General features: G+C 47.1%; 3 protein-coding genes and 1 pseudogene across 6 annotated transcripts; all 4 read left to right on the top strand.

Moving 5' to 3' along the window:
- Positions 1–55,444: 55,444 nt before the first annotated feature.
- LOC123452191 (protein ECERIFERUM 26-like) lies at positions 55,445–57,441 on the top strand. The gene is made up of 2 exons (XM_045128799.1): positions 55,445–55,992; positions 56,352–57,441. The coding sequence occupies exons 1-2, from the start codon at positions 55,522–55,524 to the stop codon at positions 57,249–57,251; spliced, it is 1,371 nt and encodes a 456-aa protein (XP_044984734.1). The 5' UTR covers positions 55,445–55,521; the 3' UTR covers positions 57,252–57,441.
- Positions 57,442–59,954: 2,513 nt separating this feature from the next.
- On the top strand, positions 59,955–61,720 carry LOC123398511 (UDP-glucose flavonoid 3-O-glucosyltransferase 7-like). The gene has a single exon (XM_045092973.1). It carries the CDS (start codon positions 59,991–59,993, stop codon positions 61,563–61,565), a length of 1,575 nt encoding a protein of 524 aa, XP_044948908.1. The 5' UTR covers positions 59,955–59,990; the 3' UTR covers positions 61,566–61,720.
- An 8,481-nt stretch (positions 61,721–70,201) lies between these two features.
- Positions 70,202–102,711, top strand: LOC123452189 (heat stress transcription factor A-2a-like). Of its 4 annotated transcripts, none has more exons than XM_045128798.1 (4): positions 99,895–100,609; positions 100,704–100,831; positions 100,952–101,517; positions 101,595–102,711. In XM_045128798.1, the coding sequence occupies exons 3-4, from the start codon at positions 101,146–101,148 to the stop codon at positions 102,336–102,338; spliced, it is 1,116 nt and encodes a 371-aa protein (XP_044984733.1). In that variant the 5' UTR covers positions 99,895–100,609; positions 100,704–100,831; positions 100,952–101,145; the 3' UTR covers positions 102,339–102,711. The 4 variants fall into 4 exon arrangements, with proteins under 4 accessions (XP_044984729.1, XP_044984733.1, XP_044984730.1 ...); XM_045128795.1 differs by having other exon boundaries at positions 99,895–100,614; XM_045128794.1 differs by lacking the exons at positions 99,895–100,609; positions 100,704–100,831 and adding an exon at positions 70,202–70,283 and having other exon boundaries at positions 101,125–101,517.
- On the top strand, positions 99,905–100,518 carry LOC123452190 (annotated as a pseudogene).
- Positions 102,712–144,179: the final 41,468 nt, after the last annotated feature.

Genomic DNA, 144,179 nt, shown 5'->3' with positions numbered 1-144,179 from the left:
AGTGCTCATCATGTTGAATGTTTGTTGAATCTGCATTATATGATTTCTGGATCAAAGTCAAGTCTTCGAGTGTATTTTTAACTTAGGTGATACGGGGTCGCAACTAAGTTTCCGAGTGTGGAGCGTCTGTACTCGGATTAGTTTTTAACTTAGGCGATACGGAGTCGCAGCTAAGCCCCCGAGTGTGGAGCATGTCCGCACTCAGAGTTGTTTTTACTTATGCGATACGGAGTCGCAGCTAAGCCCCCGAGTGTGGAGCGTGTCCGTACTCGGAGTTGTTTTTACTTAGGCGATACGGAGTCGCAACTAAGTCTCCGAGTGTGGAGCATGTCCGTACTCGGAGTAGTTTTAACTTAGGCGATACGGAGTCGCATCTAAGCCCCCGAGTGTGGAGCGTGTCCATACTCGGAGTAGTTTTTAACTTAGGCGATACGGAGTCGCAGCTAAGTCCCCGAGTGTGGAGCATGTCCGCACTCGGAGTTGTTTTTACTTAGACGATATGGAGTCGCAGCTAAGCCCCCGAGTGTGGAGCATGTCCGCACTCGGAGTTGTTTTTACTTAGACGATACGGAGTCGCAGCTAAGCCCCCGAGTGTGGAGCGTGTCCGTACTCGGAGTTGTTTTCACTTAGGCGATACGGAGTCGCAGCTAAGCCCCCGAGTGTGGAGCATGTCCGCACTCAGAGTTGTTTTTACTTAGACGATACGGAGTCGCAGCTAAGCCCCCGAGTGTGGAGCGTGTCCGTACTCGGAGTTGTTTTTTACTTAGGCGATACGGAGTCGCAGCTAAGCCCCCGAGTGTGGAGCGATGGCGCGCACTCGGAGTTGTTTTTTTACTTAGGCGATACGGAGTCGCAGCTAAGCCCCCGAGTGTGGAGCATGTCCGTACTCAGAGTTGTTTTTACTTAGGCGATACGGAGTCGCAGCTAAGCCCCCGAGTGTGGAGCGTGTCCGAACTCGGAGTTGTTTTTACTTAGGCGATACAGAGTCGCAGCTAAGCTCTCGAGTGTGGAGCGATGGCGCGCACTCGGAGTTGTTTTTACTTAGGCGATACGGAGTCGCAGCTAAGCCCCCGAGTGTGCAGCGTGTCCGTACTCGGAGTTGTTTTTACTTAGGCGATACGGAGTCGCAGCTAAGCCCCCGAGTGTGGAGCGATGGCGCGCGGGGCGACCGAGTGATGAAGACGTGCCACAGAGAGTGGCAATGCGCGGGGCATCCGAGTGAGGTAGACGAGTCTGGCTGAATGGCAATGCGCGGGGCGGCCAAGTGATGTATGTCGAGGAGGCGTTCGACCCATTGACGGCACGTGTGGCGGCCGTGTCCACTATGTCATCGAAGGGGCTTCCGAACACGTGAAAACGCACGAATGATCGTTGCGGCGACTGAGCCTGAGTATTGACGAAGATGACGCATAGATGCGTCGAGTGATCGCGTAACCTGTGTATGAAAAATAGCACAAGCCAGCATAAATTTTTTATCAAAGTAATATGATCTTTTCTGAAATAGTTCATGTAAATTGCACCCATAGACACCCACTGGGTGTGCCACGTGATCGCTGGTTCGGAACCAGCAAGAGTCTAAAAGAGTGAAGGATCCGGCTGAACTCGTTTGAGTACTGGACCCAAACGAAGCGGAAGTGAAGTGTTCCCACATAAAAATAAACAACCGAGTGCAGAGGTACACTCGGTGGCGTGGCCTCCGAGTGAACGTCATGTGCGACTTCCTCGACACTCGGTAATGCGGAAGCAACTATTTAATTGAATGAAGCGTATGGAGAATGACTTAGATTTCTGACGGCGCGGGAGCAGCCGAGTGATGAAGGAGCGACCAACTGAGTGAAGGTGCGCGGAGCGACCGAGTGATGCAGGTCTGTCTCGCCGAGTGGCGATGCGCGGGGCGGCCAGGTTACGAAGGAGCGTCCAGTCAAGTGGCGATGCGCGGATCTCCCGAGTGACGAAGATGCGTCCTGTTGAGTGACGGTGCGCGGAGCGACCGAGTGACGAAGGTGCGTCCACTGTTCGTGTAACGGTGCGCGGGGCAGCCGTATCGAGAATGTTGTTGAGAATGGTGCGCGGAGGCGTCCAGGTAACCTGTTCGTTAGCTAACCGAGTGAAAAGGAGAATCGGCCGAATGAACCACAGCTGGGCCGCGATCCGGTCGCCACACCATCAGCCGAGTGTAATAAATGATGAGTCGGCCGGGCGGCATTATTTGTCTCAGTAAGCATGCAAGTTAGCAAATACACGTACATCCAAAAATATTTTTTGTTGGACTAAAGTGTCCACATATGGATGCTATTTTGCAAGAAGTAAAGACCACGGATGGCCGTGCATGCATGCACGAATTAATCGGTGTGGAAACTGAAAGGTAAGCAATTTCAGACTTCATGATGAAATAACATCTACGTTACTCATTTTAAGAGCGTGCAATTAAGCGTGGGTGTTAATCGCCGCATAACTAAGACCAACATGCTGCGTATTATACACATGTAATGGTGGGCCGGTCCTACCCAGGCACTCAAGCCGCAAGCGTTGCTGCATGCTTTCCTTACATGTGCACATCCTGCTTCACAAACTGACGCGATTTATGGGCAGAAATTGGTAGAATGGAGGAAGGTACCGTCATGGTGGAGCGGACTGTCCTGGTTGTGGCGTTGCGCCAGCCCTATGCCTCCACCGTAGAGGCGGCCGCTGGACCATCAACGTCGGGGACGCCGGTTGACTCCGCGCCTCCCTGGCGCGTGGGCCACTACCGAGCAGTCGACAGGCAGGGGAGACCCACGTGCCGGTTGCTGCGACCTGTCGCTCGAGGAGCCAGAGCGCCGGTCGGGCCGGCGCCATCGAGCATTTGCCCAGAGGAAGGGAAGTGTCGCGGTTGAGCACGAGCGGCCAGCACCGGCACGCGCGCGCATCGAAGCCGTGTCTCTACCGCAGAGATTACCGTCTGCAGTCGACCGTATGAGGAAGTGCCACGGTCGAGGATGCAGCCAACCTCGACGCCGGCGTCGCGTCGGATGGTTGATGCTATAGGGAGGATCCGCCAAGTGTAGATACATGGCAAGCCCCGACATTCGCACCATGTCGGGTCCACGCTCCCATCGAGGAATCCACCATTGTGTAGTTGACTGGAGGAAGAGGCCATCGATAATGGTGCTTGGACGCTCGGGAGCTGGATCATCGATCAAATTCCAGCTGATAGCCGGAGGTTCACTGATTGAATTCTTCGTTGACAAATGGCTTGTCTCTGGTGGAAAATACCGAATCATCGAGGTGTTCCTGTTCTTGATAGAAGTAAGATGCATCAAAAACAGAAAAAATAGATATAAGAGCGAACACAAACCGTATGCATCATGGCTCGATAGACGCCATGCCCCACGGTGGGCGCCAAATGTCGTGGTAACGATTCCGACAATAGAAAGGGGTAGGATAACGGAGCATGATCTATCAAGATGCACATGGGTGACACGGTGGTTTTAGCGAGTTCAGGCCTCTCACAATGGAGATAACAACCCTACGTCTCGTGCTCCGGAGAGGCTTTGTTTTATCTGTCATGGACATGAGTTACATGGTATAGAGAGAGCCAGAGCTCCAGGGAAAGAATGAGCCCGCCGGGGGAGAAGGAAAAACTAGCCCCTAGCTATGTGGAGGGGGGTGGCTTATATAGAGTGCGCCACCTCCTCACCTCTTATGTTACAAGGTGGGGCACTGATGCCATAATGTCAGCCCACTATAGATGTCTTGCCGACTGTTGGTATTTGCATGACCGAGTGATTCATACGGCCGAGTGGTTGACTGTCATCCGAGTGGATGGAATGTACTTGTCTGAGTGGATCCGTACCGAGTGGATTAGACGTTGTCACGATCTAGTAGGAATTTCCCTTGTAGTCCTTAAACTAATAATGAGGTGCCCTTGGGTAGGACCTATTGGTCAGACCTATGACCCTACCCTAGGGCTATATCCCCGTCACTACGTAAGAACTACCTTATGTGACCTTGGAGCCGGAGTTAGTCTTATGCCTCTCTGTCTTTATCGTAGACTTGAACTGGATAAGTTGACACCCACCGAAATCTCCCTGCAAATGGCCGAAAAATCATCTGCTTTCCCTGTCGGCATTTGCGAGGATGTGCTTGTTGTGGTTGCTAACACCACTATCTTAACAGACTTTGTTATCTTGGATATTCCCGAGGACGATGCCATGGCTGTCATCCTCGGAAGACCCTTTTTAAACACTGCAGGGGCTGTTATAGATTGCAACAAAGGCAATGTCACTTTCCATGTCAACGGTAATGAGCATATCGTGCACTTTTCAAAGAAACGATATCAAGTACATTGCATCAATGCTATCAAAAAAACTTCATCGATTCTCATTGGGAGCTTTTAATGCCCTTTTCCTCGTGTCAAGATGAAGTATGATTTGCTTGTTGGGGAGATTCATATCCCCATTGAGGTGACTTAGTGGCTATTCGAAAATTCTTCGTTCTCTCTTGCGATTCGAGAAAGTTTTGTCATAAGGATTTGATCAACCCCATTGACGGATTTCTTTCGATGACCATGAAATGGATGAATCAAAGAGTCACATACCTCTGTTTTAAGCATTCACTTTTTGTTGCTTAGAAGAAAAATGATAGGTTTCGTTTAGTTTTGCATGTTTTCTCTTTTAGCGTCCCGGAGAAAAATACCCCTAAAATAAAAGTTTTGTGATGGTCCTGAAAATCTAGTATGATTTTTTCTGGAATATTTGAAAAATACCGGGACAAAGAGCTGGCCTGGGGGCCACACCAGTGGGCCACAAGCCCTGTCACCGCGGCCACCCCCTCGCCGCGGCAAGCAAGCTTATGGGGCCCACAGGGCCCCCCTCCACTCATTCCAGTTCCCATCCTCTTCTTCTTCCTCCAGAAAAAATTGTTTCGCAGCTCAAACCCGTGTTCTTGCTCGTTTGGCTGTGATTTTCAATCTCCTTGCTCAAAGCATCATTCTCCGAACCGTTTTGGGGAAATTGCTCCTTGGTAAGTGACTCCTCCATTGGTCCAATTAGTTTTTGCTCTAGTGCTTTATCCTTCGCGTATTCTTGCTACCTTGGTGACCCTGTTCATGAGCTTGAAATGTTGATTTTAGCTGGTCCCAAGTAGTTTTAGCACGTGATACGGTCTCTAGGCACTAGTAGGAGTAGTTGCTACGAATTGGGTTAATCTTTATTCACTTTTCTTTCGAAGTCTCTAAAAATTTCAGAATTTTTCAGAGCTAGAAAAGGAAAAAGATGAGGAGGTTCTTGGGAGGCTCTTCAAGCCGTAACCCCAAGGAGGATGAGAAGAACCACCCCAAGTACGTGGTTCCTCGAGTCACAGAACTTCGAGCGTGCGAGTGGCCAAGTGATGAATTTTTACGAGCCGCCGGGCTTAATGAAGACTTTTATCACTTGGTGGAGAACGCAGGTCTTACCGCGTTCGTTCAAGATAAGTGCTCACAATACCTCCTCCTCACCAATATTTTTGTTCAAAGCTTCAACTTTTATCCGAGGAAGAATCCTCCCATGGTTGAGTTCATGTTGTACGATATCCCCGAGTGCATGACACTACAGGATTTTTGCAACGCATGCAAAATACCTTATGTTGGGGATATTCATGATCCTCGTCCACGGGACTTGGAGGACTTGATAGGTACTATTGCTGTTGGGGAGGAGAGAGGAGTGTCTCGCGCTAGAATTGCTAGCATACATTTTCCTGTGCTTCGGTACTTCTCATTATTTGTGGGAAAATGTTTGATTGGTCGTGGGAAGGCTGGATCACTTAGCTCTCCAGACCTTGCGGTTTTGCACGAAGGCCTTTATAGCACTAAGACTTCTAGCCTAGGTGCTATAGTAGCTCAGCGGTTGAACGCAAACCGTTCCAAAGGTGTCGTCTATGGAGGTATCTATGCTACTCGTCTTGCTAGACACTTTGAGATACTCATTAGACTTCGTGAGGAAGAAGAGATGCTTCTTACTGAGAAATATCTGGATTATTACAACATGGTTCGCCATCATTTTCTGGATAGAGATGCTAGTAGACGGATGATTTATAACCTGGTGTTTAGTCAGGGTACTCGAGAGACTATTACTTTGCCTACTCCTTTTTTGTTCGATCTTCATGCAGGCAGGTACACTATTATGCCTTCGGACATCTACGCATATTGGGGCTTGGCCCAACCACATGCGCCCGTGCCCGAGCCGCCAGTCGAGTACCAGGCGCCAGTTTATCAGTGGGAGCCAGAGGAGCTCACACAGCAGTGGCATCCACAGTCCGCTTCGGAGTATCTTGGAGCTGGTTATTTCCCTCCTTGGGAGTAGACCAAGCTAGGCCAAAAGCCTAAGCTTGGGGGAGTACGTGTTCTCACCGACCTTCAATTCTTGCTTATGCTTTCACTTTGTTAGCCGGTGTTTACACTTTGCCATTGTATTATCCATGCTAGTTTCTTTTCGTTTTCTTGTTTTCTTGTTTTGTGTCCTTTTGAGAAAACCCAAAAAGATTTTTCTTTCTTCTTTTGCTTGTTGGGAGCTTTCCCGTGTAAATAGTTTTCTTTTTCTTTGTGTCAAGGTAGAAGATATTGGTTACAATGTTTATTGGTTCTTGCATGCTTACCTGTTTAGCTTTCAAAGAGCCATATTACTTTGTCTTCTCCTTTGTGTTTGCCTGCAGATTCAGCTTAGTCCATTGCAAGAGCACGCTTATTATTGTTCACATCGTTCGATCGTGCAAGTGAAAGGCAATAATGATGATATATGATGAAGTGACTGAGACTGGAAAAGCTGGTATGAACTCTATCCATCTTGTTGTAAATATGACTAGCTTATCGTCCCAGATTCAGCTTTGTTGTGAGAGAACCATGTTTGCAATGACAACTTAGAGATCATAGTTTCTGATGCCATGCTTAGTTAGCTGAGAGTTTATAATGGTTTGTCTTGAATGCCAACATAGATTTTGAGATGACTTTGATGTAGTATGATAGGATGGTACTCTCCTTTGAATGTTTCAAGTGGCTTGACTTAGCGCATGTTCATTCATGTAGTTGAAACAAAATCAACATAGCCTCTATGATGTTCGTGTTCATGATGATTTATATCCTCTTCATGCTTGCATTCAATGTTAGTCAAACTCATTGCATCTTGATGACTGTTGTCGCTCTCTAATTGGTCGCTTCCTAGTCTTTTGCTAGCCTTCACTTGTACTAAGCGGGAATACTGCTTGTGCATCCACTTCCATAAACCCAAAAGTTTTTCCATGAGAGTCCATCATACCTACCTATTTGCGGTATCTACCTGCCGTTCCAAGTGAATTTGCATGTGCCATTCTCTAAACCTTCAAAAATAATCTGTTTTGCATGCCCGAACCGCTCATGTGGTGACAGAGGGCTATTGGTATCTTCCATGCTAGGAGTGTTATCCTCGACATGTGTTTATTCACAGTCATTCACGCGAAAGGGGCCGGTAATTGGAATGCCCAGTTCCACGCTTAAATCGAAAACATAACTGTAAAACAAGACTCCCCCCGGATTGATGTTAGTATGGACGGTACCCGAGGATTCGGCTAGCCGTGGAGTGTGATTGATTGGTGGAGGGGGAGTTAAAACTTTACTTTTCTGTTTGGGAACCGCCTATAGCATGAGTAGCGTGGAAGATATTGAGAACTCTTGGTCATTGCGTTGACAATGAAAGCATGCCACCCAAAATTATTATCTCTGTTTTCAAAGCTTGAGCTCTGGCACCTCTACAAATCAATGCTTCCCTTTGCGAAGGGCCTGTCTATTTATTTTCCTGTTGAGTCATCCTCTTCTTATATAAGCACCAATTAGAGAGCACCTCTGTCATTTTTATGCTTTGCTTTTGATTGATATTGAGTATGACTATGACTGGATCTTCGTTGCTATGAATTACAATGTTTAGTCAGCCCTTGATCTTTGAAAGTGCTCTGCATTTATGTTTTGCGGTCTCAGAAAGAGCTAGCGAGATACCACCTATTCACATTGCTTCATGCTTGTTTTGATTGAATTGTTGGTATCTGAAACTCATTATTATTTGCTTGCTAGCTGATTATGCCATTGATATTAGTTTACCGTGAGACCTTTGTGTCACTTGCTTATGTGGTTAACTTGTGATCTTGCTGAAATTCTGGTTACGAGTTAGACATAGTTGCAACAACAAGACCAAACAAAGTTTGTCAAAGTTTTTCTTTCTCTTTCAGTTTGTCAACTGAATTGTTTGAGGACAAGCAAGGTTTTAAGCCTGGGGGAGTTGATACGTCTCCATCGTATCTACTTTTCCAAACTCTTTTGCCCTTGGTTTGGACTCTAATTTGCATGATTTGAATGGAACTAACCCAGACTGACGTTGTTCTCAGCAGAATTGGCCATGGTGTTGTTTTTGTGCAGAAATGGAAGTTCTCGGAACGTCGTGAAAATTTACGGAGAATTTTTCTGGAAAATATGAAAAATACCTGCGCAAAGATCCACCGGAGGGGTGGGCCAGTGGGCCACAAGCCCTGTTGCCGCGGCCACCCCCTGGCCGCGGCAACCAAGCTTGTGGGGCCCACGTGGCTCTTCCGCCCCCAAACTCAGCTCTATAAATTCACTTTCGCCCAGAAAAAAAATCAGAAGAGAAGATTTCGTCGCGTTTGCGATATGGAGGCGCCGCCACATCCTGTTCTTCATCTGGAGGATAGATCTGGAGTCCGTTTTGGGATCCAGAGAGGGGAAATTGTCGCCATCGTCATCGTCAACCTTCTTCCCTCTCCAATTCCATGAAGCTCTTCATCGTTCGTGAGTAATCTATTCATAGGCTCGCTGAGCAGTGATGAGTAGGATGAGATCTATCATGTAATCGAGTTAGTTTTGACGGGGATTGATCCCTAGTATCCACTATGTTCTGAGATTGATGTTGCTACTACTTTGCCATGCTTAATGCTTGTCACTAGGGCCCAAGTGCCATGATTTCAGATCTGAAATTATTATGTTGTCACCAATATATGTGTGTTTTAGATCCGATCTTGCAAGTTGTAGTTACCTACTATGTGTTATGACCCCGCAACCCCGGAGTGACAATAAGCGGAACCACTCCCGGTGATGACCATAGTTTGAGGAGTTAACGCGTTCACCAAGTGCTAATGCGTTGTTCCAGTTCTTTATTAAAAGGAGAACCTTAATATCCTGTAGTATCCTTTTGGACCCCGCTTCCACGGGAGGGATGGACAATAGATGTCATGCAAGTTCTTTTCCCTAAGCACGTATGACTACACACGGAATGCATGCCTACAACACATTGATGAATGGGAGCTAGCCACATATCTCTCCGTGTTATAACTGTTGCATGATGAATATCTTCCAAACGAATCACCGACCCATTGCCTACGAGTTTGTCCCACTGCTGATGTTACTTGTTTTGCGCTACTGTTGTTACATGCTCTGTTGCTACTGCTGTTACTTGTTTTGCTCTGCTGTTGTTACTTGTTTTGCACTACTGTTGTTACTTGCTCTGTTGCTACTGCTGTTACTACTGTTGCTGCTACTGTTACTTGCTACTGTTGCTACTACTGTTACTTGCTACTGTTGCTACTTGCTACTGCTGTCACTACTGTTGTTCCTTGCCACTGCTGCTACCTGCTACAATACTGGTTCGCTCGCCGTCGTTGGGAAAAGACTATACCCGTCCACGGGCAACTTCTGGCGCCATTGATACGAAAGTTAGGAATAGTCTGCCATCAACAGATCGTTTCTGACACCGTTGTTATCATACTACTTCTGGCTCTGTTGTCACGAAGGCATCAAGCTAGGGACTCGTCAACAACATTCTTCTAGTGTCGTTGCCGGGGACTGCCGTTAGCATGGCTCCTTTATGTTTTATTGTAATTACAATAATGGGTCAATATTACATTGTCTTCTTCTTTGTATGAAACTGTTGGGGAACGTCGCATGGGAAACAAAAAATTTCCTACGCGCACGAAGACCTATCATGGTGATGTCCATCTACCAGAGGGGATTTCCGATCTATGTACCCTTGTAGATCGCACATCAGAAGCGTTAAGAAACGCGGTTGATGTAGTGGAACGTCCTCACGTCCCTCGATCCGCCCCGCGAACCGTCCCCCGATCAGTCCCACGATCTAGTGCCGAACGGACGGCACCTCCGCGTTCAGCACACGTACAGCTCGACGATGATCTCGGCCTTCTTGATCCAGCAAGAGAGACGGAGAGGTAGATGAGTTCTCCGGCAGCGTGACGGCACTCCGGAGGTTGGTGGTGATCTAATCTCAGCAGGGCTCCGCCCGAGCTCCGCAGAAACGCGATCTAGAGGAAAAACCGTAGAGGTATGTGGTCGGGCTGCCGTGGCAAAAGTTTTCTCAAATCAGCCCTAAAACCTCCGTATATATACGGGGAAGAGGGGGAGCCTTGCCTTGGAGTCCAAGGACCCCAAAGGAGTTCGGCCGAGCCAAGGGGGGCAACCCTCCCCTTCCAAACCGAGTCCAACTAGGTTTGGAAGGAGGAGTCCTTCCCCCTTTTCCCACCTCCTCTTTTTTTTCTTTTCTCTTTGATTTTCTTCCTATGGCGCATAGGGCCTTCTTGGGCCGTCCCACCAGCCCACTAAGGGCTGATGCGCCACCCCCAAGGCCTATGGGCTTCCCCGGGGTGGGTTGCCCCCCCCCCGGTGAACACCCGGAACCCATTCGTCATTCCCGGTACATTCCCGGTAACTCCGAAAACCTTCCGGTAATCAAATGAGGTCATCCTATATATCAATCTTTGTTTCCGGACCATTCCGGAAACCCTTGTGACGTCCGTGATCTCATCTGGGACTCCGAACAACATTTGGTAACCAACCATATAACTCAAATACGCATAAAACAACGTCGAACCTTAAGTGTGTAGACCCTGCGGGTTCGAGAACTATGTAGACATGACCCGAGAGACTCCTCGGTCAATATCCAATAGCGGGACCTGGATGCCCATACTGGATCCTACATATTCTACGAAGATCTTATCGTTTGAACCTCAGTGCCAAGGATTCATATAATCCCGTATGTCATTCCCTTTGTCCTTCGGTATGTTACTTGCCCGAGATTCGATCGTCAGTATCCGCATACCTATTTCAATCTCGTTTACCGGCAAGTCTCTTTACTCGTTCCGTAATACAAGATCCTGCAACTTACACTAAGTCACATTGCTTGCAAGGCTTGTGTGTGATGTTGTATTACCGAGTGGGCCCCGAGATACCTCTCCGTCACACGGAGTGACAAATCCCAGTCTTGATCCATACTAACTCAACGGACACCTTCGGAGATACCTGTAGAGCATCTTTATAGCCACCCAGTTACATTGTGACGTTTGATACACACAAAGTATTCCTCCGGTGTCAGTGAGTTATATGATCTCATGGTCATAGGAATAAATACTTGACACGCAGAAAACAGTAGCAACAAAATGACACGATCAACATGCTACGTATATTAGTTTGGGTCTTAGTCCATCACATGATTCTCCTAATGATGTGATCCCGTTATCAAGTGACAACACTTGCCCATGGTGAGGAAACCTTGACCATCTTTGATCAACGAGCTAGTCAACTAGAGGCTTACTAGGGACAGTGTTTTGTCTATGTATCCACACATGCACTGTGTTTCCAATCAATACAATTATAGAATGGATAATAAACGATTATCATGAACAAATAAATATAATAATAACTAATTTATTATTGCCTCTAGGGCATATTTCCAACAGTCTCCTACTTGCACTAGAGTCAATAATCTAGTTCACATCACCATGTGATTCCAACGAATCCAACACCCATATAGTTATGGGGTCTGATCACGTCTTGCTCGTGAAAGAGGTTTTAGTCAACGGTTCTGGAACTTTCAGATCCGTGCGATCTTTACAAATCTTTATGTCATCTTATAGATGCTGCTACTACGTGCTATTCGGAAATGCTCCAAATATCTACTCTACTATACGAGTCCGTTTCACTACTCATAGTTATTCGGATTAGTGTCAAAGTTTGCATCGACGTAACCCTTTACGACGAACTCTTTAACCACCTCCATAACCGAGAAAAATTCCTTAGTCTATTTAGTTACGAAGGATAACTTTGACCGCTGATCAGTGATTCAATCCTGGATCACTCTGTGTACCTCTTAACAGACTTGCTGCAATGCACACATCAGGTGCGGTACTCAGCATGGCATACTTTAGAGTCTACGGCTAAGGCATAGAAGACGACCTTCGTCTATTCTCTTTATTCTGCCGTGGTCGGGTTTTGAGTCTTACTCAAATTCACACCTTACAACGCAACCAAGAACTCCTTCTTTGCTGATCCATTTTGAACTCCTTCAAAAACTTGTCCAGGCATGCATCTTGTTGAAACTTCTATCAAGCGCTTTCGATCCATCTCCATAGATCTTTGATGCTCAACGTTCAAGTAGCGCAATCCAGGTATTCCTTTGAAAACTCCTTTCAAACAACCTTGTATGCTTTACAGAAATTCTACATTACTCCTGATCCACAATATGTCAACCACATATACTTATCAGAAATTCTATAGTGCTCCCACTCACTTCTTTGGAAATACAAGTTTCTCATAAACCTTGTACAAACCCAAAATCTTTGATCATCTCATCAAAGTGTATATTCCAACTCCGAGATGCTTGCACCAGTCCAGTGAAGGATCGTTGGAGCTTCCATACTTGCTAGTATCTTTAGGATCGACAAAACCTCCTGGTTGTATCACATATAATGTTTGCCCAAGGAAACCGTCGAGGAAACAATGTTTTGACATCCTATGTGCAATATTTCATAAATAATGCATCAACTACTAACATAATTCTAACAGACTTTTAGCATCACTTTGAGTGAGAAAGTCTCATCATAGTCAACTGTTTGATCTTGTCGGAAACATCTTTGCGACAAGTCGAGCTTTTCTTAATAGTGACTTATCACTATCATCGTCTGTCTTCCTTTTAAAGATCCATCTTTACTCAATAGTCCTATGACCATCAAGTAGTTCTTCCAAAGTCTACACTTTGTTTTCATACATGGATCCTCTCTCGGATTTCATGGCTTCCAGCCATTTGTCGAAATCTGGGCCCACCATTGCTTTCTCCATAACTCGTAGGTTCACTGTTGCTCAACAACATGACCTTCAAGACAGGGTTACCGTACCACTTTGTAGTAGTACGCGACCTTGTCAACCTACGAGGCTTGTAGTAACTTGATCCGATGCTCGATGATCACCATCATCAGCTTTCACTTCAATTGGTGTAGGAGCCACAGGAACAACTTCCTGCGCCCTGCTACACACTGGTCGAAGTGATGGTTCAATAACCTCATCAAGTACTACCACCCTCCCACTCAATTCTTTCGAGAGAAACCTTTCCTCGAGAAAGGATCCGTTTCTAGAAACAAACATTTTGCTTTCGAATCTGAGATAGGAGATGTACCCAACTGTTTTGGATATCCTATGAAGATGCATTTATCCGCTTTGGGTTCGAGCTGAAACTTTTTCACATAAGTGTCGAAGCTCCAAACTTTCAAGAAACGACAGTTTAGATTTCTCTAAACCTCAGTCTATACTGTGTCATCTCAACGGAAATACGCGGTGCCCTATTTAAAGTGAATGCGGTTGTCTCTAATGCATAACCCATAAACGATAGTGGTAATTCGATAAGAGACATCATAGCATGCACCATACCAAATAGTGCGTGGCTATGACGTTCAGACACATCATCACACTATGATGTTCCAGGTGGCATGAACTGCGAAACAATTTCCACATTGTCTTAACTGCGTACCAAAACTCGTAACTCAGATATTCATTTCTATGATCATATCGTAGACAATTTATCCTCTTGTTACGACGAACTTCACTCCGAAACAGAATTGAACTTTTCAATATTTCAGACTTGTGATTCATTAAGTAAATACTCTTGTATCTACTCAAATCGTCATTGAAGTAAGAACATAATGACATCCACTGCGTGCCTCAACACCCATTGGACTGCATACATCAAAATGTATCACTTCCAACAAGTTACTATCTTGTTTCATCTCAATGAAAACAAGGCTTTGTGTTGGGGATATTGCCTGCTGTTGTGACCCGCCGAATATGGGCCGGGTTACTGTTAAGGCGATTCATCCTTTAAGGCTAGTTGGGCCTCGGCCCGGGCGGTTCGGAGTTGCAGGATGGTTATGATTTATGGAAGGACTCTGGGTTTGGCAAGACGGCGACTTAGAAACCGCGGTGGTCACGATTTGTAAAAAGGAAGGGATTCTTGTAAACCCTAAGGCTTCGACCTATATATAAAGGCGAGTCTGGAGGGGGAGAGGCAGGTTAGAAATCATCGAGTGCTAGGTTTAGGCGAGTTACGCCTCCCTTGTAATCGAATCCACATCAATACACACAAAGCAGGACGTAGGCTATTACCTCTTCTTGAGGGGCCGAACCTGGGTAAATCGCCGTGTCTCTCCCGCTTAACCCCTTTGAGTCGCCACCAAGGTGCGATGGTTCCAGTATTAAGTCCTTTCACGAGGACATCTGCCGTGACAAAACCACGACAGTTGGCGCCCACCGTGGGGCCTGCGCACGGTGGAGTTGAGTTTTCAAAGGGAGCCCTACCAGGGTTTGGGAGTTATGCGGCGGCGCTCATGACTTGGAGCCGACGCGGCATAGCCTACATCGACAACCGGCGATGGGGACCTGAAGCAAATTCCCTCGAATCAGGCTACAGGGTCCCCTTCGGCAAGATCAACGTCTTCATCGGCATGATCGGGTCATCCGTTCCCGAGCCGGACACCTCCTCCGACATCGTCGAGCCGGCCAGGTACGTTCACCTAGTCATAACCCGGAATCTGACCCGCCCGGTCTTTGTGGGTTTCACACAGGAGTCGGAGGAGCCAGAGCACGCGGCGGCCCAGGAGGTCACCCCCGTCAACTCTGACGACGAGTCATCCATGGGCGATTCCGATTCCATCCAGTCCCTCCACGGAGACTGTCTTGGGGGCCTGTTATTGGCCATGGATCCGGAAATCCTCGATCGAACCCGCCGCCAGATCGCCATCTACATGGCTGGGGCGACTCAACCCGCACCGAACCCCGCTGGGGGCGATGGAACCGGCGGGACGTCCAGAAGTGCGTCAGCAGTCCTAGTGGATTTAGCGGCGGAAATCACAAGACTAATGTCAACCCCCCTCACGACAGAGAACCAAGGAGAGATAAATGCGGAGCTAGAAAAACTGAGGGAGGCGGTGGCAAAGGCCCATCAGGATGCTGAGACGGAGTCCGCCAAGATGGAAACTCGACAGGCCCAGATTACGGCCGAAAGGATGCGGTTGAACACCGACAATTGGCGGCTCGAAAGACAACAGCGCGCATCCGACGCCGTCCATCAGCGGAGGCACCAGGGACGCCTGTCCCATGATCTCAATCCGACTCGCCTGTTCGACGCTCCCCAAACGCCCGGGATGGGAGCCGCTCCAGCAGGAGGGATGGCTCGCCCTCCTAACCCGCCGATTCAGCCGACTGAGGGTCAAATTCCTCGTTTTCGTACCCCCCGAGGCCACTTCTCTAACCCGGTGGATAACGTGCTTGCCGCAACTCGCCATCTGGAGTCCCTCCCGATCCACGGCAACACCCCAGCTGAGATCGAAGCAAGGAACGCCATTGAGATGTTGAAAACGGCGGTGGTCCAAAACGCGCAGTTCTCACACAGCCCCGAACGACTGCACTCAACCCCCAGGCGAGCTATACCAGGGGTTGGCCGGAGGATCAGCCAGCCGTAAACAGCGCCCCGCGACACTTCCCGCGGGATAACCCGCCCGAGCGGGACCCACCGGGCGGAGGTCCACCCAACACTCAAGAGGCTCAGACTCCTCCCGCGGGGACCGGAGGGCGAGTTGGGGTGCCCTGCTTGTCCCTGGCCCTTCGAAACGAAAGAATGCCCAAGGATTTCAAAGGACCAAGAAAGGTGCCTAATTACACACCAGACCTCGAACCCACATCTTGGATCGAGGGCTATGAGATCGCCATGGACATGCTCGACGTAAACGAGGCGGTTTGCGTTAGATATTTCACCATGATGCTCAAGGGATCGGCACGCACTTGGTTGAAGAATTTACCCCCCAATTCTATCCAGTCCAGGGCCGAGTTAAAGGAACGTTTCATCAAAAACTTCCGGGGAACCTGCAAACGACCGATGACGATCGTCGACTTACAACACTGCGTGCAACGCCTGGATGAGTCGGCGCACCATTGGTCGCGGCGAGTCGCGGAAATTATCCATTCATCGGATGGCATCACGGCAGCGCAAGTTGTGCTTATCCTCGAGCACAACTGCCACTACGAACCGCTGGTCCAGAAGCTGGGGCGACTCAAACGGAAAGTTCAGGATATGGGCGAGCTGATGGATACCCTCACCAGGTACGCCGAAGCCGATGATACCAAGGATCCCGGCGAGGATGGTAAGGGTAACTCGCTCAAGAAGGGCGATTCAACGAATAAGCACACCCGCCTCCAAGGCCGCAACCGTCATAACCAGGGGACCAACGGCAAGCGTAGGCCGCATGAGGAGCCCTAGGATCTGGTTGCCAATACCAACGCCAATGACGGCAAAAAGAAGAATCGAGGCTTCAGTGGGAAAAGACCGCGTAACTACGAAGAGCTGCTCAAAGGCCCTTGCCCGCACCACGCCACGGCCGACGGCCCGGCGGGCCACTCCTGGGAGAACTGCTTCGTGATGCGGGAATTTCGGGCCGAGGCAATCAAGAAGAGCCAGAGCGAAGACCCGAACCGTCGCCAAGACCAACTCGCCGCGCCCAACCAAAGGCACAACCCCTTCGGCGGTTTTCCCGAACAAGAGGCTCAGGGAGGGCCGCAGCCAGGCGGCGGCCAATACCCGGTGCACCACCACCGGCGGTACAACCCGCCAGGAGTCTTCCAGCAGCCGCCCCCGCAGGGGGCTCCGCAGGACCAGGATGACCATGGGGGCTTCCGCAACAATCCTAAACAGCTAAGTAATGGGCAATACCATGTTTTCACCACTAATGCTTGCAGACATGATAAAAAGGTAAATCACCGGGCGTACAGCGTAATTGAGCCGGCAGTTCCCAGATATCTCCACTGGCCCGAACAGACCATAACATGGAGCAGAGAGGATCACCCGCCGAGAATAGATAACCCGGGCGACCTGGCCTTGGTCGTGGCTCCCCAAGTGGCGGGCTACACTCTATCGAAAGTACTAATGGATGGCGGCAGCAGCATTAATATCCTATACTTCGACACCTTCCGGAGGATGAATCTATTAGAGAAAGACTTGATGCCTTCAACCACGGTTTTTCACGGCATCGTCCCGGGCAAATCCGCTTATCCGATTGGCCGGGTCAGGCTCTCAGTAGCGTTTGGCACTGCATAGAACTACAGGTCGGAGTCTCTGGTCTTCGAGGTGGTCAAATTAAAAAGCCCGTACCATGCGCTGTTTGGACGACCGGCTTACGCTCGCTTCATGGCCCGCCCGTACTACGTCTACCTAAAGCTCAAAATGCCTGGTCCTAAAGGGCCCATCACGGTCGATGGAGATAGAAGGATCGCAAAGGAGTGTGAGGAAGGAGACGCGGCCTACGCGGAAGTCGCCTGCGCGGCGGAAGAGCTCAAAAACCACCGGGCCAATGTTGACCCGGCGGACATGTCACCGCTCAAGAAACCGACTACAGATTCCGAGTCGCCCCTCAAGTTCAAACCAACGGATGACACGAAGACAGTCGACTTCGTCCCAGGCGATTCATCCAAGCAGTTTACCATTGGAACGGGTCTGGACCCCAAATAGGAAAGCGCGCTCATCGAATTCATCCGTGAGAATCGGGACATCTTCGCATGGAAACCCTCTGACATGCCAGGTGTACCGAGAGAATTCGCTGAGCACCATCTGAACATTGACCCAAAATGCAAACCTGTCCAACAATACCTCCGCAGGTTTAACGAGGAGCGACGGAAGGCGATTGGAGAGGAAGTCGCCCGTCTTTTAGCCGTCGGGTTCATCGTAGAAGTCTTTCACCCCAAATGGCTAGCTAACCCGGTGTTAGTACTCAAGAAGAATGGCACTTTCCGTATGTGTATTGACTACACGGACCTCAACAGAGCTTGCCCCAAGGATCCTTTCGCTATTCCCCGCATCGACCAAATCATTGACTCGGTGGCGGGATGCGAACGATTGTGCTTTTTGGACGCTTATTCAGGTTATCATCAGATCAAAATGGTTGTGGAAGATCAAGAAAAGACTGCTTTCATAACCCCCTTCGGGGCCTTTTGCTATGTGTCCATGCCGTTCGGGCTCAAGAGCGCGGGGGCGACTTACCAACGCTGCATCCAGAATTGTCTTCACAGCCAAATTGGCCGCAACGTCCATGCTTATGTTGACGACATTGTGATCAAGACCTGCCGGGAGGAGACACTTCTGGAAGACCTTAAGGAAACCTTTGATAATTTACGGGTATATCAGATGAAGCTAAATCCTACCAAGTACGTTTTCGGCGTACCTGCGGGAAAACTACTGGGTTTCTTGGTATCGGAGCGCGGCATCGAGGCTAACCCGGACAAAATTGAAGAGGTTACCTCCCTCGGCAAGCCGACGAATGTTAACCAAGTTCAGCGATTGGCGGGTCGTATTGCAGCTCTCAGTCGTTTTGTAAGCCGCCTCGGAGAAAAGGCGATTCCGCTCTATCAATTGTTGAGGAAGTCTGACCGATTCGTGTGGACAGAGGAAGCTGACGAGGCACTCCAGGCCTTGAAACATCAACTGGTTAACCCGCCGGTCCTGGCGGCCCCGACTGAAAAGGAGCCTATGCTCCTGTATATCGCCGCGAATTCCAAAGCGGTCAGCGTGGCTGTGGTCGTCGGAAGAAAGGAGGAAGGAAAGGAATACCCGGTACAACGCCCGGTGTACTTTATCAGTGAGGTGTTAACTCTTTCCAAACAACGATACCCACATTGGCAGAAACTGGTCTATGGGGTGTTCATGGCGAGTCGGAAGCTTAAACATTATTTCCAAGAACACCCGATCACCGTGGTCAGTTCCGCGCCCCTCGGTGACGTCATCCAAAACCGCGAGGCAACAGGGCGAATCGCCAAATGGGCGATAGAACTTGGGTCACATCACATTCAGTACCCCCCCCCCCCGCACGGCCATCAAGTCCCAGGCACTAGTTGATTTCGTCAATGATTGGACGGAGCTTCAGGCTCCGGAAGATCGCCCTGACCTTACCTATTGGACTATTTATTTTGATGGATCCAGGCAATTGGAGGGCTCGGGGGCTGGTGTGGTGTTGATATCCCCTCAAGGAGATAAGTTCTGCTACGTCCTCCGGCTCATGTTCCCTTGTACAAATAATGCGGCAGAGTATGAAGCTCTGCTCCACGGTTTGCGACCAGCAAAAGAGATGAACCTAACCCGAGTCAGATGTTTTGGGGACTCAGATCTGGTGGCGCAACAGGTTTCGGGCACCTGGGACTCTCGAGATCCTATGATGGCGGCTTACAGGCGAGCCGTATCTGACGTGGCGGGCTATTTTCATGGGTACCAGGTTGATCATGTTGATCGGCGACTCAACGAAGCAGCTGATGCCCTCTCGCGACTCGGCTCACACAGAAAACCGGTCCCCCCTAATGTCTTCTTGGATGTCTTGCATAAACCGTCCGTGACTGTACCCACGGAGGAGGAATTGGCGATACCAGATCCCGAGTCTCAGCTTATGGCGGCTCTCCATATCGCTCCGGATTGGGCTCTTCCTTATCTAGCTTACCTTGCTCGTGGCGAGTTACCCACTGACGAGGTCTTGGCTCGCCAGATTGTTTGGCGTAGCAAGTCCATGGTCATCATTAATGGCGAGCTATATAAACGAAGTGCTTCAGGGGTCTTTCAACGGTGCGTTTCCTCCGAGGAAGGATGCACGATCCTTAACGACATCCATTCTGGAGAGTGCGGACATCACGCCGGGTCACGTTCTTTGGTATCAAAAGCCTTTCGACACGGTTTCTTCTGGTTGACGGCTCACGCAGATGCAGAAGATATAGTACGGCGGTGTGAGGGGTGCCAACGATACGGTAGACAGGCTCATGTGCCGGCTCAAGAATTGAGGATGATCCCCATTACTTGGCCTTTCGCGGTCTGGGGGCTGGACATGGTCGGTCCCTTTAAGATGTCCTCCAACAAGAAAACTCACTTATTGGTGGCGGTGGATAAATTCACTAAATGGATTGAGGCAGAGCCAGTTGGGGCTTGCGACGCGGAGACTGCGGTAAAATTTCTGAAGAAGCTGATTTTCCGTTTTGGATATCCGCACAGTATCATCACGGACAATGGTACTAACTTGTCCCAAGGAGCGATGCTGGATTTCTGTCGTCGTGAACATATCCGGCTTGATATCTCTGCAGTTGCTCACCCGCAGTCAAACGGACAGGCCGAGCGGGCGAATCAGGAAGTTTTGCGAGGGATCAAACCTCGGCTCATAGTTCCCCTGGAAAGAACTCCAGGATGTTGGGTGGAGGAGTTACCTTCGGTATTATGGAGCATCCGAACCACCCCGAATTGGTCCACGGGGTTCACCCCTTTCTTCTTGGTCTATGGTGCAGAGGCCGTCCTCCCTACTGACACAAGGCATGATTCTCTTAGAGTCGCCGCATATGTGGAGCAAGACAACGAGCTGGCGCGTCAGGACTCTTTGGATGCCTTGGAAGAGGCACGTGACTTAGCAACGGCTCGTTCGGCGATCTATCAGCAAGATCTGCGGTGTTATCATAGTCGCCGGGTGAAGAGTCGGACCTTCCAGGAAGGCGATTTGGTGCTTCGACTGATACAAGATCGGGCAGGAATGCACAAGCTTTTGCCCCCTTGGGAAGGACCTTTCGTTGTCAGCAAGAACCTCCGCAATGGTTCTTATTACTTGATGGATCTTCGGCCTGATCGACCAACTACGGGGGCTGAGTCAACTCGCCCTTGGAATATTGCCCATTTGCGGCCTTATTACACTTGAGTTCTTAAAACTCCATGCTTTGTAAGTTTTTTCAGTTTTCGTTGTGGAATATTATAATGTTTCCCTGACTCGGGGGCTTCTTCTTTAAGAAAAAGAGAGAGCAATTTCATGACATCCTGTTGCGACCTTATGAGCCGACAGAACATGCATTAAGGGTGGGTGCACGAGCTTTCTGACTCGCCTCCCCCTGTCGCGACCTTATGAGCCGACGAAACCTTCACTAAGGGTGGGTGCACGAGCTTTCTGACTCGCCTCTCCCTGTCGCGACCTTATGAGCCGACGAAACCTGCATTAAGGGTGGGTGCACGAGCTTTCTGACTCGCCTCCCCCTGTCGCGACCGTATGAGCCGACGAAACCTGCATTAAGGGTGGGTGCACGAGCTTTCTGACTCGCCTCCCCCTGTCGCGACCGTATGAGCCGACGAAACCTGCATTAAGGGTGGGTGCACGAGCTTTCTGACTCGCCTCCCCCTGTCACGACCGTATGAGCCGACGAAACCTGCATTAAGGGTGGGTGCACGAGCTTTCTGACTCGCCTCCCCCTGTCGAGACCGTATGAGCCGACGAAACCTGCATTAAGGGTGGGTGCACGAGCTTTCTGACTCGCCTCCCCCTGTCGCGACCATATGAGCCGACGAAACCTGCATTCAGGGTGGGTGCACGAGCTTTCTGACTCGCCTCCCCCTGTCGCGACCGTATGAGCCGACGAAAGTTGCATTAAGGGTGGGTGTACGAGCTTTCTGACTCGCCTCCCCCTGTCGCGACCTTATGAGCCGACGAAACCTGCATTGAGGGTGGGTGCACGAGTTTCTTGACTCGCCTCCCCCTGTCGCGACCGTATGAGCCGACGAAACCTGCATTAAGGGTGGGTGCACGAGTTTCCTGGCTCGCCCCCTCCTGTCACGACCATGTGAGCCGACAAAATTACTCGTGTTATGATTTGACCTTGGAAATTTTATTTTCACAGATAATGTGCTCAAGGTTTTCATCCTTGGCGGATTGAGCATTTCAGGCGAGCCTGATAAGGATTAACAAAATATTTTAAACCGCCTCAAAGGCGGTATAAGGGTTTCTTGCAGAAGATGTCATCAAAAGATAGTACTGACTATTACATGCCTCTTGGGCCAAATTCAAGAAAAATCTATCCCGCTAAGTCCTGGCGTGAGCTCTGACCAGCTTCAATTTGTAAATCGCCCAAGACCCAATTGCATCTGGACAAAGAGGCGAAATCGTCTTCATCGGTCAAGATTGATGCCAGGTCTGTCTCCCAGTCAAAGGGATTCTTGGGTCGCCGAGGGATAAGGTTGGTCACCACGAAGGTTGGCGGGTTGATTTTCTTATTCTTGTCATCGTAAGCCGCCTGATATTTTGTCAAGTCAAGGCTGGCGGCAAGTTGAGTCGCGGCCAGTCGAGAATCCTTGACAACCTTCTGGTAGTCTTCTTCCACGAACTCCGAGCCGTCATCTTTAAGCTGAGGGAAGCCGGCAGCTACTTCTTCCAAATTAATTTCTGGAGCATACGCCAGGCAGCGACTCAGAGCCGTCAAGACACCCTTCCGGGCGGCTGATCGGGTTAACTCGCCGATCTGGGGAGGCAGTGTGGATAGATATCCAAGCACCTTCTTGATGGAAGTTATGGGCTCCTTTGCACCGATCACAGCTTTGACGGTCAGCACACTGCCTGTGTATAGTTGTTCCGTCAGTGTATAGATCGCCTTCAGCATCAACACGCTGTCGTCTTGCAGATTGGTGACTCTCGAGCCTGTAATTAAATAACCGGTAAGATAAACATTAAAGAATTTGCCCAAGGAAGAGGATAAGATTGGAGAGTTAGGTAAAGCTTACCAAAGATGGCTTGTGTCATGTTTGAAATATGGCGCTTTAAGCCGGATAGCTCCTGCTGCACAGTTGCCAGCTTTGCTTCTGCTTTTTCGGCTCTTGTCAAAATCGCGTTGTGGTCGGCCTGAGTTCTTTCTAACTCGGCCTTGAGCTTTTCCAGTTCAACCAGAGCCAACTTATATTTTTCTTCCGACTGAGTTCGGGCATCTTGTTGGTCAGCCAAGTTTTTCCTTAAGTCGCCCAGGGCCAGTTCGGTCTGGGCAAGGCTTTCCTGTTCAAAAATTAGAACAAAGACAAGTCTCAGAATTATTGCAAGGCAATACCCCTGACACTTGGGGGCTAATGTATAATTTCTCAAGGGAAATTATACAGAAATCAAGACCCGGCTCATCATTTTACTGATGACCCGGCCCCTGGGGGTTACTGGTCGCAACGCTTTTTTTTTTTTAAAAAAAAAGACCCGGCTCATCATTTTACTGATGACCCGGCCCTTGGGGGTTACTGGGAATAATACAGAGCATAAAGTTTACCTCATGCTTGTTATTTAACATCTTCAGCAGATTCTTTTCCATCTCGTAACTCGCTTCCAGGCGACTTGCGAAGCTAGAACATAGCTCTTTAAACTCCAAACCTGCATAGTCAGAAAGTTTCGCCTTGGAAGGCCCAGACTCGGGCATTGATGGAGAAGGGGATGCTATATGTTTGGAGAGGATTGTCTCTGCCGGCTTGGAGAAACCAAAACCAGTGATGACCACAGCATCTGGGTCATCAGTTGTCGCCATTACGACCGGTGATCTAGGGACATCCGTTGATCCTTTGGGCGACTCACGAGGGTTTGCTTGAATTGACGGCTCGTTTTGGCTCGGACCTTCTTGAGTCGGAGTAGCTTTCCTTGGAGGTTCAGAAGTGGCGTCTGGGATTGATCCACTGGTCTTCCTCTTTTTGGCTTGCGCCCTAATGAAAGAGATATGCGTGTCAAAAAATTTAAAAGAGTATTATTCTCAAGGGTCAGGACAAGGAACTTACCCCGGGACTCGGATCATTGGTGGAAGGGTCGACATCACTGAGTCGCCAGAAGTGGGGGGAGAATCCTGCAGAATTTGTACATCGATAATACTGGTGGGTTATGACTGTGATCCAAAGCAACACGAACAATGGTTGCTCAAATAAGGAAAGGAGGTACCTCGCTTGGTTTTCTTTTGTTCCTTGTTGGCAAGCCAGGTGTCAGGTCGCCAGAATGACTTCGCGTTTTCCGTTTCGAGGCGTGTTGTGTTTTCTTCAATAAGAAATTTGGGTCCAAATGGGCATTTGGATGTGAGAGAGGTACTTTCCCACATATTCGCCGGGCCGGCTTAGGTGGAGAAGGAGATGAATCGGAGGAGACGGAAATTACCTCGACGGAGTCTTCCTGGCTCTCGTTATCTTCATTCTATTATGAGAGGAGCGAGAGATAAATAAAAGTTAAAAGGTGATAAGTGGCGAGTGAAAATGAGGACGGATTGGTACCTCTGAGAGTGCGTCGCCAGCTTGAGATTCGTCGACTTCAGATGGCTCGGCCGCAGCCGATTTGCCTTTGCCTTTGTTTTTCTTGGAAGGCGGCTTAGCACTCTTCATGGCTTGTTTCTTAGGTCTCCTAGACCAAAACTTGTCGCCTTTCTGGAAGAGGATATGGCATGAAGTCATGATGATAGTAAAACAGATGAAATAAAGTTGAGGGCGAGTTAGCTTTGGTTACCTTGGGTGCCGGGTTAATCTTGCAGAAAGGTTTAAGGCCGATTTGGCCGCATTTCGCTGCAGGTTCGCCGGTCAGCTTCCTGATGATGGTGACGATGTCTTTTTCCGTTAATGCTGTGTGGAAATAGCATTGGGGATGATCCAGAGTACCATCAAACTCGCACATTAGGCCGTCTCGGTGGCTCAGAGGAAGGATCCACCATTCGACCCAGCAGCGAATCAAGTCAACCCCGGTGAGACCGTTGTTCGTCAAGGATCTCAGTTCGGACAGAATTGGGACAAATTCCGACTCTTCCTCCTCGGTAAGCTTGTCGGGGAGCTTGAAGTTGACTGGAAGGCGGCTTGGCCTGTAACCCTGAAGTTTATTTTCGCCGGCAGGGGATGTTTCCTTGCAGTAGAACCAAGATTCACCCCAGCCTTTGGGATGGCTAGGCATAGTGAGTGCAGGGAACGGACTGTCCCTGCGACGCTGGACGTTGACCCCGCCGAGTTCCAAACTGGGGCCATTGTGGAATTCTGTCTGGCGATTCAAGTGGAAAAGGTACCAAAACAGAGGGACGGAAGGCTCGATCCGCAAATAAGCTTCGCAAAGGACTTGGAATTGACTTAGGTTGCTTATGGAATTGGGTCCCAAGTCCTGGAGTCGGACGTTCATAAAATTCAGGGCATCTCTAAGGAATTTAGACCCGGGCAGTTTAAAACCCCGTTCTAAGTGTTCCACAAAAACTACTATCTCCCCTTCCTTGGGGTTGGGTAGGTCTTCTCCTAACCCGGTGCGCCATCCAATGACGTCTTGAGGATCCAAGCAGCCCGCTTTCACGTAATTCGCCAAAACAGCATCGTCAACTTTGGTGGGTAGCCAATCACTCTTGAAAATGGCACCCATGCTACAAATAGGCAAGAAAATGATATTATATGTCTTGAACATTTACTATGTGAGTCGGGACTAGCTTCTGCTTAACCCGCCGGATTTGGAGGCCGGGTTGGCATCTGATGTGGCGACCTATCGGAGCAGGGCTATTCTCAGAGGCGACGCTACTGTGGGTGGTAAGATTTATTCTTTCCAAAACGCTAAGGAAAGGACTAGGGTTCCAAACAGCTTTTTGCGAACAGTGAAAGAGGAATGGATCTATTCAACAGATATAAAAACTTACGGACGTGGCTAGAACATGGACGATGTGTGATCAGGATGGTGCCTTGTGTTTACAAAGACTAGTCTATTTAGAAATTTCGCAAGGGCACAGATGAATAGCATTGTTCGAAGCACTGGGTGCCCTAATGGCGCTCAGGCTAAATCAGTTCGACAGCTAAGATGGTGACGAGCATAGAGCTTCGGAACTATGGCAATGGCGGCAGCAAGAACAGAAAATAAATCTACTCTTAAGAAGGGGAAACAATGGCCTAACCTGAAGATCTTGGTCGAAGGGGATCGGCGATGATGGAGGCTGTTGGAGAATGAGCGGAGCCTGGCGACGGCGGCGACGTGCGGGCGGCGCTGGAGCTCCTCGAACGGCGCCGGAGCTCTTTGAACGGCAGTGGTTTGTGGGCAGCGCCGGGGCTCCTCGAACGGCGACGGCTTGCGGGCGGCGCTGGAGCTCCTCGAACAGCAGCGGCTTGCGGGCAGCACAGGAGTTCTCCGGACGGGGGTGGAGTTCGCGGCCGGCGGCGAAGCCTTCGGGATGCGGAGCGTTTTCTTCTCGCTGAGATAATGGTGGAGGGATTGATGGGACTGGTAGGTGGCCGGTGTCAGCCCTGTCCCTTCCGCCTATTTATCAGGACGGGCGCGGGGATCGAGGCGCTATGAGCGGGAACCGTCGAGGAAGGAAAGATTCGCTATGATGGCGCCCGAAAATTTCGGGATAATGACGCACCAAAAGATCCGTTGAGATTGTGTTGGAGTTCCCGAAAATCGAGGGCTAAGGAGAGTATTGATGGGAAATGCGTTGGCGGCTCAGAGACTTTTTCCGGTACCAGTTGGCGAGTTAAGATTTCTGGTGCAAGGAGGAACACAGAGGAGTGAATCGCCTTCGACTAAAATGGAGGCATTGGCATGAAGATTCAAGTCAATTTGGGGCCTAATGTTGGGGATATTGCCTGCTGTTGTGACCCGCCGAATATGGGCCGGGTTACTGTTAAGGCGATTCATCCTTTAAGGCTAGTTGGGCCTCGGCCCGGGCGGTTCGGAGTTGCAGGATGGTTATGATTTATGGAAGGACTCTGGGTTTGGCAAGACGACGACTTAGAAACCGCGGTGGTCACGATTTGTAAAAAGGAAGGGATTCTTGTAAACCCTAAGGCTTCGACCTATATATAAAGGCGAGTCTGGAGGGGGAGAGGCAGGTTAGAAATCATCGAGTGCTCGGTTTAGGCGAGTTACGCCTCCCTTGTAATCGAATCCACATCAATACACACAAAGCAGGACGTAGGCTATTACCTCTTCTTGAGGGGCCGAACCTGGGTAAATCGCCGTGTCTCTCCCGCTTAACCCCTTTGAGTCGCCACCAAGGTGCGATGGTTCCAGTATTAAGTCCTTTCACGAGGACATCTGCCGTGACAAAACCACGACACGTTGCTCATGTGGTATGATTCGCATTTCACTAGTGATTCAAAATCAAGTGAGTATAAAGATCCATCAGCATGGAGCCTCTTCATGCAATTTATACCAACATGACTCAAGCGGTAGTGAAACAAGTAAGTGGTACTATCATCATTACCTCGTAACTTTTGGCACCAATATCATGAACATGTGTAACACTACAATCAAGATTCGATAAACCATTGAAGGTGATTATTCAAAAAAATAGAGTAACCATTATTCTCTTTAAATTAATATTCATATTGCAATAAACACGATCCAATCATGTTCATGCTTAACGCAAGCACCAAATAACAATTATTTAGGTTTAACACCAATCCCGATGGTAGAGGGAGCGTGCGACGTTTGATCATATCAACCTTGGAAACATTTCCAACACGTATCGTCACCTCGCCTTTAGCTAGTCTCCGTTTATGCCGTAGCTTTCATTTCGTGTTACTAATCACTTAGCAACCGAACCGGTATCCAATACCCTCATGCTACTAGGAGTACTAGTAAAGTACACATCAACATCATGTATATCAAATATACTTCTTTCGACTTTTGCCAGCCTTCTTATCTACCAAGTATCTAGAGTTGCTCCGCCTCAGTGACTGTTCCCCTCATTACAGAAGCACTTAGTCTCGGGTTTGGGTTTAATCTTGGGTCTCTTCATTAGTGCAGCAACTGTTTTGTCGTTTCACGAAGTATCCCTTCTAGCTCTTGCCTTTCGTGAAACTTAGTGGTTTTACAAACCATCAACTATTGATGCTCCTTCTTGATTTCTACTTTCGTAGTGTCAAACATCGCGAATCGCTCAAGGATCATTGTATCTATCCTTGATATGTTATAGTTCATCACGAAGCTCTCACAGCTTGGTGGCAGTGACTTTGGAGAACCATCACTATCTCATCTGGAAGATTAACTCCCACTTGATTCAAGCGATCGTCGTACTCAGACAATCTAAGCACACGCTCAACGATTGAGCTTTTCTCCTTTACTTTGTGGACAAAGAATCTTGTCGGAGGTATCGTACCTCTTAACAAGGGCACAAGCATGAAATCACAATTTCATCTCTTTAGAACATCACTTATGTTTCGTGACGTCTCAAAACGTCTTCGGCGCCTTGCTTCTAAGCCATTAAGTATTTTGCACTGAACTATTGTGTGGTCATCAGAAACGTGTATGTCGGATGTTCACAACATCCACAGACGACGCTCAAGGTGCAGCACACCGAGTGGTGCATTAAGGACATAAGCCTTCTGCGCAGCAACGAGGACAATCCTCTGCAAAGTTTGCTACTATCAACTTTCAACTAAATTTTCTCTAGGAACATATAAAAACAGTAGAGCTATAGCGCAAGATACATCGTAATTCGCAAAGACCATTAGACTATGTTCATGACAATTAGTTCAATTAATCATATTACTCAAGAACTCCCACTCAAAAAGTACACCTCTCTAGTCATTTGAGTGGTACATGATCCAAATCCACTATCTCAAGTCCGATCATCACGTGAGTCGAGAATAGTTTCAGTGGTAAGCATCTCTATGCTAATCATATCAACTATACGATTCATGCTCGACCTTTCGGTCTCATGTGTTCCGAGGCCATGTCTGCACATGCTAGGCTCGTCAAGCTTAACCCGAGTGTTCTGCGTGTGCAACTGTTTTGCACCCGTTGTATGTGAACGTTGAGTCTATCACATCCGATCATCACGTGGTGTCTCGAAATGAAGAACTGTCGCAACGGTGCACAGTCGGGGAGAACACAATTTCTTCTTGAAATTTTAGTGAGAGATCACCTCATAATGCTACCGTCGTTCTAAGCAAGATAAGGTGCAAAAAGGATTAACATCACATGCAATTCATAAGTGACATGATATGGCCATCATCATGCGCTTCTTGATCTCCATCACCAAAGCACCGGCACGATCTTCTTGTCACCGGCGTCACACCATGGTCTACATCAACGTGTCGCCATCGGGGTTGTCGTGCTACTCATGCTATTACTACTAAAGCTACGTCCTAGCAATATAGTAAACGCATCTGCAAGCACAAACGTTAGTTTAAAGACAACCCTATGGCTCTTGCCGGTTGCCATACCATCGAGGTGCAAGTCGATATTAACTATTACAACATGATCATCTCATACATCCAATATATCACATCACATCGTTGGCCATATCACATCACAAGCATACCCTGCAAAAACAAGTTAGACGTCCTCTAATTTTGTTGTTGCATGTTTTACGTGGTGACCATGGGTATCTAGTAGGATCGCATCTTACTTACGTAAACACCACAACGGAGATATATGAATTGCTATTTAACCTCATCGAAGGATCTCCTCGGTCAATTCCGATTCAACTAAAGTTGGAGAAACTGACACCCGCCAGTCATCTTTGAGCAACGAAGTTACTCGTAGCGATGAAACCAGTCTCTCGTAAGCGTACGAGTAATGTCGGTCCGAGCCGCTTCGATCCAACAATACCGCGGAATCAAGAAAATACTAAGGAGGGCAGCAAAACGCACATCACCGCCCACAAAAACTTTTGTGTTCTACTCGAGAAGACATCTACGCATGAACCTAGCTCATGATGCCACTGTTGGGGAACGTCGCATGGGAAACAAAAATTTTCCTACGCGCACGAAGACCTATCATGGTGATGTCCATCTACGAGAGGGGATTTCCGATCTACGTACCCTTGTAGATCACACAGCAGAAGCGTTAAGAAACGCGATTGATGTAGTGGAACGTCCTCACGTCCCTCGATCCGCCCCGCGAACCGTCCCGCGATCAGTCCCACGATCTAGTGCCGAACGGACGGCACCTCCGCGTTCAGCACACGTACAGCTCGATGATGATCTCGGCTTTCTTGATCCAGCAAGAGAGACAGAGAGGTAGATGAGTTCTCCGGCAGCGTGACGGCGCTCCGGAGGTTGGTGGTGATCTAATCTCAGCAGGGCTCCGCTCGAGCTCCGCAGAAATGCGATCTAGAAGAAAAACCGTAGAGGTATGTGGTCGGGCTGCCGTGGCAAAAGTTTTCTCAAATCAGCCCTAAAACCTCCGTATATATAGGGGGAAGAGGGGGAGCCTTGCCTTGGGGTCCAAGGACCCCAAAGGAGTTCGGCCGAGCCAAGGGCGGCAACCCTCCCCTTCCAAACCGAGTCCAACTAGGTTTGGAAGGAGGAGTCCTTCCCCCTTTTCCCACCTCCTCTTTTTTTTCTCTTTGATTTTCTTCCTATGGCGCATAGGGCCTTCTTGGGCTGTCCCACCAGACCACTAAGGGCTGGTGCGCCACCCCCTAGGCCTATGGGCTTCCCGGGGGTGGGTTGCCCCCCCGGTGAACACCCGGAACCCATTCGTCATTCCCGGTAACTCCGAAAACCTTCCGGTAATCAAATGAGGTCATCCTATATATCAATCTTCGTTTCCGGACCATTCCGGAAACCCTCATGACGTCCGTGATCTCATCTGGGACTCCGAACAACATTCGGTAACCAACCATATAACTCAAATACGCATAAAAGAACGTCGAACCTTAAGTGTGCAGACCCTGCGGGTTCGAGAACTATGTAGACATGACCCGAGAGACTCCTCGGTCAATATCCAATAGCGGGACCTGGATGCCCATATTGTATCCTACATATTCTACGAAGATCTTATCGTTTGAACCTCAGTGCCATGGATTCATATAATCCCGTATGTCATTCCCTTTGTCCTTCGGTATGTTACTTGCCCGAGATTCGATCGTCAGTATCCGCATACCTATTTCAATCTCGTTTACCGGCAAGTCTCTTTACTCGTTCCGTAATACAAGATCGTGCAACTTACACTAAGTCACATTGCTTGCAAGGCTTGTGTGTGATGTTGTATTACCGAGTGGGCCCCAAGATACCTCTCTGTCACACGGAGTGACAAATCCCAGTCTTGATCCATAGTAACTCAATGGACACCTTCGGAGATACCTATAGAGCATCTTTATAGCCACCCAGTTAAGTTGTGACGTTTGATACACACAAAGTATTCCTCCGGTGTCAGTGAGTTATATGATCTCATGGTCATAGGAATAAATACTTGACACGCAAAAAACAGTAGCAACAAAATGACACGATCAACATGCTACGTATATTAGTTTGGGTCTTAGTCCATCACATGATTCTCCTAATGATGTGATCCCGTTATCAAGTGACAACACTTCCCCATTGTCAGGAAACCTTGACCATCTTTGATCAACGAGCTAGTCAACTAGAGGCTTACTAGGGACAGTGTTTTGTCTATGTATCCACACGTGCACTGTGTTTCCAATCAGTACAATTATAGCATGGATAATAAACGATTATCATGAACAAAGAAATATAATAATAACTAATTTATTATTGCCTCTAGGGCATATTTCCAACAGAAACTGCCCTGTAGATTCCAGCTTAGTCCACAACACCCTTGCACTTTTATTATTATCCCATCATTCGGTCGTGCAAGTGAAAGGCAATAATGACGATATTTGATAAAGTGATCGTGGCAAAGGAAATGTGTATGAACTCTTCTTGTTTTTCGTCTTTGTAAATATGTTGGCTCGTTCGATCTTGATTCAGTATATCATGAGTGAACATGTTTATGATGACAATTAGAGATCGTTGTTTTTCATGCCATGCTTAAATATCTAGGAGTTGATAATGATTTACCTTGTGTGTCAACATGCATTAAAATAGTTATGATGTGGTATGGTAGTATGGTATTTCCCTTTGAGTAATTCGAGCGGCTCGACTTGGCCCATGTGCAAACATGTAGTTGATTCAAAACCAATGCAGCCTTCAGGATATTTAAATTCAGAATGTTTATATCCTACGCATGGTATGTCCAAAGTTCATTATTTACAATGCATGTTCATGACCGTTGTTGCTCTCTAGCTATGCTAGCCTTCACCTACACTAAGCAGGAATGTTGCTTGTGCATCCAATTTACTTAAACCAAGTTATTTGACATGAGCCCACCATACCTACCTATATGCGATATTACCATGTCGTTCCAAGTAAATTTTCATATGCCACCTCCAAATATTCAAACAAATATCTGTTTTGTGCACTCGTGCCGCTCATGCAGGGACGGGGAATCGATATCTTCCATGCTAAGTAAGTTATTCTCATGCCGGGCATTTATTCGCCGTCATTGCACAAGAGAGGTTGGTAAAAAGCATGCTCGGTCCTGCATAATCAAAGGTATATTAGAAAAACTCGTTGGGAAATTTGATATGTTGGAGGGCACCCGTGAATTCGGATAGCCATGGTTGTGTATGAATGGTGGATGGGAGTAAAACATTACAATTCTGTTTGGAACCACCAGTAATGAATTTAGCATGGAAGATACTGAAAACCTTTGTCGTAACATTGATAATAAAGAACACCACTCAAAAACTATATTTCCAATCCTGCTTTAAAACTTGATCCCTCACACCTTTCCAAATCAATGCTCCCCTCTGCGAATGTGTCACACCGTGTTTTTACCTCACTTCAAGTGTAGCCTTTTCAAAATTGGAGTTTATTAAAACTTTTTAAGCAAGTGCTATAAGTGCCATGAATGCTATTGTTTGTATGTATTCTTGCATGAGTGGATCTAAAAACCATATTTTTATAGCATGTTATTTTCAAAAAGACCCTTTTTTCATTTTGGCTATTTCAAAACCTTGCTTTGGGTTTGCACTACAAGTACTTGATTGCAGGGGAGTTCCTTCATCGAAAGATTGTATTCTGGTTCTGACACTATTATAACTCCCCAATATCATAAAATAATTATTTTGTAAATTTTTTTCTATTTTAGTTGCATGTCCTTTTCTGAGGCTAGAAATGGTATTTCTGTATGAAAGAAATACTTTTATACCTTAGAAAAATCTGAAAAAAAATTGGAGATACTCAGAGGACATATATTTTCCATACATAAGATTTTCAACCCCTATTTATGTTCAAAATATCTGAGAAAATCCATGAAAACATGTTGTGTCTGTTTTGATCTTCTGAAATATTTCCAATAAATTCCCAAAAAATTCTAGCATGCTTCCCAATCTATATTTGGTGTCCATGCTAAGTTTCACCTCATTCCAAGGTGATTTGATTCACCAAATAATCCTAAAACCCTCTTTGTCCAGAATCAAATTGAAGCAACTCTACATAGCAAAGTTTGTCAAAATGGCTTGAAACTTTGTAGGAATGCTCATCGCCCCAAATGAGGAGACCTTGCCAAAAGTTGGATTTGTAGGGATTAATTTACCCACATTCCCTTTTGAAAGGACATAACTACCCATTTGGGGTGATTTCAAGTTTGCAATGCCAAACTTGTCCAATGAAGCTCAAATTTGGTGGAGCATCCTATTTTTGCATCAAGCCCAATCATGTTAACTTTCATCACTAGTGATGATGTGTAGCTACCCCAAACACCTGTCGAACACGTTCTGCGAGCTTGGTAAATCAGCTCTTAAGAGCATCTCTAGTGGCTAGTGTATGTGGTAGTCTAAACCAAACATAGACTACCACAGGTGAAAAAAACGCCTCCAGCGGCTCGTGTATAAGGTAGTCTAAATTTTACACATCCATCAAAATCTCTACCGGTTGTCCATATTTGGACAACCGAGGGACAACGAGCAAACCACAGTTGCCTGCCCCGAGCTCTCTCCCGCTCCCGTTTCTTCATATAGACTACCAAATTTAGACAATCCGCTGAAAAACAGAGGTTGTCTAAATTTAAAAAAAATTAGACAATTGTCTATATAAAGATATAGACTACCAAATTTACACAAGCCACTAGGGATGCTCTAACTAACTCTACACCCACACCCTTTCCACCAAACTCTTAGTCCAAGCAGCCAACACAAGTCCTCAATTGGAGACGAGTGGCCCCTCTCCGGTTCCAAGTAGAAGAGCCAAAATCTCCATTCTAGCTTCTGGCTCAAGTCTGGCATCACCTCTTTAATCACTCCCTTTGACCAACACTGAGTCGCTCAGCTCTCAAACGGCTAGGGATCATCTAACCCAACCCCAGGACACGCTAGAGACAGCCAAAGCACCCTAGGGTGCGCCAGCATGCCGTGGCATGCCAAAACCGCGCTCTGGGCGCACTATAGGGCGCACCCGAGGCAAAGGTGGCCAGCCCCGGCCGCCTCCCCTCGGTGCCTCTCCATGTCCCCGACAACCCACCTGCATCAGGGCAGCCTCAGGGCCCCTCCTCCCTTTCTCTATTGACCATGGCGACGTGTTCCCGTGCGCGCCAGATTCGGCCAGAAGAACGCAGCCACGCAGCACGCGCGCTCCTCGCTCTCCCTCCCTCTCAGTGAGTCACCGGGGTCCTAAACTATGTCCGCAATACCGTGGTTTTGACCCCGAGCTCTCTGTGCCTCTCCTGCGAGCCACGATGAAACCATCGGCACTTCCCGCTCGATGCACCGTCGCTGGCCTATAAATAGGCCTCCCCCTCGCTCCAGCACCCTCACACCACTCCTCCAAAGCCTCAATCGAGCCCCTAGCCACCCCATTCGAGCACACCGAGCTCCGGTGCTCAAGATCGACCGAGGCCCCACTGCTTCGGAGCTCCATCGATCTCGGGCTACACGCCAGCTCTCGCGCTCCCCTCATCTCCTCGGTGACCGTAGTGAGCTCAGGGATCTTCTCCACCATTCCTCGAGCGAATCCCTGCCCGTAGCACCCATTTCCTCCACCTCCCGAATCGGCTCCGCCGCTACCACCTCGTCGCCGGTGACCCAGGGCCTCCCCGTCATCCCTTTGACCACCAGCAGGTAGGCGGCGATGTGCTCGTTCCATTCCTGCCGTCGTTGGGGCATGAGGGCGTCGGTGTCGCCACCGGTGTGCCTCCCATCCCCTCTGTCCAGAGGAGGAAGACGACCCCGACAAGTGTGCCCCACCTGCCGGTGGCTCATCTCTCCCCCTCTCTCCTCTCTCAGACGCTGACCATAGGGGCCCGCACGTCAGGGTTGAACCTGACGGCGCGTGCGCGCCTGGGTTGGCTGGCTGACTGGCCAGTTGGCCGGTTGGGCCCGCCCAGCCACTGACCGAGGCAGGCCAGGGCTGAGCCCCTTTTTCTTTTTTGTTTTTAATCAGTTTTAAAAGATTTTTGTAGAGTTTGTTATTTAATTAAATTTAATTTTTTTCCACCACAATTCTTCTAAAAATGTGTAGAATTTAATAGAGGTGTTGTACATATTTTTATGACAATTTTTCTGTATAGTTATAATTAAAAGGCTTATTTTGAATACTTTAGCTCCTGTTAAATTGATTTTAAAAATAATCTTTTCACCAAACCAGAGACAGAAATTTTTACAACTATAATATAGATTTACCAGAATAGGATAACATTTGTAAAGTGAGTTTGTGTTTTGTTTTTGAGTGAGCTACTTATATTATTACTATTATTACGATGATAGATTCCACGTTTGATGAAGGAGTTGGACTCAAAGACCCCGGATACCTAGCTAACCAAGGCAAGCATCCCTTTGACCATGTTTGAGCAAAATATTTTTTGCATGCCAAGTAGAGCAATTATTCCCGTTGCATATGATCATGAGAACTCGGTAAATCATCGAGATGGTGTTACCGATGGCTCCTACGAAGCACTTGCATTTGAGCATGATCCTACCACCTATGAGGGTCACACTAATATTATGTTGACAATTAGACGGTAGAGCTAAGCATTATAGAAACATGAGCATGATGATGGTATATATCAAAGGTTTTATGAAAACCCCGTTGGGTGCCACTAATGCCCGAGGGTGATGATGAGTTAGGTGGCCACTTGTGAAGAAGTGGTGCACCGGGTATATTTGTGTGAGTGATTTTGGAAACAGGATTAGATTTATGATGTGTCAACCGTCCCAGCCTTACATGTACGACCATGATACCCCTTTATGGGACGAGTCTTTGTTGACTACTTTGGTCGGTTCTAGCAAAGAGCCACATTACTAGTGGCGGGAGTGATATGTGGTCACTCTCGTGACGGGGTCGTACCAGGTAGGTCGATTATGCCGTTTTACGTGTTTCGGGCACACCGTTCCCGCATGGATGATACTGTCCAGAGTTAGTGCTCGTAAGACGTACATCATGTGGGCTGGGTACCAATCGAGTGGAACTCTTTGTCTGGTATCGTCAGGGGAAATGCATTGATCGGGTACTTACCTCGGGTATGTTATATACCGCGAGTCGTGGATGACATGGAAGTTTCCCGGATCTCGTGGCTACAGCGTACAACCTCTACAGAGTGTTAAACTATTCGAATAGCCGTGTCCACGGTCAAGAAAAGTTGGGTAATCCCGCTTAAATTACGTCCAGTCGTTTTCGCATAAACCAAGTGTGTGTGAGTTCAAGGTGTTATATGAGTAAGAGTTGATATTGTTAGAGCATATATCTCCATATGTGGTTTTGGTAATTGATGACAATTCCTATGGACTAATGGTTGCCTTAAGCTATATTTATAGGATCTGTCCATAGGCACTTCTTGAAGTCCATCTGTTGGGTCCAAGGAGTTTATATGATGACCAAGATGGTATTCAAGGTATTATCCAAAGAATGGTCATAGAAACACTAGGTTGATCCAGATCTCAGACAAAGAGTAAATCAAGATGATCAACACACAAAGCGTATAAGATGTACCGAGAGGGATCAAGTGATCCCATGGTATGGTAAGCATTGTCCATTACGTGTTTGTGTACTAACCCATGGTCTTTGTGAGAGTCCTATATGGGGGTTAGGTGTGCTTCCATGGGCTTGCGTCAAAAGGAAGATCTCATACAACCCATGAAGGATGACGTCAAGTGGTGATCGTCATCAACATTGTGGTGTGCAAGTTCAAGTGGATCAACACGAATATATCACTGAAACTATTGTTAATGATCATGTGTTGATAAGGACAAGCTCATGTGCTAACAAGGACAAAATCAAGATAAGCATTCCTGAGCACTACATGCTTGATTCTTGTGGATGTTCACATGGTGGACAAATGAAGATGAATACATAAGCTAGGCTTTCCACATTGTGTATGGGAGAGCTACTTGAAGACCTCATCGTGTCTTGCTTTCAACTTGAGCCAAGAAGGAACAACAACATCAAGCTCAAGTGAAAGGGCTAACTCAAAGGTATCAGTTCCTTTAACGTTAGTTGTGTGGAGTGATGATCAGCGAATAAAAGTATACACTCAAGTATGGATCATCAGTACCCCTTTTATGATTCTTGAGTCTTTAGGGATCCCGCACTATTAAGAGGAGATCACAGGTTTCGCGATGAACTTGCTCAAACTACATCTCCACTGTTCTGCTCAGACCACATCTCCACTGCTCTGCTGTTATCTGAAAACAGAACCAGTGCCTCGAACATCCGGCTTCCTCCGGACGTCCGAGGGCCGGACGACCGACTGCTTCGGAAATCCAGAATCCTATACCAGAGAAACTTGAGCCATATAACTCGGACTTTCGGCTCCCTCTGGACGTCCGAGGGCCGGTCAAGGGTCGGACGACCGACAGGCTTAGGAAATTCGGAGACCTGCACCAGAAGAACGTGAGCTCTATAACTCGGATTTCCGGATCCCTCCGGACGTCCGACCCCTTCGGAAATCCGGAACCTTGCACCAGAAGTAGTTGAGTCGAATAACTCGGATTTCCGGCATTCTCCGGACGTCCGGTCCTTGTTCAACTCACAGAGTTTCCAGACATATCTACAGCTCTCGGACGACCGACCCCTGTCGGACGCCCGACCCCTCGCGGATGCCCGGACTTCCGGAAACTGTTGGACGTCCGGACCCTGTGTGAATTAAAGTGTCCCCAACGACTGTTTTTCTCTCCCCACTATAAATACCCCCCTCCCACTTTGTGAGAGGGTAGCCCTAACACAGCCTTATCCTCATAAGAACTCATTTCTACCTCACACACATTTTCTCACACCAAACCTTAGATCCCAAGAGCATTTGTGAGCCCCTTTGAGAGTTGTTCCAATCAAAAGATAGATCGTCTCCCTCTCCTTCTCTCAACCCAAGCTATTTGAGATTTGAGCATTCCCCGTGATCTTGTTACTCTTGGAGGTTGGAGACTCCTAGGCGGTAGGATTTCTTCGAAGAGGAATCAATCCGTGTGATTACCCCCCGGAAAAGTTTGTGAGGGTTTGGAATCCACCTCAAAGGCTTACCACTAGTGGTTGAGAAACGCCTTCGTGGTGTTATCTCAAAGGGAGAATAGGGTGAGCCTTCGTGGCGTTGGTGTGCCTTCATGGTAACATCCACCTCTCTAACGGTGACTAGCTTCCCTCCAAGGAAGTGAACATCGGGATACATCTTCGTCTCAGTGACCTTGGTTATCCTTAACCCTAACTCCTTACTTGTGGTTTACTTGTGTTACTTGAGCATACATACATTGCATATTGTTTGTGCTCATTATATTGTGTTGGATATTTCTTGTACAAGATTAATCATTCAAGCATAACTTCTATATCCACACGTTCATACTTGCAGCTTTTGATATATCGTGTGATATAGTGTGATCTAGTATCTTGTGTTGTTCACCTACTTGTCGTGTGATATAGCTCAAGTAAGTTTGTGTAACTTACTTGTGCTTGTTAGTAACTGTATTGTGTCCATCTTGGTAGATCGTGTTGTTGATACACGTTACAGTGCCTAGTGCATTTAGGATTTGTGCTTGACAAGTACACTCTTAGTTTATTTCCGCATTAGTTTCAAGCCAAATTCGAAGAAGTTTTTAAATAGCCTATTCACCTCCCCTCTAGGCGTCATCGAGGTCTTTTCAGATATGACCAAGTTTGGTGACTTGGCATATCGGGTGAACCCGAAGTGTTTAGCCCACAACAGATATGTTGATATCTGTAACCTGTTCTTCTAAATACCATCTAGCTTATGATGCACATCCATACCCGTCTATGATCATGTTTATTTACAATCTGCTTTCCACCAATACTGCATATTACTTGTTACCATACCAACTGCATTATCCAAATCATGGGTTGTTTGCGAGTACATTCAAAATACTCACTCGCTTGCCACTGGTTATGTTATTGACCAGACTATTGGAATTATGGCCTAGAGGCAATAATAAATGTATAGTTATTATTATAATTCCTGTATCAAGATAATAGTTTGTTATCCATGCTATAATTGTATTGAATGAAGACTCATTTATATGTGTGGATACATAGACAAAACACCGTCCCTAGCATGCCTCTAGTTGGCTAGCCAGTTGATCGATGATAGTCAGTGTCTTCTGATTATGAACAAGGTGTTGTTGCTTGATAACTGGATCACGTCATTGGGAGAATCACGTGATGGACTAGACCCAAACTAATAGACGTAGCATGTTGATCGTGTCATTTTGTTGCTACTGTTTTCTGCGTGTCAAGTATTTATTCCTATGACCATGAGATCATATAACTCACTGACACCGGAGGAATGCTTTGTGTGTATCAAACGTCGCAACGTAACTGGGTGACTATAAAGATGCTCTACAGGTATCTCCGAAGGTGTTAGTTGAGTTAGTATGGATCAAGACTGGGATTTGTCACTCCGTGTGACGGAGAGGTATCTCGGGGCCCACTCGGTAATACAACATCACATACAAGCCTTGCAAGCAATGTAACTTAGTGTAAGTTGCGGGATCTTGTATTACGGAACGAGTAAAGAGACTTGCCGGTAAACGAGGTTGAAATAGGTATACGGATACTGACGATCGAATCTCGGGCAAGTAACATACCAAAGGACAAAGGGAATGACATACGGGATTATACGAATCCTTGGCACTGAGGTTCAAACGATAAGATCTTCGTAGAATATGTAGGATCCAATATGGGCATCCAGGTCCCGCTGTTGGATATTGACCGAGGAGTCTCTCGGGTCATGTCTACATAGTTCTCGAACCCGCAGGGTCTGCACACTTAAGGTTCGACGTTGTTTTATGCGTATTTGAGTTATATGGTTGGTTACCGAATGTTGTTCGGAGTCCCGGATGAGATCACGGACGTCACGAGGGTTTCCGGAATAGTCCGGAAACGAAGATTGATATATAGGATGACCTCATTTGATTACCTGAAGGTTTTCGGAGTTACCGGGAATGTACCGGGAATGACGAATGGGTTCCGGGAGTTCACCGGAGGGGGGCAACCCACTCCGGGGAAGCCCATAGGCATTTTGGGGGGTCACACCAGCCCTTAGTGGGCTGGTGGGACAGCCCACCAATCCCCTATGCGCCAAGAGAGAAAAAATCAAAGGAAAGAAAAAAAAAGGAAGAAGTGGGAAGGGGGAAGGACTCCCTCCCACCAAACCAAGTAGGACTCGGTTTGGGGGGGGAGAGTCCTCCCCCCTGGCTCGGCCGACCCCTTGGGGATCCCTTGGACCCCAAGGCAAGGTCCCCCTCCCTCCTCCTATATATATGGGGCTTTTAGGGCAGATTTGAGACGATTTTCTCACGGCTGCCCGACCACATACCTCCATAGTTTTTCCTCTAGATCGTGTTTCTGCGGAGCTCGGGCGGAGCCCTGCTGAGACAAGATCATCACCAACCTCCGGAGCGCCGTCACGCTGCCGGAGAACTCTTCTACCTCTCCGTCTCTCTTGCTGGATCAAGAAGGCCGAGATCATCGTCGAGCTGTACGTGTGCTGAACGCGGAGGTGCCGTCCGTTCGGTACTAGATCGTGGGACTGATCGCGGGATTGTTCGCGGGGCGGATCGAGGGACGTGAGGACGTTCCACTACATCAACCGCGTTCTCTAACGCTTCTGCTGTACGATCTACAAGGGTACGTAGATCACTCATCCCCTCTCGTAGATGGACATCACCATGATAGGTCTTCGTGCGTGTAGGAAAATTTTTGTTTCCCATGCGACGTTCCCCAACACAGACATGGAAGGACCGGAGTTTGGAGAAGAGTTCGTCTTCGGAGACGAACACGCGAACTAGGACGCTTCCCAGTCAGAATGCCAATTGGTTAAGGCTGATGGCATGGACTCCTGTTTATCCTCAAGATTTTCGCTAGTAGATGTATCAGTGTGATTGGCCTTATAGGCCCTACCTATGTGAAACTTGACTTTGATGGTCATTTGTTGTATTAAACGGTATGTTGGATGTAAGACTCTTAATATTCAGTATCTGTGTGTTTGGTGAGCATTGATCTCTGGGATCACTGAGCACGTTCCTTCGGCGATATCGACTCGTAAGTCGGGGTCCCCACAGAACGGCCTATCTATTTACTTTTATGTTGAGTCATCATCCTCTTACCTACAACACCAGACTGGAGAGCACTATTGTCATTTTTATGCATTGAGTCTAGTCAATGTTGGATATGAGCATGACTAGGATCACTTCTATTCCGAATTATAATATTTAGTCACTACTTGAATCTGAGAGGTGCTCTGCATTTATGTTTTGCGGTCTCATAAAGGGCTAGCGAGATACCATGTCCCCATATTATATCGTGATTGTTTTGACAAATTGTTGACATGTGAGATATCTTATTATTGCTTGCTACTTGGTTATGTATTGCCATGATTGATTATGAGGCTTAACTATCATCATGGATGTCTTTACTTATGATTTATGCTGAAAACTTGAACACTAGCTAAGCATGTGTATAACGACAAGAACAAAAGCTTGGGGGAGTTGATACATCTCCAACGTATCTACTTTTCCAAAAACTTTTCCTCTCGTTTTAACCTCTAATTTACATGATTGGAATGAAACTGACCCAGAGTGACGCTGTTTTTAGCAGAACTACCTTGGTGTTATTTTTGTGCAGAAATAAAAGTTATCGGAATTGGACGAAATTTTTTTGTGAATTATTTCTAGGACTTATGATTAATTATGGATCAAAGACCTGCCAGAGAAAGGTTTGTTGGGGAACGTCGCATGGGAAACAAAAATTTTCCTACGCGCACGAAGACCTATCATGGTGATGTCCATCTATGAGAGGGGATGTGTGATCTATGTACCCTTGTAGACCGTACAGCAGAAGCGTTAGTGAACGCGGTTTATGTAGTGGAACGTCCTCACGTCCCTCGATCCGCCCCGTGAACAATCCCGCGATCAGTCCCACGATCTAGTACCGAACGAACGACACCTCCGCGTTCAGCACACGTACAGCTCGACGATGATCTCGGCCTTCTTGATCCAGCAAGAGAGACGGAGAGGTAGAAGAGTTCTCCAGCAGCGTGGCGGCGCTCCGGAGGTTGGTGATGACCTTGTCTCAGCAGGGCTCCACCCGAGCTCCGCAGAAACGCGATCTAGAGGAAAAACCGTGGAGGTATGTGGACGGGCTGCCGTGGAAAAGTCGTCTCAAATCAGCCCTAAAACCTCTGTATATATAGGTGGGAGAGGGGGGGCCTTGCCTTGGGGCTCAAGGAGCCCCAAGGGGGTCGGCCGAGCCAAGGGGGGAAGGTCTCCCCCCCCCAAACCGAGTTGGACTTGGTTTGGTCGGTGGGAGTCCTTCCTTCCCTTCCCACCTCCTCCTTTTTTTTCTTTCTCTTTGATTTTTCTTCCAATGCGCATAGGGCCCTTTTGGGCTGTCCCACCAGCCCACTAAGGGCTGGTGCGCCACCCTCAAGGCCTATGGGCTTCCCCGGGGTGGGTTGCCCCCTCCCGGTGAACTCCCAGAACCCATTCGTCATTCCCGGTACATTCCCGGTAACTCCGAAAACCTTCCGGTAATCAAATGAGGTCATCCTATATATCAATCTTCGTTTCCGGACCATTCCGGAAACCCTCGTGACATCCGTGATCTCATATGGGACTCCGAAAAACATTCGGTAACCAACCATATAACTCAAATACGCATAAAACAACGTCGAACCTTAAGTGTGCAGACCCTGCGGGTTCGAGAACTATGTAGACATGACCCGAGAGACTCCTCGGTCAATATCCAATAGCAGGACCTGGATGCCCATATTGGATCCTACATATTCTACGAAGAATTTATCGTTTGAACCTCAGTGCCAAGGATTCATATAATCCCGTATGTCATTCCCTTTGTCCTTCGGTATGTTACTTGCCCGAGATTCGAATCTCGTTTACCGGCAAGTCTCTTTACTCGTTCCGTAATACAAGATCCCGCAACTTACACTAAGTCACACTGCTTGCAAGGCTTGTGTGTGATGTTGTATTACCGAGTGGGCCCCGAGATACCTCTCCGTCACACGGAGTGAAAAATCCCAGTCTTGATCCATACTAACTCAACTAACACCTTCGGAGATACCTGTAGAGCATCTTTATAGTCACCCAGTTACGTTGCGACGTTTGATACACACAAAGGATTCCTCCGGTGTCAGTGAGTTATATGATCTCATGGTCATAGGAACAAATACTTGACACGCAGAAAACAGTAGCAACAAAATGACACGATCAACATGCTACGTCTATTAGTTTGGGTCTAGTCCATCACGTGATTCTCCTAATGACGTGATCCAGTTATCAAGCAACAACACCTTGTTCATAATCATAAGACACTGACTATCTTTGATCAACTGGCTAGCCAACTAGAGGCTTGCTAGGGACAATGTTTTGTCTATGTCTCCACACATGTAAATGAGTCTTCATTCAATACAAGTATAGCATGGATAATAAACGATTATCTTGATACAGGAACTATAATAATAACTTATATTTATTATTGCCTCTAGGGCATAATTCCAACAGTCTCCCACTTGCACTAGAGTCAATAAACTAGGCCTCACATCATCATGCGAATGACATTGTAATAAATCTAACACCCATACAGTTCTGGTGTTGATCATGCTTAGCCCGTGGAAGAGGTTTAGTCAGCGGGTCTGCTACATTCAGATCCGTGTGCACTTTGCATATATTCGCGTCCTCCCCTTCGACGTAGTCGCGGATGAGGTTGAAGCGTCGTTTGATGTGTCTAGACTTCTTGCGAAACCGTGGTTCCTTTGCTAAGGCAATGGCACCCGTGTTGTCACAGAACAAGGTTATTGGATTCAGTGCGCTTGGCACCACTCCAAGATCCGTCATGAATTGCTTCATCCAGACACCCTCCTTAGCCGCCTCCGAGGCAGCCATGTACTCCGCTTCACATGTAGAATCTGCTACGACGCTTTGCTTGGAAATGCACCAGCTTACCGCACCCCCATTAAGAATAAATACGTATCCGGTTTGCGACTTAGAGTCGTCCGGATCTGTGTCAAAGCTTGCATCGACGTAACCTTTTATGGCGAGCTCTTCATCACCTCCATACACGAGAAACATCTCCTTAGTCCTTTTCAGGTACTTCAGGATATTCTTGACCGCCGTCCAGTGATCCACTCCTGGATTACTCTGGAACCTACCCGCCATACTTATGGCCAGGCTAACGTCCGGTCTAGTGCACAACATCGCATACATGATAGAACCTATGGCTGAAGCATAGGGGACGGAGCGCATATGCTCTCTATCCTCATCAGTTGCTGGGCACTGAGTCTTACTCAATCTCGTACCTTGTAAAACTGGCAAGAACCCTTTCTTGGACTGTTCCATTTTGAACCTCTTCAAAACTTTATCAAGGTATGTGCTTTGTGAAAGTCCTATCAGGCGTTTTGATCTATCCCTATAGATCTTAATTCCTAGAATGTAAGCAGCTTCACCTAGGTCCTTCATAGAGAAACTTTTATTCAAGTAATCCTTTATGCTCTCCAAAAACTCTACGTTGTTTCCAATCAGCAATATGTCATCCACATATAATATTAGAAACGCCACAGAGCTCCCACTCACTTTCTTGTAAATACAAGATTCTCCAACCACTTGTATAAACCCAAAAGCTTTGATCACCTCATCAAAGCGTTTGTTCCAACTCCGAGATGCTTGCACCATTACATAAATGGATTGTTGGAGCTTGCACACCTTGTTAGCATTCTTATGATCTACAAAACCTTCGGGTTGCATCATATACAATTCTTCCTTAAGGAAACCGTTAAGGAACGCCGTTTTGACATCCATCTGCCAGATTTCATAATCGAAAAATGCAGCTATTGCTAACATGATTCTGACGGACTTAAGCATCGCTACGGGTGAGAATGTCTCATCGTAGTCAACTCCTTGAACCTGTGAAAAACCCTTTGCCACAAGTCGAGCTTTATAAACGGTCACATTGCCGTCAGCGTCCGTCTTCCTCTTAAAGATCCATTTGTTCTGAATAGCCTTGCGGCCCTCAGGCAGTACCTCCGAAGTCCACACTTTGTTCTCATACATGGATCCTATCTCGGACTTCATGGCTTCTAGCCATTTGTTGGAATCTGGGCCCACCATTGCTTCTTAATAATTTGCAGGTTCATTGTTGTCCAACAACATGATTGATAAGACGGGATTACCGTACCACTCTGGAGCAGCACGCGGTCTCGTCGACCTGCGTGGTTCGACAGAAACTTGAACCGGAGTTTCATGATCATCATCATTAACTTCCTCCTCAACCGGCGTCGCAACGACAGAGGTTTCCCCTTGCCATGCGCCACCATCCAGACGGATGAGAGGTTCGACAACCTCGTCAAGTTCTATCTTCCTCCCACTCAATTCTCTCGAGAGAAACTCCTTCTCGAGAAAAGCTTCATTTTTAGCAACAAACACTTTGCCCTCGGATTTGAGATAGAAGGTGTACCCAACTGTCTCTTTTGGGTAACCTATGAAGACGCACTTTTCCGCTTTGGGTTCCAGCTTTTCAGGCTGAAGCTTTTTGACATAAGCATCACATCCCCAAACTTTAAGAAACGACAACTTTGGCCTTTTGCCATACCACAGTTCGTATGGTGTCGTCTCAACGGATTTTGATGGTGCCCTATTTAAAGTGAATGCAGTTGTTTCTAATGCATAACCCCAAAACAATAACGGAAAATCGGTAAGAGACATCATAGATCGCACCATCTCTAATAAAGTACGATTACGACGTTCGGACACACCATTACACTGTGGTGTTCGAGGCAGTGTCAACTGTGAAACAATTCCACATTGTCTTAAGTGAGCACCAAACTCGAAACTCAGATATTCACCCCCACGATCAGACCGTAGGAACTTGATCTTCTTGTTACGATGATTTTCAACTTCACTCTGAAATTGCTTGAACTTTTCAAATGTTTCAGACTTGTGCTTCATTAAGTAGACATAACCATATCTACTCAAATCGTTAGTGAAGGTGAGAAAATAACGATATCCGCCGCGTGCCTCTACGCTCATCGGACCACACACATCGGTATGTATGATTTCCAACAAGTCACTTGCACGCTCCATTGTTCCGGAGAACGGAGTTTTAGTCATCTTGCCCATGAGGCATGGTTCGCACGTGTCAAGTGAATCAAATTCAAGTGACTCCAAAAGTCCATCGGCATGGAGTTTCTTCATGCGCTTTACACCAATATGACCTAAGCGGCAGTGCCACAAAAATATGGCGCTATCGTTGTAAACTCTAACTCTTTTGGTCTCAATGTTATGTATGTGTGTATCGCTATCAAGATTCAATATGAACAATCCTCTCACATTGGGTGCATGACCATAAAAGATGTTACTCATAGAAATAGAACAACCATTATTCTCTGACTTAAAAGAGTAACCGTCTCGCAATAAACAAGATCCAGATATAATGTTCATGCTCAACGCAAGCACTAAATAATAATGATTTAAGTTCATCACTAATCTGATGGTAACTCAAGTGAAACTGTGCCGACGGCGATTGCATCAACTTTGGAACCATTTCCTACGCGTATCGTCACTTCATCCTTCGCCAGCCTTCGTCTATTCCGCAGTTCCTGTTTCGAGTTGCAAATATGAGCAACAGAACCGGTATCGAATACCCAGGCACTACTACGAGAGCCGGTTAAGTACACATCAATAACATGTATATCGAATATACCTGATTTTTCTTTGGCCGCCTTCTTATCAACCAGATACTTGGGGCAATTGAGCTTCCAGTGACCCATATCCTTGCAATAGTAACACTCCGTTTCAGGCTTAGGTCCAGCTTTGGGTTTCTTCGTTGGATTGGCAACACGCTTGCCGCTCTTCTTTGATTTACCCTTCTTGCCTTTGCCGTTTCTCTTGAAACTAGTGGTCTTATTCACCATCAACACTTGATGTTCTTTACGGAGTTCAGACTCTGCGACTTTCAGCATCGCAAACAACTCGCCGGGTGACTTGTTCATCCCTTGCATGTTGTAGTTCAACACAAAGCCTTTATAGCTTGGCGGCAGTGATTGAAGGATTCTGTCAGTGATAGCCTCTTGCGGGAGTTCAATCCCCAGCTCAGCTAGACGGTTTGAGTACCCAGACATTTTGAGCACATGTTCACTGACAGACGAGTTCTCCTCCATCTTGCAAGCATAGAATTTATCGGAGGTCTCATACCTCTCGATCCGGGCGTTCTTCTGAAAGATAAACTTCAACTCCTGGAACATCTCAAATGCTCCATGACGCTCAAAGCGACGTTGAAGTCCCGGTTCTAAGCCATACAAGACTGCACATTGAACTACTGAGTAGTCCTCCTTACGTGCTAACCAAGCGTTCTTAACATCCCGATCAGCCGTAGCGGGTGGTTCATCTCCTAGCGAAGCATTAAGGACATAATCCTTCTTCCCAGCTTGTAAGATTATCTTAAGATTACGAGCCCAGTCTACAAAGTTGCTTCCATCATCTTTCAACTTAGCTTTCTCTAGGAACGTATTAAAATTCAGGGTGACTGTCGCGTGAGCCATGATCTACAACACAAATATATTCAAAGTGGACTTAGACTATGTTCAAGATAATTAGAGTTTAACTTAATCAAATTATACGCTAAACTCCCACTCAAAAGGTACATCTCTCTAGTCATTTGAGTGGTTCATGATCCACTTACACTAGCTCAAGTCCCATCATCACGTGAGTTGAGTATAGTTTCAGTGGTAAGCATCCCTATGCTAATCATATCATCTATATGATTCATGATCGACCTTTCGGTCTCATGTGTTCTGAGGCCATGTCTGCACATGCTAGGCTCGTCAAGCTTAACCCGAGTGTTCCGCGTGCGCAACTCTTTTGCACCCGTTGTATGTGAACGTTGAGTCTATCACACCCGATCATCACGTGGTGTCTCGAAACGACGAACTGTAGCAACGGTGCACAGTCGGGGAGAACACAATTTCGTCTTGAAATTTTAGTGAGAGATCACCTCATAATGCTACCGTCGTTCTAAGCTAAATAAGGTGCATAAAAGGATTAACATCACATGCAATTCATAAGTGACATGATATGGCCATCATCACGTGCTTCTTGATCTCCATCACCAAAGCACCGGCACGATCTTCTTGTCACCGGCGCCGCACCATGATCTCCATCAACGTGTCGCCATCGGGGTTGTCGTGCTACTCATGCTATTACTACTAAAGCTACATCCTAGCAAAATAGTAAATGCATCTGCAAGCACAAACATTAGTATAAAGACAACCCTATGGCTCCTGCCGGTTGCCGTACCATCGACGTGCAAGTCGATATTATCAATTACAACATGATCATCTCATACATCCAATATATCACATCACATCGTTGGCCATATCACATCACAAGCATACCCTGCAAAAACAAGTTAGACGTCCTCTAATTTTGTTGTTGCATGTTTTACGTGGTGACCATGGGTATCTAGTAGGATCGCATCTCACTTACCCAAACACCACAACGGAGATATATGAGTTGCTATTTAACCTCATCCAAGGACATCCTCGGTCAAATCCGATTCAACTAAAGTTGGAGAAACCGACACTTGCCAGTCATCTTTGAGCAACGGGGTTACTCGTAGCGATGAAACCAGTCTCTCGTAAGCGTACGAGTAATGTCGGTCCAAGCCGCTTCAATCCAACAATACCGCGGAATCAAGAAAAGACTAAGGAGGGCAGCAAAACGCACATCACCGCCCACAAAAAACTTTTGTGTTCTACTCGAGAAGACATCTACGCATGAACCTAGCTCATGATGCCACTGTTGGGGAACGTCGCATGGGAAACAAAAAATTTCCTACGCGCACGAAGACCTATCATGGTGATGTCCATCTACGAGAGGGGATGTGTGATCTACGTACCCTTGTAGACCGTACAGCAGAAGCGTTAGTGAACGCGGTTGATGTAGTGGAACGTCCTCACGTCCCTCGATCCGCCCCGCGAACAATCCCGCGATCAGTACCACGATCTAGTACCGAACGGACGCCACCTCCGCGTTCAGCACACGTACAGCTCGACGATGATCTCGGCCTTCTTGATCCAGCAAGAGAGACGGAGAGGTAGAAGAGTTCTCCGGCAGCGTGACGGCGCTCCGGAGGTTGGTGATGACCTTGTCTCAGCAGGGCTCCGCCCGAGCTCCGGAGAAACGCGATCTAGAGGAAAAACCGTGGAGGTATGTGGTCGGGCTGCCGTGGAAAAGTCGTCTCAAATCAGCCCTAAAACCTCCGTATATATAGGTGGGAGAGGGGGGCCTTGCCTTGGGGCTCAAGGAGCCCCAAGGGGGTCGGCCGAGCCAAGGGGGGATGGTCTCCCCCCCAAACCGAGTTGGACTTGGTTTGGTGGGTGGGAGTCCTTCCTTCCCTTCCCACCTCCTCCTTTTTTTTCTTTCTCTTTGATTTTTCTTCCAATGCGCATAGGGCCCTTTTGGGCTGTCCCACCAGACCACTAAGGGCTGGTGCGCCACCCTCAAGGCCTATGGGCTTCCCCCGGGTGGGTTGCCCCCTCCCGGTGAACTCCCGGAACCCATTCGTCATTCCCGGTACATTCCCGGTAACTCCAATAACCTTCCGGTAATCAAATGAGGTCATCCTATATATCAATCTTCGTTTCCGGACCATTCCGGAAACCCTAGTGACGTCCATGATCTCATCCGGGACTACGAACAACATTCGGTAACCAACCATATAACTCAAATACGCATAAAACAACGTCGAACCTTAAGTGTGGAGACCCTGCGAGTTCGAGAACTATGTAGACATGACCCGAGAGACTCCTCGGTCAATATCCAATAGCGGGACCTGGATGCCCATATTGGATCCTACATATTCTACGAAGAACTTATCATTTGAACCTCAGTGCCAAGGATTCATATAATCCCATATGTCATTCCCTTTGTCCTTCGGTATGTTACTTGCCCGAGATTCGATCGTCAGTATCCCCATACTTATTTCAATCTCGTTTACCGACAAGTCTCTTTACTCGTTCCGTAATACAAGATCCCGCAACTTACACTAAGTCACACTGCTTGCAAGGCTTGTGTGTGATGTTGTATTACCGAGTGGGCCCCGAGATACCTCTCCGTCACACGGAGTGACAAATCCCAGTCTTGATCCATACTAACTCAACTAACACCTTCGGAGATACCTGTAGAGCATCTTTATAGTCACCCAGTTACGTTGCGACGTTTGATACACACAAAGTATTCCTCCGGTGTGAGTGAGTTATATGATCTCATGGTCATAGGAACAAATACTTGACACGCAGAAAACAGTAGCAACACAATGACACGATCAACATGCTACGTCTATTAGTTTGGGTCTAGTCCATCACGTGATTCTCCTAATGACGTGATCCAGTTATCAAGCAACAACACCTTGTTCATAATCAGAAGACACTGACTATCTTTGATCAACTGGCTAGCCAACTAGAGGCTTGCTAGGGACAGTGTTTTGTCTATGTATCCACACATGTAAATGAGTCTTCATTCAATACAATTATAGCATGGATAATAAACGATTATCTTGATACAGGAATTATAATAGTAACTTATATTTATTATTGCCTCTAGGGCATAATTCCAACAAGGTTGCCAGTGGGCCACAAGACAACACGGCGCCCCCTAGGTTGCGCACTGATGGCTTGTGGGGTCAACGTGGCTCCTTCGATCCTAATTCTGGTCCTATAATATCACATCTTTGGATAAAAAAATGAGAGAGAAGTTTTCATCGCATTTTACAAGATAGAGCTGCCGCCACATCCTGTTCTTCCTCCGAAGGGGTGATGTGGAGTCCATTTGAGGCTTCGGAGAGGGGGATTCGTTGACGTCGTCATCACCAACCTTCTCCATCAACACTGCCATGATGCTCACCACCGGTAGTGAGTAATTCCTTTGTATGCTTGGTGGACTATGGTGTGATTGGATGATATTGATCATGTAACCGAGTTAAGTTTGATAGGGCTTGATCCCTAGTATCCACTATGTTTTGAGATTGATGTTTCTATGACTTTGCTATGCTTAATGCTTGTCACTAGGGCCCGAGTGCCATGATTTCATATCTGAACCTATTATGTTTTCATGAATATAAGAGTGATTTGGATCCTATCTTGCAATTTGTAGTCACCTATTACGTGTCATGATCCGCATACCCCAAGGTGACAATAATTGGGATTCTTTTTGGTGATTCCCGTAGTTTGAGGAGTTCATGTATTCACCATGTGTTAATGCTTTGTTCCGATTCTCTGTTAAAAGGAGGCCTTAATATCCCTTAGTTTCCAATAGGACCCCGCTGCCACGGGAGGTAGGACAAAAGATGCCATGCAAGTTCTTATCGCAAGCACGTATGACTATATACGGAATACATGCCTATATTATGTTGATGAATTGGAGCTAGTTCTGTGTCACCCTAGTGTGTAACTCTTACATGATCAATGTCATCTAAATCATTATCCATCACCGATCCACGCGCCTATGCTTTACATATACTGAATCTTGCTAAGTTACTATTGTTGCTGCTCCTGTCACACCTGCTACTCAATTGCTCCTGTTACTATTACCGAAATTGTTGCGATCACTGTTACTGTTACTACTACTATTTGTTTTCTACTAAATCCTTGCTCGAGAGAGATATCCGAGGTTCGGTTGAATTGACAACTCATCTGTCAAGGCCAATAATATTATTTGGCTTCCCTTGTGTCGAATAAATAAATTAGGGTGAAATACAACCCGTGAAGACGCGATACCCTATACTCGTGGATTATCACACGACTCCTCTGAGAAAGCTTGCACTTGGTACTGCGGCATATTCCGTTGGTGAGATGGTCAGGACAGGGGAGAGCACAGGCCTGAAGACTATTGTCAAGTTTGTCGATGTTGTGGTCGAGGTGCTTGGAGCAGAGTATCTGAGAGAACTAAATGTGCAAGACACGGAGAAGTTGTTGGCTATTGGAGAGGCCAGAGGATTTCCAGGAATGCTCGGTTCAATTGATTGCATGCATTGATAGTGGAAGAACTGCCCCAAAGGTTTGCGAGTTATGTATCAAGGTCACACCAAAGAGGCTACCATCATGCTAAAGCGGTGGCATCACATGACTTATGGATTTGGCATGCTTTCTTTGGAATCTCGGGTTCTCACAACGATATCAACGCGCTTCAACAATCTCTGGTGTTCAGGAAGCTTTGCAATTGGGAATCACCTCTGTTCAACTACGCCGTCGACGACCGAGACTACAACATGGGATACTATCTTGTCGATGGCATATATCCTCAGTGGGATGCATTTGTGAAACCATATCCGAACCACATGGCAACAAACAAAAGCACTTCGCAACAATGCATGAAGCAGGTAGGAAGGATGTGGAGAGGGCATTCTGTTGGAAATATGCCCTAGAGGCAATAATAAATTGCTTATTATTATATTTCCTTGTTCATGATAATTGTTTATTATTGATGCTATAATTGTATTAACCGGAAACCGTAATACATGTGTGAATATATAGATCACAATGTGTCCCTAGTGAGCCTCTAGTTGGCTAGCTTGTTGATCAATAGATGATCACAGTTTCCTGATCATGGACATTGGATGTCATTGATAACAGGATCACATCATTAGGAGAATGATGTGATGGACAAGACCCAATCATAAGCATAGCACTAGATCGTGTTGTTTGTCTGCTAAAGCTTTTCTCATGTCAAGTATCATTTCCTTAGACCATGAGATTGTGCAATTCCCGGATAACCTAGGAGTGCTTTGGGTGTATCAAACGTCACAACATAACTGGGTGATTATAAAGGTGCACAACAGGTATCTCCAAAAGTGTTTGTTGGTTGTACGAATCGAGACTGGGATTTGTCACTCCGTGTGACGGAGAGGTATCTCTGGGCCCACTCGGTAATCCATCGTCATATTGAGCTCAGTGTGACTAAGGAGTTATCCACGGGATGATGTGTTACAGAATGAGTAAAGAGACTTGCCACTAACGAGATTGAACAAGGTATAAGGATACTGACGATCAAATCTCGGACAAGTATCATACTGGTAGACAAAGGGAATTGCATACGGGGTTGATTGAATCCTTGACATCGTGGTTCATGTGATGAGCTCATCGTGGAACATGTGGGAACCAACATGGATATCCAGATCTCGATGTTGGTTATTGGCAGGAGAGATGTCTCAGTCATGTATGCATGTCTCCCGAACCCGTAGGGACTACACACTTAAGGTTCAATGACGCTAGAGTTGTAAAGGGAATAATATATGGTTATCGAAGGTTGTTCGGATTCCCGGATGAGATCCCGGATGTCACGAGGAGCTCCGGAATGGTTCGAAGGTAAAGATTGATATATAAGAAGTCTTGTTTTGGTCACCGGAAAAGTTTCGGGCTAATCCGTAGTGTGCCGGGAGTGCCGGAGGACCCCCGGGACGGGTTTGACGACCAAAGGAGTTCGTGGGCTGTTAGAGGAGGTGGACCAGCCCTTATTGGGTTGGCCAAGGCCTTCTCTAAAATCCCATGCGGCTAGGGATAAGGAGATAAGGCAAAAGGAGTTTTAAAAGGAAGGGATCCACCTCCCTTGTGGGAGGTGGACTCCTCCCTAGCTCGGCCGAACTCCTTCTCCTTAGAGGAGTGGCCAAGGCAGCCCTCCCTCTCCTTCCCCCTATATATACTTGAGGTTTTGGGATTTTTGAGACACAATAATTCATCTCTCTCCCACGGCGCAACCCTACCTCTCTCTTCTTCCTCCTCCGCAGCGTTTGGCAAAACCATGCCGGAGAACCACATAGCTCAACCGTCACCACGCCGTCATGCTGCGAGAGCTCTCCCTCAACTTCTCCTCTCTCCTTGCTGGATCAAAAAGCAGGAGACGTCACCGGACTGTACGTGTGTTGAACGCGGATGCACCATCGTTTGGTGCATAGATCAGAATCTACCGCGATCTGAATCGCTGCGAGTATGACTCCATCAACCGCGTTCTAGCAACGCTTCTGCTTAGCGATCTTCAAAGGTATGAAGATGCTCTACAACCTCTCTCGTTGCTGGTTTCTCCATAGATAGATCCTTGCATGGCGTAGGATTTTTTTTTTGAAATTACTACGATACCCAACACATTCAGAGTGTTGCAAGCGCATTGGGAAATTGTTCGTGGGCTGCAATGACGTGAGAATCAAAAACTTTGTGACAACTGATGATATATTGTGTTATTTTGCACAATATGATTGTTGAGGGTAAGGGTGATGGTGTAGATCAATTCAATGATTTCGAAGCACGTGGAGAAGGTGTTGAAATCCCGAAAGATCAAGATGTTGTTCAACATATGATTTTTTTACAGATGCATCAGAATCTCCGAGATCATCGCGTGCACGCGCAACTACTCAATGATCTGATAGAGCATATGTGGATCCACAATGAAAATCAAAGACCAAATATTTGATTGGGCACTTGAAATAAATTTAATGTAAACGTTATTTATGCTCAGTACCAACATTTGTTATTTACATGTGACATTAGTTTGTGTGATCGACGTGCATGATTTTATATGAATTTAAAAGTCCGGATATCAGATATATGAATGCACACAACGACATATGAACTGTCGTCTGGATACGTCCACGAGCGTGTCCAGACGCCATCCACGGATGTTTAAGGGACGGATTTGCTCAGTTCGGATGTAGATGCTCTAAGAGCCTTGATGTTTTTTTTTAACACAAGAGCTATGATTAGCACGTGGAAGATGCAGGAGCTCTGTGTCGTCTATTCCGTGTGCAGATTCAGTGTTGGCAGAGATCGCTCCATGGCCGAAGGAGATCTGAGGCCAGTCCACGGGAGCTCCACGGCGCGCACGGCACGAGCCCATGACGCCACCGCCGTGCTCCGGGCACCATCCAGCCAACCAACCGGACACTCCACGAGCGCCCACCCTTCCAATCACTGCGCGCCACGTCCACCGGGAATTGAACAGGCAGTTATGTGCGCTCAACTACCAACAGCTAAACCCCGCCAACCCCTTCCCGCCGTATTAATTTCCCCGATCTACTTATGCTCCGGATCCCCCTCCCCTGCCAGCAACAGGAACCAGACTGCGCCCCCGGATCCTCACTCACTCGTCTCCCTCTCCTTCCCTCTGCGCGCGCACCGTGACCGGAGATGCCGACGGCGATCCCAACGGCGACGGGCCTGGCGACGGGGCCGGGCAGCCGCGTGACGCGGTACGCCAAGTCGACGGCGGCGTCGGTCACGCCGGTGCGCCCCGGCAAGACGCACGAGCTCTCGGCGCTGGACAACGCCATGGGCCGCCACGCCGTGCACCTGGTGCTCTACTGCCGCGCCGCGCCCGGCGTCGACCGGGACCCGCTCAAGGAGTCGCTCTCCGAGGCGCTCTCGCTCTACCCGGCCATGGTCGGCCGGCTCACCCGCCCCGAAGGAGAGGGCGGTGCCGCGGCCGGCTCCGGGTGGATTGTCAAATGCAACGACGCTGGTGTGCGCACGGTGGACGCCAGGGCGTCGGTCACGCTCGACGACTGGCTCGCCACGGCCTCCGCGGACGACGAGATGGACCTCGCCTACTTCGAGCCCATGGGTCCCGAGCCTTACATCTGGTCTCCCTTCTACGTCCAGGTGCCTACTAATCTAAGTAACTCGTTTTTTGAGGATTCAGTTCACTAACACTTCAGTTCATTACTTCATGACCATCGACATTGTTGAGAATCAGTTCCATCGATCCAGCATGTATATCTTCCAGTAGGATAACGCATTTGTAGAATCCAGTATAGCGATGTTGCTCGCAGCTTTCATTCTGCGGGCGTCGCAGTGCTGTTCCAGCGATAATGTTGCAGTAGGACAGCTCCAAGAATTGAATTGCCCGTGGAGTAGTTGTCCGCCAATTTTCTCAGGTCGAATGAATGTGCCACATGCCTGCATTTATTCACTGGGTACATCATTAACGTTCGTGGCCGTGCATGGCGATGTGGATGCAGCTGACGGAGTTCGCGGACAAGTCGTACGCGCTGGGGCTGAGCTGTACCCACTCCCACAACGACCCCACGGCGGCCGCGCTCTTCTTCCACGGCTGGGTCGCCGCCCACCGCCGGAGCACCAGCCCTTTCCCGCCCTTCCTCCACTCGCCGTCCTTCGCCGTGTCACCGGCCACCTCGACGCCCCCGGCGCCGCCTCTGCTCGCCGCCAAGTCTGCCGCCGCTCCGCCTAGCGCCGACGCCGCCGTCACCATGTCATCCGCAACGTTCCACTTCCCCGCCGACGCGATGCGCGCGCTGGTGTCCTCCCTCGAGCCCGAGACGACCCCCTTCGCGGCGCTTGCCGCGCTCTTCTGGCTGCGCATCGCGGGCGCCGAGGAGGAGAGGGAGCTCACGCTCGCGCTCGACTTCCGCAAGAAGATGCACGCGCCGCTGCCGACCGGGTACTACGGCAGTTCCGTCCACTTCACGCGCGCGCGCGCCGACCTGGCGTCGGGGCTCGCGGCCGTGGCGGCGGCTTTGGACCGGCGCGTGGCCGGCGTGCCCGAGGAGGATCTGTGGGCCGCCGTGGAGTGGCTGCACGCGCGGCAGGCCGAAGGCGGAGAGCCCTTCCAGATGTACGGGCCGGAGTTCACCTGCATGGCGCTGGATCACGTGCCCATGTACGGCGCCGAGTTCGTGGCCGGGGTGCGGCCGGCGCGCGTGGCGTGCCGCATCGGCGGGGCTGTCGGAGAGGGGATCGTGATCGTCCTGCCCGCGGCCGAGGGCGACGCGGCGAGGGACGTGGTGGTGACGCTCCCGGCCGAGGCGACGGCCAGGATCTGCCGCGACGACGAGGTGCTCCGGTACGGCGCCGAGGTGATGGCTGGGCCCAAGGTGGCAACGGGGGCCAAGGCACAGTAGGATCCACAGCCTAATAAAAACTGGCCGTTAACGGTTTCACTATATGTACGCTTTAATTTGATGGTGATGCCTTGGAATGATTTTGATGTAGTACTACTTCCCTGTTGTAATGTGCACGTGAATGCTAGTGTATGTTGTTATTGCTGTAGTTTTGAAGGTTTTATCTTGGGAATTTAAGCATTCATAGTCATGGTGTTATTGTACTACTATCAAACTTCCGATTTATTTAGATTTGCAGACTCAACTGCAGAAGTTTGAAATCACAACGGGCTTACGTTTGGAGATGAAAATTTTAAGTAAGAGTGTTTTAAATCAACTGGATGATTTTCTGTCTTCCCAAGCCGCCTCATACACACGCACATGTCCCCCTCAGCTACAACTTTTTTCCTACCTTTGTCTGTTCCAATGCTCTCCCCTCCACTCGTTCTCCTCCTCATCTTTTTTCCGTTTTTCCCTTCCATGTCTCTCTGCTTTGCACTTTGGACGGTCACCATCGAAACGTGAATCGCACCTCGTCGCCACCTACGCCACTAACCCAAGAAACAAAGACTCGGACCAAGTTTTCATCATCTTGGGAAATCCACAGGTCGGATCTCTAGGCCATGGATGAATCCGCAGACATGGATACGAGATGCCGTCGTCCAACGCTGCCTGCATATATATTAACCTGCATTTCATTAATCGAAAAATTCACACAAATCGGTTGATATTCATCAAAGTTTGAACAGAAAATACAATAAATTATCCATAAATAACATGTAAATTAAGTCTAATACAACAATGTCTAAAATTTAACTAGATTAATCAGATGTTTAACATATTTTTTATCAACGGATCATACCCTCCTACACATGCTCTCCATTCAGCTCTATTCAATAGTGTGTATGTAAATGGCTGCCCATTTGTCCCATGGTACATCACGGCAATGCGTGCAGGCTATACAACATTGAGTGAATGAATTAATCAACAAGTTGAGCAAAAGGAAGCAAAACTTACGATCTCGCAATCTGTCGTGAGCTGACGAACCACATTATAAAATTTGGTGATGTTGGTGTGTATAACATACGAGTGACACAATAACGACCTCACATTGCGTTCTTGAATGATGTAACATGTCGTAGGGCCCAATGTGTTTTTGTGTGTGAAACGATTCACGCATTTGCTGTTAAAAGGTCTCATCACTGCTCATGCCTATGAAATCCGTGGATGCGGCCAACCATGCATCACACAACTCGTCCTTCATGGTTGAGTAGGTCCTTCGTACTCTAAAAAACGACATAGTGTTCGAAAATAACCGCAATGGAATTTAACCGAACACCTTCCGAGCATGGTGTTCGCTATGAAGGTCGTCTACAAGGCGCGAACTGTATCTGGGTACAAACTGCTCGAGGGTGGACAACTTCATTGTACAGGCGAGCAGCTATGTCGGTGCTGGTTGCGGACGATTGATGATACCTCTATGGCGGCCAGAGACGTACAACAGTAGAGGCGGAGGTGGAGGGTGCGGATGCAAAGTAAGAGGGGAAGGGTTGGAGTGGAAGAAAATGGGACTGAGAGGTGAGATTGGGTGGACCGGGAATGTCAGAGTCTTACGTGGCTGCTCCCCGGACTCCCGCAAAGCCCCCCCCCCCTCCCCACTTTCTCTCCAATTTGTTGGAGAAAACACATCCAGACCTCTCGACACACCATATAAAACCGCTTTGGATGACTCCACGGTCCAGACGGATGCGGACAGTTTGCGGGTCGTCTAAGATTTATTCTAAACGGAGGTAATTTGTTTTGCCTCATCTCGTTAAATGACAAGAGGAGAACAAAGTATGTTTATTACATAACCGTAAAGGTCAAACAAAAACACAAAGGGATCATTCTTGCGGTAATATGTTATCCAGCGATTTTGCCCATGCAAGCACCCAAAGTTTTGCCTCCACCTTGATTGCCGCAATAACGTGCAAGGGTAAGGACGCCTTGTTGCGAAATACTCTCACATTCCTTTATTTTCAAAATGCCCAACAAGCTAACATCTTCAAAAAATGAGTTACTTCCGGGTTTTACCCTCTATTTTAACATTTTTGACACTAATTACCTCGTTTAACAAGATTTCGTCCATTTTACCCCTTTTAGCGAAAGTGTTCTCACAATTTATCCTGTTTAAAATTTATGAGCATTATGATCGGTGGGTCACAACTGTCAGGTGTAACTGATATGCCAGTTCGGTAGTTTTTCATGACCATTTTTCTCATTGTTGTGCACCCTGTCCCGACCGGCTCGGCCCGATGAAGGTCCCTCGCATCACACAAAGTGCCCGAGTTGGTCGCGCACCACACTATGCCAGCGATGACCCCAACATTTTTTTTCGACCCACCTTAGTGTTTCTCGCTTTTATGGTTTTCTCTGCAAAATGAACAGTCATGAAGCGTTCTAATTATCAATATACGAACACAAGTATCACTAGGCTTGTTGTTATCAAATACTCCTCAATTTCTCAAATTCCAATTTATCCAAAATATAGCGACATACCAACAACCTCTTAATCTATATCATTTTTTACTGTAGCATTTCAATCACACATTAAACATGTCATGAACATTATCAGGTATGTTCTGCAAATTAAATTCACATTTCAGATCAGAATACTCCATGGTAGAGTAGTTTAGCAACAGATCGATACACACACATGCATGCATACATGCAGAGATGCCCAGACCACACCTGCACGCAGCACGTGTCCACGCCCCCGCGATGATAACGAACTCGGGAGATATTCATGGATCTGGAAACGGTCGTGAAATCGTGAAACTCAGTGCAGTTGCCTATTCTACCTCTCCTTCAATGGAGGCTGCTGCGGGTATGAACGCGAGCAGTGATGGCGGGAGACGCCCGCTGCGGGTGTTCTTCCTGCCCTTCTTCGCGCGGGGGCACCTCCTCCCGCTGACCGACCTGGCGTGCCGCATGGCCGCGGCGCGGCCGGCGAAGGTAGAGGCCACGATGGTGGTAACGCCTGCCAACGGGACGCTGATCGCCACCACGGTCACGCGCGCCATGGACGAGGGGCACTCGGTGCGCCTGCTCCGCTACCCGTTCCCGGACGTCGGCCTGGAGAGCGGGGTGGAGTGCCTCGGCGCCGCTGCCCAGCACGACGCCTGGCGGGTGTACCGCGCCGTGGACCTCTCGCAGCCGATCCACAAGAAGCTGCTCCTGGAGCACCGCCCCGACGCCGTTGTCGCCGACGTGCCCTTCTGGTGGGTCACGGACATCGCCGCCGAGATCGGCGTCCCACGCCTCACGTTCCATCCCGTCGGCATCTTCGCGCAACTCGCCCTGAACAACCTCTACGCCATCCGCTCGGACATAATCCGGGACGGCGTTGCCGCCCCGTCGGTGGTCGTGCCGGGGATGCCAGGGAAGGAGATCGCCATCCCGCCGTCGGAGCTCCCGGAGTTCCTCCTCCAGGACGCCGTTCTTTCTATGGAGTGGGACAACATCAAGGCGGCCCAGCTCGCCGGCTTCGGAGTGATCGTGAACACCTTCGCCGACCTCGAGAAACCGTACTGCGACGAGTACAGACGCGTCGACGCGCGTCGCGCTTACTTCGTCGGCCCCGTCAGCCTGCCGATAGACTCCGCCGTGCACCGGGGCGGCGACGGCAACGTCGACTGTCTAGAGTGGCTATCGACCAAGCCGAGCCGATCGGTGGTGTACGCCTGCTTCGGGAGCTGGGCTTGCTTCTCAGCGCGGCAGATCCGCGAGCTCGCGCTGGGGCTGGAGGCCTCGAACAAGCCATTCCTGTGGGTGGTCCGCTCTGAGGACTCGGATGGGTTGTGGGTGCCGGAGGGATGGGAGCAGCGCGTCGCCGACCGCGGCATGCTCGTCCGAGGGTGGGCTCCGCAACTGGCGGTGCTGGCTCACCCGTCGGTGGGCGCGTTCCTGACACACTGTGGGTGGAACTCGGTGCTGGAGGCCGCGTCGGCAGGCTTGCCGGTGCTGACGTGGCCGCTAGTGTTCGAGCAGTTCATCAACGAGCGGCTGGTCACCGAGGTGGCAGCGTTCGGCTCACGTTTGTGGGACGGCGGCAAGCGCAACGTGAGGGTGGATGACGCGGACACCGTGCCAGCGGAGGCGATCGGTCAGGCGGTGGCCGGGTTCATGGACGGCGGAGAGCGGTGGGACAAGATGAGGTCCAGAGCAAAGGAGCTGGCTGGCAAGGCGCGTGCGGCGGTTAGTGAGAACGGGTCGTCGTGGCGTGATTTACACCGCTTGATCGACGATCTCACGGAGGCTAGGGCCTCGAGGGTTCCCAGCTACGAGGACTCGTAGCATAGCATCGGCTGCCCTGCAAAGAAAACTACCAGTTCACGCTCAGTGTAACTTTGTTTCATGAAGATAGTTTATTTTTATTTTTTGCATGAATGAACGAAATTTCCTAAGAATTCCAGTGAATTGGGTGTCCTTCCAACTTTACGACCTTTCTCGAAGCCAAGAGAAGAATATTTGAAGCTCACTCATGCAAGTTAGGATGAGGCCATTGTTTTTTTTTTTTTTTTTGAACACGAACACTTTGTTCGTTAGAAATTGTTAGGAATAAAATATCTTTAGATTTAGGCTAATTAGGCAATTAGCATATTCCTTGAAATATTCTATTTAGCAGTTAGGATATTGGCTTTGTCCATACGCTGGTCTCTCAATCATCATCGTGCCTTTTTCAAACGACGCGACTATTGTAACCGGCATGTACTCACGACTGTTCAGGACATATAAATACCTGCAGTCACTATCAATGAAATCACTCTTTTCTCTTCACGTTATCATGCACGCATCGCTCTAAAGAAGAGTAGGCTACAGGAGAGAAGAAAGGTGAGAAGAGATGGATTCTCTGTCGGACCTTGCTTTTGCTTTTGCCAGGTTTGTGGCCAGGGAGCACCGTGGTTTTCGCTTTCCTCGTCGGACCTTCGGTCTGGCCGTCGCTCGTCGCCGGAACTTCGGTCGCCGCTATCAGCATCGCCCGAACAGGAACGGTGGCCTCCGTCACCGTGGGGCACCATACCGTGTTCCTCGCCGTCGATATGGACCGGGTGGTGGCCTCCGCCGCCGCCATACCCATCGCCAGCACTTCCACCATGTGCATCGCCGAGTGGTAGTCGAGCCAAGGGAAGAGGCCCCGGTGATACCCCAGGAAGTTGTTGCTGCTCCAATGGTGGTTGCTGCAGTGCCGGAAGTTGCTGCAGACGTTGGCATCGATGAGGCCTCTGCCTCCAACATCACCACTCAACTGCCGCCTCCTCCGCCGGTGTACGCACCTATGGAAACCAAGCGCCGGATGGCTCGTTGATGACCCAGATCGCTTCTTCACCGACGAGGAACTCGTGGCACCGCCTCCGCTTTCACTGATGTATTCTTGCCCAGCCTACGGGTACGGGTCGAGACTCCCGTCCCCAACACCATCCGACGAAGATACGGAGCACTTCAATCTGCCGGGCTATGATGCACTGCCGGATTTCTCCTCGCTGCCGGCTGCAGTCCCTCTGGACACGCCCAAGCACCGGCTCGTCATCAACCTCCTGCCGCAGGTGAAGACAGAGGAGATCGAGGCCGCCGCACCGACGGTTGCTGTCCCGATGCTTCCCGATCTCAACCACCCAACATCAGATGTGGAGGAGGAGGAACACCAGGAAGCAGCAACGCCATCCGCCCTCCCGACGCCCTCGCCGGAAGCTCGTGTGCTACTGCGCCGCTTTGCATCCGCCATGGCTGCTCGCCCCGCTGGAGTCAGCGTTGGCAGCTAGTCGCCCGTGGCACTCGGCCTCACCGGTCGGGTCGCGGATCTCCGCCTCCACGAGGCCGACCTTCCCTCCTCCTCTACAGATGAGCCGCTCCGTCGCTGAAGGAGCAGCCGGCCCTGCGCGCTGCCATGAAGGAGAGCCTGCAGTAGTATTCTGGAATGAATGAGAATGGATGCGTGGTGTGATTTGTCCCTTATCCATTCGATTCCTGTTTAACTAGATGCTTCAGCGGTGCTGGTGCTAGCTATGAGCCATGATGCATGGGCCACAAAAAGACAAACCGGCCACTCTGATTGGGATGTGCTAATCAAGCTTGTGATGTGTTAATTTACTATTGTATTTTCTAGTTGAAAATCTATCCCTTTAGCAATATTAAGTGTGCTATAAATTATGTTTAGGACTTAGTTAGTCCTTTAGTCAGTCTATATGTGTTGTAAATATATTCTAGACCTGATGTCTATTAGAATTTCAAAATTTGTAACATGACATGTTGATTTGTTTTAGTATATTATAACATGTTATTCGGTACAACAATTTTATTTTTGCATTTGAAATATATATATTTTTCTTGCAAAATTCTCTTTTAATATAAGATAAAGGCCAAAATAAAATATGAGATTATTTTGAATTATATTTATGCAATCACACAGTAATGGCATCTCTACCGTATATTACAGTTTGCCTATTACTTAGAGGTATTTTCTTTATGCCTCCATAAGTGCTCTTCCAAATATATCAAAATTCAATGATTCTCTCATATATGGCTTACAAATTATAAATGTTCCTCTAGAACATATTTGTTGTTTACGAAAATAAAGTTTACTATCAAGTAAAATTAATCAAATGCATGCTCATACATGCAGAAAATATGGCTGACATCAATAAGAAAGAAATCCAAGAACTACAAATAGATGGAAGTAACTATCTATCATGGGCCATGGATATGAAAATATTCTTAAGTGGACGTAGCCTTGGTCCTTGCATTGCCGCACCCCCCGAAAATGCTCCAGAAATACCTCAGATGGCAAAGTATGCAGCATTGCACTACATAAGGCACCACCTCCATCCTGATTTAAAAACTGAATATTTGATGGAGGAGGACCCATTAGCTTTATGGGACTCCCTCAAGGATATATATGACCAACAAAGAGCAGTAATGTTGCCAGAAGCCCAAAGAGAATGGTCTCTTATAAGGTTTCAGGACTTTAAGTCTGTTGCTGCATATAATTCTGCCGTGCATAAAATTAACTCCAAACTGAGATTTTGTAATCAACAAGTTTCAGATGCGGATTTAATAGAGAAAACCTTATGCACTTTCCATCCCTCGATGAGGATATTGCAACAGCAGTATCGTCAACAGAAATACACAAAGTATTCTGAGCTGATATACACATTACTTCAGGCCGAGAAGCATGATGAACTTCTCATGAAGAATCACAATGCTCGCCCAACAGGTGCCATGCCTATCCCTGAAGCACATGTTAATGCTCATTTTACTAGTAAATTTGGAAACCGTAAAAGGAACTTCCATAAATTCAAAGGGAAATGGAAAAAGAACAATGGTCAAAAGACCAACGGTCAAACTAAGGGGAAAGGTCATTTCAAGAAAAATGATCAAAATGACAACTCTCAAACTTGTCAAAGGTGTGGATGCATGAATCATCGTACTAACCAATGTCGAATTCCTAAGCACCTTGTGGATCTATACATGAAGTATGGAGGAAAAGGCAAACAAGTTCATGGAAATAAAATTGAAGCTCGCTTCAACGCTATTCAAGATAATTCTCAAGCTGGTCCTTCTCAAAGTGCTATTCAAGTATACAAGCCAAAGGACGATATCATCCTCGATGAAGACATGCTTGTGGATTACACCCGAGATGTTTTTGGAGACCTTAGTTAATCTCCATAAACAAGTTGATGTCACTTAGCTATTTAATACTACAAGATGTTATATATTGTATAACAATAATTAGAATAAAGTCTTTCAGACTATGTATATTATATTATGTGAATCAGACTTAATGTTGTAATAAATTTATATTTAAGATTGTAATATAAATATTATGTATGTAATTTAATGAATATGAATAAACATAAATTTATTCTAAAATATTCTTTTTCTATCTATAGAATTTTAACGGGAACAATCCGATGGAAGAAGAGTTATGTTTAGTGGATAGTGCTACCACTAACACAATTCTAAGGGAAGCAAAATATTTCCAAACTCTTACTAAGAGAAAGGAAAATGTTATGACCATAACAGGAAGTAACAAAGCAGTTATTGGTTCAGGAAGAGCCACATTCACACTCCCTATGGGTACTACTTATCGTAATTCAGAATGCACTCTTGTATCCTGAATCTACACGTACCCTTATAAGTTTCAAAGATATCCGATCTAACAATTTCCATCTAAAAACAATAGAGGTGGATAACAAAGAATTTTTGCTTTTAACAAAAAACAACGGATATGCGGAACAAACTCTTGAAAAATTCCCTTCATTTTCATCCGGATTATACTTTACATACATAAAACCCGTACCTTATGTTGCGTACAAAATAATTTTTCAAAATCTTGATAAATTCAAGACTTGGCATGATCGCCTTGGTCATCCTGGAATAGGTATGATGAGAAAAATTATAAGTAATTCTGTTGGTCATAATTTACCAATTAAAAGATTTCCCAAATCATCAGATTTTGTATGCACCCCGTGTGCTACCGGGAAATTGATTACTAAGCCATCTTATCTTAAAGTTAAAAATGAGTCACTTAATTTTCTTGAAAGAATTCATGGAGATATATGTGGTCCAATACAACATCTATCCGGACCATTTAGGTACTTCATGGTGCTAATCGATGCATCTACTAGATGGTCACATGTGTGTTTATTATCCACAGGTAACCATGCCTTTGCCAAATTAATTGCTCAAATTATCAAATTGAGAGCGAATCATCCTGAACACGGGATAAAAACAATAAGAATGGATAATGCTGCTGAATTTAGTTCACACGCATTTAATGATTATTGTATGGCTTTAGGAATCCATCTAGAACATTCAGTACCCTATGTTCATACTCAAAATGGAATGGCTGAATATTTAATCAAAAGAGTAAAATTAATTGCTAGACCACTATTACAGAATTGCAATTTACCAACCTCTTGTTGGGGACATGCGGTTTTACACGCCGCAGATCTGATGCAAGTCAGACCAACTGCATATCATGAAACTTCCCCGTTTCAAATAGTACGTGGCAATCAGCCAAGTATTTCTCATCTGCGAAAATTCGGTTGCGCTGTATACGTACCGATATCACCACCGTAGCGTACATCTATGGGCCCTCATAGGAAACTAGGAATCTATGTGGGATATAATTCTCCGTCAATTATAAAATATTTAGAACCCCTAACAGGGGACCTGTTCACAGCCCAGTACGCTGACTCAATCTTTGATGAGGACCATTTCCCGGCATTAGGGGGAGACACAAACCACAAAGAATGCCAGGAAATAGATTGGAATGTTAGAGGCATTCAATCCTTAGATCCACGTACAAAAGAATTTGAATCTGAAGTTCAGAAAATTATAGATTTGCAACACTTTGCAAATAACCTGCCAGACGCATTTACTGATCACAAAGGTGTCACTAAATCTTATATCCCCGCTGTGAATGCACCAGAACGAGTAGAGGTACCAAATAAAACTACTCAACTCCCAATTACAAATAAAAGGGGGAGAAATCTCGTCACAGGGGAAAAGGCTTCTCTAAAGCCTCCGCGGAAACAGAGAAAATCAAAATCTATGACAGTAAATGTAAATCAACCTCAAGTTGATGGACAACAAATAGATGTTCAAAATCAAGAACCCAACATAAATGTGCACACAAATTATAATGTTGGGATATCAAAACAATCAGACCTCCGTTGTTATGGGAAATCACACGGTGTCTGAAGAAATTAATGAAATATCCATAAATTATATTGATTCAGGAGAAACATACAATAGAAGCACTACAGTTGTCAACACAGATTTCTCCTCAAAAATTGCTGAAACCCTTCAATTGGATCCAGAGCCAAAATCCATGAAAGAGTGCCTCAAGCGCTCGGATTGGCCTAAATGGAAGGAAGCAATTGAGGCAGAATTACACTCGCTTAACAAAAGAGAGGTATTTTTTAAAGTAATGCCTACTCCTCATAAAGTCTTCCCCGTGGGAGCTAAATGGGGTTTTGTTCGAAAAAGGAACGAAAACAATGAGGTGGTGAGATATAAAGCGAGACTAGTTGCTCAAGGGTTTACGCAGAGACCCGGTATCGACTACGACGATACATATTCTCCTGTAATGAGTGGAATTACATTTTGATACTTAATATCTTTGGCAGTAAAAATGAATCTATCAATGCAATTAATGGATGTAGTGACCGCTTATCTATATGGGTCACTTGATGCAGAAATTTATATGAAAGTCCCTGATGGACTTAAAATTCCGAATCCTAATATAAATCGCAACATGTATTGTGTAAAATTACAAAAGTCACTCTATGGCTTGAAGCAGTCGGGAAAAATGTGGTATAACCGACTTAGTGAGTTCCTTCTCAGTAAAGGATACTCGAATAACAATGATTGCCCATGCGTATTTATAAAGAAATCCTCAAATGGATTTTGCATCATCTCAGTATATGTTGATGATCTCAACATCATTGGCAACGCAACAGATATATCTGTAGCACGCAATCATTTAATGACGGAGTTTCAGATGAAAGATTTGGGGAAAACCAAATTCTGCTTAGGTTTACAACTTGAGCATTTTCCCTCAGGAATACTTGTTTATCAACCCGCTTATATTCAGAAAATTTTGGAAAAATTCAACATGGATAAATCATACCGTCCAAAACATCTATGGTCGTCCGATCCCTTGATATGAATAAGGATCCTTTTAGACCTAGGGATGATAACGAGGAGGTATTAGGACCTGAGTTTCCACACCTCAGTGCCATAGGGGCACTAATGGACCTTGCAAATTGTACTAGACCAGACATTGCCTTTGTAGTAAATTTACTGGCTCGACATAGTGCAACTCCAACAAAACGTCATTGGACGGGAGTAAAGAATATCTTCAGATATTTACAAGGTACTAAAGATCTTGGTTTATTCTATCGGAAAAATCAAGACATGACCCTGATTGGTTATACTGACGCTGGATATCTTTCCGACCCCCATAATGCCAGGTCACAAACAGGGTTTGTATTTTTATATGGTGGAACTGCTATTTCATGGAATTCAACAAAACAGACATTGGTAGCAACTTCCACTAATCATTCTGAAATAATTGCATTATTTGAAGCTTCACGAGAATGTGTATGGCTCCGTAGAATGATAAATCATATTCAGACATCATGTGGTATCGGTTCATTAGAATCACCTACTATTATCTATGAAGATAATGCTGCATGTGTTGCCCAAATGCATATGGGATATATTAAAAGTAATATCACAAAACACATCTCCCCAAAACTATTTTTCCCTCACGAGTTACAGAAAGATGGAAAAATTAATATTTTGCAAATAAAATCTTGTGACAATCTTGCAGATTTGTTCACTAAGTCTTTACCAACAACAACATTTGAAAAATGCATTCATGGCATTGGTATGAGACGACTACGAAGTTTGCAAAATTCAGGGGGAGAAATTTCCTAGAAATAAACTTATGAGCTTTCCAACGGATTTCTCATGTAGTGTTGAATGAGATAATTAATTATCCTAACAGTATATATCGAATTCTATTTGTTTTCCTTATATTTTTCAGGATTTGTTTTGGAAAATATAGACAATATAAGATCAAGGATTCTCGAAGTTACAAGATCAAGACAATCAAGAAAATGCAAGATTTTCCAGCACTCAAGACAATGAAGATTAATAACAACGTTGTCCAAGGGGGAGTGTTAGGAATAAAATATCTTTAGATTTAGGCTAATTAGGCAATTAGCATATTCCTTGAAATATTCTATTTAGCAGTTAGGATATTGGCTTTGTCCATACGCTGTGTCTCTCAACCATCGTCGTGCCTTTTTCAAACGACGCGACTATTGTAACCGGCATGTACTCACGACTGTTCAGGACATATAAATACCTGCAGTCACTATCAATGAAATCACTCTTTTCTCTTCGGAAATAACAGCTAACCTATCAAGTTCATGAGCAACCTTGTTTGCTTTTCTAAAATAATGTTTAAACCTAGAGACAGTAAAATCACATGCAATATGATAAAATCATCGAACATTGTCGTCCCATTAAGTGTCATCTATTCCTTATAGTGTCAACAACGTTCAAATTATCAGTGTTTACAACGAGACGATTGCAACCCAGCCTTTGCCTAAGTGTAAGGCCAAATATGAGTGTCAAGGCCTGACTTGAGCCATCACAATGTCTATGCACCAGTTGATTCTTTAATTCCCGCCAGAGAGGAAGGTGCCAATGTCTATGCACCAGTTGATTCTTTAATTCCCGCCAGAGAGGAAGGTGCCTTTATCATCCGTCAAGACCGTCCGAGCCGTTCCTCGCAATAGATCTTGATTAATAGAAACGTCAACATTAAGTTTTACAAGACCCATGGGAGGCATGGTCCATCCACCTCTTTTTATGGTAATCTTTGGAGAATGCGCAATAACAAAGTTGAAAGTAATAGCATGAATCCCCATAAAAATCTGGCAAAATATCAGATTACCTCCTCATTAACCAATCTACGCTTCACCCATCACAAATACCAAACATTTATGGCGGTCATCTCACGAGGGTTCTCTATTCCCAAAATAGACGCATCCTGGTTAGGCAACATGAGTAAGAATTCAACTGCTTCACCAGCACACAATCGACCTCACATCCTGGTTAAACGCACCATTGCTACATCAATTTGTCCCGGACACTCAAATTAGTCCGCCTACTTGAAAACACTATGTTTGGTATGGTAAAATCACCCAACACACTTAATTTATTTTGAACGGGGGTATTTGCTGAGTCGGCACGGGCCAGTCTGGACATAATTTGTTTTGTTGTAAAAAACACCTAAAACAGCACAAGAGGGTCACATGGGGATGCGAGCAGGCGTGGCTTGAACAATATTGACCTCATCATTTATAGCAATTCGTAGCATTCACATCTCTCTCTCTTTTGTGTGTGTGTGTGTTTAGAACGAACAAAGCGAACAGACGTCGGTGCCACACTCTTGCAAAGCTTCTCCACCTAACATAGAGTCTCTAGACCATGGTAAGTACTCATCCTTGGAAGTTTTTTTTGCCGATTTTGATTGATGTTGGCCATGCGGCGGATAGAGTTCTGTGGTGGTTGTAGGGCTCAATTATCTCTATGAAATTAATGGGTGAATTTTGTTCTTGGATGTGATGAGGTTGCTTAATCTTTGATGTTCACTTGGGAGGAAGCAACGATGAATCTAATCAGATGGTTAGGGTTTGTGGAATCGAGTGAAAATTGGATCTACTTCCTCCGCCCCCAATTATTACAATCATGTTATCTTGATGATGAATTTAGTTAAGATCTTCCATTATGTGATTTTTCTTTGGTGGTATGGATAAAACATCCCATATATGGATCGTAAATTTGGCAAATTTGACCATTGTGTTAGAGTTTGCCCTAGTCACCGCCGATGTATGGTCTGTCCATGAGTCGTCATCCACCAAGACCATCGTCGGCAAGGCCACTCCCAAGAGCACCTGGTCACCATGAGCCATCACCTCATCTCGCTCGATGAAAAACGTGAGAGCCCTATGGTGGATGTCGCCAATGCCACACCAGTGTCACTGTCAGGCCCACCATCATGATGTTGTCATGGCCCTCAAATAGTTGCAATAGGGATTGATGTTGAGACAGAACAAGGAAAAAATGACTAAGCTGAAATTCAGTAGATTATGGGGTCTGATACTAAAAAAACATAGCCACGCGAGGGAGCACGCACAATGAACACACATTTTTGTATAACAAATGTTGGCTCAGTGTGCACACATTGCCACCCTGTCTAGTTTCGGCAGGATTTATACTAGACGTGCGTGTTGGACGAGTTTAGAATGCTAAATGCCACATATTTTAGTAGGTGAACTAAAGTGAGTGATGGGATGAGTTTTTTTAGTGAGAGTGACAAGACAAGTTAGGGCATGTTGGGTTCCCCATGCACTTTGGCGTTTTCATAGATTTTGGCCTAGTGGAGTCTCTTCGAGCTAATGAAGGCTTTGGACTATGTTCTACACCTTTTTAACCACCCGAAAAATCCCAGCCTACAGCCTCCTTTGAAGTGTAAATTACAATGATTCAAGCGTACATATGAGCAAACTGTTGATTTAAGCATTCGTAACGAGCCTCGTTGAGTAGTGCTTTTAGTTTTCCATGGGCCAAATAGCCAAAAAGAACTTGGATTAGAACCCCTAGAACCTTTAGATCATACTGTCGGATCCCCTATCCTAAAACTATCAAAAGTGGTCCATATCACTGTTGGGAAACGTCACATGGGAAACAAAAAAATTCCTACGCTCACCAAGATCAATCTATGGAGATCAACATCTACAAGAGGGGCACTGCATCTACATACCCTTATAGATCGCTAAGCGGAAGCGTTATGAAACCAGTTGATGTAGTTGAACGTCTTCATGAAGCTCCAGTAGCTTGGTGGCAGGGACTTAGAAAACTATGTCAATCCCTATCTTATCTCGAAGATCAACTCCCATTAGATTCAAGCGATTGTAGCACCCACACAATCTGAGCACATGCTCACCTATTGAGCTATTCTCCTTCATCTTTCAGGGAAAGAATCTTGTCGGAGGTCTCCTACCTCTCAACACGAGCACGAGCGTGAAATCCCAATTTTAGCTCTTGGAACATCTCATATTCTCCGTAACGTTCAAACCATCTTTGGAGCCTCAATTCTAAGCCGTAAAGTATCACACACTGAACTATCAAGTAGTCATCAAAAGCGTGTCTATCAGCTGTTCACAACATCCACATATGACGCTTGAGGGGATGGCACACCGAGCGGTGCAACAAAGACATAAGCCTTCTATGCAGCAATCAGGGCAATCCTTTGTTTATGGAACTAGTCCGCATAATTCTTACTATCATCTTTCAACTTATTTTTCTGTAGGAACGTATCAAAAATACAAGGTTGCTACAGCGCGAGAACTTAATGAGTTCTGCAACATACTTTGCAAAGAGAACTTAGACTATGTTCATGATAATGAATTTAATTAATCATATTACTTAAGAACTCCCACTCAAATCAACACCCCTTAGGTTGTTCGAGTGTAACATGATCCAAACCCACCAACCCAAGTCCGATTATCACGTGAGATTAGGTGGTTTCAATGGTGAACATCTCCATGTTGATCATATCTACTCTATGACTCATGTTTGACCTTTCGATCTCATGTGTTCCGAGGTCATGTGTGTACATGATAGGCTCGTCAAGTTTAACTCAAGTGTTCTCCATGTGCAAAACTGGCTTACACCCGTTGTATGCGAACGTAAAGTCTATCGCACCCTATCATCACGTGGTGCCTCGAAACGACGAACCTTCGCAACGGTCCACACTTGGGGAGAACATAATTTAATCTTGAATTTTTAGTGAGGGATCATCTTATAATGTTGCCGTTGTCCTAAGCAAAATAAGATGCATAAAAGGATTAACATCATATGCAAATCATAAAGTGGCATGATATGGCCATCATCATGTTGTGCTTTTGATCTCCATCTCGAAAGCATCGGCATGATCTCCATCATCACCGGCATGACACCATGATCTCCATGATCGTGTCGCCATTGGGTTGCCGCGCCAACTATGCTTCTACTACTATTGCTAACTCATAGCGATCAAGTAAAGCAAAAAGGCACAAATAATTAAAGACAACCCTATGGCTCCTGTCGGCTGTCGTACTCCTCGACATGCAAGTTGCGATCATCTATAGAAAACATGATCATCTCATATATCACATATATCTCATCATGTTCTTGGCCATATCATATCACAACATACCTTCCAAAAAAAGTTAGATGTCCTCTACTTTGTTGTTGCATGTTAAATGTGGCTGCTATGGGTGACTAGCAAGAACCATTCTTACCTACACAAAGGCACAATGGTGATATTCAAGTTGCTATTTAACCTTCTAAAGGACCGCCTCTGCCGAATCCGATTCGACTAAAGTGGGAGAGACAAACACCCGCCAGCCATATTTATGCAACAAGTTGCATGTCACCCGATGGAACTGGTCTCTTGTACGTGGACGAGTAAGGTTGGTCTAGGCCGCTTCATCCCACAATACTGTTGAATCAAAATAAGACTAAGGAAGTAAGAAATTTGAACATCAACACCCACAAACTCTTTTGTGTTCTACTCGTGCATGTTATCTATGCATAGACTTAACTCATGATGCCATTGTTGGGGAACGTCACATGGGAAACAAAAAATTTCCTACGTTCACCAAGATCAATCTAAGGAGATCAACATCTACGAGAGGGGGAGTGAATCTACATACCCTTGTAGATTTCTAAGTGAAAGTGTTAAGAAACGCGGTTGATGTAGTCGAACGTCTTCGCGATCCAATCACGATCCGTCCCGCGATCGAATCACGAACGTCACGATCAAGTGCAAAATGGACGACACCTCCATGTTCAGCACACGTACAACTCGATGAGGTCTCCGCATTCTTGATCTAGCAAGCGAGGGCGAAGAGGTAGATGAGTTCTCCAGTAGCACGACCCGCGTGGTGGCGGTGGTGGTGGAACAATCTCAGCAGGGCTTCGCCAAGCGCTATCGCAGACACGTTTTGAAGGAGATACCGAGCTAGGGAGAGAGGGAGGGTTGCACCTATGCCTTGGGGTACGACTGCCATCTCTCTCCCTCTCTATATATTGGAGGAGGGGTAGGTAGGGTGTAACCTTGGCTCCTCCTCCAAGGAGGCCTGGCCGATCAAAGGGGGGAGGAGATCACCTCGCACAAGGGAGGTGGGCGCCTTAGGGTTAGGGAGGAGTCCCTCTCTTTCAAGGCACCTCCCACCTACCACCCTTGGGCGCATGGGCCCTTTAGGGGTCGGATGCCCAGTCCACCAGGGGCTGGTACGCCAGCTCTTAGGCCCATGTGGCTGCCCGTGGTGGGTGGGCCCCTCCTGGTGGACCCCCAGAACCCTTTCGACATTTCTGGTACAATATCAGAAACACCCGAAACTTTTTCGGAACCCGAATAGTACCTTCCTATATGTAAATCTTTATCTCTGGACCATTCGGGAGCTAATCATGATGTCCCGGGTCTCATCCGGGACTCCGAGAAACTTTCGGTCACCAACATATATAACTCAACAATACCAAATTGTCATCAAACGTTAAGTGTGTAGACCGTGTGGGTTCGAAAACTATGCATACATGACCGAGACACCTCTATAGTCAATAACCAATATTGGGACCTGGATGTCCATATTGGTTCCTACATATTTTACGAAGATCTTTATTGGTTGAACCAGGATGTTAAGGATTCAATCAATCCTCTATGCAATTCCCTTCGTCCATCGGTATGTTACTTTCTCGAGATTCGATTGTCGGTATCACCATACCTTAGTTCAATCTCATTACCGGCAAGTATATTTACTCATTACATAATACAAGATCCCGTGACTAACTCCTTAGTCACATTGCTTGCAAGCTTCTTGCGATGTTGTATTACTGAGTGGGCCGAGAGATGCCTCTTCGTAATACGCAGTGACAAATCCGAGTCTCGATCCATGCCAACCCAACAGACACCCTCGGAGATACCCGTAGAGCACATTTATAGTCACCCAATTACGTTGTGACGTTTGATACACAGAAGACATTCCCCGGGTGTCAGGAAGTTGCATAATCTCATGGTTATAGGAACACATACATTGACATGGATAAAGGAGTAGCAATAAACTAATACAATCAGATGCTATGCTTACGGTTGTGTCTTGTCCGTCACATCATTCTCCTAATGATGTGAACTCGTTATGAAATGAAAATTCATGTCTATGGTTAGGAAACCTTAACCATCTTTGATCAACGAGCTAGTCTAGTAGAGGCTCACTAGGGACACGGTGTTGTCTATGTATCCACACATGTATTTGAGTGTCCAATCAATACAATTATGGCATGGATAATAAATGATTATCATGAACAAGAAAAATTATAATAACAAATTTATTATTGACTCTAGGGCATATTTCCAACAATCACACTTTACTATATTTCTAGGGAAATCATATTCCGCGGTTAGCAGATCCCTATCCTAAAAACATTGTACACACAAAGACACGCGGGATCGCTGGGGCAATGTCATTGGAGTCGAGGAAGAAGAGATCGGTGAGCACTCAGAGCGGGCAGAGCTGAATTGGAAGCGTGCTTGGCAGTTAGCATCATCATACCATAGCACACACACAAGCACAACATCGATGCTGATCGTCAAAGATGCGGGGATGATGCACACAATCACAAGCACGTCATGAGCTACAACAGTGAAATAGCAGTGCCTCGTGCAACATATAGACCAGCCAGCAAAATGACGAACCTGCATGGCATGTAAATGTGAGAATAGTTTGAAAACTAAACCATAGCTCAACCAAACATACATGAATAAACGTGGCAACCCAAACCAAACTAAACTCAGTTGATATTTATGTCAGCCCAACCAAACACAAACCAACTTGAATTTGTATCCAAATTGAACTGAAACTGAGTGCTTACCTGTGGTTGAAACCAATTGTTGAAATGGTTTGAAAACCATTTGAGTAGTAATAACAACCATCCTTGTATGGCATATCCCTTATATCTCACTGTAACTTGACGACAGCGGCTGGCAGCCATGGAGGCAGGCCCAGAGAGCCGCCTGCGAGCGGTGCTCGACGACATCGGCCGCGGATGCAGGCCCAAATAGCTACGCGCTAGCGGCGCTCGACAGCAACGGGCGTGGAGGCCACTCCGACAAGCTGTGGACGATGGTAGCTCCGACGAAGGAGGGGCCGACGAGCCACACGCGAGCAGCTTCGGCGAAGGCAGGTGCGGCGATTCACACGCGAGCAGCTTCGGCGAAGGTCGGATAGGCGAGCGGCGGTGTTGAGGTCCGATGTGTGGAGAAGAATAGTCTCAAGAACCAACGTCAACAACCGGGCATGAACTACGCGTCTGAACTTTTTTGAGCTGGACCTATTCAGGCCTATAACCAACCATACCGAACCATTTGTTGTAAGAAACCGAACTAAACCAAACTCTTGTCAGAGTCAACCTATTAACACCTGAACCAAGCGAAATCGTCGGCAGAAACCAAACTGATACACCCGATTAATCCAAAACCATTCTTAGATTTAATGGCATGTCATTTGGCGGTTGACCATAAAGCCATGAATGCCTCGTTGAAGCTCTGCGATGATGTGGGGTTGTGCTACGGTAACAAAAGTCCTTCCTTGGCGCTAAGAATTCTTCTTGCTACTTCTCTGGTTTGCGTCGGTTTTTCCCTTGAAGAGGAAAGGGTGATGCAGCACAGGAGCAATAAGTATTTCCCTCAATTTGAGAACCAAGGTATCGATCCAGAAGGAGGGCCTCGTCAAGTCCAGAGTACCTGCGCAAACACAAACAAGCTTGCACCCAACGCTTCAAAAGGGTTGTCAATCCCTTCAAGATTGTTTGCAAAGTGAGATCTGAAGGCGGAAAGTGCAACGAAGTAAAAAGTGTAAAGCTAAAAATATGGTGCGGAGTAGACCCTGGGGGCCATAGTGTTCACTAGAGGCTTCTCTCAAAATAGCAAGTATTACGGTGGGTGAAAAAATTACTGTCGAGCAATTGATAGAACCACGCAAGGTCATGACGATATCTAAGGCAATGATCATACATATAGGCATCACGTCCGAGACAAGTAGACCGATACTTTCTGCATCTACTACTATTACTCCACACATCGACCGCTATCCAGCATGCATCTAGTGTATTGAGTTCATGACGAACAGAGTAACACTTTAAGCAAGATGACATGATGTAGAGGGATAATCTCAAACCAATGATGAAACCCCATCTTTTTACCCTTGATGGCAACAACACGATGCGTGCCTCGCTACCCCTTTTGTCACTGGGTGAGGTCACCGCACGGTATGAACCCAAAACCAAGCACTTCTCCCATTGCAAGAATCATAGATCTAGTTGGCCAGACAAAACCCACAACTCGAAGAGAATTACAAGGATATGAAATCATGCATAAGAGAGATCAGAAGAAACTCAAATAAGATTCATAGATAATCTGATCATAAATCCACAATTCATCGGATCTCAACAAACACACCGCAAAAGAAGATTACATCGGATAGATCTCCATGAAGATCATGGAGAACTTTGTATTCAAGATCCAAGAGAGAGAAGAAGCCATCTAGTTACTAACTATGGACCCGTAGGTCTATGGTGAACTACTCATGCATCATCGGAGAGGTCATGGTGTTGATGAAGAAGCCCTCCGTATCCGAATCTCCCCTCCGGCAGGGCACCAGAACGTGCCCCAGATGGGATCTTGCGGACACAGAAGCTTGTAGTGGCGGAAAAGTAATTTCGACGATCTCCTGTTTTTTTGGGTTTTTTAGGGAATATATAGGCGCGACCCCTAGGGCAAAGGGCGTCCAGGGGGCCCACAAGCCTGGATGGCGTGGCCTCCCCCCTGGCCGCGGGGTGGGGGCTTGTGGGGCCCCTGAGGCTCCCCTGCCTTGGCTCTCTAGCTTCCCGATCTTCTTTCGTTCCGGAAAAAATCTTTTCGGGGATTTTCTTCCGTTTGGACTCCATTTCAAAATCTCCTCTGAAAGGTGTCAAAAACATGGAAAAAAATAGGAACTGGCACTTGGAACTAAGTTAATAAGTTAGTCCCAAAAAATATAAAAAAGGTATGCATAACATCCAAAGTTTGACAAGATAATAGCATGAAACGACCAAAAATTATAGATACGTTGGAGACGTATGAGGCTGCTCCTCCGTGCGAAGTTTCCCGTCGCCTCTTCTCTTGCCTCGCTCACCGACGCGGCCCGACTGACCTCCACATGCCCTTTGCCACGGTCGTTCCAAACACTCCCGTTACTCCGCATATGCTACATGTCGAGCTATCCCGCAGGTTCGTTCATTCCCCAGCTACGGCCCTGGCGGTTGCCCCTTTGCGCCAAATGCCTCAACCATCACTGTGTCTTTTAAGGAAAACGGTAAGGGAACCCCCCCCCCCCACACACACAGCGAGTTTATTTTTTGAAATAATAATAACCTATATTCGCGCCCGTAGGGACTTGAACCTAGGTGGCTGTTGGGGAACGTTGCATGGGAACAAAAAATTTCCTACGCGCACAAAAACCTATCATGGTGATGTCCATCTACGAGAGGGGATGAGTGATCTACGTACCCTTGTAGACCGTACAGCAGAAGCGTTAGTGAACGCGGTTGATGTAGTGGAACGTCCTCACGTCCCTTGATCCGCCCCGCGAACAATCCCGCGATCAGTCCCACGATCTAGTACCGAACGGACAGCACCTCCGCGTTCAGCACACGTACAGCTCGACGATGATCTTGGCCTTCTTGATCCAGCAAGAGAGACAGAGAGATAGAAGAGTTCTCCGGCAGCGTGACGGTGCTCCGGAGGTTGGTGGTGATCTTATCTCAGCAGGGCTCCACCCGAGCTCCGCGGAAACGCGATCTAGAGGAAAAACCGTGGAGGTATGTGGTCGGGCTGCCGTGGAAAAGTCGTCTCAAATCAGCCCTAAAACCTCCGTATATATAGGTGGGAGAGAGGGGACCTTGCCTTGGGGCTCAAGGAGCCCCAAGGGCGTCGGCCGAGCCAAGGGGGGAAGATCTCCCCCACCAAACCGAGTTGGACTTGGTTTGGTGGGTGGGAATCCTTCCTTCCCTTCCCACCTCCTCCTTTTTTTCTCTTTGATTTTTCTTCCAACGCGCATAGGGCCCTTTTGGGTTGTCCCACCAGCCCACTAAGGGCTGGTGCGCCACCCTCAAGGCCTATGGGCTTCCCCGGGATGGGTTGCCCCCCCCCCCCGGTGAACTCCCGGAACCCATTCGTCATTCCCGGTACATTCCCGGTAACTCCGAAAACCTTCCGGTAATCAAATGAGGTCATCCTATATATCAATCTTCGTTTCCGGACCATTCCAGAAACCCTCATGACGTCCGTGATATCATCCAGGACTCCAAACAACATTCGGTAACCAACCATATAACTCAAATACGCATAAAACAACGTCGAACCTTAAGTGTGCAGACCCTGCGGGTTCGAGAACTATGTAGACATGACCCGAGAGACTCCTCGGTCAATATCCAATAGCGGGACCTGGATGCCCATATTGGATCCTACATATTCTACGAAGATCTTATCGTTTGAACCTCAGTGCCAAGGATTCATATAATCCCGTATGTCATTCCCTTTGTCCTTCGGTATGTTACTTGCCCGAGATTCGGTCGTCAGTATCTGCATACCTATTTCAGTCTCGTTTACCGGCAAGTCTCTTTACTCGTTCCGTAATACAAGATCCCGCAACTTACACTAAGTTACATTGCTTGCAAGGCTTGTGTGTGATGTTTTATTACTGGGTGGGCCCCGAGATACCTCTCCGTCACACGGAGTGATAAATCCTAGTCTTGATCCATACTAACTCAACTAACACCTTCGAAGATACCTGTAGAGCATCTTTATAGTCACCCAGCTACGTTGCGACGTTTGATACACACAAAGCATTCCTCCGGTGTCAGTGAGTTATATGATCTCATGGTCATAGGAACAAATACTTGACATGCAGAAAACAGTACCAACAAAATGACACGATCAACATGCTACGTCTATTAGTTTGGGTCTAGTCCATCACGTGATTCTCCTAATGACGTGATCGAGTTATCAAGCAACAACACCTTGTTCATAATCAGAAGACACTGACTATCTTTGATCAACTGGCTAGCCAACTAGAGGCTTGCTAGGGACAGTGTTTTGTCTATGTATCCACACATGTAAATGAGTCTTCATTCAATACAATTATAGCATGGATAATAAACGATTATCTTGATACAGGGATTATAATAATAACTATATTTATTATTGCCTCTAGGGCATAATTCCAACAATCTCCCACTTGCACTGGAGTCAATAATCTAGTCCTCACATAATCATGCGAATTACATTGTAATAAATCTAACACCCATACAGTTCTGGTGTTGATCATGCTTAGCCCGTGGAAGAGGTTTAGTCAGCGGGTCTGCTACATTCAGATCCGTGTGCACTTTGCATATATTTACGTCCTCCCCTTCGACGTAGTCGCGGATGAGGTTGAAGCGTCGTTTGATGTGTCTGGTCTTCTTGTGAAACTATGGTTCCTTTGTAAGGCAATGGCACCCGTGTTGTCACAGAACAAGGTTATTGGATTCAGTGCGCTTGGCACCACCCCAAGATCCGTCATGAATTGCTTCATCCAGACACCCTCCTTAGCCGCCTCCGAGGCAGCCATGTACTCCGCTTCACATGTAGAATCTGCTACGACGCTTTGCTTGGAACTGCACCAGCTTACCGCACCCCCATTAAGAATAAATACGTATCCGGTTTGCGACTTAGAGTCGTCCGGATCTGTGTCAAAGCTTGCATCGATGTAACCTTTTACGGCGAGCTCTTTGTCACCTCCATATACGAGAAACATCTCCTTAGTCCTTTTCAGGTACTTCAGGATATTCTTGACCGCCGTCCAGTGATCCACTCCTGGATTACTCTGGAACCTACCTGCCATACTTATGGCCAGGCTAACATCCGGTCTAGTGCACAGCATTGCATACATGATAGAACCTATGGCCGAAGCATAGGGGACGGAGCGCATATGCTCTCTATCTTCATCAGTTGTTGGGCACTGAGTCTTACTCAATCTCGTACCTTGTAAAACTGGCAAGAACCCTTTCTTGGACTGTTCCATTTTGAACCTCTTCAAAACTTTATCAAGGTATGTGCTTTGTGAAAGTCCTATCAGGCGTTTTGATCTATCCCTATAGATCTTAATGCCTAGAATGTAAGCAGCATCTCCTAGGTCCTTCCTAGAGAAAATTTTATTCAAGTAATCCTTTATGCTCTCCAAAAACTCCACGTTGTTTCCAATCAGCAATATGTCAACCACATATAATATTAGAAACGCCACAGAGCTCCCACTCACTTTCTTGTAAATACAAGATTCTCCAACCACTTGTATAAACCCAAATGCTTTGATCACCTCATCAAAGCGTTTGTTCCAACTCCGAGATGCTTGCACCAATCCATAAATGGATCGCTGGAGCTTGCACACCTTGTTAGCATTCTTAGGATCGACAAAACCTTTGGGTTGCATCATATACAATTCTTCCTTAAGGAAACCGTTAAGGAACGCCGTTTTGACATCCATCTGCCAGATTTCATAATCGAAAAATGCAGCTATTGCTAACATGATTCTGACGGACTTAAGCATCGCTACGGGTGAGAATGTCTCATCGTAGTCAACTCCTTGAACTTGTGAAAAACCCTATGCCACAAGTCGAGCTTTATAAACGGTCACATTGCCGTCAGCGTCCGTCTTCCTCTTGAAGATCCATTTGTTCTGAATAGCCTTGCGGCCCTCAGGCAGTACCTCCAAAGTCCACACTTTGTTCTCATACATGGATCCTATCTCGGACTTCATGGCTTCTAGCCATTTGTTGGAATCTGGGCCCACCATCGCTTCTTCATAATTTGCAGGTTCATTGTTGTCCAACAACATGATTGATAAGACGGGATTACCGTACCACTCTGGAGCAGCACGTGGTCTCGTCGACCTGCGTGGTTCGACAGAAACTTGAACCGGAGTTTCATGATCATCATCATTAACTTCCTCCTCAACCGGCGTCGCAACGACAGAGGTTTCCCCTTGCCCTGCGCCACCATCCAGAGGGATGAGAGGTTCGACAACCTCGTCAAGTTCTATCTTCCTCCCACTCAATTCTCTCGAGAGAAACTCCTTCTCGAGAAAAGCTCCGTTTTTAGCAACAAACACTTTGCCCTCGGATTTGAGATAGAAGGTGTACCCAACTATCTCTTTTGGGTAACCTATGAAGACGCACTTTTCCGCTTTGGGTTCCAGCTTTTCAGGCTGAAGCTTTTTGACATAAGCATCACATCCCCAAACTTTAAGAAATGACAACTTTGGCCTTTTGCCATACCACAGTTCGTATGGTGTCGTCTCAACGGATTTTGATGGTGCCCTATTTAAAGTGAATGCAGCTGTTTCCAATGCATAACCCCAAAACGATAACGGCAAATCGGTAAGAGACATCATAGATCGCACCATCTATAATAAAGTACGATTACGACGTTCGGACACACCATTACGCTGTGGTGTTCCAGGCGGTGTCAACTGTGAAACAATTCCACATTGTCTTAAGTGAGCACTAAACTCGAAACTCAGACATTCACCCCCTCGATCAGACCGTGGGAACTTGATCTTCTTGTTACGATGATTTTCAACTTCACTCTGAAATTGCTTGAACTTTTCAAATGTTTCAGACTTGTGCTTCATTAAGTAGACATAACCATATCTACTCAAATCGTGAGTGAAGGTGAGAAAATAACGATATCCGCCGCGTGCCTCTACGCTCATCGGACCACACACATCGGTATGTATGATTTCCAACAAGTCACTTGCACGCTCCATTGTTCCGGAGAACGGAGTTTTAGTCATCTTGCCCATGAGGCATGGTTCGCACATGTCAAGTGACTCCAAAAGTCCATCGGCATGGAGTTTCTTCATGCGCTTTACACCAATATGACCTAAGCGGCAGTGCCTCAAAAATATGGCGCAATCATTGTTAACTCTAACTCTTTTGGTCTCAATGTTATGTATGTGTGTATCGCTATCAAGATTCAATATGAACAATCCTCTCACATTGGGTGCATGACCATAAAAGATGTTACTCATAGAAATAGAACAACCATTATTCTCTGACTTAAAAGAGTAACCGTCTCGCAATAAACAAGATCCAGATATATTGTTCATGCTCAACGCAGGCACTAAATAACAATGATTCAAGTTCATAACTAATCCTGATGGTAACTGAAGTGAAACTGTGCCGACGGCGATTGCATCAACCTTGGAACCATTTCTTACGCGCATCGTCACTTCATCTTTCGCCAGCCTTCGTCTATTCCGCAGTTCCTGTTTCGAGTTGCAAATATGAGCAATAGAACCGGTATCGAATACCCAGGCACTACTACGAGAGCCGGTTAAGTACACATCAATAACATGTATATCAAATATACCTGATTTTTCTTTGTCCGCCTTCTTATCTGCCAGATACTTGGGGCAATTGCGCTTCCAGTGACCCATACCCTTGCAATAGTAACACTCTGTTTCAGGCTTAGGTCCAGCTTTGGGTTTCTTCGTAGGAGTGGCCACAGGCTTGCCGCTCTTCTTTGAATTACCCTTCTTGCCTTTGCCGTTTCTCTTGAAACTAGTGGTCTTATTCACCATCAACACTTGATGCTCTTTACGGAGTTCAGACTCTGCGACTTTCAGCATCGCAAACAACTCGCCGGGAGACTTGTTCATCCCTTGCATGTTGTAGTTCAACACAAAGCCTTTATAGCTTGGCGGCAGTGATTGAAGGATTCTGTCAGTGATAGCCTCTTGTGGGAGTTCAATCCCCAGCTCAGCTAGACGGTTTGAGTACCGAGACATTTTGAGCACATGTTCACTGACAGACGAGTTCTCCTCCATCTTGCAAGCATAGAATTTATCGGAGGTCTCATACCTCTCGATCCGGGCGTTCTTATGAAAGATAAACTTCAACTCCTGGAACATCTCAAATGCTCCATGACGCTCAAAGCGACGTTGAAGTCCCGGTTCTAAGCCATACAAGATTGCACATTGAACTAATGAGTAGTCCTCCTTACGTGCTAACCAAGCGTTCTTAACATCCTGATCAGCCGTAGCGGGAGGTTCATCTCCTAGCGCAGCATTAAGGACATAATCCTTCTTCCCAGCTTGTAAGATTAGCTTAAGATTACGAGCCTAGTCTACAAAGTTGCTTCCATCATCTTTCAACTTAGCTTTCTCTAGGAACGTATTAAAATTCAGGGTGACTGTCGCGTGAGCCATGATCTACAACACAAATATATTCAAAGTGGACTTAGACTATGTTCAAGATAATTAGAGTTTAACTTAATCAAATTATTCGCTAAACTCCCACTCAAAAAGTACATCTCTCTAGTCATTTGAGTGGTTCATGATCCACTTACACCAGCTCAAGTCCGATCATCACGTGAGTCGAGTATAGTTTCAGTGGTAAGAATCCCTATGCTAATCATATCATCTATATGATTCATGATCGACCTTTCGGTCTCATGTGTTCTGAGGCCATGTCTGCACATGCTAGGCTCGTCAAGCTTAACCCGAGTGTTCCGCGTGTGCAACTGTTTTGCACCCGTTGTATGTGAACGTTGAGTCTATCACACCCGATCATCACGTGGTGTCTCGAAACGACGAACTGTAGCAACGGTGCACAGTTGGGGAGAACACAATTTCGTCTTGAAATTTTAGTGAGATATCACCTCATAATTCTACCGTCATTCTAAGCAAAATAAGGTGCATAAAAGGATTAACATCACATGCAATTCATAAGTGACATGATATGGCCATCATCACGTGCTCCTTGATCTCCATCACCAAAGCACCGGCACAATCTTCTTGTCACCAGCGCCACACCATGATCTCCATCAACGTCTCGCCATCGGGGTTGTCATGCTACTCATGCTATTACTACTAAAGCTACATCCTAGCAATATAGTAAACGCATCTGCAAGCACAAACATTAGTTTAAAGACAACCATTTGGCTCCTGCCGGTTGCCGTACCATTGACGTGCAAGTCGATATTATCTATTACAACATGATCATCTCATACATCCAATATATCACATCACATCGTTGGCCATATCACATCATGAGCATACCCTGCAAAAACAAGTTAGACATCCTCTAATTTGTTGTTGCATGTTTTACGTGGTGACCATGGGTATCTAGTAGGATCGCATCTTACTTACGCAAACACCACAACGTAGATATATGAATTGCTATTTAACCTTATCCAAGGACCTCCTCGGTCAAATCCGATTCAACTAAAGTTGGAGAAACCAACACTTGCTAGTCATCTTTGAGCAACGGAGTTACTCGTAGCGATGAAACCAATCTCTCGTAAGCGTACGAGTAATGTCGGTCCAAGCCGCTTCAATCCAACAATACTGCGGAATCAAGACAAGACTAAGGAGGGCAGCAAGACGCACATCATCGCCCACAAAAACTTTTGTGTTCTACTCGAGATTACATCTACGCATGAACCTAGCTCATGATGCCACTGTTGGGGAACGTCGCATGGGAAACAAAAAATTTCCTACGCGCACAAAAACCTATCATGGTGATGTCCATCTACGAGAGGGGATGAGTGATCTACGTACCCTTGTAGACCATACAGCAGAAGCGTTAGTGAACGCGGTTGATGTAGTGGAACGTCCTCACGTCCCTCGATCCGCCCCACGAACAATCCCGCGATCAGTCCCACGATCTAGTACCGAACGGACGGCACCTCCGCGTTCCGCACACGTACAGCTCGACGATGATCTCGGGCTTCTTGATCCAGCAAGAGAGACGGAGAGGTAGAAGAGTTCTCCGGCAGCATGACGGCGCTCCGGAGGTTGGTGGTGATCTTATCTCAGCAGGGCTCCACCCGAGCTCCGCGGAAACGCGATCTAGAGGAAAAACCGTGGAGGTATGTGGTCGGGCTGCCGTGGAAAAGTCGTCTCAAATCAGCCCTAAAACCTCCGTATATATAGGTGGGAGAGAGGGGACCTTGCCTTGGGGCTCAAGGATCCCCAAGGGGGTCGGCCGAGCCAAGGGGGGAAGGTCTCCCCCCCCAAACCGAGTTGGACTTGGTTTGGTGGGTGGGAGTCCTTCCTTCCCTTCCCACCTCCTCCTTTTTTTTCTTTCTCTTTGATTTTTCTTCCAATGCGCATAGGGCCCTTTTGGGCTGTCCCACCAGCCCACTAAGGGCTGGTGCGCCACCCTCAAGGCCTATGGGCTTCCCCGGGATGGGTTGCCCCCCCCGGTGAACTCCCGGAACCCATTCGTCATTCCCGGTACATTCCCGGTAACTCCGAAAACCTTCCGGTAATCAAATGAGGTCATCCTATATATCAATCTTTGTTTCCGGACCATTTCGGAAACCCTCGTGACGTCCGTGATATCATCCAGGACTCCGAACAACATTCGGTAACCAACCATATAACTCTAATACGCATAAAACAACGTCGAACCTTAAGTGTGCAGACCCTGCGGGTTCGGGAACTATGTAGACATGACCCGAGAGACTCCTCGGTCAATATCCAATAGCGGGGCCTGGATGCCCATATTGGATCCTACATATTCTACGAAGATCTTATCGTTTGAACCTCAGTGCCAAGGATTCATATAATCCCGTATGTCATTCCCTTTGTCCTTCGGTATGTTACTTGCCCGAGATTCGATCGTCTATATCCGCATACCTATTTCAATCTCGTTTACCGGCAAGTCTCTTTACTCGTTCCGTAATATAAGATCCCGCAACTTACACTAAGTTACATTGCTTGCAAGGCTTGTGTGTGATGTTGTATTACCGGGTGGGCCCCGAGATACCTCTCCGTCACACGGAGTGACAAATCCCAGTCTTGATCCATACTAACTCAACTAACACCTTCAGAGATACCTGTAGAGCATCTTTATAGTCACCCAGTTACGTTGCGACGTTTGATACACACAAAGCATTCCTCCGGTGTCAGTGAGTTATATGATCTCATGGTCATAGGAACAAATACTTGACACGCAGAAAACAGTAGCAACAAAATGACACGATCAACATGCTACGTCTATTAGTTTGGGTCTAGTCCATCACGTGATTCTCCTAATGACGTGATCCAGTTATCAAGAAACAACACCTTGTTCATAATCAGAAGACACTGACTATCTTTGATCAACTGGCTAGCCAACTAGAGGCTTGCTAGGGACAGTGTTTTGTCTATGTATCCACACATGTAAATGAGTCTTCATTCAATACAATTATAGCATGGATAATAAACGATTATCTTGATACATGAATTATAATAATAACTATATTTATTATTGCCTCTAGGGCATAATTCCAACATTGGCTGGGTTGTATATCCAGTCCACTAGCCAAGTGAGCTAGGCTGCCTTCTTAACCATCACCATGTTCGGAGGTCAGCGTCGCGGGTGCCATCTTCTTCTCACTGGCCCTCAAGCCCTTGCTCCAAGGGCAAGGTGATGATGAAGAGGTCTAAGGGGAAGCTGGTGCGAGATGTTGCGCGACAGAGGAGGCGGCGATGCAGAAGGTGAGGATAGAGAACCAGAAACAGAGAATGGAGGTAGAGGAGTGCTGGACGACAGCAAGACAGAGAAGAGATAACGGTGATGGCCTCACCTTTGTGGGTGACGTTTTTTGTTAAATTTGTCGTTGTTAGCTGGATTCTAACGCCGATAAGGGTCGCTGGAGGTGCAAAAGGTGATGCGGGTTTCGGGCATCGGGGCGGTGGACGACCGACGACGTAGGTTCCAATGACGATAACAGCTGCTTATATGTAGTCCACACGCCAAGTGGACTAAATATGAGAGAGAGAGGGAGAGAGAGAGGGATACAAGTTTTAGGGGTAAATGGCTTAGATTTAATAATTTTTGGGTTTAGAGGATCTGCTAGTTGGCTCTTTTTGGCCTAAGTATTACTTTTGCTCCTCAAATTTGAGCTTTAGGGGATCATTTAGAGATGGCCTAAACCGTATCGATTGTGCATTTCACTCATAAGGTGTTTTCCAGATTTTTTTTAAAAGAGAGGGGTCTTCCCCAGCACCAACTATATTAAAGCCAAGATGTCGGAGTTTAAACACGTAATTTTTTATGAACTACCTGAGATAACAACCACATATCAAAGTGTCTACCAAGTTTTATTCCATATTACACCAACCATATTACTCCCTTCGTTCCTAAATATAAGTCTTTTTAAAGATTTGACTAGGGGACTACATACGAAGTAAAATGGATGAATCTACTTTCTAAAGCATGTCTATATACATACGTATGTAGTCTCTTAGTAAAATCTCTTAAAAGACTTATATTTAGGAACGGAGGGAGTACATGTCAGAGAGAAGGTAAGAGGATGGGTCCACCACGTAGGGAACGCTAAGGCGACGGGGGAGGCGATTGCAGGGCGATCTCTTTCTTCTCGCTAGGGTTAGGGTTCTGCTGACGGGGGTGGTGAAGGCTCCGGTGGTGCCCTGAGAACGACGGCGTTCTTGTTGGGCGCGGATCGGTTGTGACTCAATTCGCCATTGGTGGCTGATGGCGGAGAGGGACTCTGGGAGGGACGCAGTCACTCCGAGGTCAAGGATGAACCCTAGGGCGTCTGTGGCGGCGACACCGGAGATGCGGTAACAGGGTAGATCAGCAAGTGGGGGATCTTCGAGGGTCCCGACAGAGTGCAAGACGCCGGATCTTGCTGCGAGCCTGTCCGCAAGGATGGAAAGCATGGTGCTGATGGATAAAGAGGCCGAGGGACTGGTTTTTGCTAAGGCTGAACAGACCCAATCGCGGAAGGGGAGATGGGCGGTAGTAGGGGAATCCTTCTCACCAAAACCTCTCAACATATCTGTCCTGGAGGGAACGATGCAGCGCGCTTGGGGATTACATAAGGAGGCAAAATTCAGGGATCTCGGCCATAATGTCTTTGAGGTGCACTTCGGTAGTGAAGGTGATTGGAAGCATGTTCTCTATAATGGGCCATGGCAGTTTGATTTCAGTGTACTAGTTATTAAGAACTATGAAGGCGGCACGCGGCCCTCTGAGATGGTCTTTGATAAGATTGAAGTATGGTTTCAAGTGCATGATCTACCCCCTGACATGCGGACTGAAGAACTAGGTAAAGCCCTAGGTAACTGCATGGGGGAGGTGGTTCGCGTAGATGTAGACAAGGATGGTGTAGCAAGGAGCAACCAACTTCGGGTCCGAGCAGTGATATCTGTCTTTGAGCCCCTGGTAAGGGGCTGTTATTTGAAGGCTTCCTCTGAAGATAACGATCGCACATGGTATGATTTCAGCTATGAAAAAGTCCCCCACTTCTGCTTTGAATGTGGACGTCTGGTGCATGTGAATGGGACGTGTGCTCTACCAGTGGATTCTTCGCAACAATGGGGGGGGTGGCTTCGGTCCTCATCAGGAAAGTAGGGATCGGCAAGGGAGAGAAGCTATGGTGCTGGAGGAGGGAGCAACTACAGTTTGGGGAGTAGCAAGACTCGTGATACCGAACATGGCAGACAGGGTCATGAGGAAAGGAAGGGTAATCCAACTAAGCGTGATCTGCAGGACGAGTTTGCCCACTCGGCCAGCTCCCGCACTGGCGCGGAGCCTTCGATTGTGAGGGGCGTTAGATTGGGCTCTCAGCTCTCTTCTGGGAAGGATAGTAATGGCAAAGATAGAGACCTGAGAAATGAGCTAGAGAAACGCAGGGAGAAGGATCTTCGGTCCAAACTGGTTGAGGATCGACGTGGGAGTGGTTCGGCTGGTGACAGAGGGGTGGTGAACAGGCAGGTGCAGAATGATCATTCTCCTACGCCCTTGGATGTGAAACTGAGGCAGCCAAACGAGGACATTGGTTCCCGCTTGGGTTAGGCCAACAACAGGAGAAGAGGCCACTATGTTAGGAAGATACGACCGGCTGACACACAAACGATGCGGTATGAACCGCGTGACCGTGTTGGGAGCATGAGCAAGAAGCGGAGGCCGAAACAGCTATGGGTGGCGAAGGAGGATCCCGAGAAGCAGGTAGTGCATGATTCTTTCATTTGTGACACCAGACGTAAGACTGCTTCTGTGTTTGAGCGTATTTCACAGGATAATGAGCGATCGGCGGACCCTGGGGCTCAGGGCCGCCGGACACTATGAATCTCTTGGCCTGGAACTGTCGAGGACTGGGGTTGGACTCGACAGTGGGCGAACTTCGTGACCTGATACGGTCCTACAACCCAGTGGTGGTTTTCCTGTCGGAGACGAAGAAAACGGCGAGAGCGATGGAGAGACTCCGATGCAGTTGTGGTTTCAGTGGGGGTGTTGCGGTTGACTGTCAAGGGAGGAGTGGGGGCCTCGCGCTATGGTGGAGGGATCATCTGCAGGTCACAGTGCGGCCATGGTGCCAATATTATATAGATGCGGAGGTAGCATGCGATGGGAAAACCTGTAGGATCACTCGATTCTATGGGGAGCCTGTTGGGGAACGTCGCATGGGAAACAAAAAATTTCCTACGCGCACGAAGACCTATCATGGTGATGTCCATCTACGAGAGCGGATTTCCGATCTACGTACCCTTGTAGATCGCATAGCAGAAGCGTTAGTGAATGTGGTTGATGTAGTGGAACATCCTCACGTCCCTCGATCCGCCCCACGAACCGTCCCACGATCCGTCCCACGAGCTAGTGCCGAACGGATGGCACCTCCGCGTTCAGCACACGTACTGCTCGACGATGATCTCGGCCTTCTTGATCCAGCAAGAGAGACGGAGAGGTGGATGAGTTCTCCGGCAGCGTGACGGCGCTCCAAAGGTTGGTGGTGATCTAATCTCAGCAGGGCTCCGCCCAAGCTCCGCAGAAACGCGATCTAGAGGTAAAACTGTGGAGGTATGTGGTCGGGCTGCCTTGAAAAAGTTGTCTCAAATCAGCCCTAATAGCTCCATATATATAGGAGGAGGGAGGGGAGGCTTGCCTTGAGGCTCAAGGAGCCCCAAGGGATGCGCACCAAGGGGAGGAGGAGTCCTCCTCCAATCCTAGTCCAACTAGGATTGGAAGGTGGAGTCCTTCTCTCCCTTCCCACCTCCTTTTTTTTTCTTTTCTCTTTGATTTTCCATCTATGGCGCATAGGGCCTTCTTGGGCTGTCCCACCAGCCCACCAAGGGCTGGTGCGCCACCCCCAAGGCCTATGGGCTTCCCCGGGGTGGGCTGCCCCCCCCCCCCCCGTGAACACCCACAACCCATTCGTCATTCCCGGTACATTCCCGGTAACTCCGAAAACCTTCCGGTAATCAAATGAGCTCAAAGCGACGTTGAAGTCCCGGCTCTAAGCCATACAAGACTGCACATTGAACTACTGAGTAGTCCTCCTTACGTGTTAACCAAGCGTTCTTAACATCTTGGTCAGCCGTAGCGGGTGGCTCTTCTCCTAGCGCAGCATTAAGGACATAATCCTTCTTCCCAGCTTGTAGGATCAACTTAAGATTACGAGCCCAGTCTAGAAAGTTGCTTCCATCATCTTTCAACTTAGCTTTCTCTAGGAACGTATTAAAATTCAGGGTGACTGTTGCGTGAGCCATGATCTACAACACAAATATATTCAAAGTTGACTTTAGACTATGTTCAAGATAATTAGAGTTTAACTTAATCAAATTACTTGCTAAACTCCCACTCAAAAAGTACATCTCTCTAGTCATTTGAGTGGTTCATGACCCACTTACACTAGCTCAAGTCCGATCATCACGTGAGTTGAGTATAGTTTCAGTGGTAAGCATCCCTATGCTAATCATATCAACTATATGATTCATGATCGACCTTTCGGTCTCATGTGTTCCGAGGCCATGTCTGCACATGCTAGGCTCGTCAAGCTTAACCCGAGTGTTCCGCGTGTGCAACTGTTTTGCACCCGTTGTATGTGAACGTTGAGTCTATCACACCCGATCATCACGTGGTGTCTCGAAACGACGAACTGTAGCAACGGTGCACAGTTGGGGAGAACACAATTTCATCTTGAAATTTTAGTGAGATATCACCTCATAATGCTACCGTCATTCTAAGCAAAATAAGGTGCATAAAAGGATTAACATCACATGCAATTCATAAGTGACATGATATGGCCATCATCACGTGCTCCTTGATCTCCATCACCAAAGCACCGGCACAATCTTCTTGTCACCAGCGCCACACCATGATCTCCATCAACGTGTCGCCATCGGGGTTGTCATGCTACTCATGCTATTACTACTAAAGCTACATCCTAGCAATATAGTAAACGCATCTGCAAGCACAAACATTAGTTTAAAGACAACCATATGGCTCCTGCCGGTTGCCGTACCATCGACGTGCAAGTCGATATTATCTATTACAACATGATCATCTCATACATCCAATATATCACATCACATCGTTGGCCATATCACATCATGAGCATACCCTGCAAAAACAAGTTAGACGTCCTCTAATTTGTTGTTGCATGTTTTACGTGGTGACCATGGGTATCTAGTAGGATCGTATCTTACTTACGCAAACACCACAACGTAGATATATGAATTGCTATTTAACCTTATCCAAGGACCTCCTCGGTCAAATCCGATTCAGCTAAAGTTGGAGAAACCAACACTTGCTAGTCATCTTTGAGCAACGGAGTTACTCGTAGCGATGAAACCAATCTCTCGTAAGCGTACGAGTAATGTCGGTCCAAGCCGCTTCAATCCAACAATACTGCGGAATCAAGACAAGACTAAGGAGGGCAGCAAGACGCACATCATCGCCCACAAAAACTTTTGTGTTCTACTCGAGATTACATCTACGCATGAACCTAGCTCATGATGCCACTGTTGGGGAACGTCGCATGGGAAACAAAAAGTTTCCTACGCGCACGAAGACCTATCATGGTGATGTCCATCTATGAGAGGGGATTTCCGATCTACGTACCCTTGTAGATCGCACAGCAGAAGCGTTAGTGAACGCGGTTGATGTAGTGCAACGTCCTCACGTCCCTCGATCCGCCCCGCGAACCGTCCCACGAACCGTCCCGCGATCCGTCCCACGATCTAGTGCCGAACGTACGGCACCTCCGCGTTCAGCACACGTACAGCTCGACGATGATCTCGGCCTTCCTGATCCAACAAGAGAGACGGAGAGGTAGATGAGTTCTCCGGCAGCGTGACGGCGCTCTGGAGGTTGGTGGTGATCCAATCTCAGCAGGGCTCCGCCCGAGCTACGCAGAAACGCGATCTAGAGGTAAAAGCGTGGAGGTATGTGGTCGGGCTGCCTTGAAAACGTTGTCTCAAATCAACCCTAATAGCATGTAGGAGGAGGGAGGGGAGGCTTGCCTTGAGGCTCAAGGATCCCCAAGGGCTGCGCACCAAGGGGAGGAGGAGTCCTCCTCCAATCCTAGTCCAACTAGGATTGGAAGGTGGAGTCCTTCTCTCCCTTCCCACCTCCTTTTTCTTTTCTTTTCTCTTTGATTTTCTATCTAGGGCACATAGGGCCTTCTTGGGCTGTCCCACCAGCCCACCAAGAGATGGTGCGCCAACCCCAAGGCCTATGGGCTTCCCCGGGGTGGGCTGCCCCCCCCGGTGAACACCCAGAACCCATTCGTCATTCCCGGTACATTCCCGGTAACTCCGAAAACCTTCCGGTAATCAAATGAGGTCATCCTATATATCAATCTTCGTTTCCAGACCATTCCGGAAACCCTCGTGACGTCCGTGATCTCATCCGAGACTCCGAACAACATTCGGTAACCAACCATATAACTCAAATACGCATAAAACAACGTCGAACCTTAAGTGTGCAGACCCTGCGGGTTCGAGAACTATGTAGACATGACCCGAGAGACTCCTCGGTCAATATCCAATAGCGGGACCTGGATGCCCATATTGGATCCTACATATTCTACGAAGATCTTATTGTTTGAACCTCAGTGCCAAGGATTCATATAATCCCGCATGTCATTCCCTTTGTCCTTCGGTATGTTACTTGCCCGAGATTCGATCGTCAGTATCCGCATACGTATTTCAATCTCGTTTACCGGCAAGTCTCTTTACTCGTTCCGTAATACAAGACCCCGCAACTTACACTAAGTTACATTGCTTGCAAGGCTTGTGTGTGATGTTGTATTACCGAGTGGGCCCCAAGATACCTCTCCGTCACACGGAGTGAGAAATCCCAGTCTCGATCCATACTAACTCAACGAACACCTTCGGAGATACCTGTAGAGCATCTTTATAGTCACCCAGTTACGTTGCGACGTTTGATACACACAAAGCATTCCTCCGGTGTCAGTGAGTTATATGATCTCATGGTCATAGGAACAAATACATGACACGCAGAAAACAGTAGCAACAAAATGACACGATCAACATGCTACGTCTATTAGTTTGGGTCTAGTCCAACACGTGATTCTCCTAATGACGTGATCCAGTTATCAAGCAACAACACCTTGTACATAGTCAGAAGACCGTGACTATCTTTGATCAACTGGCTAGCCAACTAGAGGCTTGCTAGGGACAGTGTTTTGTCTATGTATCCACACATGTATATAAGTCTTCATTCAATACAATTATAGCACGGATATTAAACGATTATCTTGATACAAGAATTATAATAATAACTGTATTTATTATTGCCTCTAGGGCATAATTCCAACAGAGCCTCATGCTGAGATGAGGAAAAAATCCTGGGATGCTATGCGTTATCTTCGAGCATAGGATGATCTTCCATGGATATGCCTTGGTGACTATAATGAAATTATGTTCCAATCGGACCAGGTGGGTGGCAACACACGATCCTTCATGTAGATGGAGGACTTTAGGGACCGTCTTGCCAACTGCGGTTTGGCAGATCTCGGTTTCTCGGGTTATCAATATACATGGGATAACAAGCGTGGAGGTGCGGAGAACATACAGGTGAGGCTGGATCGGGCTGCGTGCTCGGATAGCTTCTTAGAGCTGTTCCCGGAAACAAATGTTGAACATATTATGACTGAAGAATCGGACCATCAAGCACTGCTCGTACGGGCGATGGAGACGGCTCCACGTCGGTTAAGACCTGGAGATCGGCCCTTCCGATATGAGGAGGCATGGACTAGGCATGAAAATTATCAATCCATGTTTGAAGAGGCATGGGCAGCTGCTGGGAATGGCGAACAGGGTCTGGCGATGGTTTGGCAGAAAATTGGGAGCACGACTAAAACTATGCAGCGGTGGGCGCGTGAAGTCTTCGGGTCCATCAGACACAAGATTGCAAAGCTGAAAGCACAACTAGTGGAAGCGAAGGAGAGAGCGTTGCGATCCGGATGCTCACTGGAGGTTCGGGATACGGAAGCATAGCTCAAGGAAATCTACACCTAGGAGGAACTGATGTATAAGCAGAAATCGAGGGTGGAGTGTTGAAGGCTGGCAATCAAAATAGCAAATATTTTTAGAATAGGGCTTCTCATAGGAAAAGGAAAAATCACATTAAGCGCCTGCGAAGAGATGATGGCTCAATCTGTTCGGTGGATGAAGAGATGCGGGAGATGGCGGCAAGTTCTATGAGATGTTATTTAAAACGGAGGGATCGTCTGGAGCTAACCAACTACTACAGCATATTGCGCACATGATTACTCCGGATATGAATGACCTATTAACTTCCCCTATCAAGGATGAGGAGATTCGCGCGGCGTTGTTCCAAATGGGGCCGACGAAAGCACCTGGTCCTGATGGTCTGCCAACACTATTCTACCAAAGACACTGGTCGATGGTCGGAGCTGATGTGTGCAGGGCAGTGAGGGAGTTCCTGTGTGGGGTTGCGGCTCCTATGTCTTTTAATGATACAGTGATTGTCATGATCCCGAAGACGAACTCACCGGAGTTACTGTCTTAGTTCAGACCGATAAGCCTATTCAATGTACTCTATAAAATTGGTACTAAAGTGTTGGCCAATAGGTTGAAGGGTATCCTACCATTGTTATCCCCGAAGAACAGAGTGCATTCGTGCCAGGGCGCCTTATTACAGATAATGTTTTCACTGCTTATGAATGTGTTCATGCGATCATAACTAGGAAGAGGAAGAAACCCCTGTGTGCGGTCAAGTTGGATATGATGAAGGCGTATGACAGAGTGGAGTGGACGTTCCTACAACAAATGCTGGAGAGGTTCGGTTTTGCTCCTCAGTGGATCTCTATGGTAATGAGGCGTGTCACCTCGGCAAAGTTTTCTGTTAAGCTGAATGGGGCATGTTCTAGGTCTTTCTCCCCCTCGAGGGGTCTTCGGCAGGGTGACCCTCTGTCCCCGTACCTTTTTTTGTTCTGTGTGGAGGGTTTCTTGGCACTTTTGAAGCACGCCCAAGCTGAGTCGGTAATAAAAGGAGTGAAGTTTGGGAGCACTGGCCCCCATGTTACACACCTCCTGTTTGCATATGACAGCATTGTGTTCCTTGAGGGCTCAAGTGCCAATTTGGTGGCTCTTAAAGAAATTTTAACCAAATATGAGGCTGCATCCGGTCAGAGAGTCAATCTAGGGAAATCCTCCATCTTTTTCGGGAATGGGTGCTCGGATGAAGTGAAAGAGGAGCTTAAGCAGGCCATTGGGATTTATTCAGAGGCTCTAAGCGAGAAATACCTTGGGCTGCCGACACTGGTTGGGAGGTCCAAGGAGGGATCTTTTAAGTATGTCACCGAGAGCTCCAAAACTAAAGTAGGCGGATGGAAGGGGCTTGGGCTATCCAAAGCTGTTGTCTGGTCAAATCAGGACTTCAGGCTGTACGAACCTTTACTATGAGCTGTTTTCAACTCACCAAGAAGATATGCCGGAACCTGACTTCGATTTCTTCTAAATTCTGGTGGGGGCAACGAATGGTAACAGGAAAGTACACTGGGTGGCTTGGCAAAAGATGTGTGCATCGAAGAAAGAAGGTGGGCTTGGGTTCAGAAACCCTGCGCTGTTTAACCAGGCTCTTTTGGCCAAACAAGCTTGGAGGATCATGCAGGAACCAGATTCTCTATGTGCAAGGGTCCTGAAGGCTCGCTACTTCCAAGAACATCGATCATGTCAGCAACGTGCCCATCAAATGCCTCTTTCACTTTTCACAGTATTTTGCATGGAAGAGATCTTCTTCATGATGGGGTGATCTGGCGCATAGGGGATGGGACGAGGGTTAAGATCCATCACGATAACTGGATACCCAGAAGCGGGAGCATGAAGCCATTGGGACAACTTTTCCTACCGGGTGTGACACATGTAGCTGACCTACTGAACCCGGATGGTCGCTCCTAGAATACTCAGCGGATCGATGCCATGTTTTCCCCTGATGACGCGAAGGACATAAAACAGATAGCAGTTGCAGGTCCAGGTGAGGAGGACTATCTTGCTTGGAACTTTACTAAGAACGGGTGTTTTCTGTCAAATCAGCCTACCATTTGAATCAAGCTAAGTGGAGAGCGAGATCCGGACAACCGGAGTCCTCGGGTTCCGTGAATAAACACAGATGCTTCATCGCGTTATGGGACACCTTTGCGCCAACGAAAGCTAAGATACATGTGTGGAGGATGATTAAAAATGGTTTGGCGGTAGGATATGAGCTACATCGAAGAAGAATCAAGCATGGGGTTTTCTGTGTGGTGTGTGGGCGCGAAGAATCCATTCATCACCGGTTTTGGGCTTGCCAACACTCCATGTGCTTCTGGCAGCTTCTTCACTCAGAAAAGGGGGTCTCGGTGGCGATCCCACCGGGTACGACGGACTCCCAGAGTGCTCTAGCTAGCTGGCTACTAGATTGGTTTGCGGGGGCATCAACATGTGATCGGTAGGTGATGGTGCAAGCTACCTACGGGCTCTGGCTGGCCCGGAATGAAGCAAGGGATGGCAAACAGATTGCTCCAGCACATGAAATAATGAGCTCGGTTGCAGCACATATGCAGGAGTGGCAAGAAGTACATGGGCGACCGGCTGGGGAGGTCAAGCAAAGGGTGGTGCAACGATGGGAGCCTCCTAAGGAGGGATGGATTAAAGTGAACTCGGATGGGGCGGTGGCCCGGCGAGAGTGTGGGGGTTCTGGGGGTGGTGCGATTATTCGTGACCACCAGAGAGCCTTCCTAGCTGCTGCCTGTCACCACTTCCCACACATTGTTGATCCTGCATCGGCTGAGATTTTAGCGTGTAGACGAGCTCTCCAAGTGGCGGCCGAGGTCAATGCTATGAGGGTACATGTCGAACTGGATGCGGAAGAAGTGGTGGATATGCTCAACCAGCCTAATAGGGTTCTCTCTGCGGACGGGCCATGGATCAATGAGATTAAAACAGCATTTGGGATGTTTGAGGAGGTGAAGGTCTCGTGGGCTCGGCGATCGGCGAATGGTGCTGCTCATAAGTTAGCTAAAGTTGGAAAAGGTGATAAGTTGTGTAAGGTTTGGTTCGGGGTTCCCCCAGACAATATTTTAGATGTTGTTTCGGATGAAATTCCGACGAACCACGATTAAATAAAGCACAACATTTCCCCTCAAAAATAAGAAAAAAAAGAGAAGGTAAGAAAGATAAAGAATACTAGTATCAAGAGACCTCCTCTCCTGCCAAAAACAAAGGGGAGTGATCTGCGCCGGCGCGCCAACCCTGATTTTCGGCCAGCCGCGCGCGAGCCGCAGGATCCACCAACCCCGTGTCGTCCGCACCGTTGGATCCGCATGTAACATTTTTCTTCCTATGCAGCAAATTTTCGATGCAATGCAGTAATTTTTTCAACGGTTGCAACAAAAAACAAAAATTATAGTAAAAAAATATCTACGTGATCGTAGCAAAAAAACGAAGCTGATGGTACGTGGTAGCAAAAGTCAAACGCCGGTTGTAACAAATATTTACGTGACGTGTATGCAAGTTTTTTAGTGAACGGTTGCAGCAAAACATAATGCCGGTTGTAGCAAAAATTAACACGGTTGTATCAAAAGTAAAAAACATCGATTGTAAAAGAAAAATCCGACGAACTGGAGTTGCAACCCAACGTATATGCAGCTTTTTTACTGGGACAGAAAAGTAAAAAAAAAGTTTGCAGCAAATATGACGTTGGTTGCAACATATTTAAACGAAAAATGTTCCATCCATTGACCAGCAAAGCGCGCGGGTGGAAAAAATGTTGCAAGTGCCCGCGCGCGCGAGGGATGACCGGCGCGTCGGTTCGGCCGGCGTTCGGGTGGGAAACGATTGTCGCGGACAATGTAATTTGACATAATAAAATGTTCAATTTTTCTTGCTTAAAATTCTGATATCAGATTTTAAACTTTTTTGTACTCACGAGGTTTTTTGGACTCACGAGTCACGTTCTTTTAGGTGAGTCACGAGGTGTTATATGTTTTGCCGGTTTCTCCTGGAGTCATGGGCCTTTCTTTGGGCTTTCTCGATTAAAAGTCGAGAGAAATGCTCAGTTTCCTTTTCCCTTCCGGCGAAAATATCTCCGCCGCATGCGATACGCACCACACAGGTGTCCAATGGCCAGCGCGCGGCGCCCACCCCACCGTTTAAGCGGCTGCCTCTCTATATATGGCGACGAGAAGAGAAATGGGGAAGAGACGAGGTCGAGCTTCTGGCAGAGCTAGCCGTGTGTAAATTTTCCCCACCGTCCGCAACCACGAGTGCGAGACCTGAGAGCGGAAGGCCGGCGGCGAGGGGTGCTTCCAGCACAGAGGAAGGCGCAGACCGGTCGCCGTGTTGTGCCGATTGGTGATGAGCATTGCTCACCGGGGCGCGCACTGGGCAGCGGGCCGCCCACACGGCGGCGCCGCGCGTCCAGAGTCCAGACGCGGCCACGGCATGGCCAGTAGGTCGCCTCGGCCCGCACGGGCGTCGGTGACCGGAGCGCCGAGGAGGAGACGGCAGGCGCGCCGCGCCACACGCTCTGACGCGAGAAGACCGATGCCGCCCGCCCAGTTCATGGCCTCTCAGGTCTCAGCGCGCGCCCGAGCTCGTTCGCTCGTGGTGGCTTCCGCGGGTAAACGGAAAGGGCCGTGCAGCCCGGTCCTCCTGCGCACGGGCTGAATGGCACGGATCGCTGCTCATAGGAAGTTCTGGGCCGACGACGACGGCTCGGAGCCGGCCCAGAGCACCCTCCCGGTGACCTCGAAAGAAAAATCCCATCTCCATGCCTCGTCCTCTCCCGTGCAACCGCAACTAGGAGACAAGGCACGCCGCGTAAGCTTTCCCGGCAGCAAAAGCTCACGACGCCGCATAAACAACTGACCTCACAGGCAAAAAAGAAAGCCCTCCGCAGCCCAGGCGTCGACAGCGAGGCCGCCGACCTCCCCGGCGGAAATATCCCGGTCGACCACGGGCACTGTAGGCACGAGGGCGCGCCACGCGGCCAGCCAACTTGGCGCCCTTTCCGCGCGGAGGCGGCGGTCAATGGGCGCCTGGTCCCGCCGGGCTGGCGCAAAGCGACACCGGCAACCTGCAATAAGATAAGCGGCTACTTGTTCGACCCTTCCAGAACCATCGCCCCTCTCCGGCTCCGGGCCTTCCAGAACGCTCCCCCGCCACGTCACCGGATAAGCCTCAGATGGTTCCAATCCTTCCAGAACTGTCTCGAACTTTCGCAATTCGAAGCCCGGGTGGGTGGGTACGTGGGGGTGCCGGGCTGTATAAATGGGCGGTGACCGTGCGCCTGTTCTGACGAGCTCAACTGCCTCAAGTACGAAGCCGAAAGGGATAGCACTGTACTTTCCTCTCCGTCCTTCTCCGTCCGCGGTCTGGTCTGCTTCTTCTCTCTCCGTCCTTGTTCATTCTCTGCTCCTGTACTCTCCGATTTTACATTTGGCCGCCTCCAACCCTCCTCTTGCAGCTGCTTCCGGGCGTCAATGGGGAGCTCTGCCGTTTTGGGTTGCCACCGCTAGTTTGTTTGACCTTGTGGATTCTTCCGTGGAGCCGAGAACCGGAAATCCCCTCGTCAATTGGTCAACCAGCAGCATTGTTAGTCCAGACGATTACTCGAACTTTTAACTATCTATAGATTCTTTCCCCCCTGCAACGACCTTTGGTAGCCCTGCTGGTCTTGTGGTTCTGAATTTTGTTTTTGGTATTTTGATTCAGAAACTTACGGGTTCGCTTCTTTGGAGTTTGGAGGGCGACATTTTTTTTCTAGCCAAGATCGCCTTCAGTTGATTTGGCCGGTTCTTGATTCTTTCCGGACCTCGTTTTCCTTGGTCCGATCGATCACCGGTGCTCAGTAGTCAGTAATCCCCTCTGTCCCGTTTTTTCTATAGAGTTTGTTTGGTCGTTTCATCATGGATCCCTTTCACGGCATTGTGAAAGAGGAGGAATTCGACTTCGCCGGAGCTGCGGCGGATGGATACTCGCCGTCTTCGTGGGGCTCATCCCCTAGTTCCTGGGGCTCTTCCCAATCTTCGTGGGTCGGCGGCGGCGCCTTGGCGGAGCTGCCGCGGCCGATGGACGGCCTCGGCGAAGCCGGTCCCACCCCGTTCCTGAACAAGACGTACGAGGTGGTGGACGACCACAGCACGGACACCATCGTGTCGTGGGGGGTCGCCGGGAACAGCTTCGTGGTGTGGGACGCCCACGCCTTCTCCATGGTGCTCCTCCCGCGCTACTTCAAGCACAGCAACTTCTCCAGCTTCGTGCGCCAGCTCAACACCTACGTAAGCGCATTGTCCGTCCCTCTTGTACATCCATCCATGGCGAACTGAACCTGATTGGGTTGCTTGTTGCATTGCAGGGGTTCAGGAAGGTTGATCCGGACAGGTGGGAGTTCGCGGCGGAGGGGTTCTTGCGGGGCCAGAAGGAGCTCCTGAAGACGATCAGGCGGCGCCGGCCTCAGTCGTCGGGCACGCCGGGGCAGCAGCAGCAACAACAAGGAGGGGTGTGCCTGGAGGTGGGGCATTTCGGTCACGACGGCGAGGTGCAGCAGCTGAAGCGCGACAAGGGCACCCTGATCGCTGAGGTGGTGAAGCTGCGGCAGGAGCAGCAGGCGACGCGCGTGCAGATGCAGGCCATGGAGGCGCGCCTCGCCGCCACGGAGCAGAAGCAGCAGCAGATGACGGTGTTCCTGGCGCGCGCCATGAAGAGCCCGAGCTTCCTCCAGATGCTGGTGGAGCGGCAGGACCAGAGCCGGCGGAAGGAGCTGGCGGACGCGCTCCTCTCCAAGAAGCGCGGCCGCCCCATCGAGTACCTCCTCCCCCGCAACGGCGAGACCTGCTACAGCGCCGCGGCCCAAGGCTACGGCCACGGGCTTGTCGACGGAGGCGAGGGCAGGCGCGCGGACGGCGAGGACACGGAGAGCTTCTGGAAGGAGCTGCTGAGCCTGGGCCTCGAGGAGAGGCAGAGGGAGGCGGGCGGGGGCGGCGGAGGGGAGGCGAGCGGCGCCGAGGTGGACGACGACGTGGACGATGAGGTGGACGAGCTGGTGCAGAGCCTCTACCACCTCAGCCCGAACCGGCCCCACGGCCAACACCACCAGTGAAGGGAGAAGAGAAGATTCTAGAACGAGAAACATCTTGGAGAAAGAACAACGTGGGGGTGGGCCGCACAACGCAGTGGAAGAAGCAAAGAAAGTTCTAGAACGAGAAGGTTCCGCTTCGGCTTGGAGAACGTCGATGTAGGGTAGACCGTAGGCGTAGTTCCTCTGCGTTTGGTAGTGGACTAGTGGTGGTGCTCCATGCCCCCATGGCCATGGGTGTTGGGGGTTGGTCTGCTTTCTTCATTTTCTATTGCTAGTAGTACCTGACATGTTGTCGGGGCCCGCGGCCTGCATGCGCAAGTTGCCCAAAACAGAAAGGGACCAGCGCCTTTTGCCTGGCGTCGTGGAATAATGCTCGGGGACTTTACCGGATTAAGTACTCCAAGTTGGCGTCGATCGATCGATCCTGGTTCGTTCCTGACCGACGAAGCCGTGAAAGGGGCAAAAAATGCAAAGCGAGTGCTGAATTGCTGCAGAAGTCACATAAAGGTAGTGGAGCTCAGCATTTTCCATGGTCGTACGGGAAGAAAGTCTCGAGCGAAAAGGATGGTGTGTAAAAAAATGTCTGAAGTGGAAAGGCTGGCTGGTTTGTCATCCTCAGTGGATTTGATTATTTTTTTCGAAGCGCGCACCACACTAGCGATTCTGTTCAGACTGCCCCGCTACCCATTCCTCACGGTTCCACCCACCCCTCTCCCGCTCGCTTCTACTGGGTCGCGTTGCTGTCGGGACTCCGGAGGTGTCACGGTGCCCAACTTTGTTTGCATGCACTGGTGGGTACTGGGTAGGTTGGATTTGGCGAACTTCATTCGTTTTGGGGCTGCGTTGACGTCTAGGCCACTGTTTCGTTGTACCATTGCTGTTACCACGGCAACCATTGCTGATAGCACGGCAATAGACTATGTCGAAAATACAAAAGAGTACTCCAACTGCCTGATCCAAATGGACGACGACGTTTTGTCTGTTTTTTATTCGTTTGGATCGCCCGTTCGTTCGATGGCCGTCATGTTTTAGATTTGGATCGGCAGTACGTCCAACGCGTCGATCCATTTTATGTCCGCATGGAATTTTTTTAAAAGGCCTGCAGCCATGGATCATGCCAGCGGCCATGTCTCATGCCGGCATCATGTCAGCGTTGGCATACAATCAATATACAGTTCATGCTGGCGTTTTTTAATATTGCACTTTTTATTCATTTTGAAAAATAATGCTCAAATGTGAATTTTTTCAAAAATATATCTGTCTCGGCTTAGGCGTGACCGATAGGGACTAATCGGCCTAGCCAAGACTAATTAGTCCCAGTCGGCCTTGCCTAGGCCGACAGACCTATCAACCTGCATGTGGGTGCATGACAGGGACTAATCGGCCTTGGCTAGGTCAATTAGTTCCTGTCGGCCTAGCCAAGACCAATAAGTCTCTCACAGGACTAGGTCTAATTGGTCTTGGCTAAGGTAATAGGTGCCTGGATTTTTTTTCAACCTTAGTTATTTTTCCGGCTCCATTTCCTGTCCATATTCCCCCAATCTTTCCCGTCATTTCGTTTCCTCCTCCGTTACCGCTAATATTTTCACGTCATCATTCCCGCCAAATTTTTCGCACCACCTTTCCCGCCAAATTTTCCGCGTTCCTTTTCCCGCCAACTTTTGACCATCTTATTTCCCGCCAAAACTTTCCCGCCTCATTTCCCTCCTCGTTTTCCCGCCATCTTCCTGGTCATCTGAGTCTATAAAAGGAGGCATTGGACTGCCTTCCTCCATCATCCAGCCTCACTTGAGAACACTACCACTGCCTTCCTCCATCATCGAGTCGATATGAGTTTGCCTTGCTCGGATCAGAGCATCAGGCCTAAGAAAATGAAGAGTGCGAGTTTGCCGGGGGGGGGGGGGGTTGGAAGCAGTTCGATGCTGGTGCGGTGATCTCTGCAAGGTGAAGGAGGTGACGGATTGTTCGGATTGGTTGGGCATGAAGTTATTCATTTGCGCCAATTATGAATCTGATCCACCCGAATCTATTTCGGCGTACATCAGGCCTCCGGTATGCTCAAGTCATCCAGAATAAATATGTTGTTGATATTATTGTTTACTTGATATATATATATATATATATATATATATATATATATATATATATTTGGTAGTCTCCTCCTCCTCTCTGCATGTACTATCGTTGGATTGACAAGGAAATACGGACTCGACGGTGACCGAGATTCGTCAAAGAGGTCGCCGTGCATGGGCTAGCTTGGACTTGGAAGAGCGCCGCACGAAGGCTGAAGCAGAGAAGAAAGTAGCGCAGAAGAAAGTGTGGGAAGAGTACTGTGTGGAGCAGAGGGCTTTTCTTGATGAGATGATAAGGAAAAACGAAGAAGAAAAACTTCGGCTGGAGGAGGTTTACAGAAAGCGGGAGGAGGCCCGTGAAGCTGAGAGGAAGAGAAAGAGAGGAAGGGCTCGTGCGGCCAAGGCAGCAGAAGAAGCCAGTGATGGAAAAGGAAAATATCCACGTTGGACTCAGTAGATTTATTTTATTGTATCCTAAAATTTTTGAATCTTAAATTCAGCAAGTTGTATCAGCACGTTGTATCTTAATTTTAGCAAGTTATATTTTAATTCCGGCAAGGTGCATCTTACTTTGTTTGTAATCTCATGTTCTTGATAGTATATGTGTTATCCACAATGAACCAACTGAGCATAGAAATAGATATGAATATGTCTCTTAAAATACACATAAGTCTCATACATAAAATACACATAAGTCTCATACATAAAATACACATAAGTCTGCAGTGATACATAGAAGGGAGGAGTCTGCTTCACTCACGACGTCTCGGTTGGCGCTCTGGGGGTGTGGGAGGCGTACTCCATCCCCACCTGTGGTGGGGCCTAATGATACGAGGAGGAATCTCGGATCCACCCTGGTCATACTGTGTATCCTGTGTGGGCCATGGTGGAAGAGTCGAAAACATGTCCGACCACATGTTTTGCTGCGATGGTGGCTCTTTTGGTTCACTCCCAAACCCGGATCCGGACGCCGACGCATCATGATCTGCATAGGATCCTGTAGGAGGGACCATACATGCTGGATGTGGATGAAACATGAAACCAGAAGTTGGATTGTGATGTTGCGGAGTTGGCTGAAACATGAAGCTTGGTGACGGAGCATGGTGTTGTGGCTGATGCCACGCGGAACTGCCAGGCTGGTCAGGTGGGGGTGGATGTGGCGTCGGTTCCACTCCTTGTAGACATGGACGTGGCTGATGTCGATGCACTGAGTGACGCGGCAGCTGCGTAGGCTGCGGCTGGTGCTGCACAACATCCGAAGTGCGGGTGCACGTGATAGCTCTATAGATATCTTTTATCCTCTGCTCGAGCCGCTTGACCCATGGTTGAATCTAAGACCTATGTATCAGAAGAGGTCCGGTTGACAATTGTCGATCAAAGTTCATCACGTCAGTATGAAGATTGTATGCCAACTCACCCTGAAATTGTCATTAAGAATAATAAGTACGAATGACCCGGTACGTAACAACAAGTTAAATGAGGTGAAGAGAATAAATATTACCGCATACTGCCTGGAGCCAGAAGTATCATATGTCGAGTACGTATTAGACGTATGCGGGTCCGAAATCTCATTTGTATTGGAGTGCTAAACAATGCATAATCGTGTTCATCTCATGTACTCATCCAAATATGCATTGTATTCAGCGAGATTAAATGCTTCTTGTTCATGCCACACACGTTCAGTGGCAGCCACTGAGCCCGTGTCATGTTGGTTCCCTTCCTTGTCATCTTGTAATAGAGAAACAAAATGGTGTTGTTTAACCATAGGCCACACAGAAACAAAATGTAATATACAGTTAGTATATAATACCTGTGGACCACTCGTGCCAGCAGGTTCTTTGTATGCGGCGGAGGAGTCAGCTGCCGAAGACCGGACTGTCTCATAATGCGCTGCTGCGCCATCTCCTCAACAAAGATATCGAAGATAATCTTCGATTTCGTCATCCAGTAACTCCGATCTCTCGTGCATAGCTCAGAAATACCACCGGGATATCTCAAAATTCTGACTGCCTCCGTGTACGGTTGCCAAATAACTGCAGTGTACGTATCAAACTGCTCATTTAGTGCAGTGTAGGCTCGCCTAGTCTGTTCACTAGCATACCGTCTCTGCGCAAGACATAAGTAAGTTTCAACCATAGTGTAAACTAAGAAGGTGGATAACATTATACCAGGGGACATACCTTGCGACGCGTCCAACACAGGCCGAAAGTTGGCAAATCGATGTTATCATCATCTAACATGTTGCCCACATGAAAACTGTGGTCCACATCTATGTTTGGTCATCCAATAGAAAACCTCTCCGAGGACCACGTTGTAAAAACAGCGGGCAACCAAGAATGGCCGACTTGGCCGTGGAAAGCTCACAACCGTTGCACATACCTCGGTAGGTAGCAGCTAATACCGCAGATCCCCAACTCCTCGGTGTGATCTGTTCTGGCGTCTCAGCGCTCGCGATTTCCAGTGCAATGGGGATGTAACGCGCACTCAAAGTAGTGACATGGTACTCTGTGAACATCACCTTCCCGAGAAGCCACAATAGGTACGCCTCCAGGCTACGAGTAATCTGTATATCACTCAAAGGGACTCGTGGATAACCTGGAAATCTCTCGATCTGCAATCATGTAAGGAGAAATAAGTAGTTCATAACTTGAAGCATGTGCATTGAAAGATAGGCGAGTTAGGAACTAACCCTGAAATATTGTAACCAGTCATACTTAGGTCTGTGCGCCTCTGACGCCAGTATTGGAGCCCCATCATATATATTGAAGAAACGTGCTGCCAATCTGGCAGGTCCTCCAACGATCCTATGGCATTTCCCGCCAACGGAAGTCCGAGCAACATTGAGACCTCTTCCAGAGTAGGAGCCATCTCAACCCAGCGGAAGTGGAACGTGTGGGTCTCAGGCCTCCATCAGTCCACTAAGCAAGTGAGCAAAGAAGAGTCAATGCTGAGGTGCCTCGATGTCTCAGTGGCCTCGACTAGACGTGCGAAAGGTAAAAGCCCGACCCATTTGAGTCTGCATATCCACCAATCATAAAATTTATGTTACTTACAATGCATTTTTAATACAATGATTAAAGTTTAAGATAAAAATAAACATTTACCTTTCAACCCACATCGGATGTATACTCCAGTCCACCTTAGCAGTGCGAGTGACTAGTGGTACGAGCCTCTCCTCAGTTAATAGCGAAGCACGATGCTTACTATCAACGTCTGGATTAAGAAGATACATTCCCTCCATTGCTATACAATACAAAACATAGTGCAACACATAGTATAAAATTAAAACATAGTGCTAGTACAAACTAAAAACATAGTGGTAGTCCAAACTTAAAACATAGTGATGGTCCAAACTTAAAACATAGTGCTACACTACTGGAAAACAATTTTTGCCATCTGCCTAGTCTTTGCCGTGTGCTAGCAGACGGCAAAGACACTCTTTGCCATCAGCTTCAGCAAAATTGACGGCAAAGAACTGGCTGATGGCAAAGAAGGTCTTTGCCAGCAGTCAACTCTTTGCCGTCTGCCGCAGACGGCAAAGAAGGGGCCAGCAGACGACAAAGAAGCTCATCTGGCCCGGGGAACCTTAGGTCAAACTACTCCCTTCTTTGCCGTCTGCTGGCTGACGGCAAAGATGCCAGAGGCAGACGGCAAAGAGTATAGACCCCTTTGTCGTCCGCCAGCAGACGACAAAGGTCTTGAATCTAGTAACGGCCGTCCCACCCCCACCGCGGCCCTCTCTCTCTCTCTCAAACGGCCCCTCCCTCTCTCTCTCCTCCCCCGACGCCCAACGCCGCCACCACTATCGCCCGGCCACCCCCGGCGCCGCCCCGGTGCCCCTGGTGCCGCCCCCGAAGCCCCACAACCCCCCGGCGGCCCCTGGTTCCGCCCCTGAAGCCCCACCGCCGGCGCCCCTTGGTGCCCGTGGTGCGCCCCCCGCTGCCCCACCCCCGGCGCCCCTGGTGCCGTTCCTGCAGCCCCACCGCCGGCCCAGCCACTGCCCCGCAGGCCTCGGCGCCACCCCCGCAGCCCCACTGCCGGTAAGCCCATCCACCCCCGTCCCCTTGTTATTTAGTTATTTGGAGGAAAAAAGAAGAAGAAGAGGAGGAGGAGGAGGAGAAGAGGAGAAGAAGAAGAGGAGTAGGAGGAGGAGGAGAAGAAAAAGAAGGGGAAGAAGAAGAAGAATTGGATAAGAAAAAAATAAGGAGAAGAAGAAGAAAAAGAAGAAGAAGAGAAGAAAAAAATAAGAAGGAAAAGAAGAAAAGAAGAAGAGAAGAAGAGAATAAGAAAAAAATAAGAAGGAGAAGAAGAGAAAAAAAGAAGAAGTTGATTTTTTATTGTTTGGTATTTAGTTTTTTGGAATTAGATTATAACTACCCGCATTATTTTTTATTGTTGTGGTAGTAGTTGTTCTTGTTATTGTAGTTGTTGTTGTTATTGTAGTTGTTGTGGCATATATAGTTTAGTTGGTAGGTTAGTTAATTAGTAGTTTTAGTGGTAGTTTAGTTAGTTGGTAGATTTAGTTAGTTAATTAGTAGATTTAGTAGGTAGTTTAGTGGTAGATTTTGTTTTGTTATTTAGTGGTAGCTATATTATTTTTTAGTTACTTAGTGGTAGATTCTGTTTCGGTTATTTTTTTGCTGTTTAGTGCTATCTAGGTTTAGCGATAGGTTTAGTTAGCTTCGTTAGTTAGGTTAGTTAGTTAGTTAGCTTAATAGAAAGAATAGGAAGAAGAAGAAGAGGAGGAGGAGGAGAAGAGGAGAAGAGGAGGAGTAGAAGAAGAAGAAGAAGAAGAAGAAGAGGAGGAGGAGGAGAAGACAAAAATAAGAAGGAGAAGAAGAAAAGAAGAAGACATGAAGAAAAGAAGAAGAGAAGAAGAATACCTTCTCCTCCTTCTCCTTCTTCTCCTCCTTCTTCTCCTCCTCCTCCTTCTCCTTCTTCTTGATTTCTTCTTCTTCTCCTCCTCCTCCTCTTTCTTCTCCTCTATCTTATTCTCCTTACCTTATTTTCCCCAACAATGAGATAATTAGCCCATTTAGCTAAAAAATGGCCATTCTTCTCCTCTTTCATATTATCCTTGCTTTAATTAACCCAACAATGACATAATTAGCCCATTTAGCTCCAAAATACCATAATAAGCTCAAAATGGCATAAGAACCTTGGTTAGCTCATTAATATTATATACTTAGCTTGTTTTCCTCTAAAATGGGATAATTAGCCCATTTAGCTCAAAAAATACATAATTAGGTAATTTAGCTCCAACAAGAGGAGAAGAGGAGAAGAAATAGGCAAAATGAAAAGAAAGAAGAAGAAGAAGAAGAAGAGAAGAAGGAGAAGGAGGAGGAGGAGGAGGAGGAGGAGGAGAAGGCCAAGGACCTTCTATCCTTCTCCTCCTCCTCCTCCTCCTTGATTTCTTCTTCTTCTCCTCCTCCTCCTCTTTTTTCTCCTCTTTCATATTATCCTTGCTTTAATTTCCCCAACAATGACATAATTAGTCCATTTAGCTCCAAAATACCATAATAAGCTCAAAATGGCATAAGAACCTTGGTTAGCTCAAAAAAGACATAATTAGGTAATTTAGCTCCAACAAGAGGAGAAGAGGAGAAGAAATAGGCAAAATGAAAAGAAAGAAGAAGAAGAAGAAGAGAAGAAGGAGAAGGAGGAGGAGGAGGAGGAGGAGGAGGAGGAGAAGGCCAAGGACCTTCTATCCTTCTCCTCCTCCTCCTCCTCCTTCTTGATTTCTTCTTCTTCTTCTCCTCCTCCTCTTTCTTCTCCTCTTTCATATTATCCTTGCTTTAATTAACCCAACAATGACATAATTAGCCCATTTAGCTCCAAAATACCATAATAAGCTCAAAATGGCATAAGAACCTTGGTTAGCTCCGTAATATTATATACTTACCTAGTTTTCCTCTAAAATGGGATAATTAGCCCATTTAGCTCAAAAAAAGACATAATTAGGAATTTACCTCCAACAAGAGGAGAAGAGGAGAAGAAATAGGCAAAATGAAAAGAAAGAAGAAGAAGAAAAAGAGAAAAGGAGAAGGAGGAGGAGGAGGAGGAGAAGGCCAAGGACCTTCTATCCTTCTCCTCCTCCTCCTTCTCCTCGTCCTCCTTCTTGATTTCTTTTTCTTCTCCTCCTCCTCCTCTTTCTTCTCCTCTTTCATATTATCCTTGCTTTAATTAACCCGACAATGACATAATTAGCCCATTTAGCTCCAAAATACCATAATAAGCTCAAAATGGCATAAGAACCTTGGTTAGCTCAGTAATATTGCATACTTAGCTAGTTTTCCTCTAAAATGGGATAATTAGCCCATTTAGCTCAAAAAAGACATAATTAGGTAATTTAGCTCCAACAAGAGGAGAAGAGGAGAAGAAATAGACAAAATGAAAAGAAAGAAGAATAAGAAGAAGAAGAAGAAGAAGAAGAGAAGAAGGAGAAGGAGGAGGAGGAGGAGGAGGAGGAGGAGGAGGAGAAGGCCAAGGACCTTCTATCCTTCTCCTCCTCCTCCTTCTTGATTTCTTTTTCTTCTCCTCCTCCTCCTCTTTCTTCTCCGCTTTCATATTATCCTTGGTTTAATTAACCCAACAATGACATAATTAGCCCATTTAGCTCCAAAATACCATAATAAGCTCAAAATGGCATAACAACCTTGGTTAGCTCAGTAATATTATATACTTAGCTAGTTTTCCTCTAATATGGGATAATTGGCCCATTTAGCTCAAAAAAGACATAATTAGGTAATTTAGCTCCAACAAGAGGAGAAGAGGAGAAGAAATAGGCAAAATGAAAAGAAAGAAGAAGAAGAAGAAGAAGAAGAGAAGAAGGAGAAGGAGGAGGAGGAGGAGGAGGAGAAGGCCAAGGACCTTCTATCATTCTCCTCCTCCTCCTTCTCCTCCTCCTCCTTCTTGATTTCTTTTTCTTCTCCTCCTCCTCCTCTTTCTTCTCCTCTTTCATATTATCCTTGCTTTAATTAACCCAACAATGACATAAGTAGCCCATTTAGCTCCAAAATACCATAATAAGCTCAAAATGGCATAAGAACCTTGGTTAGGTCAGTAATATTATATACTTAGCTAGTTTTCCTCTAAAATGGGATAATTAGCCCATTTAGCTCAAAAAGACATAATTAGGTAATTTAGCTCCAACAAGAGGAGAAGAGGAGAAGAAATAGGCAAAATGAAAAGAAAGAAAAAGAAGAAGAAGAAGAAGAAGAGAAGAAGTAGAAGGAGGAGGAGGAGGAGGAGGAGAAGGCCAAGGCCCTTCTATCCTTCTCCTCCTCCTCCTTCTCCTCCTCCTCCTTCTTGATTTCTTTTTCTTCTCCTCCTCCTCCTCTTTCTTCTCCTCTTTCATATTATCCTTGCTTTAATTAACCCAAAAATGACATAATTAGCCCATTTAGCTCCAAAATACCATAATAAGCTCAAAATGGCATAAGAACCTTGGTTAGCTCAGTAATATTATATACTTAGCTAGTTTTCCTCTAAATGGGATAATTAGCCCATTTAGCTCAAAAAGACATAATTAGGTAATTTAGCTCCAACAAGAGGAGAAGAGGAGAACAAATAGGCAAAATGAAAAGAAAGAAGAAGAAGAAGAAAAAGAAGAAGAAGAGAAGAAGGAGAAGGAGGAGGAGGAGGAGGAGGAGGAGAAGGCCAAGGACCTTCTATCCTTCTCCTCCTCCTCCTTCTTGATTTCTTTTGCTTCTCCTCCTCCTCCTCTTTCTTCTCCTCTTTCATATTATCCTTGCTTTAATTAACCCAACAATGACATAATTAGCCCATTTAGCTCCAAAATACCATAATAAGCTCAAAATGGCATAAGTACCTTGGTTAGCTCAGTAATATTATATACTTAGCTAGTTTTCCTCTAAAATGGGATAATTAGCCCATTTAGCTCAAAAAAGACATAATTAGGTAATTTAGCTCCAACAAGAGGAGAAGATGAGAAGAAATAGGCAAAATGAAAAGAAAGAAGAAGAAGAAGAAGAAGAAGAAGAAGAAGAGAAGAAGGAGAAGGAGGAGGAGGAGGAGGAGGAGGAGGAGAAGGCCAAGGACCTTCTATCCTTCTCCTCCTCCTCCTTCTCCTCGTCCTCCTTCTTGATTTCTTTTTCTTCTCCTCCTCCTCCTCTTTCTTCTCCTCTTTCATATTTTCCTTGCTTTAATTAAGCCAACAATGACATAATTAGCCCATTTAGCTCCAAAATACCATAATAAGCTCAAAATGGCATAAGAACCTTGGTTAGCTCAGTAATATTATATACTTAGCTAGTTTTCCTCTAAAATGGGATAATTAGCCCATTTAGCTCAAAAAAGACATAATTAGGTAATTTAGCTCCAACAAGAGCAGAAGAGGAGAAGAAATAGGCAAAATGAAAAGAAAGAAGAAGAAGAAGAAGAAGAAGAAGAAGAGAAGAAGGAGAAGGAGGAGGAGGAGGAGGAGGAGAAGGCCAATAACCTTCTATCCTTCTCCTCCTCCTCCTTCTCTTCCTCCTCCTTCTTGATTTCTTTTTCTTCTCCTCCTCCTCCTCTTTCTTCTCCGCTTTCATATTATCCTTGCTTTAATTAACCCAACAATGACATAATTAGCCCATTTAGCTCCAAAATACCATAATAAGCTCAAAATGGCATAAGAACCTTGGTTAGCTCACTAATATTATATACTTAGCTAGTTTTCCTCTAAAATGGGATAATTAGCCCATTTAGCTCAAAAAAGACATAATTAGGTAATTTAGCTCCAACAAGAGGAGAAGAGGAGAAGAAATAGGCAAATGAAAAGAAAGAAGAAGAAGAAGAAGAAGAAGAAGAGAAGAAGGAGAAGGAGGAGGAGGAGGAGGAGGAGGAGGAGAAGGCCAAGGACCTTCTATCCTTCTCCTCCTCCTCCTTCTCCTCGTCCTCCTTCTTGATTTCTTTTTATTCTCCTCCTCCTCCTCTTTATTCTCCTCTTTCATATTATCCTTGCTTTAATTAAACCAACAATGACATAATTAGCCCAATTAGCTCCAAAATACCATAATAAGCTCAAAATGGCATAAGAACCTTGGTTAGCTCAGTAATATTATATACTTAGCTAGTTTTCCTCTAAAATGGGATAGTTAGCCCATTTAGCTCAAAAAATACATAATTAGGTAATTTAGCTCCAACAAGAGGAGAAGAGGAGAAGAAATAGGCAAAATGAAAAGAAAGAAGAAGAAGAAGAAGAAGAAGAAGAAGAGAAGAAGGAGAAGGAGGAGGAGGAGGAGGAGAAGGCCAAGGACCTTCTATCCTTCTCCTCCTCCTCCTTCTCCTCCTCCTCCTCCTTCTTCTTGATTTCTTATTCTTCTCCTCCTCCTCCTCTTTCTTCTCCTCGTTCATATTATCCTTGCTTTAATTAACCCAACAATGACATAATTAGCCCATTTAGCTCCAAAATACCATAATAAGCTCAAAATGGCATACGGACCTTGGTTAGCTCATTAATATTATATACTTAGCTTGTTTTCCTCTGAAATGGGATAATTAGCCCATTTAGCTCAAAAAGACATAATTAGGTAATTTAGCTCCAACAAGAGGAGAAGAGGAGAAGAAATAGGAAAAATGAAAAGAAAGAAGAAGAAGAAGAAGAAGAGAAGAAGAAGAAGAGAAGAAGGAGGAGGAGGAGGAGGAGGAGGAGAAGGCCAAGGACCTTCTATCCTTCTCCTCCTCCTCCTTCTTGATTTCTTTTTCTTCTCCTCCTCCTCCTCTTTCTTCTCCGCTTTCATATTATCCTTGGTTTAATTAACCCAACAATGACATAATTAGCCCATTTAGCTCCAAAATACCATAATAAGCTCAAAATGGCATAACAACCTTGGTTAGCTCAGTAATATTATATACTTAGCTAGTTTTCCTCTAATATGGTATAATTGGCCCATTTAGCACAAAAAAGACATAATTAGGTAATTTAGCTCCAACAAGAGGAGAAGAGGAGAAGAAATAGGCAAAATGAAAAGAAAGAAGAAGAAGAAGAAGAAGAAGAGAAGAAGGAGAAGGAGGAGGAGGAGGAGGAGGAGGAGGAGGAGAAGGCCAAGGACCTTCTATCATTCTCCTCCTCCTCCTTCTCCTCCTCCTCCTTCTTGATTTCTTTTTCTTCTCCTCCTCCTCCTCTTTCTTCTCCTCTTTCATATTATCCTTGCTTTAATTAACCCAACAATGACATAAGTAGCCCATTTAGCTCCAAAATACCATAATAAGCTCAAAATGGCATAAGAACCTTGGTTAGGTCAGTAATATTATATACTTAGCTAGTTTTCCTCTAAAATGGGATAATTAGCCCATTTAGCTCAAAAAGACATAATTAGGTAATTTAGCTCCAACAAGAGGAGAAGAGGAGAAGAAATAGGCAAAATGAAAAGAAAGAAGAAGAAGAAGAAGAAGAAGAAGAAGAAGAAGAAGAAGAAGAGAAGAAGTAGAAGGAAGAGGAGGAGGAGGAGGAGAAGGCCAAGGACCTTCTATCCTTCTCCTCCTCCTCCTTCTTGATTTCTTTTGCTTCTCCTCCTCCTCCTCTTTCTTCTCCTCTTTCATATTATCCTTGCTTTAATTAACCCAACAATGACATAATTAGCCCATTTAGCTCCAAAATACCATAATAAGCTCAAAATGGCATAAGTACCTTGGTTAGCTCAGTAATATTATATACTTAGCTAGTTTTCCTCTAAAATGGGATAATTAGCCCATTTAGCTCAAAAAAGACATAATTAGGTAATTTAGCTCCAACAAGAGGAGAAGATGAGAAGAAATAGGCAAAATGAAAAGAAAGAAGAAGAAGAAGAAGAAGAAGAAGAGAAGAAGGAGAAGGAGGAGGAGGAGGAGGAGGAGAAGGCCAAGGACCTTCTATCCTTCTCCTCCTCCTCCTTTTCCTCGTCCTCCTTCTTGATTTCTTTTTCTTCTCCTCCTCCTCCTCTTTCTTCTCCTCTTTCATATTTTCCTTGCTTTAATTAAGCCAACAATGACATAATTAGCCCATTTAGCTCCAAAATACCATAATAAGCTCAAAATGGCATAAGAACCTTGGTTAGCTCAGTAATATTATATACTTAGCTAGTTTTCCTCTAAAATGGGATAATTAGCCCATTTAGCTCAAAAAAGACATAATTAGGTAATTTAGCTCCAACAAATGATATATAGTTCACCACATATATACTTAGCTTGTTTTCCGCTAAAAATGACATAATTAGCTGAAAAACATCATATTTTGTTCTTTTCTAACTTTCTTATTCACATTTTTTGCAGATTGGATATACTACATGCATGGAAGCTGGCATTCATGGAGTTGAACAATGTCGATGGATGAACTTTATATGTATATCATCTAGTTTTCATTTGAATTGATGAACAATGACATAATTAGCCCATTTAGCTCCAAAATACCATAATAAGCTCAAAATGGCATGCGAACCTTGGTTAGCTCATTAATATTATATACTTAGCTTGTTTTCCTCTGAAATGGGATAATTAGCCCATTTAGCTCAAAAAGACATAATTAGGTAATTTAGCTCCAACAAGAGGAGAAGAGGAGAAGAAATAGGCAAAATGAAAAGAAAGAAGAAGAAGAAGAAGAGAAGAAGAAGAAGAGAAGAAGGAGGAGGAGGAGGAGGAGGAGGAGGAGGAGAAGGCCAAGGACCTTCTAGTCCTTCTCCTCCTCCTCCTCCTCCTCCTCCTTCTCCTCCTTCTTCTTGATTTCTTCTTCTTCTCCTCCTCCTCCTTTTTCTTATCCTCTTTCATATTATCCTTGCTTTAATTAACCCAACAATGACATAATTAGCCCATTTAGCTCCAAAATGCCATAATAACCTCAAAATGGCATAAGAACCTTGGTTAGCTCATGAATATTATATACTTAGCTTGTTTTCCTCTAAAATGGGATAATTAGCCCATTTAGCTCAAAAAGACATAATTAGGTAATTTAGCTCCAACAAGAGGAGAAGAGGAGAAGAAATAGGCAAAATGAAAAGAAAGAAGAAGAGAAGAAGAAGAAGAGAAGAAGGAGAAGGAGGAGGAGGAGGAGGAGGAGGAGGAGGAGGAGAAGGCCAAGGACCTTCTAGTCCTTCTCCTCCTCCTCCTTCTCCTCCTTCTCCTCCTTCTTCTTGATTTCTTATTATTCTCCTCCTCCTCCTCTTTCTTGTCATCTTTCATATTATCCTTGGTTTAATTAACCCAACAATGACATAATTAGCCCATTTAGCTCCGAAATACCATAATAAGCTCAAAATGGCATAAGAACCTTGGTTAGCTCATTAATATTATATACTTAGCTTGTTTTCCTCTAAAATGGGATAATTAGCCCATTTAGCTCAAAAAAGACATAATTAGGTAATTTAGCTCCAACAAATGATATATAGTTCACCACATATATACTTAGCTTGTTTTCCGCTAAAAATGACATAATTAGCTGAAAAACATCATATTTTGTTCTTTTCTAACTTTCTTATTCACATTTTTTGCAGATTGGATATACTACATGCATGGAAGGTGGCATTCATGGAGTTGAACAATGTCGATGGATGAACTTTATATGTATATCATCTAGTTTTCATTTGAATTGATGAACAATTTCGAACTATATGTATATGTATATATGGATAAACAGTGCAATACTTGGTATGTTGGTTCTTTGGATATATGGGGATGTACATTGGTGAATCATATATGTGTGGTGAATTATATATATGTGTTGGCAAGTATATGTGTGGTGAACTATATATCATATATGTGTGGTGAATTATATAAATGTGCTGTCAAATATATATATATATATATATATATATATATATATATATATATATATATATGTGCTGTGAAATAATATAAAACAAAAAAACAGGAACTATATGGGCTCTTTGTCGTCTGCCAGCTGATGGCAAAGACCTGTGCCATCAGCTGGCAGACGACAAAGATGCCACATGGCACCCAGCTGTGCATCCTGGGGTGTCTATGTAGTCTCTTTGCCGTCAGCCTCCAGGGTGGGCAGACGGCAAAGACGAGGGAACAGAGGAGGGGGGAGGAGGAGGCAGACGACAAAGAGTGGAGAGAGGGGGGAGGGGAGGAGCAGGCAGACGGCAAAGATGGACGGGGAGGCAAACGACAAAGATGGAGGGGGAGGGGAGGGGAGGAGAAGGCAGACGGCAAAGATGGACGGGGAGGCAGACGACAAAGATGGAGGGGGAGGCAGACGGCAAAGCCTCCGTTAACTCCTAACGGAGGCAACGCGTGTCGGCTGCCGTCTCGAGCACTTCTCCGACTGCTCCTAAGGAAAGCTGACGGCAAAGAGCTTTGTCGTCCGCTTTGCCTGGGCAGACGGCAAAGAAGGTCCTATGCCATCGTAGGCTGACGCAGAAATTTTGCCGGCCGTGAGAATCTTTGCCGTCTGCGATATTGTCTTTGCCGTCCGGGATATTGTCTTTGTCGTCTGTGATTGCAGACGGCAAAGAAGCTGATTCGTGTAGTGCTAGTACAAACTTAAATATAGTGCTAGTACATAAATCTTAAACTCTTCCTCCTCCTCTTGCCCTCCCTCTTCCTCCTCTTCTTCCTCGGCTGCCTCGTCCACGCCTAGTGCCCCTTGCAGTGACGAAAGTGGGACAATCAGGATCCCCATGCCCAAATTCATTACATAGAATGAATTGCACGGTGCGCCCGCCGGCCTCAGATTCATCCATGTCATTCCGGATGCGCTGACACTGCCGCCTCCCTCTACTTGTACGCATATGCGCAGGATGTGGAATGTATCGCCTTTCAGCAGGCTCAACAGTGTTGAAGTTACCCATTGATCGGAAACCCATCAACTCACCTGTCCAGGTATTGAGGACGACCTCTTTCAGAAAGTACGAAGACACAAATGAGATTGCGTCAAGCCCTATGAGCCCACAAGCAGCAAGTACATGCGAGGAAGGTAGGTGAAGCAACTTCGGTTTGTTGCACGTGCACTCGCACATTGGCCACTGATACGTCTCCAACGTATCTATAATTTTTGATGGTTCCATGCTATTATCTTGGCAACTTTGGATGTTTTATATGCATGAACAAGCTATTTTATATCTTTTTTGGGACTAACCTATTAACTCAGTGCCAAGTGCGAGTTTCTGTTTTTTCCGTGTTTTTGGCCCATTTTCAGACGGAGTCCAAATGGAATGAAACTTTACGATGATTTTTTTGGACCAAAAGAGACCCCCGAAGCTTTGGAAGAAGGCCAGAAGAGCCACGAGGGAGTCACAAGCCCTGACGCCTCCACCACCCCCCTAGGTGGCGCAGGGTAGGCTTGTGACCTCCTCGTGGGCCCAACCGACCTAATTCCACCGTCATAAATTCCTATAAATTCAGAAACCTCCAAAAAGAAACCTATATCGGGAGTTCCGCCGCCGCAAGCCTCTGTAGCCACCAAAAACCAATCTGGAGCCCGTTCCAGCACCCTGCCGGAGGGGGAATCCATCTCCGGTGGCCATCTTCATCATCCCGGCGATCTCCATGACGAGGAGGGAGTAGTTCTCCCTCGGGGCTGAGGGTATGTACCAGTAGCTATGTGTTTGATCTCTCTCTCTCTCTCTCGTGTTCTTGAGATGTCTTGATCTCGATGTACCATGGGCTTTGCTACTATAGTTGGATCTTATGATGTTCTTCCCCCTCTCCCTTCTTGTAATGAATTGAGTTTCCCCTTTGAAGTTATCTTATCGGATTGAGTCTTTGAGAACACTTGATGTATGTCTTGCACGTGTCTATCTGCTGTGATCAACTTGCGAGTTTGTGACAATTGGGAACCTATGCATATGGGTTGGCACACGTGGATTCATGTGAGTACTTGATGTATGTTTTGGTGACCAACTTGCAGGTTCATGACATTCGGAACCTATGCACACGGGTTGGCACATGTTTTGACTCTCTGGTAGAAACTTTGGGGCACTCTTTGAAGTTCTATGTGTTGGTTGAATAGATGATTCTGAGATTGTGTGATGCATATCGTATAATCATACCCACGGATACTTGAGGTGACAATGGAGTATCTAGGTGACATTAGGGTCTTGGTTGATAAGTATCTTAAGGTGTTATTCTAGTACGAACTCTATGAAAGATTGAACGGAAAGAATAGCTTCGTGTTATTTTACTACGGACTCTTGAATAGATCAGTCACAAAGAATAACTTTGTGGTGGTTTTGTACCCGACAATAATCTCTTCATTTGTTTCCCGCTATTAATGACTTTGGAGTGACTCTTTGTTGCATGTTGAGGGCTAGTTATTTGATCCAATTATGTTATCATTGTTGAGAGAACTTCACTAGTGAAAGTATGAACCCTAGGCCTTGTTTCCACGCATTTCAATACCGTTCGTGCTTACTTTTACCATTTGTTACCTTGCTGTTTTTGTAATTTCAGATTACAAAAACCTATATCCACCATCCATATTGCACTTGTATCACCATCTCTTTGCTGAACTAGTGCACCTATACAATTTACCATTGTATTAGGTGTGTTGGGGACACAAGAGACTCTTTGTTATTTGGTTGCAGGGTTGCTTGAGAGAGACCATCTTCATCCTACGCCTCCCGCGGATTGACAAATGTTAGGTTACCCACTTGAGGGAAAATTGCTACTGTCCTACAAACCTCTGCACTTGGAGGCCCAACAACGTCTACAAGGAGAAGGTTGCGTAGTAGACATCAAGCTCTTTTCTCGCGCCGTTGCCGGGGAGGTTAGCGCTTGAAGGTATATCTTTAGATCTTGCAATCGAATCTTTTTATTTCTTGTTCTTTCACTAGAAAACTACCAAAAAATGGAATTGAGGATGCCTCATATGCTCCACCTTTTCAATGTCTTTCGTGAGCATGATGGGAAGGAAAATTGTGCTCAAGTGCTGAAAGAAGAATTACATAGAATGCTTGGCATAGAATATGTGAATGATGAGCATGATTGCAATGTTGTTAGCATGAATACCCATCATGCTAATGATATGCAAAGCCACAAGCTTGGGGATACTATATTTGATGAAGATGATCTTTTTAGTTCTTCCACTTTGAATGATCAAAATCATTTTGATGAAAGCATGCCCCCTATCTATGATGATTACTGTGAGGATACTTATGCTTTGAAGAAGAGGGATGATAAAGCTTGTCATACTTTCAAAAACCCCTTTGCTAAACCTTGCTTTTTCATTGTGGACACAATTTGTAGTGCTCAAGTCTTTTACGATACTCCCACTACTATTCTTGAGAATAGATTTCCTTATGCGGAGAGTAGTAAAATTTCTATGCTTGTAGATCATGAAAAGAAAGCTTTAGGTGCTGGTTATATTGTTGAATTCATTCATTGCCGTGGGTATAAGTCTGACAGTAGATGTGTAGGGTACGAAAGGATGGGCAGAGCCTTAGCTACGGCGAGGTTGTATGAGTTCAGGCCCCTCTACGGTGGAGGTAATAGCCCTACGTATCAGCGCTCTTGGGAGCTTGTTGTCGAGTGGAATATGGATTATAGTGAATTGCTCACCCCTGCACCAGTGGGGAAGGGTGGCTTATATAGAGTGCGCTGCCCTTCACAACGGTTCGGCGCACAGGGGTGGAGTAGTGGCGAATAAATGCCTACGTTACATGTAACGTATGTCTTAAATGCTAATAAAGGCACGTGGAAACGTATGACCGTTTCCCTCCAGGGGAGTTACGATACACCGAGTGGAATACAGTCGGTTACTTTGATACACTCCGAATGCTCATCTCCGACTGGATGGTGGAGGATTCGTTACCGACTAGATGATGGGAAGTCCTTGATTCAGTCGGAACTGACTAAGGGCCTTATCCCTTATGAAGGGTAGTCCTTGGGTAGGACTCCTAGGGCAGGCCTATGACCCTACCCTAGGACTATAACCCCATCATTAGTCCCCGAATGGATTGGGGTTGGAACGACGAAGCGATGCTTGAAGTATGGCTCTGACTGGTACGGATGCGACTTTGGCGTTGCTTGCCTCGATCCATTTTATCTTCTTTGACCAACGATCCGAGTGGATGCATTTGTGAACCGTCGGGAACCGAGTGCTTCCGTGGTATCTTCTGACGTGACCAGTCAACTAGCAGCAGCGGATTTTCCGGGATCCTTAAATTTCGGTTGCCGCGCGCTCAGCGGGGATGACGACATCGCGCTCGAGTAGTACCTGACGCCTCGATTCCCGTGCCTTCATCTTCTCCACTGATATCGCCGCGACCGGTCAGGGGATAAGATTTCGGGGCCACTTGCTAGTGACCCAGTCGGAACCTTATTTAAACCTCAGCGGCGAGGGTTTTTTCGTTACACTCGCCGGATAACTTGCCTTTGCTCCGCTTCCTTCGCCATCCTCTGCGCGCCCCAAGCTCCTTTCCTCTCCTTCTCCCTCGCGAACCCGCAACCTCCGCCATGACAAAGGGGCAAACTAGCAAGCTAGAGGCGCGGAAGAAGAAGGGGAAGGCGGCGGCTCCTGCTCAGCGGAGGCAGCGAACGCTGCCGGCGGGGTGGATCCAGGGGGATTTCCTGCCCTCCACGGTGACAGAGGAGAACCTGCTGGAGTTGGTGGAGCACGGATGATCGCGCACAAGTCGTGGAGGTTGCCGGCGGAGGACGAGACCGAGCCGGCGCCCCGGGAGGGGGAGCGCGTCGTGCTGCTCCGCCACGTACACCGAGGTTTCTCTCTGCCCCCACTTCCCTTCTTCAAAGGCATAATGAACCACTTCGGGGCGCAGCTCCACCATTTTCCTCTGAATGCCATAGCTCATCTCTCTGCCTTCGTAGTCTTGTGCGAGTGTTTCATCGGCTGTCCTCCCCATTGGGGGCTTTTCAAACACATCTTCTGTGCTAGATCCCAAACCATCAAACGACTCAACCAGTCGGATGATAAAACTCACCTTCTCTAGCTCTGCGGAGGCTTAGGCTTTCAGAAGAAGAGTAAAAGTAGTTATCCCGCTCTTCCGTTGAGTGAATCTGTTAGGAACTGGCAGTCGACATGGTTCTACTGTCACGATGTTGCTTGCCCGAATGCCACGACATGATTGCCTCCTTTTAGCTTAGATCGACCAGCTCCGCCTAAGCAGCTTGCGCTCACGAAGGCGGAGAAGATCCATATCCAGCCTCTGGTCGACGCACTCGTACATGTCGTCCGAAGGGGAGTCACCAGCATAGATTTGCTGGAGGTTTTCCTGGGCCGGCGCATCCAGCCTCTGCAGGCTCGACACCACGCCATGTGGCATTACACGGGGACTGAGGACTCCACTCGGACCAACGTCGAGTGCGTGACCGGGGAGATGGTGGCGTCGTGGGTCCTCAACATCACAAGCTCCTGCGAAACCCCAGAGGGGCCCGGCGAGTGAAGGCCTTCCGCGCGGACAACCCTCCTCCGAACGAGGTGAGTACAATTTGTCAAGTGCACGCGACTGTCTTAGATTTATCGCTTTCTTGAATCGCTATCTGACGTCTGATGTTGTCGACTGCATCTTGTGCAGGCGTGGACTAACTGGTTTTCTCCTATCTCGAACGAGAATCCGGCCGAGGAGGAGGAAGGCAGCCAGAAGGTTAGCGTGGAGAGCGTCGAGTACGTCTCCGACAGTGGGGAAACGGATGAGGAGGAGTCCGCAGAAGAGGAAGAGGCAGACGAGGAGCAGAACTCGCCACCTCCACCACCAGAGCTTCGGACTAAGTGCCGCCACGAACCCGTAGCTCCTTCAGCCCCTCCGGCATCCTCGAGTGCGCCGCCAACTGCTCCTGTGGTACCGAGTGCCTCGCCAGCCGTTCCCGTGGCTCCGAGTGCTCGGAGCACAAAGAGGACCAGGGACTCTGCTGCTGAGCCTGCGGGTCAGCCCTCTAAGGTGGCTAAACCGAGTGGATCTAAGCCTCGGAAGGCTTTATCGCGGATGAGGGTCGCAGTTCCCGTTACCTCCACGTAAGTACATTGTTCTTCTATCTTCTTTCAGTATTTGATTGAACTCCTGCTTATTGGTCGAATGAATTTTACTCGACAGAGTTGCCACCTCTGCTACCTCTCCGACACGCCAGGGGGACGATCCTATGGACATGGACAATGTTGCCACATCCCAGCCAGGTGCGTCGTAGTGACTCCGAGAGCCTAAGTTATTGCGTCGCGAATTCTGTCTTTGGTCTTGCCTTTTTCCTGTGGTCTCACGCCGTTCGGTCAGGTTTCCCTCAGGGGTGATTTTTGTGGAGGAGGACGACCAGGGGAAGTCTGAGCAAGCTGCAGTGCCTGTCCTTGAGGCCGTTCCGCCGGTTACCACTCTCGCCATGGACGCGCCGCCGATTGACACGATACCGTCGACTGAAAGGGCGCCAATCGATGCTGAACTGACTGGAGCAAGTCTGGGGATGCCCAAGGAGCCTCCTACGATGCCAGGCCCGTCGATTGTCGAGTACAACGTCCAGCGCCTCCCAGAAGATCAGGTGGGAGCTGCCAAGGGGGCCATGGTGCAGGTGGAGCTGATGGCGGGAGAGGCCAAGAAGGCGTACGACTCCATCGCGTCCTTGTACAGGCGAAGCTTGGGACTGCTGGACGATATCCGAGTAAGTGGGCTAGTAAGTATTTACTTTCCTCTTGTAACCCACTAGGTGTGCTTGGATATCGTATGATTTTTTGCAATGGGTTCACTCTTAGTGAACGCAGTGGGTGTAGTCCCCGAGACTTCTGTCGAGTGCTTGCACCGGCAGTTGTCTTTATATTTTTCTTTAACTTGATCAGATGAAAAAGTAATGTGCTCGAATTTTAGCAGTGGGGGCATTCCGAGTGCACCTACTGGATTAGTCCCCGAGAGTAATTTTACTCAGGTCGGGTAGTAGTAACCTCATAGGCTTGTTTTTTGCCATGAACCTGAATAGGGCGGACCTGCTTGAGGTTCATGCCAGTGGGGTCACTCTTAGTGAACCCACTGGGTGTAGTCCCCGAGACCGCTGTCGACTGCTTGCGTCGGCAGGGGTCTGAAGAACTTAGGATTTTTATTGTTGTCCTTGTTGAATCTGTCTGATCGTCTCTCGGCACTGACTTGCAGAAAACTTGCGAGATGGGAACAACGTACGAGACTCTGAGGGCAGAAAAGGTTCAGTTTGCTGGGGAACTGGATGCAGCGATGGTTGCAATGGCTGGCATGAAGGATGTTCTGGCTGAACGAGAAAAGTCCTTGGAGCAGGCCCGTGAGGCAAACAAGGCATTGACTGCTGAGGTGGAGAAAATGGGAAACAAAGGACAGAGCTGATGGGGCAGAAGAAAGTGCTCAACAGGCGGTGCATAGCACAGGAGAATTACGTCAGTGATTGGGCCCGAAAGATGATAGCGCTTCTCGGTGGTAAGTCTGTTTTTCCGAGTGCTTGTGGACTGTGCATTTCATTCGGCGCTTATTGTTTGCTCGTCCTGTCTTTGCAGATTTTTGCATGGACGCTGAGGTGGAAGCAGCTGACGTTGAGCGGTCGATTCCTGAGGACATTCCACTCGGCGAGGACGCCAATCGAGATCTGCTCCGAGCGCACATTCGCCTGGGCAAAATTGGACCTTTCATCGGTCGACTGAGAGAAGTCGTCGGCCGAATCGACAAGGAGCTTTGGCCTGAAGACGAGACTCGGCACGAGATGGAAGGCTTGATGACTCGGTTGGAGGAGGTGCCGAACCGAGTGCAGGCGTGGAAGAAGTCTGCGGCTCGATGTGGTGCGGACGTCGCTCTATCTTTGGTCCGAGTGCACTGCAGGGAGGCTCACGAAGAGAAGCTGAAGGCACTGCAGGTCGCCAACACGAAAAAGCTTCGATTCGAAGACTTCATGGAGACTTTCCTTGAGAGCGCCACTCGCATCACCGACGGGATCGACCTCGACACATTCGTAGAGCCTGCCAGTCCCAGCGCCAGTCCTGACGATGTTTGAGAAAACTTTTACCTCGGTATGCCGAGTGTTGGTTGTAAGAAACTTTGGCCACTTCTGTTGGCCGTCACATTCTTGGTTCAGTGTGGATAAGCTTGATCTACACCGAGCCAAATATCTTAAGGTGAACTTTGAATTTGAATCGAATCTTTTGCTCTTCTGTTGCCAAAGAGTTGTTGATACGACTTTGGCTCGTGTTTTTTGTTTGGCGTTTCTTGGTGAAGCCAATGGCAAACATGCGGAGCATGTAATTGTCAGTTATCTTGACATCTGCTTGAGCCTCACCGAGGGTCTGCTGAGTGTCCGAGTGGATCTGTAGGATACACTCGAAGGCAGTAAAGTACTTAGGCGATTCGTGATCGCGGCTAAGTTGTCGAGTGCGACTTCCAGGTCGCACTCGAAGCGAGTTGTTACTCATGTAATTGTCAGTAGTCTTGACATCTACATGAGCCTCAATGAGGTTTTGCTACTCATGTAATTGTCAGTGGTCTTGACATCTACATGAGCCTCAATGAGGGTCTGCTAAGCCTCCTAGTGGATGTGTAGGATACACTCGAAAGCAATAGAATACTTAGGCGATTCGGGATCGCTGCTAAGTCTTCGGGTGCGACTGTGAGGTCGCACTCGGAGCGAGTTGTTACTCATGTAATTGTCAGTAGTCTTGACATCTACATGAGCCTCAATGAGGTTCTGCTACTCATGTAATTGTCAGTGGTCTTGACATCTACATGAGCCTCAGTGAGGTTCTGCTACTCATGTAATTGTCAGTAGTCTTGACATCTACATGAGCCTCACTGAGGGTCTGCTAAGCCTCCGAGTGGATCTGTGAGATACACTCGAAGGAAGCTTTCTATTTAAGCGATTCTTGATCGCAGACAAGTCCTCGAATGCAACGTTAAGTGCACGCTCGGAGAAAGTGTGTAGTTAGGCGATTCATGATCGCAACTAAGTCTCCGAGTGCGACGTTTAGTGCACACTCGGAGAAAGTTTGTACTTAGGCGATTTTTGATTGCAGCTAAGTCCCCGAGTGCAACGTTTAGTGCATACTCGAAGAAAGTTAGTACTTAGGCGATTCTGGATCGCAGCTAAGTCCCCGAGTGCGACGTTAAGTGCACACTCGGAGAAAGTTAGTACTTAGGCGATTCTGGATCGCAGCTAAGTCCCCGAATGCGACGTTTAGTGCACACTCGGAGAAAGTTTGTACTTAGGCGATTCTGGATTGCAGCTAAGTCCCCGAGTGCGACGTTTAGTGCACACTCGAAGAAAGTTTGTACTTAGTCAATTCTGGATTGCAGCTAAGTCCCCGAGTGCAACGTTTAGTGCATACTCGAAGAAAGTTAGTACTTAGGCGATTCTGGATCGCAGCTAAGTCACCGAGTGCGACGTTTAGTGCACACTCGGAGAAAGTTAGTACTTAGGCGATTCTGGATCGCAGCTAAGTCCCCGAGTGCGACGTTTAGTGCACACTCAGAGAAAGTTTGTACTTAGGTGATTCTGGATTGCAGCTAAGTCCCCGAGTGCGACGTTTAGTGCACACTCGAAGAAAGTTTGTACTTAGGAGATTCTGGATCGCAGCTAAGTCCGCGAGTGCAACGTTTAGTGCATACTCGAAGAAAGTTAGTACTTAGGCGATTCTAGATCGCAGCTAAGTCCCCGAGTGCGACGTTTAGTGCACACTCAAAGAAAGTTTGTACTTAGGCGATTCTGGATCGCAGCTAAGTCCCCAAGTGCAACGTTTAGTGCATACTCGGAGAAAGTTAGCACTTAGGCGATTCTGGATCGCAGCTAAGTTTTTTTTTGAGACCAGAGTCTGCGACCGCGGAAGAATTTTGAATCTGCAAAAACTCAATCTGCTTTGTATTATTTCACCAATACTTGTTCTTTACATTGCTTCAGTCGACGGTCACGTGTAGAAGCGCTTCAGGAGATCTCCGTTCCATGCTCGCGGCTCGTCCGTTTCTCTGTCGATGTTGTAGAGTCTGTATGCTCCATTGTTCAGCACCTTGGAGATGATGAAGGGTCCTTCCGAGGCGGGAGCCAACTTGTGAGGTCTTTGCTGGTCCACTCGGAGCACCAGGTCGCCTGCTTGGAATGTACGACTCCTGACGTGTCGCGCGTGAAAGCGCCGCAGATCTTGTTGATAAATGGTTGAGCGAGTCAGTGCCATCTCGCGCTCTTCCTCTAGAAGGTTCACTCCGTCTTGCCTTGCTTGTTTTGCTTCAGCTTCAGAGAAGAGTTCAACTCGTGGAGCGTTGTGAAGCAAGTCACTCGGAAGGACTGCTTCTGCTCCGTAAACGAGGAAGAACGGGGATCGCCCTGTAGATCTATTCGGGGTTGTGCGGAGACCCCAAAGCACCGAAGGTAGCTCTGTGACCCATGCGCCAACGGCATGTCCCACTTCCCGCAGGAGTCGAGGCTTCAAACCTTGCAGAATAAGTCTGTTCGCCCGCTCTGCTTGTTCGTTTGTTTGAGGATGCGCCACAGATGCAAAATCCACTCAGATACCTTGGCTTGCATAGAAACCTTTGAATCTGTCCGAGTCAAAGTTTGTTCCGTTGTCCGTGATTATGCTGTGAGGTACCCCGAATCTGGAGATGATGTCCCTGGCAAACTTGATGGCCGTTAGGGCGTCGAGCTTCTTGATGGGCTTGGCTTCAATCCATTTTGTGAACTTGTCGACTGCCACCAACAGATGTGTGTATCCCCCTTGGCCTGTCTTGAATGGACCGACTGTATCTAATCCCCATACTGCAAACGGCCAAACAAGAGGGATTGTCTTCAACGCAGATGTTGGTTTGTGGGACTTGTTGGAGTAGAACTGACAGCCTTCACATCGGTCGGCCATATCTTTAGCCATTTCGTTCGCCTGCAGCCAGAAGAAGCCAGCTATGAATGCTTTGGCGACGATTGCTCTTGAAGAGGCGTGATGACCGCAGGTTCCCGAGTGAATTTCTTCCAGGATCAACTGTCCCTCCTCAGGGGAGATGCATCGTTGAAGGACGCCTGAAATGCTTTCCTTGTACAACTGGCCGTCAATGACAGTGAACGACTTTGACCTGCGGACGATCTGTCTGGCTTGGACTTCGTCTTCCGGTAATTCTTGCCTCAGGATGTATGCAATGAATGGCACAGTCCACTCGGGGATGACAGCAAGAATCTCCATGATCAAATCAACCACGGCAGGTACTTCGACTTCAGTCGGGTCTGTCGAGCTCTTTGGTTGTACTGGTTCCTCTGTGAAGGGATCTTCTTTAACTGAGGGAAGGTGGAGGTGCTCGAGGCATACGTCACTCGGGAGTGGTCTCCGAGTGGATCCGAGTTTCGCCAACTCATCAGCTGCTTGATTTTTCTGTCGCGGAACGTGGTGGAGTTCCAGACCTTCAAACTCTTTCTCGAGCTTCCTCACTGCATTGCAGTACGTGGTCATGGTGGGGTTCCTGACGTCTCACTCCTTCATCACTTGATTGACCACCAAATCCAAATCGCCATAGACCATCACGCGACGGACGCCGAGTGCGATGGCCATGCGCAGTCCATAAAGGAGAGCTTCATACTCTGCCTCATTGTTGGAGGAATCAAAGTGTATCTGCAACACATACTTGAGTTTGTCGCCCTATGGCGATACGATCACAACGCCAGCGCCGGAGCCATTCAACATCTTGGACCCATCGAAGAACATTGTCCAATGAGCCGAGTAGATGTGGGTCGGTTGCTGTTGTTCTACCCATTCTGCTATGAAGTCAGCCAGAGCTTGAGACTTTATAGCTTTCTTGGCCTCGAACTTGATGTCGCAGTACAACATTTCCATTGCCCACTTCGCCACTCGGCCCGATGCGTCCCGATTGCGGAGGATTTCCGACAACGGAGCATCAGAAACGACGGACACCGAGTGGTCTTGGAAATAGTGAGCCACCTTCTTCGCAGTCATGTAAATCCCGTAGATAAGTTTTTGATAGTGGGGATACCTCTGCTTGGAAGGAGTCAGGACTTCGGAGACGTAATACACTGGCCGCTGAACTTTGTATTCTTTGCCTTCTTCTTCTTGTTCGACTGTGAGAACAGTGTTGATGACTTGATTTGTAGCCGCGATGTACAGAAGAAGGGGCTCTTTACTGAGCGGAGCAGTAAGAACCGGCTGGGTGGAAGGTAGGACTTTGAGGTCATCAAATGCGACTTGGGCTTCGTCTGTCCACTCGAAGGTATCTGATTTTTTCATGAGTCGGTACAGAGGAAGTGCCTTCTCGCTGAGTCGACTGATAAAACTGCTCAAAGCCGCTAGGCAACCTGTGATCCGTTGAACATCGTGTATTCTGACCGGCCGCTCCATTCGGACGATGGTCCCGATCTTTTTGGGGTTGACATCGATCCCTCATTCGGAAACGAAGAAACCAAGTAACTTTCCGCTGGGAACGCCGAATGAACACTTGGCGGGGTTGAGCTTGATATCGTACCTACGAAGGTTGGCGAATGTTTCTGCCAAGTCAGTCAGCAAGTCGGAACCTTTGCGTGACTTGACTACGATATCATCCATATACGCCTCCACATTCCGACCGATCTGGTCGAGAAGGCATTTTTGGATCATGCACATAAAGGTAGCTCCTGCATTCTTCAAACCGAATGGCATAGTGATGTAGCAGAAGCACCCGAATGGGGTGATGAAGGCTGTTTTTAATTCATCGGGGCCATACAGACGGATCTGATGATAGCCCGAGTAGGCATCAAGAAATGACAAACGCTCGCAACCCGCAGTCGAATCGACAATTTGATCGATGCGGGGGAGCGGAAAATGGTCTTTCGGGCACACCTTATTGAGATGCTTGAAGTCGATGCACATTCGGAGCGACTTGTCCTTCTTGGGCACCATGACAACATTGGCGAGCCACTCGGAGTGGTGAACCTCGCGAATGAAGTTGGCTGCCAAAAGCTTGGCCACCTCTTCCCGATTGCCTTCCTCTTGTGCGCGGCGGACTGGCGCAGGCGTTCTCGGACAAGCCGAGCGGCGGGATCCACTTGCAATCGGTGCTCAGCCAACTCCCTGGGCACACCTGGCATGTCAGAAGGCTTCCATGCAAAGATGTCCCAGTTCTCACGGAGGAATTGGATGAGCTCGGATTCCTATTTAGGATCGAGGGTGGTGGAGATGTTCGTCGGGGCAGCGGTGTCGTCCGTCGGGTGGATGCTGACCTTCTTCGTCTCTCCCGCCGACTGGAATGCGGACTCCAAAGCTGGCTTCTTCAAACTCATCAAGTCAGCGGGGTCGACTGTTTTCTTGTACTCGTCAAGCTCGAGGATGGCCATCTGCTGGTCGGCGATTCTTGATCCCTGCTGCAGACACTCCTCGGCCTGCTGTCGATTGCCTGTGATAGTGATCACACCTTTCGGGCCTGGCATCTTCACCTTCAGGTATATGTAACATGGACGGGCCATGAACCGTGCATACGCCGGGCGGCCCAGAATTGCGTGGTAAGCACTCTGGAAGTCCACCACCTCGACGTCACTTTTCCTTGCGGAAGTTCTTGTCGGAGCCGAAAACGACGTCCAACGCGATCTGGCCGAGTGACTTGGCCTTTCGTCCAGGGACGACTCCGTGGAACTGCATGCTGCTCTCGCTGAGTTTGTACATCGGAATGCCCATCCCCTTGAGAGTGTCACCGTACATGATGTTCAAACCACTGCCGCCGTCCATGAGGACTTTGCGCAGTCACACTCCTTCCACCACCGGGTCGACGACCAGAGCTTGCCTCCCTGGGGTGGGCACGTGTGCTGGATGATCCGACTGGTCAAAGGTGATCGCATTATGAGACCATTTGAGGAACGTGGGGTTGGTCGGCGTGGCCATGTTCACCTCCCTGTTTACCAGCTTCAGTCGACTCTTGCTCTCTGTTGGGGAACGTCGCATGTGAAACAAAAATTTCCTACGCGCACGAAGACCTATCATGGTGATGTCCATCTACGAGAGGGGGTGAGTGATCTACGTACCCTTGTAGATCGTACAGCAGAAGTGATTAGAGATCGCGGTTGATGTAGTGGAACGTCCTCACGTCCCTCGATCCGCCCCGCGAACAATCCCGCGATCAGTCCCACGATCTAGTACCGAACGGACGGCACCTCCGCGTTCAGCACACGTACAGCTCGACGATGATCTCGGCCTTCTTGATCCAGCAAGAGAGACGGAGAGGTAGAAGAGTTCTCCGGCAGCGTGACGGCGCTCCGGAGGTTGGTGATGATCTCGTCTCAGCAGGGCTCCGCCCGAGCTCCGCAGAAACGCGATCTAGAGGAAAAACTATGGAGGTATGTGGTCGGGCAGCCGTGAGAAAGTCGTCTCAAATCTGCCCTAAAAGCCCCATATATATAGGAGGAGGGAGGGGGACCTTGCCTTGGGGTCCAAGGGAACCCCAAGGGGTCGGCCGAGCCAGGGGGGAGGACTCCCCCCCCCCAAACCGAGTCCTACTTGGTTTGGTGGGAGGGAGTCCTTCCCCCTTCCCACCTCTCCTTTTTTTTTCTTTCCTTTGATATTTTCTCTTCCTTGGCGCATAGGATTTGGTGGGCTGTCCCACCAGCCCACTAAGGGCTGGTGTGACCCCCACAAATACCTATGGGCTTCTCCGGAGTGGGTTGCCCCCCTCCGGTGAACTCCCGGAACCCATTCGTCATTCCCGGTACATTCCCGGTAACTCCGAAAACCTTCCGGTAATCAAATGAGGCCATCCTATATATCAATCTTCGTTTCCGGACCATTCCGGAAAACCTCGTGACGTCCGTGATCTCATCCGGGACTCCGAACAACATTCGGTAACCAACCATATAACTCAAATACGCATAAAACAACGTCGAACCTTAAGTGTGCAGACCCTGCGGGTTCGAGAACTATGTAGACATGACCCGAGAGACTCCTCGGTCAATATCCAATAGCGGGACCTGGATGCCCATATTGGATCCTACATATTCTACGAAGATCTTATCGTTTGAACCTCAGTGCCAAGGATTCGTATAATCCCGTATGTCATTCCCTTTGTCCTTCGGTATGTTACTTGCCCGAGATTCGATCGTCAGTATCCGTATACCTATTTCAATCTCGTTCACCGGCAAGTCTCTTTACTCGTTCCGTAATACAAGATCCCGCAACTTACACTAAGTTACATTGCTTGCAAGGCTTGTGTGTGATGTTGTATTACCGAGTGGGCCCCGAGATACCTCTCCGTCATACGGAGTGACAAATCCCAGTCTTGATCCATACTAACTCAACTAACACCTTCGGAGATACCTGTAGAGCATCTTTATAGTCACCCAGTTACGTTGCGACGTTTGATACACACAAAGCATTCCTCCGGTGTCAGTGAGTTATATGATCTCATGGTCATAGGAATAAATACTTGACACGCAGAAAACAGTAGCAACAAAATGACACGATCAACATGCTACGTCTATTAGTTTGGGTCTAGTCCATCACGTGATTCTCCCAATGACGTGATCCAGTTATCAAGCAACAACACCTTGTTCATAATCAGAAGACACTGACTATCATCGATCAACTGGCTAGCCAACTAGAGGCATGCTAGGGACGGTGTTTTGTCTATGCATCCACACATGTAAATGAGTCTTCATTCAATACAATTATAGCATGGATAATAAACTATTATCTTGATACAGGAATTATAATAATAACTATACATTTATTATTGCCTCTAGGGCATAATTCCAACAGTCTCCCACTTGCACTAGAGTCAATAATCTAGCCCTCACATCACCATGTGAATTACATTGTAATAAATCTAACACCCATACAGTTCTGGTGTCGATCATGTTTTGGCCGTGGAAGAGGTTTAGTCAGCGGGTCTGCTACATTCAGATCCGTGTGCACCTTGCATATATTTACGTCCTCCTCCTCGACGTAGTCGCGGATGAGGTTGAAGCGTCGTTTGATGTGTCTGGTCTTCTTGTGAAACCTTGGTTCCTTGCTAAGGCAATGGCACCAGTGTTGTCACAGAACAAGGTTATTGGATCCAGTGCACTTGGCACCACTCCAAGATCCGTCATGAACTGCTTCATCCAGACACCCTCCTTAGCCGCCTCCGAGGCAGCCATGTACTCCGCTTCACATGTAGAATCTGCTACGACGCTTTGCTTGGAACTGCACCAGCTTACTGCATCCCCATTAAGAATAAATACGTATCCGGTTTGCGACTTAGAGTCGTCCGGATCTGTGTCAAAGCTTGTATCGACGTAACCTTTTTACGGCGAGCTCTTCGTCACCTCCATACACGAGAAACATCTCCTTAGTCCTTTTCAGGTACTTTAGGATATTCTTGACCGCTGTCCAGTGATCCACTCCTGGATTACTCTGGAACCTACCCGCCATACTTATGGCCAGGCTAACGTCCGGTCTAGTGCACAGCATCGCATACATGATAGAACCTATGGCTGAAGCATAGGGGACGGAGCGCATATGCTCTCTATCCTCATCAGTTGCTGGGCACTGAGTCTTACTCAATCTCGTACCTTGTAAAACTGGCAAGAACCCTTTCTTGGACTGTTCCATTTTGAACCTCTTCAAAACTTTATCAAGGTATGTGCTTTGTGAAAGTCCTATCAGGCGTTTTGATCTATCCCTATAGATCTTAATTCCTAGAATGTAAGCAGCTTCACCTAGGTCCTTCATAGAGAAACTTTTATTCAAGTAATCCTTTATGCTCTCCAAAAACTCTACGTTGTTTCCAATCAGCAATATGTCATCCACATATAATATTAGAAACGCCACAGAGCTCCCACTCACTTTCTTGTAAATACAAGATTCTCCAACCACTTGTATAAACCCAAAAGCTTTGATCACCTCATCAAAGCGTTTGTTCCAACTCCGAGATTCTTGCACCATTACATAAATGGATTGTTGGAGCTTGCACACCTTGTTAGCATTCTTATGATCTACAAAACCTTCGGGTTGCATCATATACAATTCTTCCTTAAGGAAACCGTTAAGGAACGCCGTTTTGACATCCATCTGCCAGATTTCATAATCGAAAAATGCAGCTATTGCTAACATGATTCTGACGGACTTAAGCATCGCTACGGGTGAGAATGTCTCATCGTAGTCAACTCCTTGAACCTGTGAAAAACCCTTTGCCACAAGTCGAGCTTTATAAACGGTCACATTGCCGTCAGCGTCCGTCTTCCTCTTAAAGATCCATTTGTTCTGAATAGCCTTGCGGCCCTCAGGCAGTACCTCCGAAGTCCACACTTTGTTCTCATACATGGATCCTATCTCGGACTTCATGGCTTCTAGCCATTTGTTGGAATCTGGGCCCACCATTGCTTCTTCATAATTTGCAGGTTCATTGTTGTCTAACAACATGATTGTCAAGACGGGATTACCGTACCACTCTGGAGCAGCGCGTGATCTCGTCGACCTGCGTGGTTCAACAGAAACTTGAACTGGAGTTTCATGATCATCATCATTAACTTCCTCCTCAACCGGCGTCACAATCACACGGGTTTCCCCTTGCCCTGCGCCACCATCCAGAGGGATGAGAGGTTCGACAACCTCGTCAAGTTCTATCTTCCTCCCACTCAATTCTCTCGAGAGAAACTGCTTCTCGAGAAAAGTTCCGTTTTTAGCAACAAACACTTTGCCCTCGGATTTGAGATAGAAGGTGTACCCAACTGTCTCTTTTGGGTAACCTATGAAGACGCATTTTTCCGCTTTGGGTTCCAGCTTTTCAGGCTGAAGCTTTTTGACATAAGCATCACATCCCCAAACTTTAAGAAACGACAACTTTGGCCTTTTGCCATACCACAGTTCGTATGGTGTCGTCTCAACGGATTTCGATGGTGCCCTATTTAAAGTGAATGCAGCTGTTTCTAATGCATAACCCCAGAACGATAACGGCAAATCAGTAAGAGACATCATAGATCGCACCATTTCTAATAAAGTACGATTACGACGTTCGGACACACCATTACGCTGTGGTGTTCCAGGCGGTGTTAACTGCGAAACAATTCCACATTGTCTTAAGTGAGTACCAAACTCGAAACTCAGATATTCACCCCCACGATCAGACCGTAGGAACTTGATCTTCTTGTTACGATGATTTTCTACTTCACTCTGAAATTGCTTGAACTTTTCAAATGTTTCAGACTTGTGCTTCATTAAGTAGACATAACCATATCTACTCAAATCGTCAGTGAAGGTGAGAAAATAACGATATCCGCCGCGTGCCTCCACGCTCATCGGGCCACACACATCGGTATGTATGATTTCCAATAAGTCACTTGCACGCTCCATTGTTCCGGAGAACGGAGTTTTAGTCATCTTGCCCATGAGGCAAGGTTCGCACGTGTCAAGTGAATCAAAGTCAAGTGACTCCAAAAGTCCATCGGCATGGAGTTTCTTCATGCGCTTTACACCAATATGACCCAAGCGGCAGTGCCACAAAAATATGGCGCTATCATTGTTTACTCTAACTCTTTTGGTCTCAATGTTATGTATATGCGTATCGCTATCGAGATTCAATATGAACAATCCTCTCACATTCGGTGCATGACCATAAAAGATGTTACTCATAGAAATAGAACAACCATTATTCTCAGACTTAAAAGAGTAACCGTCTCGCAATAAACAAGATCCAGATATAATGTTCATGCTCAACGCAGGCACTAAATAACAATGATTTAAGTTCATCACTAATCCCGATGGTAGTTGAAGTGACACGGTGCCGACGGCGATTGCATCAACCTTGGAACCGTTTCCTACGCGCATCGTCACTTCGTCTTTTGCCAGCCTTCGTCTATTCCGCAGTTCCTGCTTTGAGTTGCAAATGTGAGCAACAGAACCGGTATCGAATACCCAGGCACTACTACGAGAGCTGGTTAAGTACACATCAATAACATGTATATCAAATATACCTGATTTTTCTTTGCCCGCCTTCTTATCTGCCAGATACTTGGGGCAATTGCGCTTCCAGTGACCCATACCCTTGCAATAGAAGCACTCTGTTTCAGGCTTAGGTCCAGCTTTGGGTTTCTTCGGTGGATTGGCAACAGGCTTGCCGCTCTTCTTTGAATTGCCCTTCTTGCCTTTGCCGTTTCTTTTGAAACTAGTGGTCTTGCTGACCATCAACACTTGATGCTCTTTACGGAGTTCAGACTCTGCGACTTTCAGCATCGCAAACAACTCGCCGGGAGACTTGTTCATCCCTTGCATGTTGTAGTTCAACACAAAGCCTTTATAGCTTGGCAGCAGTGATTGAAGGATTCTGTCAGTGATAGCCTCTTGTGGGAGTTCAATCCCCAGCTCAGCTAGACGGTTTGAGTACCGAGACATTTTGAGCACATGTTCACTGACAGACGAGTTCTCCTCCATCTTGCAAGCATAGAATTTATCGGAGGTCTCATACCTCTCGATCCGGGCGTTCTTATGAAAGATAAACTTCAACTCCTGGAACATCTCAAATGCTCCATGACGCTCAAAGTGACGTTGAAGTCCCGGTTCTAAGCCATACAAGACTGCACATTGAACTATTGAGTAGTCCTCCTTACGTGCTAACCAAGCGTTCTTAACATCCTGATCAGCCGTAGCGGGTGGTTCATCTCCTAGCGCAGCATTAAGGACATAATCCTTCTTTCCAGCTTGTAAGGTTAGCTTAAGATTACGAGCCCAGTCTACAAAGTTGCTTCCATCATCTTTCAACTTAGCTTTCTCTAGGAACGTATTAAAATTCAGGATGACACTTGCGTGAGCCATGATCTACAACACAAATATATTCAAAGTGGACTTAGACTATGTTCAAGATAATTAGAGTTCAACTTAATCAAATTATATGCTAAACTCCCACTCAAGAGTACATCTCTCTAGTCATTTGAGTGGTTCATGATCCACTTACACTATCCCAAGTCCGATCATCACGTGAGTTGAGTATAGTTTCAGTGGTAAGCATCCCTATGCTAATCATATCAACTATATGATTCATGATCGACCTTTCGGTCTCATGTGTTCCGAGGCCATGTATGCACATGCTAGGCTCGTCAAGCTTAACCCGAGTGTTCCGCGTGCGCAACTGTTTTGCACCCGTTGTATGTGAACGTTGAGTCTATCACACCCGATCATCACGTGGTGTCTCGAAACGACGAACTGTAGCAACGGTGCACAGTCGGGGAGAACACAATTTCGTCTTGAAATTTTAGTGAGAGATCACCTCATAATGCTACCGTCGTTCTAAGCAAAACAAGGTGCATAAAAGGATTAACATCACATGCAATTCATAAGTGACATGATATGGCCATCATTACGTGCTTCTTGATCTCCATCACCAAAGCACCGGCACGATCTTCTTGTCACCGGCGCCACACCATGATCTCCATCATCATGATCTCCATCAACGTGTCGCCATCGGGGTTGTCGTGCTACTTATGCTATCACTACTAAAGCTACATCCTAGCAAAATAGTAAACGCATCTGCAAGCACATATGTTAGTATAAAGACAACCCTATGGCTCCTGCCGGTTGTCGTACCATCGACATGCAAGTCGATATTTCTATTACAACATGATCATCTCATACATCCAATATATCACATCACATCGTTTGGCCATATCACATCACAATCATACCCTGCAAAAACAAGTTAGACGTCCTCTAATTTTGTTGTTGCATGTTTTACGTGGTGACCAAGGGTATCTAGTAGGATCGCATCTTACTTACGCAAACACCACAACGGAGATATATGAGTTGCTATTTAACCTCATCCAAGGGACTCCTCGGTCAAATCCGATTCAACTAAAGTTGGAGAAACCGTCACTTGCCAGTCATCTTTGAGCAAAGGGGGTTACTCGTAACGATGAAACCAGTCTCTCGTAAGCGTACGAGTAATGTCGGTCCAAGCCGCTTCAATCCAACAATACCGCGGAATCAAGAAAAGACTAAGGAGGGCAGCAAAACGCACATCACCGCCCACAAAACCTTTTGTGTTCTACTCGAGAAGACATCTACGCATGAACCTAGCTCTGATACCACTGTTGGGGAACGTCGCATGGGAAACAAAAAATTTCCTACGCGCACGAAGACCTATCATGGTGATGTCCATCTACGAGAGGGGGTGAGTGATCTACGTACCCTTGTAGATCGTACAGCAGAAGCGATTAGAGATCGCGGTTGATGTAGTGGAACGTCCTCACGTCCCTCGATCCGCCCCGCGAACAATCCCGCGATCAGTCCCACGATCTAGTACCGAACGGACGGCACCTCCGCGTTCAGCACACGTACAGCTCGACGATGATCTCGGCCTTCTTGATCCAGCAAGAGAGACGGAGAGGTAGAAGAGTTCTCCGGCAGCGTGACGGCGCTCCGGAGGTTGGTGATGATCTCGTCTCAGCAGGGCTCCGCCCGAGCTCCGCAGAAACGCGATCTAGAGGAAAAACTATGGAGGTATGTGGTCGGGCAGCCGTGAGAAAGTCGTCTCAAATCTGCCCTAAAAGCCCCATATATATAGGAGGAGGGAGGGGGACCTTGCCTTGGGGTCCAAGGGAACCCCAAGGGGTCGGCCGAGCCAGGGGGGAGGACTCCCCCCCCCAAACCGAGTCCTACTTGGTTTGGTGGGAGGGAGTCCTTCCCCCTTCCCACCTCTCCTTTTTTTTTCTTTCCTTTGATATTTTCTCTTCCTTGGCGCATAGGATTTGGTGGGCTGTCCCACCAGCCCACTAAGGGCTGGTGTGACCCCCACAAATACCTATGGGCTTCTCCGGAGTGGGTTGCCCCCCTCCGGTGAACTCCCGGAACCCATTCGTCATTCCCGGTACATTCCCGGTAACTCCGAAAACCTTCCGGTAATCAAATGAGGCCATCCTATATATCAATGTTCGTTTCCGGACCATTCCGGAAAACCTCGTGACGTCCGTGATCTCATCCGGGACTCCGAACAACATTCGGTAACCAACCATATAACTCAAATACGCATAAAACAACGTCGAACCTTAAGTGTGCAGACCCTGCGGGTTCGAGAACTATGTAGACATGACCCGAGAGACTCCTCGGTCAATATCCAATAGCGGGACCTGGATGCCCATATTGGATCCTACATATTCTACGAAGATCTTATCGTTTGAACCTCAGTGCCAAGGATTCGTATAATCCCGTATGTCATTCCCTTTGTCCTTCGGTATGTTACTTGCCCGAGATTCGATCGTCAGTATCCGTATACCTATTTCAATCTCTTTCACCGGCAAGTCTCTTTACTCGTTCCGTAATACAAGATCCCGCAACTTACACTAAGTTACATTGCTTGCAAGGCTTGTGTGTGATGTTGTATTACCGAGTGGGCCCCGAGATACCTCTCCGTCATACGGAGTGACAAATCCCAGTCTTGATCCATACTAACTCAACTAACACCTTCGGAGATACCTGTAGAGCATCTTTATAGTCACCCAGTTACGTTGCGACGTTTGATACACACAAAGCATTCCTCCGGTGTCAGTGAGTTATATGATCTCATGGTCATAGGAATAAATACTTGACACGCAGAAAACAGTAGCAACAAAATGACACGATCAACATGCTACGTCTATTAGTTTGGGTCTAGTCCATCACATGATTCTCCCAATGACGTGATCCAGTTATCAAGCAACAACACCTTGTTCATAATCAGAAGACACTGACTATCATCGATCAACTGGCTAGCCAACTAGAGGCATGCTAGGGACGGTGTTTTGTCTATGCATCCACACATGTAAATGAGTCTTCATTCAATACAATTATAGCATGGATAATAAACTATTATCTTGATACAGGAATTATAATAATAACTATACATTTATTATTGCCTCTAGGGCATAATTCCAACAGTCTCCCACTTGCACTAGAGTCAATAATCTAGCCCTCACATCACCATGTGAATTACATTGTAATAAATCTAACACCCATACAGTTCTGGTGTCGATCATGTTTTGGCCGTGGAAGAGGTTTAGTCAGCGGGTCTGCTACATTCAGATCCGTGTGCACCTTGCATATATTTACGTCCTCCTCCTCGACGTAGTCGCGGATGAGGTTGAAGCGTCGTTTGATGTGTCTGGTCTTCTTGTGAAACCTTGGTTCCTTGCTAAGGCAATGGCACCAGTGTTGTCACAGAACAAGGTTATTGGATCCAGTGCACTTGGCACCACTCCAAGATCCGTCATGAACTGCTTCATCCAGACACCCTCCTTAGCCGCCTCCGAGGCAGCCATGTACTCCGCTTCACATGTAGAATCTGCTACGACGCTTTGCTTGGAACTGCACCAGCTTACTGCATCCCCATTAAGAATAAATACGTATCCGGTTTGCGACTTAGAGTCGTCCGGATCTGTGTCAAAGCTTGTATCGACGTAACCTTTTTACGGCGAGCTCTTCGTCACCTCCATACACGAGAAACATCTCCTTAGTCCTTTTCAGGTACTTTAGGATATTCTTGACCGCTGTCCAGTGATCCACTCCTGGATTACTCTGGAACCTACCCGCCATACTTATGGCCAGGCTAACGTCCGGTCTAGTGCACAGCATCGCATACATGATAGAACCTATGGCTGAAGCATAGGGGACGGAGCGCATATGCTCTCTATCCTCATCAGTTGCTGGGCACTGAGTCTTACTCAATCTCGTACCTTGTAAAACTGGCAAGAACCCTTTCTTGGACTGTTCCATTTTGAACCTCTTCAAAACTTTATCAAGGTATGTGCTTTGTGAAAGTCCTATCAGGCGTTTTGATCTATCCCTATAGATCTTAATTCCTAGAATGTAAGCAGCTTCACCTAGGTCCTTCATAGAGAAACTTTTATTCAAGTAATCCTTTATGCTCTCCAAAAACTCTACGTTGTTTCCAATCAGCAATATGTCATCCACATATAATATTAGAAACGCCACAGAGCTCCCACTCACTTTCTTGTAAATACAAGATTCTCCAACCACTTGTATAAACCCAAAAGCTTTGATCACCTCATCAAAGCGTTTGTTCCAACTCCGAGATGCTTGCACCATTACATAAATGGATTGTTGGAGCTTGCACACCTTGTTAGCATTCTTATGATCTACAAAACCTTCGGGTTGCATCATATACAATTCTTCCTTAAGGAAACCGTTAAGGAACGCCGTTTTGACATCCATCTGCCAGATTTCATAATCGAAAAATGCAGCTATTGCTAACATGATTCTGACGGACTTAAGCATCGCTACGGGTGAGAATGTCTCATCGTAGTCAACTCCTTGAACCTGTGAAAAACCCTTTGCCACAAGTCGAGCTTTATAAACGGTCACATTGCCGTCAGCGTCCGTCTTCCTCTTAAAGATCCATTTGTTCTGAATAGCCTTGCGGCCCTCAGGCAGTACCTCCGAAGTCCACACTTTGTTCTCATACATGGATCCTATCTCGGACTTCATGGCTTCTAGCCATTTGTTGGAATCTGGGCCCACCATTGCTTCTTCATAATTTGCAGGTTCATTGTTGTCTAACAACATGATTGTCAAGACGGGATTACCGTACCACTCTGGAGCAGCGCGTGATCTCGTCGACCTGCGTGGTTCAACAGAAACTTGAACTGGAGTTTCATGATCATCATCATTAACTTCCTCCTCAACCGGCGTCACAATCACACGGGTTTCCCCTTGCCCTGCGCCACCATCCAGAGGGATGAGAGGTTCGACAACCTCGTCAAGTTCTATCTTCCTCCCACTCAATTCTCTCGAGAGAAACTGCTTCTCGAGAAAAGTTCCGTTTTTAGCAACAAACACTTTGCCCTCGGATTTGAGATAGAAGGTGTACCCAACTGTCTCTTTTGGGTAACCTATGAAGACGCATTTTTCCGCTTTGGGTTCCAGCTTTTCAGGCTGAAGCTTTTTGACATAAGCATCACATCCCCAAACTTTAAGAAACGACAACTTTGGCCTTTTGCCATACCACAGTTCGTATGGTGTCGTCTCAACGGATTTCGATGGTGCCCTATTTAAAGTGAATGCAGCTGTTTCTAATGCATAACCCCAGAACGATAACGGCAAATCAGTAAGAGACATCATAGATCGCACCATTTCTAATAAAGTACGATTACGACGTTCGGACACACCATTACGCTGTGGTGTTCCAGGCGGTGTTAACTGCGAAACAATTCCACATTGTCTTAAGTGAGTACCAAACTCGAAACTCAGATATTCACCCCCACGATCAGACCGTAGGAACTTGATCTTCTTGTTACGATGATTTTCTACTTCACTCTGAAATTGCTTGAACTTTTCAAATGTTTCAGACTTGTGCTTCATTAAGTAGACATAACCATATCTACTCAAATCGTCAGTGAAGGTGAGAAAATAACGATATCCGCCGCGTGCCTCCACGCTCATCGGGCCACACACATCGGTATGTATGATTTCCAATAAGTCACTTGCACGCTCCATTGTTCCGGAGAACGGAGTTTTAGTCATCTTGCCCATGAGGCAAGGTTCGCACGTGTCAAGTGAATCAAAGTCAAGTGACTCCAAAAGTCCATCGGCATGGAGTTTCTTCATGCGCTTTACACCAATATGACCCAAGCGGCAGTGCCACAAAAATATGGCGCTATCATTGTTTACTCTAACTCTTTTGGTCTCAATGTTATGTATATGCGTATCGCTATCGAGATTCAATATGAACAATCCTCTCACATTCGGTGCATGACCATAAAAGATGTTACTCATAGAAATAGAACAACCATTATTCTCAGACTTAAAAGAGTAACCGTCTCGCAATAAACAAGATCCAGATATAATGTTCATGCTCAACGCAGGCACTAAATAACAATGATTTAAGTTCATCACTAATCCCGATGGTAGTTGAAGTGACACGGTGCCGACGGCGATTGCATCAACCTTGGAACCGTTTCCTACGCGCATCGTCACTTCGTCTTTTGCCAGCCTTCGTCTATTCCGCAGTTCCTGCTTTGAGTTGCAAATGTGAGCAACAGAACCGGTATCGAATACCCAGGCACTACTACGAGAGCTGGTTAAGTACACATCAATAACATGTATATCAAATATACCTGATTTTTCTTTGCCCGCCTTCTTATCTGCCAGATACTTGGGGCAATTGCGCTTCCAGTGACCCATACCCTTGCAATAGAAGCACTCTGTTTCAGGCTTAGGTCCAGCTTTGGGTTTCTTCGGTGGATTGGCAACAGGCTTGCCGCTCTTCTTTGAATTGCCCTTCTTGCCTTTGCCGTTTCTTTTGAAACTACTGGTCTTGCTGACCATCAACACTTGATGCTCTTTACGGAGTTCAGACTCTGCGACTTTCAGCATCGCAAACAACTCGCCGGGAGACTTGTTCATCCCTTGCATGTTGTAGTTCAACACAAAGCCTTTATAGCTTGGCGGCAGTGATTGGAGGATTCTGTCAGTGATAGCTTCTTGCGGGAGTTCAATCCCCAGTTCAGCTAGACGGTTTGAGTACCCAGACATTTTGAGCACATGTTCACTGACAGATGAGTTTTCCTCCATCTCGCAGGCATAGAATTTATCGGAGGTCTCATACCTTTCGATCCGGGCGTTCTTCTGAAAGATAAACTTCAACTCCTGGAACATCTCAAATGCTCCATGACGCTCAAAGCGACGTTGAAGTCCCGGTTCTAAGCCATACAAGTCTGCACATTGAACTATTGAGTAGTCCTCCTTACGTGCTAACCAAGCGTTCTTAACATCCTGATCAGCCGTAGCGGGTGGTTCATCTCCTAGCGCAGCATTAAGGACATAATCCTTCTTTCCAGCTTGTAAGGTTAGCTTAAGATTACGAGCCCAGTCTACAAAGTTGCTTCCATCATCTTTCAACTTAGCTTTCTCTAGGAACGTATTAAAATTCAGGATGACACTTGCGTGAGCCATGATCTACCGGTAACTCCGAAAACCTTCCGGTAATCAAATGAGGCCATC

This window comes from Hordeum vulgare, chromosome 5H (genome assembly GCF_904849725.1).
Source record: "Hordeum vulgare subsp. vulgare chromosome 5H, MorexV3_pseudomolecules_assembly, whole genome shotgun sequence".
In the NCBI taxonomy this organism is placed as follows: Eukaryota; Viridiplantae; Streptophyta; class Magnoliopsida; order Poales; family Poaceae; genus Hordeum; species Hordeum vulgare.
The sequence above is the reverse complement of the archived record's forward strand: the minus strand, read 5'-3'. Positions and strand labels throughout refer to the sequence as shown.

Bases quoted from the DNA above. Each gene is read 5' to 3' on its own strand.
- LOC123452191 (XM_045128799.1), top strand. From the start codon at position 55,522: ATGCCGACGGCGATCCCAACGGCGACGGGCCTGGCGACGGGGCCGGGC. The intron at 55,993-56,351 runs GTGCCTACTAAT...ATGTGGATGCAG, and splicing joins GGTCTCCCTTCTACGTCCAG to CTGACGGAGTTCGCGGACAA.
- LOC123452189 (XM_045128794.1), top strand. The intron at 101,518-101,594 runs GTAAGCGCATTG...GTTGCATTGCAG, and splicing joins TGCGCCAGCTCAACACCTAC to GGGTTCAGGAAGGTTGATCC.
- LOC123398511 (XM_045092973.1), top strand. From the start codon at position 59,991: ATGATAACGAACTCGGGAGATATTCATGGATCTGGAAACGGTCGTGAA.